This window comes from Electrophorus electricus, chromosome 16 (assembly GCF_013358815.1).
Source record: "Electrophorus electricus isolate fEleEle1 chromosome 16, fEleEle1.pri, whole genome shotgun sequence".
In the NCBI taxonomy this organism is placed as follows: domain Eukaryota; kingdom Metazoa; phylum Chordata; class Actinopteri; order Gymnotiformes; family Gymnotidae; genus Electrophorus; species Electrophorus electricus.
The window spans coordinates 17,962,394-18,106,572 of NC_049550.1; the positions used below are offsets into that span (position 1 = coordinate 17,962,394).

General features: G+C 42.1%; 8 protein-coding genes, 2 long non-coding RNA genes and 1 pseudogene across 16 annotated transcripts in view; 5 read left to right on the plus strand and 6 right to left on the minus strand.

The window, feature by feature from the left end:
- The window catches only part of LOC113589562 (proto-oncogene vav), an 18,185-nt gene extending 12,773 nt beyond the window's left edge, over positions 1-5,412 (minus strand). For both annotated transcript variants that reach the window (XM_027029281.2, XM_027029280.2), the window contains exons 1-6: positions 5,085-5,412; positions 4,838-4,954; positions 1,884-2,000; positions 1,694-1,752; positions 962-1,027; positions 553-661 (exon numbers count right to left, since the gene is read on the minus strand). In XM_027029281.2, coding sequence (XP_026885082.2) covers positions 553-661; positions 962-1,027; positions 1,694-1,752; positions 1,884-2,000; positions 4,838-4,954; positions 5,085-5,171 — 555 coding nt within the window. In that variant the 5' untranslated portion in view covers positions 5,172-5,412. The remainder of the gene's footprint in view (positions 1-552; positions 662-961; positions 1,028-1,693; positions 1,753-1,883; positions 2,001-4,837; positions 4,955-5,084) is intronic.
- A 6,686-nt stretch (positions 5,413-12,098) lies between these two features.
- On the plus strand, positions 12,099-21,528 carry sh2d3a (SH2 domain containing 3A). Its single transcript, XM_035535164.1, has 13 exons — positions 12,099-12,270; positions 13,607-13,640; positions 14,763-14,879; positions 15,119-15,262; positions 17,194-17,483; positions 17,944-18,026; positions 18,115-18,395; positions 18,651-19,004; positions 19,404-19,519; positions 19,646-19,817; positions 20,129-20,240; positions 20,592-20,777; positions 20,902-21,528. The coding sequence occupies exons 3-13, from the start codon at positions 14,784-14,786 to the stop codon at positions 21,075-21,077; spliced, it is 2,010 nt and encodes a 669-aa protein (XP_035391057.1). The 5' UTR covers positions 12,099-12,270; positions 13,607-13,640; positions 14,763-14,783; the 3' UTR covers positions 21,078-21,528.
- A 101-nt stretch (positions 21,529-21,629) lies between these two features.
- On the minus strand, positions 21,630-36,911 carry trip10b (thyroid hormone receptor interactor 10b). The gene is made up of 15 exons (XM_035535171.1): positions 35,926-36,911; positions 34,325-34,440; positions 32,956-33,009; positions 32,397-32,544; positions 32,060-32,122; positions 31,803-31,907; positions 30,713-30,841; positions 30,089-30,235; positions 29,534-29,692; positions 28,585-28,611; positions 28,261-28,370; positions 26,588-26,720; positions 25,390-25,439; positions 23,191-23,330; positions 21,630-22,666 (listed from the first exon to the last, which is right to left on the minus strand). The coding sequence occupies exons 1-15, from the start codon at positions 35,947-35,949 to the stop codon at positions 22,524-22,526; spliced, it is 1,548 nt and encodes a 515-aa protein (XP_035391064.1). The 5' UTR covers positions 35,950-36,911; the 3' UTR covers positions 21,630-22,523.
- Positions 36,070-41,608, minus strand: LOC113569354 (cdc42-interacting protein 4 homolog). Its single transcript, XM_035534734.1, has 9 exons — positions 41,598-41,608; positions 40,535-40,588; positions 39,976-40,123; positions 39,639-39,701; positions 39,197-39,301; positions 38,112-38,240; positions 37,530-37,676; positions 37,139-37,273; positions 36,070-36,177 (listed from the first exon to the last, which is right to left on the minus strand). The coding sequence occupies exons 1-9, from the start codon at positions 41,606-41,608 to the stop codon at positions 36,070-36,072; spliced, it is 900 nt and encodes a 299-aa protein (XP_035390627.1).
- A 3,557-nt stretch (positions 41,609-45,165) lies between these two features.
- LOC113592298 (A-kinase anchor protein 8-like) lies at positions 45,166-56,924 on the minus strand. 2 transcript variants are annotated; one of them, XM_035535161.1, is made up of 16 exons: positions 56,808-56,924; positions 56,114-56,149; positions 55,676-55,913; positions 54,239-54,755; positions 53,175-53,295; positions 52,910-52,959; positions 52,707-52,740; positions 50,308-50,391; positions 49,905-49,966; positions 49,770-49,800; positions 49,510-49,642; positions 49,136-49,277; positions 48,388-48,493; positions 48,118-48,248; positions 47,819-47,914; positions 45,166-46,964 (listed from the first exon to the last, which is right to left on the minus strand). In XM_035535161.1, the coding sequence occupies exons 1-16, from the start codon at positions 56,830-56,832 to the stop codon at positions 46,644-46,646; spliced, it is 2,127 nt and encodes a 708-aa protein (XP_035391054.1). In that variant the 5' UTR covers positions 56,833-56,924; the 3' UTR covers positions 45,166-46,643. The 2 variants fall into 2 exon arrangements, with proteins under 2 accessions (XP_035391054.1, XP_035391053.1); XM_035535160.1 differs by having other exon boundaries at positions 53,175-53,298.
- A 2,673-nt stretch (positions 56,925-59,597) lies between these two features.
- LOC113592295 (zinc finger protein 501-like) lies at positions 59,598-64,800 on the minus strand. The gene is made up of 6 exons (XM_027033126.2): positions 64,657-64,800; positions 63,407-63,526; positions 63,174-63,238; positions 62,524-62,625; positions 61,825-61,948; positions 59,598-61,369 (listed from the first exon to the last, which is right to left on the minus strand). The coding sequence occupies exons 2-6, from the start codon at positions 63,498-63,500 to the stop codon at positions 60,261-60,263; spliced, it is 1,494 nt and encodes a 497-aa protein (XP_026888927.2). The 5' UTR covers positions 63,501-63,526; positions 64,657-64,800; the 3' UTR covers positions 59,598-60,260.
- Positions 64,801-82,470: 17,670 nt separating this feature from the next.
- LOC113592299 (butyrophilin-like protein 2) lies at positions 82,471-98,844 on the minus strand. Of its 5 annotated transcripts, none has more exons than XM_035535024.1 (6): positions 98,636-98,844; positions 93,252-93,311; positions 92,069-92,422; positions 90,677-90,726; positions 83,106-83,195; positions 82,471-82,513 (listed from the first exon to the last, which is right to left on the minus strand). In XM_035535024.1, the coding sequence occupies exons 1-5, from the start codon at positions 98,649-98,651 to the stop codon at positions 83,154-83,156; spliced, it is 522 nt and encodes a 173-aa protein (XP_035390917.1). In that variant the 5' UTR covers positions 98,652-98,844; the 3' UTR covers positions 82,471-82,513; positions 83,106-83,153. The 5 variants fall into 5 exon arrangements, 4 of the variants coding, with proteins under 4 accessions (XP_035390917.1, XP_026888933.2, XP_026888931.2 ...); XR_003412298.2 differs by lacking the exon at positions 82,471-82,513 and adding an exon at positions 83,354-83,583; XM_027033130.2 differs by lacking the exons at positions 82,471-82,513; positions 83,106-83,195 and adding an exon at positions 83,202-83,583.
- An 8,669-nt stretch (positions 98,845-107,513) lies between these two features.
- On the plus strand, positions 107,514-111,677 carry LOC113592296 (annotated as a pseudogene).
- A 6,606-nt stretch (positions 111,678-118,283) lies between these two features.
- On the plus strand, positions 118,284-118,996 carry LOC113569421. The gene is made up of 3 exons (XR_004777022.1): positions 118,284-118,344; positions 118,609-118,679; positions 118,927-118,996. It is a non-coding gene; the product is annotated as an uncharacterized LOC113569421 (long non-coding RNA).
- Positions 118,997-123,079: 4,083 nt separating this feature from the next.
- On the plus strand, positions 123,080-123,642 carry LOC118242723. Its single transcript, XR_004777006.1, has 3 exons — positions 123,080-123,155; positions 123,389-123,499; positions 123,620-123,642. It is a non-coding gene; the product is annotated as an uncharacterized LOC118242723 (long non-coding RNA).
- Positions 123,643-126,232: 2,590 nt separating this feature from the next.
- LOC113569364 (UPF0428 protein CXorf56 homolog) lies at positions 126,233-129,254 on the plus strand. The gene is made up of 7 exons (XM_035534939.1): positions 126,233-126,445; positions 126,832-126,949; positions 127,154-127,195; positions 127,321-127,465; positions 127,642-127,731; positions 128,410-128,502; positions 128,923-129,254. The coding sequence occupies exons 1-7, from the start codon at positions 126,322-126,324 to the stop codon at positions 128,983-128,985; spliced, it is 675 nt and encodes a 224-aa protein (XP_035390832.1). The 5' UTR covers positions 126,233-126,321; the 3' UTR covers positions 128,986-129,254.
- Positions 129,255-144,179: the final 14,925 nt, after the last annotated feature.

The following is a 144,179-nucleotide window of genomic DNA, read 5'->3' on the forward strand; positions in this document are numbered from 1 at the left end:
TATGTGTGTCTGTGTAGGTATACATGTGTATGAGTGTAGGTACGTGTATGTATGTCTCTGTATATGTTTACATATGTACATGTATGTGTATGTGTGTGTCTGTGTAGGTATACATGTGTATGAGTGTAGGTACGTGTATGTATGTCTCTGTATATGTTTACATATGTACATGTACGTGTGAGTGTGTCTGTGTAGGTATACATGTGTATGAGTGTAGGTACGTGTATGTATGTCTCTGTATATGTTTACATATGTACATGTACGTGTGAGTGTGTCTGTGTAGGTATACATGTGTATGAGTGTAGGTACGTGTATGTATGTCTCTGTATATGTTTACATATGTACATGTATGTGTATGTGTGTCTGTGTAGGTATACATGTGTATGAGTGTAGGTACGTGTATGTATGTCTCTGTATATGTTTACATATGTACATGTATGTGTATGTGTGTGTCTGTGTAGGTATACATGTGTATGAGTGTAGGTACGTGTATGTATGTCTCTGTATATGTTTACATATGTACATGTGTGTGTGAGTGTGTCTGTGTCTCACTGGCTCTGCTGGTTCCTCCGTCCTCATGAGGTCTTCGTAAATGTCATCACCTTCATTTTCCTCATCCTCCACACAGTCATATAGATCATCGTCCTCATCCACTGTATCACTGAGTGGGGAACGGGACAGAGAGAGACTTTGAATTTGAATGTTCAATTCTTCATTTGTCACTTAGTCTATGGTCTATGGTTAACCATGTCTATGGTTAATTCTTTTATTAATAATCATGTTCTTCTATTTACTGCTCTTATTAGCTTAGAGTGATAAAGACCTGCACAGAGACAGAAATATCCACAGAATGAAAGACAGAGACAGAGAGTGAGAGAAAGAGAGAGAGCAAGAGATGATGCACGTCTTAACATATTAACTTTTCAATGACTACACCTGGAAGTCACCTCCAGTGACTTACTCGATCTTATCAGAGAGGCCGTTGTAGATGTCATCATCTCCGACACACACTTCTTCAGGAAAGGGCCTAAGGAAGAATGCGACATTCACTCCATTATTAGACCATTATTAGATCATTATTAGACCAGTGATCGACAATTATTACACCATTATTAGACCATTATTAGACCACCGAGAGGGAATTATTACAGCATTATTAGACTATGATTATATAATTGATAGACCATTAAAATGGAATGACTTTTATTTTTAAAGCCAACCAGACCAAACCAGCAAATGCCAGTTAATGCTCATGCTCAATTTAAATGTATTTGTATTTCAATTTTTAACACGTGCTGTCACAAAATAGCTATACAGAAGAAGCGACCTAACTGATAGATTATTCAGAGATTCATTCTGAATGCACTCAGTTTTCAGAGAAACGCTACTGATTCCAAATTCTGAAATTCCCACAGTTTTCAGATAAACCTTACTGGTTCTAAATGTTGAATGCATGCAAACAGTTTTCAGAGAAACATTACCAAATTCTACATAATGTCTACTGAATTTAAAATCACAAAGGGCAACAGATTGAAATGGAATATGTGACCTTCCCAGAAAAACCTCACAGTCAGTTTCTCTTTTGCTGACCTCATGAGCTCAATGAAAGTGACCTCCCTGCTGCAATACACCGGCCTACAGGAGGCGGTAATGTGCTAACTGAGCTGGACAATCACTGCGTAAGTAATCTCACCTGAATCCTCTCTGAACAGCTATGGACGTTTGTGACAGGATGGACAGTGTGCCAATCACCTGCAGGAGCGATGTTCATAAGGGTGACTTACAGCAGGAATGAACATGTGTCATAGGGAACAGCCTTATGTGTGTCATAGGGAACAGTTTTATGGGTGTCATAGGGATTGGATAAGGTGCAAGCAGCTGACCTTGCCGAAGTCTCGGACATCAAAGAGTTCGAAGGCCTCGAACAGGTCACTCTTCTTCACAGCAAACCTCTCGTGACATGTTGACAGAAAGGTTCTGATGTTCTTTAGACACAAAAACTGCACATGGACAAGCACATGAACACACATACACACACAAAATAAATCATTCAATTTATTTATTAATTCAATTATTCAGATTCAGTAATCAGTTTTTAATAAACTACATCAGTTTATTACCAGATATTCCGATATGCTAATATATGATGAAACAGTATGCTAAATTACAATATGCTAATATATGACAATAAACAGTTAACAGTTCTAACAGTGTAGAGTCGCACCATTAGGATCTTTCCACTTATACAGTGAAAGGTCAGAAAGGTGAAAGATCATATTCTGATCTTCCACACTGTGGTCCCACTTTTAAACCAGAATGTTCACTGCATGTGCTGTGGGCATGTTTTTAAAATCCTGGGCCTGAAGCTCTTTGACTGTGGGAGCAGTTTGTGTGCATTTTTACACAACACCAAGAAACTTGTGTAAAAAGAGTGACAGAAAGGTTCACACACTCAAAAACCCAAAACTTTGTTTTATATATATATATATATATATATATATATATATATATATATATATATATATATATATATATATATATATATATATAAATGATGTTAGTGATGTTAGTCTTATATTAGTTCCTGACTCAGTCCTGCGTGGTGTGTGAGGAAGTTAACCCGAGAAAGAGGAAGTACAGAGACATGCGATGTCACGAATGTGTGAGCTGAGCCTAATAATCATTGAACTGGACTTCTTCACAAGTGCACACGTGTGTGTCTGAGTGTATGGGAGAGTGCGTGCGTGCTTGTTTGTCTGCGCATTTGTGTGTGCACGTGCATGTGCCTATGCATGCATGTGTGTACATGGGGGGGGGGGGGGGCACTTCACCAGGTCTAGACACAGAACATGAGGCTTTAACTGACCTGTTTAACTGACCTGTTTAACTGACCTTAACTGACACCTGCATGCCTGTAATGACTAAACCTGCTTCTTGCTTTCTCAACCTCAAATATCAGTTTCCCAACATTACACAGACAAACACACACACACACACACACACACACACACACACACACACACACACACACGCACGCACGAAGACATACCCTAAACACTAACATACACACACCCATCCCAAATAATAAAAGTTTGCATTTTATAATAAAACACACACACACATACACACACACACATACTCACGCACGCACGAAAACATACCCTAAACACTAACATACACACACCCATCCAAAATAATAAAAGTTTGCATTCTCTTTTCTGTTATAAAGTCATTTTCTTGTCACTGAGATAATGGTCTACTGTCTTTCCCCTGTCTGTCCCTCATACACACACACACACAAAACTCAAACACACACGTACATACACACACATCCAAACACTCACATACATACCCACATACACAATAATAATAAAAGTTTAACTTATATAGTGCCTTTCTCAAACTCAAGGTCGATTAACACTCACACACACACACACACACACAGACACACACATACACAAAACTGAAACACACACGTACATACACACACATCCAAACATTCACATACATACCCACATACACACCAATAATAATAAAAGTTTAACTTATATAGTGCCTTTCTCAAACTCAAGGTCGATTAACACACACCTACACACACACACTCAAACAAACACACGCCTACAGTACTAGCGGCAGAATCATTATATCACTCCCAGACCCCGTGTGCTATTTTAATGACTTTCAATATAACTGGAGAACCTTACCAGAGCTACAGACTGCTTTCCCTTTGATCTACAGACCACATTCCCTTGAGCTACAGACCACATTCCCGGTGGGAGCAGTTTTATTACTTCAGTTACAGTGATTTTCATTATTATAGAATTAATCATCCAATTTTCCCAGCTCCAGTCCTAGAGCCCCCTGTCCTGCACAGGGTCAGGGTGTCCTGCTGTAGCCCCCTGTCCTGCACAGGGTCAGGGTGTCCTGCTGTAGCCCCCTGTCCTGCACAGGGTCAGGGTTTCCTGCTGTAGCCCACCTGCTGGAGCTCAGGAAGGGCTTGATTAGGAGCTGATGAACTGGATCAGGTGTGTTAGAGCAGAGAGACCATGAATCAGTGCAGGCAGGAGGAGCTGGAGGTGGGAAATATTGGATTAGACCTGCACACACACACACACACACACACGCCAGTGTAGGGCAGGTGGAGCTGGATATTTCTTCTTAAGATGATTACTTTTTATGTTTTCCTTATACTTATCATAAGAGGATCTATACTCTTCAATAAACCTTATTTTAAATATGCCACATTTGTCAAACATGTATTACCTGTCCCTGGTAGTGTGTAGTTATATTAATAGGTAGGATGTAATAATTAATCATTATTTTAAAGTTAATTCACTGCCAGTCGTATCTGCTGTATTAAGGCCTATTTCTTTAAAAAGCCACAAACCATAGTGTCGCGCTGAAACCTCTTCATGTGATAGCTAGCTCATAGTAGGTTTTGCTATAAATTTTGCTTAAACATAATGTCATTCACAAAGGAATGAAAATTATTTAACCAGTGAAATGTCAGTAGCCAGACTAAGCACAGTACATAGCCTGGCAAATCACAGGCTAAACACAGTCCCATAGCCCGGCCAATCACAGGTTAAGTGCAGCCTATAGCATGGCCAATCACAAACTAAGCACAATCTATAGTCCAGCAAATCACAGGATAAATGCATTCCATAGCCTGGCCGATCACAGGTGCAGAATATTTACAGTAAAACTGGAGTGTTTGGAGTAAAACTAAACTGAATTTGAAGAGGATAAGAGATGGGACACATTAGAACCTTTATGATAAACCCTCACTGAGCTACACACACACACACACACAAACACACACAAGCACACGCATTACCTGAGACATCTGAGGACGTAGGTTGATCTCCCGCAAGTTGACTGAGTGAGGGAGAAGATTATTCAGTAGATGACACAGCAGCACGCCATCTCTCAGTGCATGGGCCAACTCACACACCTACACACACACACACATAGAAAGGGGAGTGATGCACACTTCATTTTATGGGGTATGTACATCTAATATACAAATGTACATTGGAGCAGTTAACAATCACACACACACACATACACACGCACACACATACCTGTGCGCTGTCCCAGGTCACTCTGTGGTTCTCGGGAAGCACCCGGCACTGAATGAGCCAGTATGCACACTGTCTCCACAGCTCCATTATAACTCCCAATAACCCTCACACAGCTGCTACCCAACGTCACAAAACCTCACTACATGCACACTATTTCAAAAATGTTAGAAACCAAACCTCTGAGTAACTTTAAAATTGGGTAAAAAAAACTTTTAAATAAGTTTAAAACAAGCCCTCACTGACCGTTAGAAACCAAATCAAACCCAACCAAAACCAATCAAACCCATCCAAACCCAACCAAACCCAGACAAGCCAATCAAACCCAATGTAATCTAACCAAACCCAATCAAACCCAACCAAAACCAAAGACAATCAACCCAGGCAAACCAATCAAACCTAATCTAATCCAATCAAACCTAATCAAGCCCAGTCAAAACAATCAAATCCAATCAAGCCCAGTCAAACCAATTAAAACCAATCAAATCCAATCAATCCTAATGAGTCTTCAAAGTTGAGTCTTCAAAATGAGCAAACGTATCTTCAGCATTCAGGGCCAACCTGCTCCCTAAGGTTTCTTTTTACACACCGTCAGGTTCTCCAAATTCACTTAACTACCACACATACCATTCACGAGGACACCGACACACTCACAGCCCCACACTGAGCGAGATCAGCCAGAGAGACAGCCGAAACGGTGACCCGACCCATTCTGCTGCAACAGCCTCTCAGCCACCAGTAGTGAAACAGTCACTTCCTCACGCTGCACAGGAGAGGTCCTGCATACGCTAGATGTGTTAGCCTCCACGCTCCGCTCACCAAGAAGACTGCTGAGTCGAGAGGCGTCGGAGCAGACCTGGAGAGTTTGTGGAGTTTGGAGCAAGACTCCACCATACACAGCATTAATAAATCTGAAACAATCCCGAGCTCACACCACCCTGCCTGATAGCCTCTAGGTCTCTCTCCCTTTCTCTCTCTCGTGCCCTCTGTGTGCGGTTCTCTCTCTCTTGCTCTTGCTCCTGATTGGTGGGTGTACTTTGTTCTGCACTGCTGCAAATACAGAGGAAGCCTTTTAACAGCAGAGAGCAACTTCCTTTTTCCTCACTCACACACACACACACACACACACACACACAACGCGCTTACATTCTGTGCACACACATTCTGTAGATGTACGCCGCTAAAGTTTGTGGCACTAGGTGGGGGAAGGGGTGGGGTGTGTTGTGATGATTGTGGCTTTCTCTTTGAATACGTAGTGTGAGATTTCTTATATATACGTGTGCGTGTACATGTGCGTGTATGTGTGTGTGTGTGTGTGTGTGCGCGTGTGTGTGTGTGTGTGTGTGTGTGTGTGCGCGTGTATGTGTGTGTGTGTGTGCGCGTGTGTGTGTGTGTGCGCGCGCGTGTGTGTGTGTGTGCGCGTGTATGTGTGTGTGTGTGTGCGCGTGTGTGTGTGTGTGCGCGCGCGTGTGTGTGTGTGTGTGTGTGTGCACGCGTGTGTGTGTGTGTGCGTGTGTGTGTGTGTGTGCGTGTATGTGTGTGTGTGTGTGTGTGTGTGCGCGTGTATGTGTGTGTGTGTGTGTGTGCACGCGTGTGTGTGTGTGCGTGTGTGTGTGTGCGTGTATGTGTGTGTGTGTGTGTGTGTGTGCGTGTATGTGTGTGTGTGCATGTTTGCATGTGTGCATGTATGCATGTCTGAATGTCTGAGAAGTAGCGACCACACGCTAAAGAGGAAAGGCGCAGCTGAGCGTGTGCTGTAGCTGTCACTGATCACACACACACTTTCATCATTCACACACACAAAACGGCTTTTGCTGTTGTTGTGCTTTAGTCCTAAAAGCTAAGTATAGTACAGCCAAGGGTTAACATATTAAAATTCTCAATGATACTTTCACATCCTCTGTCTCTTCTCTTGTTCTTTCACTCTGTCTCTCTGTCACACACACACACGCACACACACACGCACGCACACACACACGCACGGGGACACACACACACACAATTTCCTCTCTACTGTAAGTAAATTGTATTAGTACTGTTCATTTTCCATTACACACTTTGTTCTCCTCACTTTTTCCCTTTTTCTCACTCCCTCCATCTCACTTCCTTTCACTCCCTCTCTCTTTCTTCTTTCATTATCATGGTCTCTTATTCTCATTCCCTCTCTGTTCTCCTCTTGCACACCCCCGGTCAGTGATTTACTTTCACTCTCTCCTGTCTCTCTCTCTCTCTCTCTCGTTTCTTTTACTCTGTCCCTCTTTCCTGTCTCTGTCACTCTCATTTCTTCTCCTTTTTATCTTTCACTCTCTCTGTTTCTCTTTCACTCTCTCTGTCTCTCACTCTGTCCTCTCTGTCTTTCTTTTTTCTGTGTATCTCAATACAAGGGAATGGAGTTCTTACTAACTTCTTACTTTTCCTTTTCAAAAAGTAGGTGCTTTGTTACAAACAGCTGTTCATTCTCTTACATCCTAGCACACACAATAAAATGGCTTAACCCCGCCTGTGTAAAAGGTCTTTCATGCAAATCCCAAGCTGCGAGAAACACACTGCAAAACACTGGTTGTACTTCAGCATGAGGAACTCGTGCAGGTTGAGATCCACTCACGTTCAGGTGCAGATCCACTCATGCAGGTGGGATCCACTTATGTACTATTTTATTGTAGTATATTTTTATATTTAGGACATGTGGGTTTTCTGGAGTACAATGCTATGCATCCATAACAGTAACACAGGTTTATGTATGCTTTGAAAGCAGTGCCTTATCTTCTGAAATGTGTCTTGTGCAAAGCCCTTTTTTCCTGAATTACATAATCACAGTTCCTGAAATAATGTTCATGCTTTCAGAGGTGCTGACTCATACTGTCTAATGCAGCAAAACTCCCACAGTCCTTTGCGTGGTTTGCTGTTTAACAGGCAGTTGGCTGATCAAGATCAATTTTTCATATAACAAAAGCATGTAGTGAGCAGACGGACAAAAAATGGAATGAATGAGCAAACAAGCAAACATTTCTTAAGTGAAAGCTTGTTTTATCAGTATGATGATTTGCAGACCAAATATATTACAGGCCCCACATAAGATAAGGCATGCATGCTCACACACACACACACACACACACACACACACACACACACACACACACACACACACACACACACACACACACACACACACACACACACACAGGCATGTATGCACGTATGCACGCACACAGAATTTTAGATATTTGTCTGTGAATCGTTGGGTCTGCCTGAACTCGTCGTCTCTGCCCTAACAGAGAGCAGAAGGATTCCTTTGCTCTAATTGGCAAGCAGGGAAAAGTCGGTGAAACTTTCACACATTCTGACTGGCTTATGACTCTGGGGCCAGAGCAACTTTCACACGTTCTTATTGGCTAATGAGTCTGGCCTGCAGGTTTCCCTGTTACAAACAGCAGGCATTCGAAATTCGGTGAGAGAGAAAAGGCAAGAGAGAGAAAGAGAGAGAGAGAAACACAAAGAGAGAAAGAGAGGCAAAGAATGATAAGGGAGGGTCTAAAGGGAAGACATTGAGGAGAAAAGAAAATGTAATATCAAAGGGACAGGTGTGACTTCATACCACCATTATCTTCACACGCAGGTATCTACTTTATCCACCATTGTCTCTCTGCTATATTTGTGTGTGTGTGGGTGTAATGCTCTTATCTTTTATAAGAGACTACATGCTTTTATAGAGGATAAACTGAAAGTGGAATCATTGTAAATCTGAATAATGTTTATGAAAAAAAAACATTTGTGTTGTCTAGTGACATGGGTGTTGTCATCCGTGAGAGTGCATGTGTGTTTGTGTGTGCACGAGTGTATGTGTATATATGTTCATAGGTGTATATATCTGTGTGTACATGAGTGTATGTGTGTACCTGTGCATAGATGTATGTCTCTATGTGTGTCTGTACATGAGCATATGTGTATACATGTGCAAAGATGTATATGTCTGTTTGGTGGGGGGGGTGTATACACAAGTGTATTTACGCATGTGTGTATATACAAATTGTTTTGTGTGTGTAATGTGCTTATGTTTGTCGAAATGTGTCACTGGCAGTCATAAACATGCTAATCTGCCAGAACATTAATTCATTTGTCTTTATTCATTTTAGCACAGATTTCTTCAGAAATCTCTGTAATCATTAGTGTCCAATTCGAATTCATGCTGCCACGTCCAGAAAGAGGGGTTGGTAGGGTTGCCAGATTTAGGCTTTATCAATATCAGACACCTGGCAACCCTTGAAGCTTTGGGAGTTATATTCCAGGCCCAGAGGATTTTCATGCTTATCGACTCAAACATTCTAAGGTCTGTAAGAAATGTATCATTAATGATAGTGACACACACACTTCCCCTTGTGTTATACTCCAGTGACTATAATTCCATCCACAGTTTACCAAATTTACTACTTAATTGATACAGCTAGTGGTCAATCATGTCTGATGTATACATGTTAGCATGTCATTAGCATTGTGCTAACATTTACTTTTTTGTTTTCATCCAGTTAGCAACATTAGCATGTGTAGCCAATATTAATGGAGCACCCATTTCTGTATCTCTGACTTGCAGTGTTACGTGAGGCACCACATCAGGCATGAATAATCGCTCTATTGCATGGTGGCTGAGACAGATCGGCCTGTCACAGTACACCAAGACACTGGAGAGGGAGTATTATGGGCTGGAGGTAGGTCTGTGTCGCTTTCACTTTCACGTGTGCGTGCCTGAAAGTCTTCCTTCATGTCTGCCTGTCTGTAGGTTTTCCTGTCTGTAGGTCTGATAGAGAAACTTGATTGTGAAATACATAAAGGCATAAAGACGTGTTTTAAATATATGTCTACCTGTGTGTTCATTTGGTCTGTCTAGTTGTCTGTTGGTCTGTCTAGCTGGCTGTCTGTTATCCTCTGTAGCTGTGTTTATTGGCCTGTAGGGCTGTGTGTTTGTGTAACTGTGTGTGTCAGTTCTCTTTCTGCACTGTAGACTATAAGAAATAGTTTCTCTGCCTTCAAGACTTTGGGCTTTACCCGTATGGATTAACTGTTATTGTTTCAATGATATTCTCATTGGTTTGTTTATATACTTGTATGTGTAGGGTCTTATGTTGTCTTATGTTGTTTTTATTTGTATGTGTAGGATCTTATGTTGGTTACTGATAGTGAATTACAGGAGATGGGTGTTGAAGATCAAAATCACCGAATGATAATCTTAACCCAGCTACAAAGATATCAAAAGAGATTAACACCACATACAGGTACACACACACATACACACAAACACACACACACACACACACACACACACACACACACACACACACACACACACACACACACACACACACACACACACACACACACACTTTAACACCTATGATCTTTAGCTCTCTCCTCAGGGGCTAGTATAGCAAAAGAAATAGTGTCCCAGAAGTACTCTCTGGGTTCATCTCTGGATCTGGCCAAACCCACTGACCTGTTCCGGCAGAGCATCATTCCCCGCCTCCGTCGCCGTGATAGCAACAGACTCTTCTCGTGCTCCCAACTTGAACCCTTCAACGAACCTGATCACTCCAGCACCTTCAAGCGCAATCAGAGGTAAACTCCAGAGAGAGAACAGAGAGAACAAGCGAGAGAGAGAGAGAGAGAGAGAGAGAGAGAGAGAGAGAGACAGACAGAGATGTAAATGGTGGGGCAGGTGCATCTGTATTATTTTAACATGTAAATAACTGGTTTATCACAAACCAGCCTAATACTCCTCCATTTTACAAGCTGACAATCTGAAGATGTCTCTGAGATCTACGAGTGTAGGGCCAACCCTGCTCCTGAAGATCTACCGCCCTGCAGAGGTTACCCTAATCTAACATTAACATATTCATATATGAATATATGTATAGCTGCACTAAATGTGTCTAAATTTGCAGGATTTTCTGTATATATTTGCATTTTCTTATTTGAATTACTATACTATTCATTTGCCGATTTCAAAATTGATGTTATGTAACCATTTACTATGTTACAAGAAAACTGTTGCAGCTGTGTTGCTATTCTGAGCTGGTAAACCTGCATTCATCCAGTTTATGTTAACGTTCGTTTGCTAATTTTTTTAATGGATTTTATATGTGGCTCAAAACAATTTAAAAACAAACTGTCATTCGTCAAGTAAATCAGCTAAACTACTTAGTGCTTACTGGCAATGACAGTCTTTCTGTTTGCCTGCACGGCGCCACTTATATGTCGAAGGAGACACGATGGCCAAAGGGGGAAGTCAACTAGGGCGTGTAACGACGGAAGACACATTAGCGAGGCCACCTGCCGGCTTGTCTCTAACATAGCATGCAGAATAACCTTAATCTTTGATTAACAGTACCGTGCACAATAGAACTGGACACATACACAGGATGACAGATTTGCTCACCATGTTCATAGGGAGGGTGGGGTTATTGGACATCTTAAAAGTGATGTGATCTATTTTAAGAAAGAAAAACTCAAATGCAGACTTAAAGTTTCTGCAGTAGTTTAAATCACATGAATATAACACACTCCTGCGACAGTGGATAAACTCCCTCGTAGCCGCTGCATTGGTACGGTCCTGATTAGGAGTGGCGCGGTTGTGCAATATTCTAGGTAAGGCTCTCAAAGCCCCCTCTGTAGGAGGATCAAGCCGACACACGTCTCAGACCAAAGCAAGCATGCTGCTTGGGGTCGGCGGTGCTCTGCGCTCGGCAGGCCCGTCCTGTGAGGGCGCACGACCCGGGGGTCCACGTGAACACGCACGCTGACGGAGCGAGGGACGCGAGGAATCTCTGGCACGCGAGCGATAGCGGGCGTCCGCTGACGGGCCTCGCGGAGAGGAGAGCGACGGACAACGTGCGAGAACACGCAGAAACGTTCCAGCAGGAGAGAGAGAGAGAGAGAGAGAGAGAGAGAGAGAGAGAGAGAGAGAGAGAGCGGGAGGGAGAGGGAGGAGGTGTGTGAGAGAGAGAGAGAGAGAGCGGGAGGGAGAGGGAGGAGGTGTGTGAGAGAGAGAGGAGGTAAGAGAGAGCGGAGGTGAAAGAGAGAGAGACGTCAACTTTGGGTTTTAAACTTGTGGTTCTGGAAAGCTTTGGACACACGCTTCATGTTTGTGTCAATTCCGTGATGTGGTGTGTCTGAACGCTGAGCCAGCGCGCTTTTCCAGGTAGGTCTAACCGAGCTCGTTTCCTTATCAGCTTTGTTTTGTAGGCTCGAGCAGACCAGCTGTTAATGATTCGCTCGAAGTAAGCTGTTCTTGGCCCGAGCAGCACTGCAGTTTGTCACTGTTGTTGGATCGTTATTTTGGTCCCCTGTATACAAACGAGCAATAATGCGCTCAATAATTTTAAGACAACAAACTCATTTCATTTTCAAGTGCAATGTGCAGTGACAATGAAAGAAAAGCAGTTACCTGAAGGCAGCCTGTTTTTTTTAACCTGTTTTTTTTAACCCTTTTCAAAGGACTCCAATATTTGTGAATCACAGCATTATCATTATACTCTGTTAAAAGATCTAGAAGTTGAAGAAGAGTCGGGTTTAAACTGATAACCGTTAGCTTTACGTTTGCACAGAAACTTGACCGTGATGTTGGCCGTGAACCAATCGGCCGAGGAAATCTGGCCCCTGCTAGCTCGATTTCCTCCCTAACGCCCAGTATTTAGTATTGCTCGCGGACGTGAGGCTAACATGTGCCGTTTCCGACGTGGAAAAGTGGGCACGGAGGCTGGAAGGAAACGCCATTAAAAGCTACTTCTGTCCAACTTTGTGTCCAGTTTGTGTCCACCTCTGGAAGGCTTCCGCGCGCGTTTACTTAATTCACAAGCTGCGCGTCCTTGACGGTGGTCGCGCGCCACAGACTTTTACATTTTTCTCATTTTTTTTTTTTACATCTGTATCACGTTCACTCATTCAAAGTAATCTGTCACTGCGACCGAGCGCGCGCTCTGTGTAGTTTATCTGGAGTTGTGTACCTCGTGCATCGCGGATCTGCCGACAGCTGCGCGAGGGGGAAGCCCTAACTTATAGAACTAGTTAACCTAGAGAGAGAGAGAGTGAATCATGCAAATATTTGTTGTTATACGTTGTGTGTGTGTGTAGAATGTAACCTATAGAACTAGTTAACCTAGAGAGAGAGAGAGAGAGAGAGAGAGAGAGAGAGAGAGTGAATCATGCAAATATTTGTTGTTATACGTGTGTGTAGAATGCTAGTTTTATATATTTTGTATGTACTGTATATGACCTGGGGTTCTTATGAGGCTTTTACAGGTATTATGGGGCTTTGAACCAGGTCTGGTGTCCAGCCTGCATGCCTGAATTATGAATAGTGTAGTAGGAACTACATGTTAAAATCATTGTAGAGTACTAGATTGATAAGATTGATTAATACCTGTTCATTTAGCATAGTGATGTAAACTTGCTTGCATGGGCTTCCAGTACCAGAAGAAAACCCTAGGAGTGAGTTGTTGACATGATATTAATTGTGATCTATGTGTTTTTTGCAGCAAACGGCGAAGTGTTGGAGTCTTCTTTAGTCAGGTGAGTCTATATAAACCAGGTTGGTCTCATATAGTCAATTTAATATGCATTTGCCAGGTGGGTTTCAGTAGCTGCTGAGGCCTACTTAGCCAATTATGTCTTTATTACACAACTGAGTCTTCATTAGCCAGTTGAGACTACATTAGTCAGTCTTTATTTGACAATTGGATCTTTATCAGTAAATTTACAGTCTGCAGTCTTTATCGGTACATTTACATTTTCAGTATTTGGAAGACACTCTTATCCAGAGCATCTTGTATAAGAGTCCCCTGAGAATTTAACCCAAAACCTTGGTGTTGCTAGCACGTAGGTCTTCATCAGTCAACTGAGTCTTAATTAGTCATCTGAGTCCTCATTAGTCAGCTTCAAGATTCAAGTACTTTATTTGTCACTTGCAATTTTAGCTGGTACAGAAAAACAGTGAAATGTAAGGCAGCTGCTCTGTAGACTGAGTGAGTGGTAGATAATCTAATACATTTATGCAAGCACTAGTAAAAGTAAAATAAATACAGAGGTGGAAAAATAGGAGTAGAATAAAAAAAAGTAAAAATCTAGGCAAGTCAAATGAGAAGGTAGGGATAAGGAAGGAGAAGGGCAGAGTATTACGTAAGGGATGATAAAGAGATGATGCGTCTGCAATACAGGCCACTGTGGGTATAATCGGGACATGTTAGGGGAATTTGCACATAAACTGACCAATATTCCATAATTCCTTGTTTATATTATATGTCAGTAAAAAAAGTTATTGCAGCTTTTAAAAAATGTGTTCCAAATTTAATCCCTTAGTCATTAACGGTCTGATGTTTAGCTATACTACATGTAATATAATCAGTGTTGATCTATTAAGTTAGTATATAAAAAAAAAAACAGATTACAGTGAAGTAAATAATAACTAAGCATGAATAATTGCTGAACAGACTAATTCAAGATTTTACTCAGATGTAATTAGCCCCCATGTAGTAATGTTATGTTACTGGAGTGTTGTGGAAATGTTTAGGAGTTTTCATGTGGTAAGGTCAGAGATGTTGTATTTGTGTTTGATTGTAATGTGAACCTTTCTCTAATTTGAACATGTGACGGCACTATTGTAAGTGTGTGTTATATTGCTGGACTGGCATGCAGGTCTTTTCGGGTCGTAGAGAGATGGACTCTCTGAAGAAGGAGCTGGAGGAGGAACTTAAACTTAGTACTGAGGATATTAGGAGTCACGCCTGGTACCATGGCCAGCTCCAGAGAGAGGTGTGTGTCTGTGTGTTACAGTGCGAGGTATACGGTGTGCATGTATTCATTACAGTGAAAGGTGTGTACATGCATTACAGTGAGAGGTGTATGGTGTGCATGTGTAAATTACAGTGAGAGGTGTAAGTGTATGTGCATGTGTTACACCTGAGGTGTATGGTGTGTGTGTGTGTGTGTGTGCATTACAGTGAGCAGTATAATGCATATAAATTCTATTTTGAATGTGTGTGTGTGTGTAGGGAGCAGAGCAGTTGTTGCACAAAGACAGTGATTTCCTGGTGCGGGATCAGCGCTCAGGTGGAGGAGACTATGTACTGAGCTGCATGTGGAAGAAACAGCACATGCACTTCAAAATCATCCGTGTAGTCCTCCGGCCCAAAGAGGTATGGCCACCGGTGTAGCTCCTCCCAAACAGGTACAGCCACTGGAGAAACTCGGTTCTTCAGTGGTCTCCATTTATAAAACAAACATGATCTTATATATACATGTTCTATATTAGATAGATATATGAATAAAAAATATGTAATTTGCTTGTTTATTGTTTACACTAAACCCTTAGGGACTTCAAGTCCAAATTCCTGTCTCTGGCATTTTTCTTTTAGATTGCAATAAACATATAGCTAACATGGTACTGGTACATTAGAATTTTCCCACGAACCAATACCACGACATGCAAATGTATAAAATTCATATTCTGATATATTTTAATGGAATTACTTTCTTGTTTTAGGATTTTAGAGTTATAAACAATGAATGCATTACATTTGAAAGATAATTTTAATAACCATTTTTAATTTGTGTACCAATGATGAGACCCATGTTTCCTGAATGCTGCTCTACCATGCCTGTCGAGTTAGTCATCAGGCCCATGGTGAATTTCGTAGGGTGTGTAAGGGCTAAGGTGATGTGTTGAAGTCAGCTGTGACTACACTTAGGAAACACAGTGCTAAACTGTCTAAGAGAATGTGGAGTTATGTGGCAATGGAGTAGATCCTGTAAATAATGTAAACACTGGGTGGGAACTAGCAGGTCTCCCGGTAGTCGAAGGTTGCCTAGACACCCCCCGATGAATGAATGTGTAAATATAGAATTTCAACAATCTTAGCAGTACTCAACTTTCTAATCAGAAAGTTATCAGTTCAAGCCCCACCACTGCCAAGTTGCCACTGTTGGGCCCCTGAGACCCTCAACTGCTCAAGGCAGCCACACTACACAGGACCCAAGTCTGACAGGGGGTAAACATGAGCTCTGACCACCAGACCGAAGAGCAGCTCCCATTTAACCTTCCTAAGTGACAGTCTCCGTCACAAGTCATAATTGTAAGTTGCTTTGGATAAAAGTGTCAGCTAAATGCTGTAAATGTAAGTTTTAGTTATTGGAATTTTCTTGGAATAGACTGAATAGCATTTCTTGGGAGATTGTGGACTCATCTATTTAAACTCCTTAGCTAGAAATGCATTTTTTAACACTCAGTTAATAAAGATATCATTTTCGGACAGTATGATACTAGTAATCTTATTTTTGATCTGTAACTGTAATGGAATCAGTATACCTTTATATATAATCAGTATACCTTCTTTGTATACTGATTACGCAAAGCTGTTGCATGTATTCCATTACTACTCAACACTTGAATGAGTACATGTCTGCTAAACCCTCAGAAAAGCTTGGCTGCGTAATAAGGGTTGGTCTTACCCAAAACTGGAATGAATACATGTGTGTGTAAAAAGGATTGGTCTTAACTAGTTACACAAGTTTGGGCTCAGGACAGGACAGGACCCCTGCATGTGCTAGTCAGGGCCTGCCACTCCTTTAACTGATGCGCCCCCTTCTGGCCCAGAGGCAGGCTGCACTTACGGCCCACTTTACATAGCATTAAATAGCAATTCAGCAAGGCCATCCAGCAAGGCCATAAACATGTCAAACAAATACTGACAGTGTTTCTAAAAGTCCAGTAAGACCCAGATTAACAGGTGGGTGGGGGAGGGGCGTTCATGACTTCAGGATTTGGAGAGTGTGAACAACTGAAAGGATGGCAATATTCAAGATTATTCTGTTGTCATTAGAGTAATGCCAGTAAACAGTTATTCTGCGTTCATTAGAGTAATTCCAGTAAACACAGTTAGACTATCTTAGGTAGAGTAATTCCAGCAAACAGTTATTCTTTGTTCATTACAGTAATTCTAGTAAACAGTTATTCTGTGCTTACTGGAATGTGTGAGTATTTGTCTTATTTCATATGTGTTTATATTACTATATAGTACATAATGTTTCACATAAAATTTAGATTTTGTGTGTGTGTGTGTGTGTGTAGGGTTACTCTAGGGAGCTGTTTCAGTTCGAGAATGACCAGTTTGACAATATTCCAGCTCTGATTCGCTTCCATGTGGGTGGGCGTCGGCCTATATCCCAGACATCCGGGGCCACCATCCTTCACCCAGTCACACGCACCCTTCCTCTACGGGTCATCAGTGAGCGCCAGGCGGCGATGTCATCAAGCAGGTGCTCTGCTGGTGCATCCACTTGGTCAGGAGATAAGAACAAGAGGCGGAGTTTAAGCTCCACCCATATGGACAAACTACAGGTCCACAACAGCCTGCTCAGGTAGATACAAACAACCTGCTCAGGTAGATTTAAAGTAGGTTTAGAGCAGAGCTTGTCAGTCCATTGGTCATGGACCCTACCATGTATGGCCCAGCTTCAAAACCTTGGAGGCACTCAAAGGCTCCTGCACTCTTATATTATCTACATGTGGAGAGTTGGGAATAAATAAAGAACCTGCAATATAGGTCTGCAGGAGTGCCACTGTTTGTAGCTCTCAATATAAACTTAATGCTGCCGTGACAACGGCCAATTGGTTATTGATGAATTGGTTACTAGTACAGAAAGAGCGATAGCGAGAGAAAGAGAGAGTGTGTGTGTGTGTGTGTGTGTGTGTGTGTGTGTGTGTGTGTGCACTCATGAGAGAGAAAGTGTGTAAAATATGTGAAAGTCTTTGCTCGTATTTAAAAAAGGAACTGGTTTACAGTACCTGAGCTGTGTTCGTGTGTGTGGGATTTTCTAGGTGTGGCAGTCAGCCTGCTAACCTAGAGTCAGTGGGGATACCATCATTACAATCAGCACAATCAGACAGCAACCTGCGGCCAGGTACACACACACACACACACACACACACACACACACACACACACACACACACACACCCCTCTTTAACCTGTCCTGTATCACAATCTAGGTGCACCTCAGAGCAGTCCACCCCAGGAGTCTAGCTCCGCCCCCATCTCCCCGGTGTTTCGCACAGGCAGTGATCCTTTACTCAGCCCCAGCTCCGCCCGCTCGCCTGGCCCCAGCCAATCAGCCACCGGCGGTGCCACCCTCAGAGGCTCTGATGGACAGCTGAACTCCCGGGCCCCGCCCAAACCTCTGCGATTGTCCACCCTGTTTCCAGGGATGACACCAGTGATACCACGGATTGAGGTGGACCCCGCCTCCCACTATGATGAGCTTGTGCCCCAGGTAAGGAGGACAAGACAGATGGGTGATGTGTGTGTGTGTGTGTGTGTGTGTGTGTGTGTGTGTGTGTGTGTGTGTGTGTGTGTGTGTATTTGGTAAGGTGTGCAGAGAGGTGATAGGGTCACATAATAAGCCTCAACCAAAATGCACAACATCCTGCTGTGTAAAAGTGTATGAATTGATTCTTACTTCTAATACATATTTCAGTTGAGGAAGGAATGAGGGACTGCACTTTAACCTTTCCAACTTTGACCCCAGATCCCGCCTGCCATGCTGCCTAAAGGTCACACAGCACGTCTGCGGGTGCAGGAGACGTGGTGCAGCCGTGCCCGACTCACTGACACCAGCTTCACCTTCCTGGAGGCTCAGAGAGCAGAGGAGGAGCAGGAGGGGGAGGAGGAGGAAGGGGGGCCGGGGGAGGGGCCTGACTGGCGCTTTCAGCGCCCTCAGACAGAGACAAGCTCGTGCTTCCGTCTGGACACCTTCCGCTCACTGCTGCTGCCCGACGGAAACCGTCCGCTGGAGCAGGGCATCCTGCACGCGCTCAAAGAGCTGTTCGCCCGCACCGACCCCGCCACCACCGCGCTGCACATGCTCAGTGTGGACTGCCAGGTGATGCTCACAAAAGCACGTGCATGAACACATGAACGCACACGCATGCACACGCACATACAAGCGCGTTCACCAACACGTGAACACACGTGAAGTGTATATCTCACTTAAGAAGAGACATGGACATTCGCATGCTAGGTTGCGTGTGCAGTACTCTTGCATGGACAGTGGACTTGTATGCATTCCTATACACTCCCATTGTCATATGCTAAAAGCTTAGTGTAAAAGTGTATACTCCCTTCAGTGTTTACACAGCCCAGCTGTGAAAGTGAATTCAACACTGGTGGTTTATCTGTGTCAACATTTATTCACACCTGTTATCTGATCACCCCTCGTTCATAAAAAACACAGTAATACTTTGATACAGATGATCTCTGTCTCTCTCTCACACCCCTCCAGGTGGCTCGTGTGACAGGTGTTACAGACGAGCAGAAGAGGATCATGGGAGTGGACTCAGGACTGGAGCTCATCACCCTGCCCCATGGGAGTCAGCTCAGACAAGACCTTCTGGAGAGGTGCGTGTGTGTGTGTGTGTGTGTGAGAGAGAGAGAGGTATGAATTGTGTGTGGGTGTGGGAGTGCTATATACCACACAGAAGTGTGAATGCCCCTCTCCTTTGCTCTCAACTTGCCCTTCTCTAGACACCATCTGATAGCGTTGGGAATAGCCGTGGACATCCTGGGCTGTTCGGGGCCGGTGATCCAGAGAGCAGCTGTGTTGCACAAGGTCATCCAGCTGGCCCAGGCTCTCCACAGCGCCGCCCACGACCTCTACGCCTTCTCCGCTGTCATGAAGGCCCTGGAGCTGCCTCAGGTCAGACGTCACAGGTCACAGGTCACGCTGTAGGCTGCTGGGACAGGTTTAGCCCACAGCACGTAGAATCAGTGTCAGACGTAAAGGTGGTATCCATGGCCGAGTGTCTACCGAAGGACTCCAAGTCTTTACAGAAGGGTCAGAGTTCTGTTCCTTCAATGTGAAGCACATCACCTAGCCGATCAAAACCTACAGGAGAGTCTCTTAGGCAGAAGGTCTGTGTGCATATAGTATAGTATGTATAGAGTATGTATGTATGTATGTATGTGTCTATATGGTGTGCATAATGTGTGTGTGTGTTTTGTGTGCAGGTGAGCCGTCTGGAGATGACATGGCGTGTGTTGAGGAGAAATCACACTGAGAGTGCAGTAACATTTGAGAAGATCCTGAAGCCCTTTCTGAAAGCCCTTAATGAGGGGGATAGTGAGTGTTAACCCGTTTTACTCTTGTGTATATATATGGAGGCTTGTGTGTGGACATATAGTCACACGGGTGGAGTCTCGTGTTTGTGTATATGTATATACACATGTATATATGTATACAGACATGTATGGAATCTTGTGTGTGTATATTATATAAGTGCTATGACATGTTATAGTTGCTGTATAAACTGTGCTGTATATACAATGTGCTGTAGATTGATGTTTTAAATGTGTTATAGATGGATTATAGATGCTTTATTGTGTGTTATAGACTCAGTGTTGTCGGGGCCTGTGTCTCTGCCCCACATCGTGTGTTATAGATGTGTTCTAGATGCATTATTGTGTGTTATAGACTCAGTGTTGTCAGGGCCCGTGTCTCTGCCCCACATCGTGCCACTGTTGAGGCTGATGGAAGGAGAGGACGTTGTGGAGAACACTGAGAATGGCTGTTACCTGCTCTACAACATCCTGCAGTCTGCTCGTACTGCAACCATGCACACGAAGGAGTACGAGCAACATGCGCACACACTGCTGTCAGGTACGTATACACTCGTATACACTGGCACCCAATACTAATGAACCTTTAGCTTACACATCAGTCTTCGTCAGTCCCAGTCATCCACTGTAGCAGTGATGCTACTGGTTCACTTGTCCATCTGCAGCAGGCTGGGAGCCAGTCCCGGAGCTGCTGGAGGCATTCCGCACAGAGTTTGCCCTGCGCTTGTTTTGGGGCCAGGCAGGAGCAGAGGCGGGAAAAAAGGAACGCTACGAAAAATTTGACAGGGTCCTAACTGTTCTGTCCAACAAACTGGAACCAAATGTGACCTCTGAACTATGACCTCCTGACCTCCACACAGGCGAGAGGTGGAGAGAGGCAAGGGGGCAGGCCTTCTTCTGATAACTGACCAGACTATAGCCTGCTCTGATTGGATGGAATCAATGGAACTGACCAAAGGTTCCAGTCATTGACCGGAACCCAAGAGAAAAACCTTTACCGGACATAAATGGACAGTGTGTGTTCGTGTACGTACATTTACACAAGACTGACCATCAGGAATCTCAGGTGTTCCAGTGCTTCCAAAGACACCTAGATTCAGGTGTTTTCAAACATGTTTACATCTCTACTTCTAAACTGTGTAACTTTGTGTGTGTGTGAGAGAGAAAGCGCGTGTTTTTATATGCATGCATATAAGATAGGTTTCCTGTTTATGTAAATATTTTCATGCGTGACAATCACTAGAAATATGATTTGAGTCTGTTTTAAGAATTAAAAATGAATTTGCTTTAAATGCAATGCTTTTAATCAAATCTAAACATATGCAAACACACACAATAAAAAGAAATAAGGGAACATTGTAAGTCTTCAAAAAGTTCTTAATCCTGAGCAAAACCCCATCACAATCATTGGTATATGGAAGTGGTGCAAACCCTTCAAATGACATAACAGAAAAAGTAATTAAAAGTCTAAAAGCATAGTGCACAGCATTGCACTGTACAAACAAAAAATGGTGTCGTTTCTCCAAGGTGTGATTTTTAAAAATACTCAAAACAAAACATATCACACATGAAGAAACAAGGAACAAAGTAGGAAAAAGAAAAACACCAAGCAAGGTCTCGACAAAAAGCAACATATCAGTACAATGACATAGTAAACATGAGCCATGTGTGAGCTGTACAGAGAACATCAGCCTTAAAGAACATAAAGACCATGCCTCACCACATAGGGTCAAAAGTGAAGTGGCGCAGGACTGAACACTACTGACCAACAAAGAACCATCAAAGGAGTGGGTTATTAACTTATAATTAACTCAACTCAAACTCAACAAGCATGCAGAATAAGCCCAGCGTGCTTCTCCTAGCAGTCCCAGTAAGGCTGAAAAGCCTCTGCTGGTGTACTGGGAGAGGACCAGTGAGTCCTCTGCTGGTGTACTGGGAGAGGACCAGTGAGTCCTCTGCTGGTGTACTGGGAGAGGACCAGTGAGTCCTCTGCTGGTGTACTGGGAGAGGACCAGTGAGTCCTCTGCTGGCGTACTGGGAGAGGACCACTGAGACATCTGCTGATGTACTGGTAAACTCTGGATAAGTCTTACTTTTTTCCATTAACCAGGACAAAGGTTTGTATATCTATTGTTACCTGGAGATACGCATCTAATGTAGGCTGGAGGTACGCATCTAATGTAGGCTGGAGGCATGTATCCTTCATCTGCAGTTAGATTATTTTTTCCTTTAACCAGGACAAAGGTTTATGTATCTAATGTAGGCTGGAGGTATTCTTCATCCGCAGTTAGAATATTTTTATGTAGGATGCAGGTACATATCCTTCATCTCCAGAGTTCTTTCGCACGCGCACCCAACCATCACCATGGTCCTCATCCAATATACTCAGCTGCTCTCCCAACTGTATGCTCAGCTCACCCTTTCTGAAACCTAAGACAAGGGGAGACACAGCAGAGACACAGGAGAGATCCATGAGGCAAGAGACAGGCACAAGAGACACTATGGAGACACCAGATAAAGGGGAGAGACACAGGAGAGAGTGACAAGAAACAGACCCATGAGGCAGAAGATAGGCACATGAAACACAAGGTAAAAGGGGAGAAACAGAGACACAGGAGAGCGGCACCATTAAGAAACCAAGTAAATTGGGGAGACACAGGAGAAGCAGGAGAAGGACAGGGGAGAGAAAGATGGGACACCAGTAAGAAGAGAGGTAAAAAGGTATAAGAGACACAGGAGAGAAACATGAGCCACCAGGTAAGAAGGGAAAGAGATACATGAGATACATTAGAGAGACATGAGACACCAGTGAGATCCATAAATGTATCAACTCTTACTACAGAATGATGCAACACTGATTGCACTGATTACATTTGTGGTAAAATGTCACCACTTCTCTGACTCTGAGAAGGCTCTTTACGTGTGTGCTGAAAAGCTACTGCTGGTCTTCCTACCGTCAAAGTTGTAGAGTGCCTGGCACTGACCAATCGGCACATCTTCATCAAAGTCATCAAAATCACACTCGTAGATGTTGTCAGCAGGCTCAGGCTCGGAGAAATTCTGTCCCTTTGGAAATACGGAAATACTGGCTGCACTGCACGCGCACACACACACACACACACACACAAAATGCACACAAGTGATTAATAATAATAATAAATTATAAATAATAAATTAAATCATGGCACATTTGCTTTACATGCAGCACAGTGGATTGAAAGATAAACAGCAACTGTGAGGTTAAAGTCAGAGTGACAATGAGATTAGTGGAGAAGTATTTATAGCTATTGATGAAACATCCTACATAATGAAACAAAAACACTCACAGCTTTGTGTTTACTATTTTTACTATTTACTACATTTTACAAAAACAAAGAAGCTACCATAATGCAATAACACACATGATTATGATGTTAATCCAGTAACCCGAGCAGCCGCCCCCATGTTGATGACCTGATGACCTCGCACGCTCAGGCTGTTCTCTGAACCAGCTTCATGAGGTAGACACCTTCTCCATCAGTACTTATAAAATTCTCATGTGCTGACTACTTTTAGCACGAGAGAATAAAGTTCTGAATGAAAACCATTTGCTGAGGGGGAATTTAAAATATATTTTATTTATTTTTTATGTATTTATTTTATATATATTCATATATAAGATATCGATTTTCACTATTTGCCTAAGAAACAAATTTAAGCATAAACTTGTACATTAAGACTTAAATCTTAAAATAAGACTATTGTACATATATACAGGAGAAGATGCAAGTATCTTATATTAAATATTATATTAGATATTATATTAAATATTAGAGCTCCATTAGAGCTTTCCACAGGATTCTGCTTATTCTCATCGTTCTAATAACCACAACATCATAAGCTCTTCTCAGAGGTCATCAGGTAGGCTCCACCCACAACACTTCCAGGAGGTTCAACAGTCTCACCTCTCTCTGAGCACTCGTTAAACAAAAGCCACACCTCTTCAGCACTATGCCACTAGCAAACACAACATATGAAGTCCACGACGGCCTTCCCAGTAACTAAGGCTGTACAGTCCCACTGGCCCTCAGTGCATGCCAGCTCCACATGGACCAGACCCATATTATTACAACAGTGCTCTCCAGCACCATAGATCAATCTTGGCCTCTCCAGGGACTAAATCCACCGGTACTGTTAATGCATGCTGGGTGCCACCGGTTCTGGATATACCATATTACACAGTGACACAACAGCCTCAGCCACTGCAATATTATGGTGCATCACACCAACTAGTCTGCACTCTCCTTATCCACAACCTCTGACTCGTCCTTCAGCCACTTCTGGTAGCTCCTTCACAGTTACTGTTCATTTACAGCCTCTAATGCCAAACTGCACAAGCAATGAAGTGGCAGATCTTATCTTAGTTACCTATCCCCTACTGCTTGTTTCTATGCCTGCCACATGCATCCTTCAGTTTCTTCTATCCTTTTCTATCAGAGTATGTGCACTGTGGGACGAGTAGTTTTTTTTACCCATGTCCTCAAGCAAAAAAATCAAAACGAAACAAAAAACAAAACCTAACATGCATTCAGTCAGGTGTGTCTGTAAGAATGAAATGCTTTACTGCTGTTAGAATTCCTGTCAGCAGAGATTTATGCCTGCATAGGACATCATCTTCTGTGTGCTGCCATAATTCTCCACTGATGTTTTCCACTGTGTATCGTCTACTAATACTGTCCAGTTTCTGAACATTACGTTTTTTGTTTTCATGATAGGCAAATATTCTTTTCAAAAGGTACAGCTGCCTGAAAGGAGAAAGGCATTAAGGAGATTCCAAGAATATGAAAGATTCTGAGATTATGCTAATATTGATTAGATTCCAATAATCTGTTGTTTGTACACTTCCTGTCTGCTCTTCTAACATGGGCCCCTCTACTCTCTCTTTTGGCCACACACACGTCCGGTAAATAACTCATGTCAATCCACAGTAAGTTGGAACACCTCTGACTGCACACAGACTCCATGTGTTCTCTGCTGCTCAGAATTTCTAGCCAGGCACACGAGGTTCACAAAGTGGATACACCCAGACATCCTTATACAGGAATGTCTTCCAAGTACTTATCATTGTCCAAATCTTTGACTGGCACTGTATACAAACAAACACATACACATACCTGGTCTGGTTGTTGTGCATACTGACATCTCCAGTTTCATTCAGCCATGTCTGCAGAAAAACACACACACACAGACACAGAATGTGTTATTGTTAAAGGCAAGGAATGTTCACTCCTTATAGTCATACGATGGTTACAGCTGCCAAGGTCTGTTTAGGAACAATTCTCTCATAAACTTTGCAACAGAGACCTCAGTTTTGTGTGTTAGTGTGTTCTCCACTCGCCCTCCTCTGGGCAGTCTCTTGTTCCTTCAAGCTAGGGATGTTGTTCTGAAATCTGTTGGAGCCATTCTCCCAGTTTGGGGGTCACAGCCCCTAGTGCTCCGATTACTACTGGAACCACAGTTGCCTTCACTCTCCACATCTTCTCCAGCTCTTCTCTCAGCCCTTGCTATTTCTCAAGGTTCTTGTATTCCTTGTTCCTGATGTTGCTAACACTAGGGATTGCCACATCTATCACTACGGCCCTCTTCTGCTGTTTTTTCACCACTACTATGTGTGGTTTTTTAGCCAGTACCATTTTCTACTATTTGCCAGTGGTACATACCGTGCAGGGATTTATCCATTCATGATATTCCCTGTTCCTCCTTATTCCCTTCTTCCTCCGGTTTCTGCTGTCTGAGATACTCACTAAGCACCTTCCACATCTTCAGCTCTTCTTTCAGCCCCTGGTATTCCTCTAGCTTTTCATGTTCCTTGTTCCTGCTGTCACTCAGGATTGCTACATCACTACTATGTCTGGTTGGTAAACCATTACCATCTTGTCTGTCTGTATCTGGAAGTTTCATGGGATTTTAGCTCTGTCATTCTTCTCCACCTTTGGGATGTATTCCACTTTGACCTCGGAAGTTCCAGCCCGTACTCGGCACAGATGTTACCTTCTGGTAGTATTTCCCTCCATTCTGACTACCTTTCTTCGAGCCTCTCATCCTCTACATATATCCTCTCACACTGGGCTTGGTTGTATTTGTATTTGTACCAGTAGCACATTTTTCATCAGATTATCCTTGTCCCCCAGCATCTGACAGGGACCTTGATGACTCGGGCGATGTCTGAGCCTGTGTGACTCTCTTATTCTCATCTTTCACTCTTAATGAGGTAGACAGGCAGCGTTAAGGACCTCACCTAAGGGACCACACTGGAGACATCCTGGACTGAGCTATCCAGCCACTCTCTCTGTCTCTGTGTGTGTGTATTACCTTGTATCTGGTCAGCTCCACCTTCAATCTGTTGATATTGTGTGTCGTCTGGTTGATCTGTGGTTCCAGGCTGGCTGGATCTCCCAGATGAGAATTCTTCTCATAAACCCCTTTCATTTTACTGAGCGCCTCACTGCAGGACAGAAGAGAGAGGGAGAGGAAGAGTGACCGAAAGAAAGGGGGAGAGTGGGAGGGAGGGAGAGAGAGAGAGAGAGAGAGAGAGAGAGAGAGAGAGAGGGTAATCACAAATTCATCACTAGCTTTCCTGCATCATTTACATGCACAAAACTTTGACGAACACACCATTTTCCTTCAAAGTCACAAATATTACAAATGCACCAGGTAAAAGTCAAGTTCAACCTTTATAAGTTGCTAAAGCTTGAAACAGACTCACCACATCTACATTCTGACCTTCACATGCCAATCTAAAAGGCTTTGCTTTTCTCACCTGGTACCAAAACACATTTAGCACACTGTACTGTAGAGTACATGCAGCTGAAGGCCCAGCCTGAGATAACTAGAGACAGAATGAACCACACTATCAGGGCCATTACAGAAGATGCACAGTGTAGAAACAGCTAGCCAAACCTCTCTATAGAACCACTTGCCAGTTCAGCACAGTGGAGGACCTCGACTGGAGGGCCCAAGGGTGCCTGGGAAGAACAATTTTGGACATAAGCCTCCATAAAGGCAGCTGGCCCTCACAGACAGGGAGGTGAGCTCTCTAACTGGAATCACTCCTCAGAGACAGGGAGGGGAGCTCTCTATCTGGACGTTGGTCAAAGCAGATGTAACACAGCTCTGGTACAGACATCTCTTCCCCTTCCCCACAATCGAGAAGGACAGCTTCTCCTGCTCTAACTTAAAATGTTCAACTTCTGTTATCCTGCCCTGGTGAAGGTTGCAGCAGTCGTGCTGAACATTTGGACGTGGCTTAGAAAACATCAGTTAGAAAATAAAGGCTCATCTAGTCCATAATGGCCAACGTTCTGTCTGGGAACCACCATCCATGCTTTCAAAAGTGATCCACAAAACACAAAAAGCAAACATCTTTCAAACTTCAGCAATATCATAAAGAACTGCTGGTATCAGAAGAAACTGCTGGTCACTGTCCAGCCAACATGCGTCAGAAGTGTTGGGAAACCAAGACAAATGCAAGCAGTGTCCCTTTGAAAAGGTGGTTGTGCAGTCTGAAGAGGACAAAACCACAGATTGTTGCCAGTGTTGTCCATCCCAAAAGGAAGGCCTAGATCTGGTCCAGTAGACTCTCAGGAATTAACGACAAGCAACCCCCAGTACAACATCTGGGGGAGGATCCAGTTCCACCTCTAGAATCTGTTCTTTAATTCCACCCAAGTTAATACAGAGAGAGGGAATACATATGTCGGAGTTTCCCATTGCAAAACCAACACTACATAAACCACATCACAAGAGAACCACACCACACCTAAACTTCATCATAACAGAACCAACACCACACCTAAACCTCATCACAACAGAACCACACCACACACAATCCTCATCACAACAAGACACACATGAACCTCATCACAACAGAACCACACACATATAAACCTCAACAGAACTAATCAACACATTTTTAAACCCCACCATGGGAGAACCACACACCAGAGCTACAGGAGTGTCACTTGTCATAGTGATGGTGATGCTACCTTTGGTCCATCTCCTTCTGTAGCTCCTTGGCGATGTCATCGATCTTCTCCTTCAGACGCTTCTTTTTCTGGTCCAATGGCAAGTGAGAGTAATCTTCTACTGGAAGGGGCTACACACACACACACACACACACACACACACACACACACACACACACACACACACACACACACACACACACACACACACACACAAAATAAACCATTGGTGTATTTTTGGTTTTGTAGCTATTTAATAAATGTCTTAAAAATAAGACAACCAAAAAATCTTAATTACAGGAAATGTTCATTTTAAATTTTAAGGTAAAATAGCTCATACTTTACCGTGTTTTTCTCCAGTGTTGTATTCATCTGTAAGACAGGTAGGGGTAAAGGTTAAAAGCATATTCACACAGTGTTATACTATAATTACACACAGGGGAAGAACATGGGCCTTTGATTCTACTGATAACCTCAGGGACTAGAAGCTACAATTAGAATTCTAGAAATCTAGTTCTACATTGTTACAATATTCTAAGAACACATCATCACAAAGAACACCAAACACAAACACAAATATGAAATAAACCAGACTTTAACGAATCATCGTGACACAATACATTGTGTTGCAAAAATGTAATGGTGTGTATTATGGTGGTGGATAATGTCACATTCTGATTTTATGCCATACAATGCAGTTGCATTGTTTGAACACTCAATTTAACACTAGCACACCTTGGTGTTTTCTTTTAATTGCAGGGACTAAACGTTTATTTTGTTTACAAATTTACACAAGACATTTGTAAATTCTTTGCATTATATATACACTCAAAAAATATTTGCTTTATACATACACTCAAAAAAATCTCATCATGTTTTGTCATTCAAATATTGTGAGAAAATTGAATCTGGAATTCAGTTCTGTGAATCAAACCATGAACAGAATGCAATGAATACACCCCAAGAAATAAATGTATGAGCAAACATGTCAGAACCGAATGTGTCCGACACAAGATTCAAATGAACACCATCATCATCACCTGGACAGCTGCATAGGTAAGCGAGAAGTGTCCCACACTGAATACGGCCACCTCTGGAGATGCCCCGTACTAGAAACTCCCCGCACTGGACATGCTCCACACTTTAGCAGCCAGATGAGTTGGAGCAGTGTTTACACTAGACAGCGCAGCGCGGCGCAGTGCTAACACTAGACGGTGCGGCGCAGTGCAGTGCTAACACTAGACGGTGTGGCGCAGTGCAGTGCAGTGCTAACACTAGACAGCACAGTTTTTACCTTGTTCTTCTTGAACAATTGTTTGATCCGGACTTTTGGTGACCTGTGTACTGAGTTCTCCATGGTTGCAGGTTTAATGCCTTGACTGTAATCTTCAAACTCAACATCAGTTGGGGGTGCTACACCAGACTTATGCTGTTCCATAAGCGTCATGGAGTCCTGAGACACACATACACACACACACACACACACACACACACACACACACACACACACAGACAGAGAGAAGCATACACATGTAAGTATATGCATACATACACACACTTTATATATGTGTGTGTTTGTGTGAACGCATGTGTGCGTGCGTGCGCGTTTCCGTGCATATGTGTACGTGTGTTTGTGCACGTGTGTGCATATTTGTGTGTGTGTGTGTGTGTGTGTGTGTGAGCATGTGTGTGTGCGTGCGCGTTTCCGTGCATATGTGTACGTGTGTTTGTGCACGTGCGTGCGTATGTGTATGTGTGTGTGTGTGTGCGTATGTGCGTGCGTGTGAGCATGTGTGTGCGTACGTATGTGTGTGTGTGTGTGTGTGAGAGAGTGTGTGTATATACATGCCTGTTTCTCATTGGTCTTGTTGCTAGCTGCGGTGATGGTGTCAAGACTCTTGCTCAGAGAGGGGAGGATCTTCCTCTCTGTGTCTGCGAGGAGGCTGTATCCCTCCGCCAACTTCCTGATCCTCCGCTCATCCATGTCCTGCAGTTTCTGCGAGTCACAAACGGGGGGAAAAGTGGGTCCCACACACACGCACACACACACACACACACACACACACACACACACACACACACACACACACACACACACACACACACTGCTTACACCTCTTTAAAATTGGTTTCGTAGTCACCGGAAGTGATGCAATAAAAGAAAGAGGATTTTCCGAGCAGTTGCACTGCAGTGATGAGTGTGGAAGAAAGAGCTAGAAATGTGTAAAGTGAAAGTCTGGCTAGATGGAGATGCCACGACAGGATAAACTTTAGATAAGGACAGTCTGAGAGGATGGTGGGAAATAGGACAGTCTGAGAGGATTGTAGGAGCTACATTACAGGGTTTAGCGATTTTATGGAGATTTTATGAAGAAGAACAGAAAGCATTTAATAGGCCAAAAATATGTGTGCATGTGTATGTGTGTGAGTGAGGGCTGTGTGTGTGTGTGTGTGTATGTGAGTGTGTACTCACATTAAATATAGCAGGGGTCTCAGTGTGATAGAAGCTATTCTGCATCTTGTTGTATTTCTGGAGCTGGGCGGCGTATTCATTCTTACACTCGTCAGCTGTGTGTGTGCGCTGGTGGGCAATCATCCTGACCTGGGTCACAAACAAACACACACACACATTAAAAAAAAATAAAAAATAAATTAAAAAAAAATAAATAAATATATATATATATATATATATATATATATATATATATATATATATATATATATATATATATATATATATATATATATATATATATATATATAGGTAAGTGACTGCAGTAAGAGATGCAGAGATATTCAAAATTGTAGTAAAGTACACAGTTTTCAGAGAAACAGAACATTTCAGACAGATGTCTTTCATCAGCTGACAACATGACAGTCACCAGTCACACACAAACACACTCACACACACTTTCACACACACAGGCCAATCAGCCACTTTATTAGGTACACCTGTACACCTGTGTTAACTGCACGATAACACAAATGTAATCATGGTCAAGATGCATCAGAATAGGGAAGAAAGGTGATTTAAGTGACATAACACCATACCCAAGTGGCTGGCATAGTGTACAGAAACATCTGTGCTGAGTACGGGCAGGAGGTTCTTAGGTCAAAGTGGAATACACTTCCAAAGGTGGTGGAGAATGACCGAGCTAATATCCTATGGGACATCTAGATACAGACTAACAAAATGGTAATGGCTAACCAACCAGACATAGTAGTGATGGGCAAACAGCAGAAGAGGGCCATAATTATAGATGTAGCAATCCTGAATGATAGCAACATCAGGAACAAGGAACACGAAAAGCTCGACCTTCAAACTGGGAGACGAGAGCCAACACATCCCAGGAACAATATCTGAGATCTCGGTCCAGAAGAGTGCACTACTGGGAACAGCTAATATACTACAGGCTCCTAAGCTTCTTGTAAAGGACCCGAGCTTGAAGGAAAAAGACCTAACATCTAAAATATACTGTATGTGCACCTTGTCAGCTTTGGTTGAGCTTGGGTCTTGTTCGAGTTTCTCTCTCTAATCTGTGTGTGTATGTGTGTGTGTTTACCTTGTCTACATCAGCTTTGGTTGAACCAGGGTCCTGTTCAGTTTTCTCTACTTGCTGATTGACTTTTTCTGCTTCTTTCCACTCCTTTTCAAAACGCTTCTTACACTATGTGCACACACACACACACACACAAACAAGCAGAGAGAGACACACTCACAAAACAGGTTTTGACATCACATCTAAGACATTTGTAAATTTGCAATGTACAAATCAGAACACACATATACACACACACAAATATGCACATTAACACTTACAGCCTCAAGATGTTTGAAGTTCAACTCAAGGTTTTGTTGGGCTTTCTTAACATCAGCCAGATACTGGAAGAGAGAAAGAGAAAAGATGTCAACCTGTCGCTATCTGCAGACCATCTGCCCACACCGGTGTCTCTCTGGAGTCTCTGCATATCATCTTTCATCCCTTTCTCTTTTGCCCTTTTATCACTCCTCTCTTATTCTTTTCCATGGACCCAGATTCTCTCTCTCTCACTCCCTCCTGCTCTCCCCCTCTCTCTCCATGTCTTTCTCGCTCTTTCTCCATGTCCCTCCCCAATCTTCTTTGAGCTCTTTGAGATTTCTCCCCACTCTCTCTTACACTCTTGCGCTCTTGTTTGAGCTCTTGGAGATATCTGGTGAGCTCCACACAGATGTTGATGCTCAGGTTCTCCGACAGAAGCTCCCTTTGACTCGCATACTCATTCATCTCGTTCACCACCTCCTGAAAGGCCTGCTGATAGGTGAACCTGATAACAGCCAGACAGGAAGACAGCATATAACTGTCTCACCTCCAGACAGTAACTGTCTCACCACCAGGTAAGACAGTGACATACTCAGGTAATTAATATCAAGAAGAAAAACATTTCAACTGTAAAATCCCTTTTTTGAAATAAACTTGAGGGAAATCCAGAAGGAGAAATATACTGTAATATACCACTGATACTGTTAATCTACAAGAATCTAACAATGAATCATTAATGAAATACCCCATTACTCTTTATAGCCAGACACACTGTTCAGCTTGAACTGTGATGCCAGTACTGATCTCAGTTTGCAAATATGTATAACAATCACACTGAAATACAAAACACTTGAGAAAATGTGCAAATACACACACACAGACTCACACACACAAATACACAAACACACATGCTCACTTTATTTCTTGGTCCTCTTTGTTGCCCCGTCTTGAATACTTTTTAGAGAGTGACCTGTAGATGAAGCACACAGTGACGCACGTGTGAATAATGACCTCTATGAGTGACCATCTGTGTGACCACAAGCTTTGAGTTTCAGCTGCTTTCACTAACCACAGGCTGGTGGTGAGAGAAAAAACAAGAACAACAAAAAGAGTATTCAGACTCTCCTTCTCCACAGACCCTTCAGAACACTGAGTCTGTCCTACCAGCCCTGTCTGATCAGAACACTGAGTCTGTCCTACCAGCCCTGTCTGATCAGAACACTGAGTCTGTCCTACCAGCCCTGTCTGATCAGAACACTGAGTCTGTCCTACCAGCCCTGTCTGATCAGAACACTGAGTCTGTCCTACCAGCCCTGTCTGATCAGAACACTGAGTCTGTCCTACCAGCCCTGCCTGATCAGAACACTGAGTCTGTCCTACCAGCCCTGCCTGATCAGAACACTGAGTCTGTCCTACCAGCCCTGCCTGATCAGAACACTGAGTCTGTCCTACCAGCCCTGCCTGATCAGAACACTGAGTCTGTCCTACCAGCCCTGCCTGATCAGAACACTGAGTCTGTCCTACCAGCCCTGTCTGATCAGAACACTGAGTCTGTCCTACCAGCCCTGTCTGATCAGAACACTGAGTCTGTCCTACCAGCCCTGTCTGATCAGAACACTGAGTCTGTCCTACCAGCCCTGCCTGATCAGAACACTGAGTCTGTCCTACCAGCCCAGTCTGATCAGAACACTGAGTCTGTCCTACCAGCCCAGTCTGATCAGAACTCGCTAACCAGGACTGTCAGCATGATGAGCAATAAGTCATATACATATACATATATATATACATATACATATATATATATATATATATATATATATATATATATATAGATATATAGATATATATATATAAAATCATATGACCACGAGTTTATGTTTATGAAATATAAATTTCAAATACAGATGTTTCATATATGCCTCATTTTATATGCTTATAATTTTAGATTTGGCACATTCTGAGCCTATACTATATAAACATGTTTGTAATATGAAGTGTGTGAGGGAAACAGCAGCTCAGCTGTGCATGTGTGGAGGGGAGCACACACACCTTCTCTAAATCAAATACCAGCTTGCTTTCAGCTTCTCATATTAGTACTTGAAACATTCCTGTGCCTTAACAGATACCTGTGTCTTATACTCACATGAACGTGCACACATGCACATACATGCATACGCACATACATGCACATGCACATGCCTAGAGACTTACAGACACGCACGCACGCGCACACGCACACGCACACGCACACACACACACACACACACACACACACAGAGTCTTGCCTGAGCTGTTTGGCATAGTTCTGTTCAATCTCTGTTCTCTCTTTGACAAACTTCACGTAGCGTTCCAGCAGCTCTAGTCCTGACTGGGTGTGTTTCTCCATCACGTCATGTTGGTCCTGTGAGATACCCCCCCCCCCCCCCCACACACACACACACGTGCAGAAACACATATACACAAGGACACAAACATATGCAGAAACACATAAACACATGAGCAGAAACATACTTAAGCATTCAGAATACACTGGAGTCAGGTTGTGTAAATGCTATCATTTACCGTGTGTGTAAGGGTGTGTGCATCCATGCACATGTGTGCATACATACATGTGTATGTGTGTTCATCCATGTACATTTGTGCATATGTACATATGTGTGTGCGGGTTTGTGCATACATACATGTGTGTGTGCTCACCTACATGTTCTGTGTGTGTATGTGCATATGGGTATGGGTGTGTGTATGGGTATGTGTATACATGTGTTTGTGGGGGCTGAATGCACTTTTTTGGCAGTTGCATCATTACTCTGACCTGAGGTCATGCTTTAATGTGTCAACTCCCCAAAACATCCCACAAACACACACACACACACACACACACACACACACACACACACAATCCTGTCACACAGGTAGATATGAGAGGTATATTCTCACTGAAACATTCACACCCACACAACCTCTCATACACCTTCCACACACACACGCGTGTGCACATTCATATGGAAATAAGACTTGCTTGTGTGCATGTAACTACACCTTCCAGCTACTAGGCTGTAGAAATCTGATAAGAGAAATCTAGTTTTACAGGAAATACACAACACCTCTCCCTCGCTCCCTCCCTCCGTGTGGGTTACTGGATGCCTCCCTTGATCTTTCCTTGTGCCGCCACGGCTCTCTGAACGACGGCACCTTACGCTTCTTAGATTTCTGCCCAAACCTGTCTAACACTCATCCATCAGGCCAATCCCCCGGGAGGTTTCAAACCCACCACTCGGGCATCCCGATGACACAGACACGTTTAACCGTAACCTGGACTGAATTAAAACGCAAAGCAATTACTGAAAATCAATCAAACGTAAAGATTCTACAACAGCGCCAAAACGAGGGTATGTATGTCGGAGCGTCCATATTTGAAAGGCATGTTAACTCGTTTTCAGTTTTAGAGATTGTTTTGCAAGTTAAAAGGCTCCGTGTCTTAAGCAACACCAACTCTCCCTCGATGTAAAACGACGTGTTGAGAAGATGCTCCAGAAACCAGTTTAAGCATTCGACCATTACAGCCAATACAAAACTGCAGTAACGAGTAACCTTGCATCGACCATGACATAGCCTACTGTACATACACTGGCAGAGAACAGAGGTGGACTATCCAATCTGTCAAATCCTCATAGTTACTGTGATTTGTCCTTACTGAAGGTGAAAACTACAAGTTTGCTTGTTACTGGAGCCGTTAAATGTCGCTGACTGGAGGAAATCGCTTACCTGTCAGGTACGTAGCTGGAGGAAACGGCTCCCTGACTCGCTTTTGGCGCACGTATTTAAATAATTTAAGGGAAAGGAAAAGAAGGATCCTGACAAAAGGAACATAACTAAAGAAACTTACCCAAAGCGCTTTACCCCAATCCATGTCTCCGTGATTTCCGAAAGAAGCTCGATTGTCCGAAAACTGATACAACACGATAACCCCCCGCAAGGCCCGGTTTAGTAACGCTTATTGGTTCTGCACATTGTCCTTTTCGCGTAGCTCTTACGGGTTTGTGGGTTCTTTTGCTGTCTCTTTGGAAGGGCGGTATTCACTCATCCAGTCCCCAAAGACGCACGACTGTGTCTTAAAGGAACGTCGCCCGCTGGATTTCTAAAGAACGCACACGCAAAATCTGAACGCTTCGGATGATTGCACACTACTGAAACTTTTCCCAGGATAAGTTCTGAATTGCCTAAAAAATGTCCAAAAACCGATTATGACCGATTTAAAAAAAATGTGACCGCCATTACACTGACATCTTCCGGCTAAATAAGGAATCGCATGCAAAAGCCAGAACGCAACAGTGGCGTATTAGCATGCAAATGGATTCGTGCCCAGTTTAAATGTATTAGCTACTTTACTTTTCACGTTGAATGCGTGAGCAGGATGACGAGCAAACCCTCTGTTGTAGTGTTTCCCGTCGTTTGACCTCGTAACTGAAAAATAATTATGGTTAATTTAAAACAAAACGCTACATTTAAAACAAAAAAGTGTGGTTTGATATCATTGAAATTCTAAGAAAAAAAATGTTTAGCTAGTTACGCCGCTATAAACTACAGTCAGCAGCAAAATAAATGCAGCACTGCACTGAACTCATGCATTCCTGAACTACACATATTATAAAGATTATAAAGGTTTCAAGTTTATAAAAATTAAGGTTTGTGTTTTTAGCCGTCTACTTTACTAAATAAGACAGTTTACAACTGATTACACTCATATCGTTAAGTGTAGTCCTATGGAAGATCAGTAACAAAAGTGGAGCCCCTCTATGTTGGCAGACTATTACTGGACACGGAAGAAGGATGTTAAAGATTGTACATATTTTAACTGTAATAACAGCCTTATTTATGAATTATTAATATATACTATATAGTAGTGTATAATGTATATCAGTAGTATATATTGTAAAAAAAATTTTTTACTTAAAACCATGCTCTTATGTTTTTCCAGAGCTCTCTGTGTGTGTGTGTCTGTGTCTGTGTGTGTGTGTGTGTGTGTGTGTGTGTGTGTGTGTGTGTGTGTGTGTATACGCACGCAGTGCAGTGCTAACACTAGACAGCACAGTTTTTACCTTGTTCTTCTTGAACAATTGTTTGATCTGGACTTTTGGTGACCTGTGTACTGAGTTCTCCATGGTTGCAGGTTTAATGCCTGGACTGTAATCTTCAAACTCAACATCAGTTGGGGGTGCTACACCAGACTTATGCTGTTCCATAAGCGTCATGGAGTCCTGAGACACACATACACACACACACACACACACACACACACACACACACACACACACACACACAGAAGCATACACATGTAAGTATACACATACACACACACACTTTATATATGTGTGTGTTTGTGTGAACGCATGTGTGTGTGTGTGTGCGTATGTGCGTGCGTGTGAGCATGTGTGTGCGTACGTATGTGTGTGTGTGTGTGTGTGTGAGAGAGTGTGTGTATATACATGCCTGTTTCTCGTTGGTCTTGTTGCTAGCTGCGGTGATGGTGTCAAGACTCTTGCTCAGAGAGGGGAGGATCTTCCTCTCTGTGTCTGCGAGGAGGCTGTATCCCTCCGCCAACTTCCTGATCCTCCGCTCATCCATGTCCTGCAGTTTCTGCGAGTCACAAACGGGGGGAAAAGTGGGTCCCACACGCACACACACACACACACACACACACACACACACTGCTTACACCTCTTTAAAATTGGTTTCGTAGTCACCGGAAGTGATGCAATAAAAGAAAGAGGATTTTCCGAGCAGTTGCACTGCAGTGATGAGTGTGGAAGAAAGAGCTAGAAATGTGTAAAGTGAAAGTCTGGCTAGATGGAGATGCCACGACAGGATAAACTTTAGATAAGGACAGTCTGAGAGGATGGTGGGAAATAGGACAGTCTGAGAGGATTGTAGGAGCTACATTACAGGGTTTAGCGATTTTATGGAGATTTTATGAAGAAGAACAGAAAGCATTTAATAGGCCAAAAATATGTGTGCATGTGTATGTGTGTGATTGAGGGCTGTGTGTGTGTGTGTATGTGTGTGTGTACTCACATTAAATATAGCAGGGGTCTCAGTGTGATAGAAGCTATTCTGCATCTTGTTGTATTTCTGGAGCTGGGCGGCGTATTCATTCTTACACTCGTCAGCTGTGTGTGTGCGCTGGTGGGCAATCATCCTGACCTGGGTCACAAACAAACACACACACACACTAAAAATAAATAAATAAATAAAAAATAAAAATTTTTTAAAAAAAATAATAATAAAAAAAAAATAAAATAAAATAAATAATAAAAAAAAAAAAAAATATATATATATATATATATATATATATATATATATATATAGGTGAGTGACTGCAGTAAGAGATGTAGAGATATTCAAAATTGTAGTAAAGTACACAGTTTTCAGAGAAACAGAACATTTCAGACAGATGTCTTTCATCAGCTGACAACATGACAGTCACCAGTCACACACAAACACACACTTTCACACACACAGGCCAATCAGCCACTTTATTAGGTACACCTGTACACCTGTGTTAACTGCACGATAACACAAATGTAATCATGGTCAAGATGCATCAGAATGGGGAAGAAAGGTGATTTAAGTGACATAACACCATACCCAAGTGGCTGGCATAGTGTACAGAAACATCTGTGCTGAGTACGGGCAGGAGGTTCTTAGGTCAAAGTGGAATACACTTCCAAAGGTGGTGGAGAATGACCGAGCTAATATCCTATGGGACATCTAGATACAGACTAACAAAATGGTAATGGCTAACCAACCAGACATAGTAGTGATGGGCAAACAGCAGAAGAGGGCCATAATTATAGATGTAGCAATCCTGAATGATAGCAACATCAGGAACAAGGAACACGAAAAGCTCAACCCTCAAACTGGGAGACGAGAGCCAACACATCCCAGGAACAATATCTGAGATCTCGGTCCAGAAGAGTGCACTACTGGGAACAGCTAATATACTACAGGCTCCTAAGCTTCTTGTAAAGGACCCGAGCTTGAAGGAAAAAGACCTAACATCTAAAATATACTGTATGTGCACCTTGTCAGCTTTGGTTGAGCTTGGGTCTTGTTCGAGTTTCTCTCTCTAATCTGTGTGTGTATGTGTGTGTGTTTACCTTGTCTACATCAGCTTTGGTTGAACCAGGGTCCTGTTCAGTTTTCTCTACTTGCTGATTGACTTTTTCTGCTTCTTTCCACTCCTTTTCAAAACGCTTCTTACACTATGTGCACACACACACACACACACATACACACACACACACACACACACACGCATGCACATATGCATGCGCACGCACACATGCACACATACACACGCACATGCACACACGCACACACACAAATACACAGACGCATGCACACATGCATGCACAAAGCATTTGGAATGCACATATGAATGCACATTTGGAGTGCTCACACACACACACACACAAACAAGCAGAGAGAGACACACTCACAAAACAGGTTTTGACATCACATCTAAGACGTTTGTAAATTTGCAATGTACAAATCAGAACACACATATACACACACACAAATATGCACATTAACACTTACAGCCTCAAGATGTTTGAAGTTCAACTCAAGGTTTTGTTGGGCTTTCTTAACATCAGCCAGATACTGGAAGAGAGAAAGAGAAAAGATGTCAACCTGTCGCTATCTGCAGACCATCTGCCCACACCGGTGTCTCTCTGGAGTCTCTGCATATCATCTTTCATCCCTTTCTCTTTTGCCCTTTTATCACTCCTCTCTTATTCTTTTCCATGGACCCAGATTCTCTCTCTCTCACTCCCTCCTGCTCTCCCCCTCTCTCTCCATGTCTTTCTCGCTCTTTCTCCATGTCCCTCCCCAATCTTCTTTGAGCTCTTTGAGATTTCTCCCCACTCTCTCTTACACTCTTGCGCTCTTGTTTGAGCTCTTGGAGATATCTGGTGAGCTCCACACAGATGTTGATGCTCAGGTTCTCCGACAGACGCTCCCTTTGACTCGCATACTCATTCATCTCGTTCACCACCTCCTGAAAGGCCTGCTGATAGGTGAACCTGATAACAGCCAGACAGGAAGACAGCATATAACTGTCTCACCTCCAGACAGTAACTGTCTCACCACCAGGTAAGACAGTGACATACTCAGGTAATTAATATCAAGAAGAAAAACATTTCAACTGTAAAATCCCTTTTTTGAAATAAACTTGAGGGAAATCCAGAAGGAGAAATATACTGTAATATACCACTGATACTGTTAATCTACAAGAATCTAACAATGAATCATTAATGAAATAGCCCATTACTCTTTATAGCCAGACACACTGTTCAGCTTGAACTGTGATGCCAGTACTGATCTCAGTTTGCAAATATGTATAACAATCACACTGAAATACAAAACACTTGAGAAAATGTGCAAATACACACACACAGACTCACACACACAAATACACAAACACACATGCTCACTTTATTTCTTGGTCCTCTTTGTTGCCCCGTCTTGAATACTTTTTAGAGAGTGACCTGTAGATGAAGCACACAGTGACGCACGTGTGAATAATGACCTCTATGAGTGACCATCTGTGTGACCACAAGCTTTGAGTTTCAGCTGCTTTCACTAACCACAGGCTGGTGGTGAGAGAAAAAACAAGAACAACAAAAAGAGTATTCAGACTCTCCTTCTCCACAGACCCTTCAGAACACTGAGTCTGTCCTACCAGCCCTGTCTGATCAGAACACTGAGTCTGTCCTACCAGCCCTGTCTGATCAGAACACTGAGTCTGTCCTACCAGCCCTGTCTGATCAGAACACTGAGTCTGTCCTACCAGCCCTGTCTGATCAGAACACTGAGTCTGTCCTACCAGCCCTGCCTGATCAGAACACTGAGTCTGTCCTACCAGCCCTGCCTGATCAGAACACTGAGTCTGTCCTACCAGCCCTGCCTGATCAGAACACTGAGTCTGTCCTACCAGCCCTGTCTGATCAGAACACTGAGTCTGTCCTACCAGCCCTGTCTGATCAGAACACTGAGTCTGTCCTACCAGCCCTGTCTGATCAGAACACTGAGTCTGTCCTACCAGCCCTGTCTGATCAGAACACTGAGTCTGTCCTACCAGCCCTGCCTGATCAGAACACTGAGTCTGTCCTACCAGCCCTGCCTGATCAGAACACTGAGTCTGTCCTACCAGCCCAGTCTGATCAGAACTCGCTAACCAGGACTGTCAGCATGATGAGCAATAAGTCATATATATATATATAAAATCATATGACCACGAGTTTATGTTTATGAAATATAAATTTCAAATACAGATGTTTCATATATGCCTCATTTTATATGCTTATAATTTTAGATTTGGCACATTCTGAGCCTATACTATATAAACATGTTTGTAATATGAAGTGTGTGAGGGAAACACCAGTTCAGGTGGGTATGTGTGGAGGGGGGGCACACACACCTTCCCTAAATCAAATACCAGCTTGCTTTCAGTTTCTCATATTAGTCCTTGAAACATACCTGTGCCTTAACACATACCTGTGTCTCATGCTCACATGAACATGCACACATGCACATACATGCATACGCACATACATGCACATACACATGCCTAGAGACTCACACAGACACGCACGCACACACACACGCACGTACACACACACGCACACACAGAGTCTTGCCTGAGCTGTTTGGCATAGCTCTGTTCAATCTCTGTTCTCTCTTTGACAAACTTCACGTAGCGTTCCAGTAGCTCTAGTCCTGACTGGGTGTGTTTCTCCATCACGTCATGTTGATCCTGTGAGATACCCCCCCCCCACACACACACACACACGTGCAGAAACACATATACACAAGGACACAAACATATGCAGAAACACATAAACACAAGAGCAGAAACATGCTTAAGCATTCACAATACACTGGAGTCAGGTTGTGTAAATGCTATCATTTACCGTGTGTGTAAGGGTGTGTGCATCCATGCACATGTGTGCATACATACATGTGTATGTGTGTTCATCCATGTACATTTGTGCATACGTACATATGTGTGTGCGGGTTTGTGCATACATACATGTGTGTGTGCTCACCTACATGTTCTGTGTGTGTATGTGCATATGGGTATGGGTGTGTGTATGGGTATGTGTATACATGTGTTTGTGGGGGCGAATGCACTTTTTTTGGCAGTTGCATCATTACTGACCTGAGGTCATGCTTTAATGTGTCAACTCCCCAAAACATCCCACAAACACACACACACACACAGTCCTGGCACACAGGTCAGTTGGCACACAACCAATCTGTCAAATCCTCATAGTTACTGTGATTTGTCCTTACTGAAGGTGAAAACTACAAGTTTGCTTGTTACTGGAGCCGTTAAATGTCGCTGACTGGAGGAAATCGCTTACCTGTCAGGTACGTAGCTGGAGGAAACGGCTCCCTGACTCGCTTTTGGCGCACGTATTTAAATAATTTAAGGGAAAGGAAAAGAAGGATCCTGACAAAAGGAACATAACTAAAGAAACTTACCCAAAGCGCTTTACCCCAATCCATGTCTCCGTGATTTCCGAAAGAAGCTCGATTGTCCGAAAACTGATACAACACGATAACCCCCCGCAAGGCCCGGTTTAGTAACGCTTATTGGTTCTGCACATTGTCCTTTTCGCGTAGCTCTTACGGGTTTGTGGGTTCTTTTGCTGTCTCTTTGGAAGGGCGGTATTCACTCATCCAGTCCCCAAAGACGCACGACTGTGTCTTAAAGGAACGTCGCCCGCTGGATTTCTAAAGAACGCACACGCAAAATCTGAACGCTTCGGATGATTGCACACTACTGAAACTTTTCCCAGGATAAGTTCTGAATTGCCTAAAAAATGTCCAAAAACCGATTATGACCGATTTAAAAAAAATGTGACCGCCATTACACTGACATCTTCCGGCTAAATAAGGAATCGCATGCAAAAGCCAGAACGCAACAGTGGCGTATTAGCATGCAAATGGATTCGTGCCCAGTTTAAATGTATTAGCTACTTTACTTTTCACGTTGAATGCGTGAGCAGGATGACGAGCAAACCCTCTGTTGTAGTGTTTCCCGTCGTTTGACCTCGTAACTGAAAAATAATGATGGTTAATTTAAAACAAAACGCTACATTTAAAACAAAAAAGTGTGGTTTGATATCATTGAAATTCTAAGAAAAAAAATGTTTAGCTAGTTACGCCGCTATAAACTACAGTCAACAGCAAAATAAATGCAGCACTGCACTGAACTCATGCATTCCTGAACTACACATATTATAAAGATTATAAAGGTTTCAATTTTATAAAAATTAAGGTTTGTGTTTTTAGCCGTCTACTTTACTAAATAAGACAGTTTACAACTGATTACACTCATATCGTTAAGTGTAGTCGTCCTATGGAAGATCAGTAACAAAAGTGGAGCCCCTCTATGTTGGCAGAGTATTACTGGACACGGAAGAAGGATGTAAAAGATTGTACATATTTTAACTGTAATAACAGCCTTATTTATGAATGATTAATATATACTATATAGTAGTGTATAATGTATATTAGTAGTATATAATATATTGTAAAAATTGTGTGTGTGTATATATATATATATATATATATATATATATATATATATATATATATATATATATATATAAATAATTATTATTATTAAATAAGTTCCATGAAGTCAACTACTTGAGCAGGTTTTTTACTTCTACTTGAGTAACTATTATTTTAAAGTAACAGTACTTTTACTTGAGTACAGTTTTTGGCTACTCACTCTCACTCACTCACTCACTCACTCACTCTATCTATCTCTCTCTCTCTCTCTCTCTCTCTCTCTCTCTCTAATCAAAGTGTGGATGAGGGACCACCATATGAAGACCCTGTCATGGCTAGCCCAATCTCCAGACCTGAACCCCATTGAAAACCTCTGGAATGTGATGAAGAGGAAGATGGATGGGCACAAGCCATCCAACAAAGCCGAGCTCCTGGAATTTCTGTGCCAGGAGTGGCGTAAAGTTACCCAACAGCAATGTGAAAGACTGGTGGAAAGCATGCCAAGATGCATGAAAGCTGTGAAATCAGGGTTATTCTACCAAAAATTGATTTCTTGACTCATCCTAAGTTGAAATATTAGTACTGTGTTGTTTATAATTGAATATGATCTTGTTTTCTTTGCATTATTTGTGGTCTGAAATTTCTGTAACTGTTTTGTTATTTTGACCATTAGACATTTTCATAAAAAACATGCTCTAAAATACAAAATATTTATCTGGAATTTGGAAGAAATGTTGCCAGTAGTTAATAGAATAAAACAAAACTGCTCAGCCTGGTCACAGACACCCATCAATTGTGAAACTAGAGAGTAGTGGTAGTGGTCTCATAACTGTATATATATAATCATATATAACTGTATATATAATCATATATAACAATGATAATGGCAAAGAAATTATAATATAGTGTTGATAATGATATTGTTGTGTGTATTGCATTTCATGATTTTCTGCTGTCATTTTCCAGGTTGGCACAAATTCCTCTGCATATGTTAATAAACAAAAAAACCTGAACATGCCAAGTACGTGCCTACTTCTGTATTGTACTGTCTAAGGAGGTCACAGTCTGCACCTGCCATCTATTCTACCACAGGTACACCTGTGTGGATTATACCTGCTGCTGCTACTAAGTTTTTCTGCATGTGCTGCATTTATTTCCACCATCATGGAGCGTAGCTGAGTTGTTTTACCACCATTATACAAACAAATCATCTACATGCTTAGCTCTAACACATTCCCCAGGAGTAGGGCTGGAGTTAAACCCTGTAGGGTTATAGATCGCCAGCAGTAGGGTTGGAACCAAAGCTCCTTTCTCAGTTGAATGTAGCTCAGAGGACAGAGTTAAAGAGAAATGAAACATGTGGAGATATAAACAACCAAGTTCATACGAGGGAATCAACCCTCAAACCTCTAAACACCAAAGGATTTTAATTCAATTTAATGTACAAAAATAATTGTCTATAGTTTCCTGTGAAATGATTGAGTTGGCAATTTTCAAACAAGAGAGACATTTTTAAAAACAGAGAAGCATCCAGCCAGGCAAATGGTATATCAAATATTTTTTATTTGTGAAAGAGAATGGCCCCTTAACAGATATTACCCAAAAATGCAGATGTGCAGATGCATGTTTGTATGGGATATAACACGACAGATTAAAATCTTCATCAAGCATCATGTCACAGGAGGAAACCGTAGTAAAAACATTTCCCATTGTCAGATTCTGTAATTCTATTTAATCTAATAGAATATCTGCCATCCCTAGAAGTACAACGAAATGTGTTAAAAATCTTATTTCAAATGCTTGCAACATATGGTCCTTGCACTTTGATCCAACACAGGATTTGTTTAGCACTGAAAATTAACTACAGCTAGCTGTATCCCTCTGTGAGCATCTGCTGCAAACCACTCATGTACGGTCCTGAAAACCACAGGTACAGTCCAGTTAAAGTAGAGTGTGGTACAGACTGTACCATAGGTGACAACTTGCATGCCTAGCCTCCATTATCAGACTGGCGGCCTCCATTATCACTGATCCAACAATGCTTGCATGCACGCTCCTTCCAGACCATACCAACACTTTGCAATTCACAAAATCAATGGCTTTCTAAACTATAAAAATCATCTAATATTTGTCTGTAATGACAACCGATCAAATCTCATTCTACTGCCAATATATTACAAGCACAAGCACAGGTAGGGTGCAGCTCTTCAAGAGGGACAAAGGGTTGATAAGTCCCATCACACCAAAGGAAAAGGAATACCTGATAAGAATACAACACTAACAAAGACACAAAGGTAATGGATATATAACAAAACGTCAGACGCCTCTGAGCCTACTGGACACTTCAGTTACAGCGCTAAGCAGTGCCAGAGGTGAACCATCAGGGGAAATGTTTCTTAGTCCCAGATTAATCTGGATGAGAGAAATGAGTGCAAGGTGTGTTAGATCATGGCAGGAGCTAAACAGATGGGATAGGTTAAAACAGAGGAATGACAATCAACATGGACTCATGAGGGTGAAGTAACAACACGTGATTGGCCGAACAGAGATGGCTGAATGGTGGAGAGAATGTAGTATCCTACCAAAGTAACTGTGAGATGAATAATGTGTAATGATGTGTGTAATTAACAACCAGTGGTTATAAGACACCAGATTCAATACTCAGAGCTCAGTATTGGTGATTTGCATGTTTCCTGCATACATTTGCATTTTCTTATTTGAATTCAGAAATGAACAATCCTAAAGTCATAAAGCAAGGAAAACGTGAAACTGGAAACACACTGGTATAAAGTCAGTCGTCAGGCTACAATTCCAGCTTTAAACAAAAAACAAATGGAAAAACTGGTCTTGGTCAGAAAAAAAACAAGCAACTTTAAAAGATAGCGTCCCATTGGTCACTTGCCCGTGACCTCAGCCAATGTGAAACTCCACCAGAACTTCTCTGTCCAACGGTTCTATATAAAGACACGAGTGAGACATTAGCTGTGGAGAAGAGCCCTGAGAGCTCACTACTGTCCCCTACAGGTCAGCCAGCCCCTCTCCTAGCTCCTCCTCTCCCAGATCCACACCCTCTTTTTCATCTTCCTCTTCTACCAGTTCCTCCTCTTTCACGCCACCATCCACCTTCACGTCTTCAGGCTTGTGCTCCTCGTTGCGTTCCAGCTCCTTTCCATTTTCTACAGCCTCTGCAGCTGGCTCTGCCCCATCACCTGCTGACCCTGTCTCTCCTGTTTTCAGCTTCTGGCTCTCGTTGGGCAGACCAGCTTCTGGCATGTCTTCTGTTGCCAAGGGGTCCTCTGGGTCCTGATCTTCCTGGTCATCTGGGAATGGGTTTTCATTCTGAGATCAAAGAGAGAGTTTTTTTATTTATTAAAAACACACATTACTTTTTTCAAGCAACAGGAATACAGGCAATATTCATTAATCTTATATTCATATGGGATAGAACATACACCAACAATGATTGTGTTTACATATACTTAATAATCCAATAATTGCAGAAAATAAGATTGTCAGTAATCTGATCAATGCATTTACATGCACTTGGTTATTCAGTTAATGGGAAAACTCTGGGTTTACATCAGTCAGGCAATAATCACATTTCTACTTCACAAGCAGCCAATAATCTCACAGAAGGATGACACCTAAACTTCAAACTTCCTGTAAACATGGACCCAGTTTACCAGCCACTATGGATCTTTGTTTTATGGTTATTAATAGTGTGCAACACTGCTCATTTGACAGCTATATTGATGCAAAGATGGAAAGAAGCCCCCCCCCCCCCCCCCCAACAAGCAGGTGCTGCATTTAATTTTGCTAGCTGCTTCCCGAACAGATCTACACTATCTGGTTACATTTGTGAGTATGCACAACTAGAAAATATGAAAGAAATCAGTATAAAAAGTATACATGTGCTCAGAAATCAGATTACTTAGCTAAAATCCAGACATCTTTATTGGATTTCATACTATGATATGAAAAGGTATGCTGTTTATATCACCACTTGAATAATCAGATAACTGGAGAAATCAACTTATGATCAGATTATTAGGTGAGAGTAGGCTTGTGTATAAGATGTGTGTATGGGGATGCGAGAGTGTGTGGGGGTGTGTGTACGCCTGTGTGTGGGGCAAGGGTGTGTGTATGAGGTGTGGAGATGTGTGAATAGGCATGTGTATGAGGGTGTAGGGTACCTTTAGGTAGCTCTCCAGTTTTTTGCGGATGATTTTGTGGTTGAGGATACTGCGGGCCACAGACAGACCAGACCTCTTGGACTCCTCCATCATATACTACACATGACAAAGACAGACATGCTCAGACCTCCTGGACTCATACACTACACCTGAAGTAAAGCTCAAATCATACAGGTCAACATAAAGTACATTACAAACACACCACACTGCACATTCTAATCATGCACAGCATTTAATTGCTTGGGTTTGCATGTGTATCTTGAACCAATTAACGTCATTCAGTTTGAGTGTGTGTGTACCTTGCGGTTGTAGTTGTGGTCGGGTGATCTGAGGTGTTTCTGGATCAGATTGTACTGCATGGGGATGTACATGTCACACGCAGCACAGTGAGCAGCTTCCACCTTCCTCATGAAATGCTCCATACCGATGTCTACACACACACACACACACACACACACACACACACACACACACACACACACACACACACACACACACACACACAATGTAAGATCAACAAAGTAAAACTAGGCTAAAGAAACAGAAAAGGAATATATACTCCTACCCACCTCTGGTCAGGTCTTGCTCCTTCAACACCTGACAGATGGCAGCACTGTGATTTGTTATTTGACACAATGTATTCTCCATCTTCTTATGCTTAATATTCAGGTACTCCTAAAACACACACACACACACACACCTGCAGCAGTCAGGTTGACAGAACTACCTTGATGCTCCCCAGCTTTCATTCGTTATGCTGCAAAGATGCAGATTGTCGTTGCATAGACAGCAGGTGAATCGTTTGTGGGCGGAGCATGCACCTCAAGCTCAGGGGAAGCGCTGAGCCATCGATCAGATCTTCAAAACATAATAACAATAAGCTGACACATTGTTATTTACACTGGGTTTAGAGTTCTGCCATCCAGCATGGCTATGAGTGTAAACCACATCTCTGGCAGTTGCAGTGGATTTACCTAGAATGACTGTCTTGTATTTCAAATACAGTCAACACCCGACTTGCCTTGTTGCTGGTCAGAATGCGTCGAGAAGACTAGCTACAAAATGGTTGTTATTATTATTATGCTAATGAGATTTAATAGGCTCTTCCCACTTGTCTAAGATCAGTTTACATTTACAGCACTTAGCAGACGCACTTGTCCAGAGTGATTTACAATAGATGTCTCTATGCGAGAAACCATTATACTAGGCCATAATCCAAGCTAGAAACCCATCAGAGAAAACACACCCAGGTTTTGGTTAGGAGCATGTGTTCCTAGGTCATCATAAAACAGGGCCACAGAGTGACTGGGCTTGTACCTGCAAGAAGTCCATGGTGTGTTTGGACAACTCGTTGGATAGAAACTTGAAATGATCTTTGTGGAACTTGCTCTCCAGATGTTTCACCATGTCCTCGCTGTAGAATGAGCGGAACTTGCAGATGGAACATGCAAAGGATATCCTGGAGATCACACAATGGGCAGCAGAGATGGCCAATCAGAACAGAGATTTAGAAAAGGGTAGGTCTGTCAAGCACCACCGTGGGAGAGGTACAGGGATATCCAGTTTAGTGCTGCATACATGTGATTCAAGTACATCTCAGATAATTAGCAAGACCCTAAGAGCGGAGACAACAGCAAGGGAATTGCAGGTTAAAGCTGAAGAGAAGTTGGAAAAAAAGGAATGAACCTGACCTCCGAGCAGTTATCTTGATCCCTGACATCTCAAAGAAGCCCCGTCTTTTCTTAGGTTTATCATCAGTGAGCGGGGTCTGTTCACTCTGCAGCTTGGCCTTCAAATGTGACAACTCCTCCTCAATGGACAGAGCTAGAGAGAGAGAGAGAGAGAATCACAAGTAACTGTGGACTACACAGAAAACAGTCTAAAGTTTAAATAGTGAAATACAATCTGTGGTCATAAGCCACTAGACGGAAGGAAACCGGGAGATACATACTGCTACACTCTCCTTCAGCTTCGGAGATCTGCTGAACACACACACACACACACAGTCAGCTCATACTCCTAAAAGTCACACAATCAGAAAAAGGCTCGCACAAACCCCAAACAATCCCTCCTCCTGCCCACTTACACACTCAGAGTCTACCATGGCTGAAATCAGAGTTTCCTTCTTTACTCCCTGATCTGCAGCATCTAGACAGTGAGAGAGGAAGAGCTCAGCTCAGTTTAGACATCTCCAAACGTTTGCTTCTTCATAACAGCACCACTGGCCTAGAGGAGAGCCCTAACTGGCTGCTGGAGCCTTGCGATTGGTCCACACTGACAGGAGGACGGAGCGCAGAGGCCCAGGGGACTCACAGACGTACTGTACATCAACACTGTTCTGCCGTGTCTTTTTTTTTTATCTGTGTGTGGGACAAACCCTCATCCACATCACTGTTCATGAGCCCTGCCTAGATTAAAACTACCTGGTGCCTGGCTGCTAATTGTGCAGTTCCAGGTAGAACGAGCAGAGGGAGTGAGAGCAGCAGTACCGCAGTCTGTGTCGGCAGAACGGGGAAGCTGCCGGTCCTGGAGCTTCATTCTCAGCTGAGCGATCTCCTCTTTAATAGACAAACCTGAGGGCAGGAGAGACAGTCACCACATGAACACAGAGATACACATATACACACACGAACGGTACAATGACATGCTTCTCCTCGTTTATCCCAGCTTCTTTGGAAGATTGGGTCAGAGTGCAAGGTCAGCCATAGTGTGGTGCGGACAGTGTGGAACAGAGTCTTGCTCAAGGGTCCAAGTTTGGCCGCACGGACGAGCCGAGGTTCAAACCCACAGCCTTCCAATTGACAGGACTACAGGAGCCCACCCTCTGGACTGATGAGTGCGGATGAGTCTCTGGCGAACGAGCTGAATACATTCTTTGCTCGCTTCGAGGCTACATCTAGCAGCGATAATGCTAGCAGCACAAATGCCAACGGCGCTAGTGCTAACAGCGCCAATGCTAACGGCGCTAGTGCAAATGGCACTATCGGCGCAGCCAATGGCACATGCGCGGGGCCCACCATAGAACAGCGCCCTCTCATCATCACTGAGAGTGACGTGAGGAGAGTGCTTAAAAGGGTGAATACCAGGAAGGCGATGGGACCAGACGGTATCTACGGGAGGGTCCTCAAAGCCTGCGCAGATCAGCTAGCCCCGGTATTCACCGACATCTTCAATCTCTTCCTGTCGCTCGGTATCGTCCCGTCCAGCTTCAAGCGGTCCACCATCGTCCCCGTCCCGAAGAAACCTCGACCCTCCGACCTCAATGACTACCGCCCTGTCGCCCTCACATCAGTCGTGATGAAGTGCTTTGAAAAGCTAGTCAGAGACTTCATCACATCTTCACTGCCAGCCTCCATGGACCCACTGCAGTTTGCATACCGCCACAACCGCTCCACTGACGATGCAATTGCACATCTGCTCCACACTACACTGACTCACCTGGACGAAGGGAGGAGAAATTATGTTAAAATGCTATTTGTCGACTACAGTTCAGCATTTAACACTATCATCCCCTCCCTACTCACTACTAAGTTGGGGGATCTAGGACTGCATACATCCCTGTGCGACTGGATCTCCAACTTCCTAACAGACAGACCACAATCAGTACGGGTGGGCAACTGCGCCTCATGCATACCTCACCCTCAGCACTGGAGCTCCTCAGGGTTGTGTCCTAAGCCCCCTGCTCTACTCACTGTACACCTACGACTGCACAGCCACTTCCAGCTCTAACAAGTTTGCTGACGACACCGTTGTCGTGGGTCTGATCTCGGACAATGACGAGAGGGCCTACCTGGAGGAGATTAAACACCTGGAAAGCTGGTGCCAGGAAAATAATCTCCTCCTAAACGTCAGTAAAACAAAGGAGCTGATCGTGGATTGCAGCAAGAAGCAGGAGTGGCACTACCAACTTGTGAGGATCAGTGGAACCACGGTGGAGAGAGTAGATAGTTTCAGGTACCTTGGAGTTCACATCTCGCAGGACCTGTCCTGGTCCCGCCATACCAACTCCCTGGCAAAGAAGGCTCGTCAGCGTCTTTACCACCTCAGACACCTAAGAGACTTCAGACTGCCTTCCATGGTACTGCGGAACTTCTACACCTGCACTATCGAGAGCATCCTCACGGGGAACATCACAGTCTGGTTTGGGAATAGCACCAAGCAGGACAGACAAGCACTCCAAAGGGTAGTGCGTTCAGCAGAGCGCATCACTCACACGGAACTTCCTGACCTGCAGACCATCTACTACAAGCGGCGCCAGACCAAGGCCAGGAAAATTGTGAAGGACCCCACCCATCCCAACAATAGACTCTTCTCTCTGTTGAGGTCAGGGAGGCGCTTCCGCTCCCTGAAAACCAAGACAGAGAGGCTGAAGAGGAGCTTCTTCCCACAGGCCATTCGGGCCCTGAATCAGGGAAACTGAAACTGGGACCACCACCACCACCATGTAATATGACTGTATATCTGTACATCTGTATATATAGATTTATACTCAATTACCCTGTTACACAACAACTGTAGATATGTTATTATACAAAATGGATCTGTACATTCTGTAGATTGTGTACATATATACCCAACCATATACATTGTACATTGTGTATATAATCATAATATACATATATTGTACATACATTGTTAATATATTTTTGTACATACATAGAATATATATATATTTATCTGCATATATATATTTTTCTCTATGCACCCCTGTTTCTCTTCCTCAGTTTGGACAGAGCGCTCTCCACCATTTCACTGCGCGTTATACTGTGTATGACTATGTGTGTGACGAATAAATCGAACTTGAACTTGAATTTGATAGTCCAAAGTCCTAACCACAACAGATGGAGTGGGTGTGGGTGGAGTGGTTGTGTGGAAGTTCAGTGCTCACCAGTGGTTTTCTCTTCAGCTGCTTGTGTGGTGACCTGCAGTGGGGACACAAACACACATTGCATTGGCTGCGCAGAGCCGCATGGTTGTTGTACAAACGCACTGGTCACACACCTGCTATCACCTATGTACCCAAATATTCTCTGAAACCTCTGTCCGCAATAACATTAAAGTAATATCAAGAAGAATAACTCTGAAACCCACCGTGGCAGGAGTGCAGGGTTTCTTCCATTCCACCTTCTGTTCAGATGGCTCTGTGGGGAGAGAGAAGCCGTGAGATCAAGTTCAAGAGGTTTTATTGTCATTTCAGCTATATACAAGTACACAACAAAAACGAGACAATGTTCCTCCAGGACCATGGTGCAACATAAAAACAACAGTGCAACAGACAACATGCTACACAAGTTGAGGAGATGAGGAGAAAGAGGAGAGTGAGAGAGAAGCAGACATGACGGGGAGTGGACAGTACCGCAGGTGGCTGCATCCTCTCCTGCCAACTCTGTCTTTCCCATTTTAGACTCCGGCTCATCAGCTGCAGTCAGACTCTGTTTCCTCTTCTTCTGCACCTCTGGCTGAGGTTTTACCTGCTGCTGCTGCCACCATAGCAACAGACCAACATATTAAACACAGATCAACACACGCAGTGTTGGACACTTCGTATCTTGCACGCGCACGCACACGCGCGCGCGCACACACACACACACACACACACACACACACACACACACACAAATGTACATGCTCACATGAAACACACATGTCCGCAGCACTCGCGGTTGGGGTGGCTGGCCCTTCGCCTGGAGATCTGTCAGAAGGCTCAACAGACCCATACACAACTGATCAAGACTCTGACTGTCTACAACAGGTACGACCTTCACACCTTAACCATGAACTACTAGCAGAGACTGTTCATGAGAGGGAGAGCTCCAGGAATAGGGTTGGGTCCCTCCCCACACACCCACCTCATTTAACCAACCTTAAACATGTGGAAATTCTCACGGAAAATATTTCAATTCAATCTCTCATTGGTCAACTCTGATGTCACATGACCAGCTATGAGCCAATAATATTCAACTGGAAAGCAAGTCTAGTCACTGTAATTCAAACCACAGAAAATAAAACAGAACAACGGAACAAAGTAAATGAAAATAAAGAGACTGGAATATAACCCTGACGACGGAAAATTCAACAGTACAAGAAAGAGTGGCAAGACGCCCCCTTGTTACTCCACCCATTAGCAGTGGAGGATTGGGGGTCAATTTCACTTCTCTGAGTGGGAGGGCATGTATACCACAGCAGGTGGAGGATGTGCTGCTCCACTGGCTCAAATACTGGGACAGTTTTCCAGACTGGAGCCAGGTGTACTTGTATACTACAAAAGATGCAACCCAGTGACGGAGTGGCGAGTGGAGTAACAGAATATAACTTCCACACGTATCTCCACCCTTCAGGCTGGGCAGGCTGGAGTAGGAGGGTTTGGGGGGAGGGGGTTGGTTGATGGTTCAAGTCCAGTGTTTTACTTGAGGTACTTACTCGGTTGAGGGGCCTCTTGCGGGTGCGTTTTCGGTTGGCCCTTTGGCCCCCTCCAAAGTGCCGGACAGGATAGTCCTGGGAGCCATGCTGGGGCTGGTACGCCCCACTCTCGGGGTACATGCGGTGGGCCAGGAGCGACGGCAGCTTGCCACGTCCTGAGGGGGAGGGGCCTTGCCCTCCGTTCCGCCCACCTCCACCCCCCACAGAGGAGGAATCTTGCCAACGGCCAAAGCCGTGCCCTCCTTGTGCCCCGCCCCTCTGCGGAGATATCTGCCCCGCCCCCCAGCTGGAGCCTGAGAAGGCATCTCGAACCTGCCGCATTTGGGCAGGTCCATACGAGGAGAGTCCGTCAAAGCCGCCACCCCCTCCTGCTCCTCCCATCGCCCCGAAGCCCATACCTCCACGCTGGGCCATCACGTCGCCCCGGGAGTCACCATAACCATAGTTACCGGAACTGTAGAGATCACGTGGGCCAAGGGCAGAGGAGCGCGAGTCGTAAGACTCGTACTGGTCAAACCTGCAGAGGGAGGGAGGCGCAGAGCAAGCAGACATGAAGCAGTGACAACCCTCAGAATTTTACTTTCCATTTCTCCTTCACACCCTTATTTCCCTCTGGATTCACTCACTCTCTCCCTCACTGTCCCACCAATTAGTCCCCCTCACACTTTCTTCACAAGTTTCTTGCATGAAAGACAGTGAAAGTTAAATTGTTGCATTTCATTGCAAGATGCATTATGACAGTGAATATTCATTCAAACCGCTCACCACTCAGCACCCACTAACTGTATGGCCTTATACGCGGTCAGAGAAGGTCGCGCCCTGACCTCACTCAAGCCGTTATGGAACAGGGTAAAGAAGGGATAGAGCACAGGCTACTGTGAGACTGTGGCTTAAACATATGGTTGCAAGAAACAGCATGAACACGAGCTGACTGAACTGCTACTTGACTGGATACAATTAAGGAACTGAGGAGTGATTTGACAGATATACATTATGGACTATTACAATACACAGAGACATCTTTTGGTAGATTTTGTACTCACTGAAAGAAGACGGCCATCAGACAGCCCCAGATTTCTCTACTATTGTAGACGTGTGGAAGACTACTCAGTGCTGAGGCTCCAAACTGGGTCTATTCACTCAGTAAAATCTGGATTCACTCACTATGACCTGGATTCACTCAGTAACATCTGGTGTCATTCACTTTTAACCAAACAGAGGCCTTCAGACACACAAAGCCCGCTGTGCAGAGAAGTACAGTGTGGGGAAACTACTCTACCTGGCCCTGTGTAAGAAAAATGCATGGGAAACTGTGTTACTGGGCCCTGTGAGAAGCACTATTTGGGAAGCTGTGCTCCCTGACACCTGTGTCAGAAGACAGTGGGAAACTGTGCTCCCTGGCCCTGTCTCAGAAGACTGTATGTGAAACAGTGTTACCTGTCCCTCCGTCTGCCTCCACACACACCCCCCTCAAGCTGCGCCAGCACATCGAGCCGTTGGTTTATTTTGGCAATAACATCGTCCGCATTCGTTCGCGTTGCCGACAGGAGAGGTGCCCCCGACAGACTACTCTTCATCTGCCCCCCACCACCGCTGCCGCCGAACCCTCCTCCGCCATAAGCACCTCCACCTGACATGGAGTCCTTGTAGCCATAGAGGTCGTAGCTTCCTGAGCCTCAGAGGAGAGGAAAGGGATGACAGGTACTTCAGTCCAGGAGTCGTCAGGTGACAACAACACTGCAGTTAACAACCGTTCAATGTGCACCACAGCAAAGACAACAAATCAAACACCAAGAGATCTGCACGAGAGCAGTGTCCTGTGCCTGTGCGCTTTTTGTGAGAAACGTGCAGAGATGCACTTTAACTGGCTCTCACCTCTGCTGGAAGAGCTTTCTCCCCAGCTAGAGAACCCTGCACAGAGAAGACCAAGAGAAAATAACGTTTGAACAAATGACACGAAATATGCAGATACAAATGATCAATCAAATCAAGAATTCATGGAACACTGCAATTCATCTATCTAGATAATCGGCTCCGGAGCGTCCATAAAGCCTGGAAAAAAACACTATGGGGTCCTTGTGTACTACCACAACTAATACAAATATCTAACGTTGCGTCTTCTGCACATCACGTTTGGATCCTCATGTACATTGCTAAAGTTCTGTATTTTACACACAATCACAGACAATGAGCATAATGGTGCCTGCAACAATATTCATTTAATTTTATGTGTTATGAAACAGAGCACCACAGCTAAGAGAGAGTAAGTTTGCCAAATATAATTTGAAGTCAGTAACGAAACCTTAGCTAGGCTATCTTACCTAGCTAACTAGCTAACCTAAATTCGCTGGGGTCCTCTTTTTTGATAACTGAGACCAAACCGGTTTGCCAGTAGAGTAAAACTTTAACGCTAGATAAAATAACTAGTTAGCTAACCCATTTTAATTATGCTAGCTATCCAGCTAACATGGGGCAGTTTGAGGCGAAGGAACGCACAAACATACAAGGTCACTAATATTATAAAACAGCTTTAGACACCGGAATGATCTCGCTAACAGAATTGCCTTACCTAAACCAAATCCACGACTGTCCATATTAACTTCGAAGCGCGGATTGTAAATCCGTAGCTAGCTAATCTTCACGGTAGAAAGCGTTTTCTCTTCTTCTTCTTCTTCTTCATGCGGTCAATGGCATTTCGCGCAAGGTTTGCACATACTGCCACCTTCTGTGCTCAGACAGAAGTGCTCAGGACGACGCAATCAACTGGCATGTGAGGCGTCAAGCGTCTCCCTCAGGGAAGGGGGGAAGAGATGCTTTTTGAAAGCATTTTCATTCCGAATGTATTTTAATTTCTTCAAGACAGTACATTTATCAAGAATTCCAAAAACCTACTTTTCTTGATTTTCTCAGGATCAAATCGACCTTAAACATTGAGCAACTGCAACGACTGCAACAATATAAAGAGCCCACACAACACTAGGATTGAATTGCTATTACTCCTGGAGCCAGTGCCAGATGAAACCCTGAGGAAGCCTATACAGGCAGTCAAAATCTTGCCCCGCCCCATGTAAATGATTTCCTAATCCTTTTTTTTTCTTTTTCTGTTGTTGTAGGGTGCCTACAGTGATATCTCTCTCTCTCTCACACACACACACACACACACACACACACACACACACACACACACACACACACACACACACACACACACCAGTTAATTTCTGACAAACACTGAGAACTACAGCTTCACATTTTGGACTGTTCCATCTGTTTCTATATCCTTAATTTGGTCTTGTGTTGAGGTGCTGAAAAAAATATGAGAATGCAAAAATATTTTCCCCCCTTCATACATTACTGGCTTGGCAGCTTTCTTCCCCAAACTGCCTCAACAAACACAGATACTTGAAGAAATTTGCCATAAATTACTAACAGGAGTGGCACATGCCAGATGGAATTTACCTTCAAGACTGTTGGGCCCTGTCTTTGAGAAGAAGGCTACTTTTGTAACGCTCAACATGGGGGCTGTATCACAGCAAGTCACGCTTTCTATAAAAGGGACACAGTCGCTATGCTGAGCCTTACCATTTATTTTTAGCCAGTGTCCGGTCTCGTATTATGTCTGACTGAATGCAAAATACCAGTCGACTCTAGGCTACACTGAAGCTACAATATAACCAAAGTTATTAACTATATAGAAGTTTATTCCGTATCTCACTGGTAAATCCAAAATTAACATTATAGGAGAGCTAACTAATTAATAAGCCAATATATTAGTCATTAAAACAAAATAGTCAAATAAACGAAATTGCACACACAGAGGAGACATGCAGTGAGCTACTGCATCTAACAGCAAAGCAACCTAGCCATCAGCTCTCTACTTTCCTAAAAAACAGTTGAGTCTCTAGCTAGTTAACTAGCCATTTTCCCTCAGAAGGGTAAAACAGCTTGCTAACTAGTTAATTGTCTAGTTGGCGTAGTTATTAATCAGTAAAGTGTTAATGAAGCTTCAAATAAAGTGAAAACTTGTCAGTACCTGTATCCAAACTATATAGAAAGTTCATCAGGTAAAATAAATGAAAGCTAGTTTTTGTGAGACTCGATAATTGTGCTCAAAAATCCCCTTTTATTGGTTTAATACAGATAATTCGCTAACAATAAAATATTATAATTATAAATTATACATACAAATTATATAAAGATAAGACGTACATGTATACATACGCAGCCATTTTTATATAATAATATAGCAAATTTGGAATATAGCAAAACATATATTTTTTGTAACTAAACACTTCATATATACAGATATACAGTATTGTAAGAAATTACAGTACAGGCCCAAAGGTGACTGGATTACCCTGCTGTACTCAATGGCATCATTATCATCATCAAAGGTCCAAACCAGGGCATCTCTCCTAACCCGTGGAGACCATTTGTCTTATTTAACATATGAAAAGCAAACCAGGATGGCTGCAGCAGCTCTTGCTATGGATATAAAAGACGTAATCAAAGGCATTTTGAGAGTGAGTGATCAACATCCATCACAGACAATGGGAACTGGCCTAGACATGAAGGTGTCAGAAATCCATTTACATTGAGCCATCATGGATAGAACTGCAGTAACACTGGTGACACAGAATTGAGGTCACATCCTTAAAGGGAGCGGTTGTTGTGGGATTAATATTTATATATATATAAAACATGAAAGAGGTACTTGATCCAAATGGTCTGAGCCCTATGACTGCCACATCAAGATTTCCTTCTATTCTCACATCTGCTTCTATTACTTTACACATTTTAATGATTTTTTCTATCGTGCAAAGTGTACAAAACGGAGAGGGCTGCAAAGTCACATTAAATAACGAAAATATCCAGCTTATTCCTGTGAATGTTTTACATTTAAAAATGCACTGAGATGATAGGTAAGTACACAGTGTTTGTATACTGTTACACCAATAAGAAAAATATCTTAGGACAGGCAGTCCCCTTTGGAGTTCCTCTCATTTGGAGTTGGTCCAGCCTACAGAAATACATACTTCAAGATTATTAAATCATTAGCTGGATCGCCGTGAAGTCCAACTGCCTATAATTTCCACTTATACAAGCAACCATGTTGTAAAATATTGTGCTACTCAGTCTGACTGAAAGAGGTGTATTTGGCAAAAAATGGACTAATACATATGTTAGAAACTGGTATAAAGTGACCAGTCCTTCGGGTTCGATCTCCTCCAAGTTACCCTATGCCCTCTGCGCTCTGTAGCCGGATCAATCCGGGGAAGTCAAGAGACACTGACACCAAGGTAGTGAATCAAGGGAGTTCCACTTTATTGAGGGAAGCACAGAGTATATATGTGTCCTATATCTACTATCTAAATCTACAGGATGACGGGGAAAAGTGAGGCATGTTCTAAGGATCTACGTAGAAAGGAAAGAGACATGGTTAGTAAAGATTGGATTTTCTCTGCATTAACAAGCCACGAGCTGTTCCCGTGCCCGCCATGAGCCACTCCTGTGCTTAGAGAGAGACAGAGAGAGAGAGAAAGAGAAAGGGAGGGGTAAAGGAGACAAGAAGAGGAAGCGGATGACCTCGGGCGACCAGATAACGGTCAAGCTGCCATGTCATGACTGATAAGCAGAGACCTTGTATTGTGTGCCTGAAGACAGATAGGCTGCAGGATCTAACAGCATACCCTCTTTTGGATGTATTGAGAGGGTTTTCACAGGCAATTACTGCATACGTGTTTCTTTAAAGTACTCAAAAAAAATGAAGCTCCTCCCACACTCTAAGCAGTGATACAGTTCACTGTGTGAATGTGCTCATGTCTTTGGAGAACTCTGTACAGTATGGCTCTTCCCACTCTCTGAACAGTTAAAAGACTTTTCTCCTGTGTGAACACACTGGTGTGTGTGAAGAGCACTCCACATAAAACTTTTCCCACACTCTGAGCAGTGATACGGCTTCTCTCCTGTCTGAATGTGCTGGTGTGTGAAGAGTCTTCCATGAAGTAAAACTCTTTCCACACTATGAGCAGTGATATGGCTTTTCTCCTGTGTGAAGGCGCTGGTGTCGTTGGAGATGACTCTGTCTAATAAAACTCTTCCCACACTCTGAGCAGTGATATGGTTTCTCTCCTGTGTGAGTATGTTGGTGTGTGCGAAGATTCTGCTGTGTAATATAACTCTTTCCACATTCTGAGCAGTGATACGGCTTCTCTCCTGTGTGAATGCGCTGGTGATTTTGGAGAGTATTCCGTAGAGTAAAACTTTTTCCACACTCTGAGCAGTGATATGGCTTCTCTCCTGTGTGAATGCGCTGGTGTTGTTGGAGAAGACTCTGTCTACTAAAACGCTTCCCACACTCTGAGCAGTGATACAGCTTCTCACCTGTGTGAGTATGTTGGTGTGTGCGAAGATTCTGCTGTGTATTAAAACCATTTCCACATTCTGAACAGTGATACGGCTTCTCTCCTGTGTGAATGCGCTGGTGTCTTTGGAGATGACTCTGTCCAATAAATCTATTACCACACTCTGAGCAGTAATATGGCTTCTCTCCTGTGTGAATGCGCAGGTGTCTTTGGAGACCACCCTTTGTAGTAAAGCTCTTCCCACACTCTGAGCAGTAATACGGCTTCTCTCCTGTGTGAATGCGCTGGTGTGTGTGAAGAGCACTCCACACAGTAAAGCTCTTGCCACATTCTGAGCAGTGATACGGCTTCTCTCCTGTGTGAATGCGCTGGTGTCTTTGGAGAATAACTTTTGTAGTAAAACTCTTGCCACACTCTGAGCAGTGATACGGCTTCTCTCTTGTGTGAAAGCGCTGGTGTTGTTGGAGGCTACTCTGTCTAGTAAAACTCTTTCCACACTCTGAGCAGTGGTGAGTTCTCTCGTTTTCAATATCATTCTGTGAATGTCTGTGAAGTGTGTTGGTGTGAAGAGTATCAGAGGATGTTTGTGGAGTAATCAAGCTTTTTTGGGGCGCCACATTTTCATTTTTAATTCCTCCTGATTTCAGCAATCTGACGTACTCCTCAACGTGGCATCTACTGATGTGTTTGTGGAGGTAATTTTGAGCTGTGCAGGAAAGTTGACACACGGAGCAGGAAAAGACTTGAGATTGGCCGTCCTTCCTTTCTGGAGGGGAAAAAGAGGACACTGCAAACTCAGTTTGAATTGCAACAATTATGACAAAGAACTGTTTGGGGACCTACATAATGTAAACAATGTTTATACTGCTTAAGGTCAAGAAAAAAAAATAACCATGAGACAGAAATAACGAAAAAAAAATGGCTTTCAAAAGTTAATTCAGTAGATTTTCATTTCCGCTTATCTAAGGAAGCTATGAACTACTGCTTTCCTGGGTCAATCACAGCCATGTCACATCTTGAGCTTGATATTTGAACAATGAACAAAGCTGAGCTAAATTGGGTGTGTTAGTTGGGGAAACACTCATGTTTAGCTGTACTGTTTCTTTTTTTCAAACAGTGTTCTACCATGAGATCACACACACACATACAACAGTTAATGTCTGAAAAACAACACAAGACATCAATTAAAAATATTACATTTTCACATTTCTATATGCCAACCTGATCTATGGGATCTGGGCTTCTTCCGGACTGTTCCAATCTGTTGGTCCATAGGGGTGCTATGGTGTACAGAGACCAATATCCCTTCCGCATCTGAGGTGGTACAGGCCTCGGTCTTCACATCCTTACAGAGGTAATGACGAAAGAACAAAAACTCATTTACCAAAACAGGCTAATGAAACAACAGCCCTTATGTATTTTCTCATCTTATGAGCCCCATGGACAATAGTGTCAAGAACCATATCAAGTCAAAAAGCAAAATCTGAAAACGCAATTCATCTGACCTGATGGGAAGAAAATTTGAAAAATGTTATTTCTTCCTATAGAACACCTGACTGATCTCATCTGGTATATATCAAGCACTTCACACACCCAAGCATTACCATAACTATTGCATCTCTTTCACCATCTAGCCCATCAAGCCCTCACAAATTTGCCCTGTAACACCCAAAACAAGCATTACCTCTTTAAACTCTTATAATTTTTACTGTCTACCCACCCCCTCCCAAATTTTTACTGTTTTCATAGTTTCTTTTTAGATGGAAAGCACCTCATGGATCTGTTGTATAAACCTCATCACTCACACAGGATAAAGAATATCCATAAGGGTGCGCTTTTAACGCTCGTGTAGCTTTTGCGTGCATCAATAAAAGGGTGAAAACTGGTGTAGTTTCACATCAATGAAAGTGTTTCTTTTACCTGAATTTCTCTAGTTATCTCTTCTAGCTTCAATTCATCCTCTAGAATGGGTTCAGAAACCTTCTGAAAATCTCCTGCACTCTCCTCTGTCTTTATACAGAGCTATAAAGGAGACAGACAAACACCAGAATATTTAAATATCTGCATTTTAACAACTATTCCATACATCTTTTTATAAGCAGTATTTAAATATACAAACAATTTGAATTATCAAAATAACATTATATAAAGGTGTGGTGAAAGAATAAAAAGGTGCACATGAATGAACCATTAGTGAGAAGAATAATCAGATTCACAACTTTTCAGGCACGTCATATCACATTCTTGTTCTGTGTTGATTATACATGTTTATATTATGTAGGCTTCTTTAGTACCTCCACCAGCCCTAAGGTCTATGAACTCATTCATGCTGTTGAGAATACAGCACTCTATCCATTTATACAAGTGAATTATAGCTAAACCTGGAGTTAACCATTTAAATGGACATCTATAAGAATCAGATGCTGCAGATTTTAAGATTGAGCTCCATTTGGATTGTTACTAAGAATCCCATTCTAATTCAAATTGCTGAAAAGTGCTGAATTTCCATGCATTTCCCATAATTAACTGGTTTAATTGTCAATGTAAAGTAAAAATCACAAATGTTTTACCAGTGAGTGAACAGGAGCCTGGGCTTCTGATGATTTTACTGTGGAAGGTGTCAGGTTTGCTGGTGCTGGAACACAGAAATAACCACATCTCCAGTCTCATGAAGCCTTCTAGAAACTAGCATGGATCATTCAAACCATAACTTTTAAATGTAAAATTGCCCTTCAAAGATCATGTTCTTCTAAAGGTAGTCCACCTTACTTTTAAATGAGAGCAAACTTTTTCTAACACTTACCTGGAGCTTTCCTCTCCAGACTGGGTGTCCACTCATCCTCCATATCACTGTGGTGAGTAGGGGGCACCTCTGTCTGGAGTCTACCTTGTCTCATAAATGCAGGGACAATGCAGTTCCACCCTAAAAGATTCAAGCAGAGAAAAAAAAGTGATACACTAGATTTTGGTCTGCACTCCCCAGACAGACAGCTAATTCTTAATTCACAACTTAACACACTTCCATGTATTCTCTAATAGACTGTGTTTATATATAATGTTCAGCCTAATAGAGGGAATATTTGGCATATTATGACAAAGGTTTACATCTTCATTTATTCCCATCCCAAGTAATTGACCAGCATCTCAGTGAGAGAAGGCTACTCTTGTAACGCTCAACATGGTGGCTGTATCACAGCAAGTCACGCTTTCTATATCCTTAATTTGGTCTTGTGTTGAGGTGCTGAAAAAAATATGAGAATGCAAAATATTTCCCCCCCTTCATACATTACTGGCTTGGCAGCTTTCTTCCCCAAACTGCCTCAACAAACCCAGATACTTGAACAAATTTGCCATAAATTACTAACAGGAGTGGCACATGCCAGATGGAATTTACCTTCAAGACTGTTGGGCCCTGTCTTTGAGCGTTTTGTAACGCTCAACATGGGGGCTGTATCACAGCAAGTCACGCTTTCTATAAAAGGGACACAGTCGCTATGCTGAGCCTTACCATTTATTTTTAGCCAGTGTCCGGTCTCGTATTATGTCTGACTGAATGCAAAATACCAGTCGACTCTAGGCTACACTGAAGCTACAATATAACCAAAGTTATTAACTATATAGAAGTTTATTCCGTATCTCACTGGTAAATCCAAAATTAACATTATAGGAGAGCTAACTAATTAATAAGCCAATATATTAGTCATTAAAACAAAATAGTCAAATAAACGAAATTGCACACACAGAGGAGACATGCAGTGAGCTACTGCATCTAACAGCAAAGCAACCTAGCCATCAGCTCTCTACTTTCCTAAAAAACAGTTGAGTCTCTAGCTAGTTAACTAGCCATTTTCCCTCAGAAGGGTAAAACAGCTTGCTAACTAGTTAATTGGCAAGGTAGCGTAGTTATTAATCAGTAAAGTGTTAATGAAGCTTCAAATAAAGTGAAAACTTGTCAGTACCTGTAACCAAACTAACTAGAAAGTTAGATAGTTAGCTAAGCTAGTTAACAAAACTTCAGTTTAATTTCCTTCGAGTTTTAAGCACGATACCCACCTCGAATATAAAAACGAGTTTCTGTGAGACTCAACCGATATCTGCCGCCCGAAAATCCCTTTTCTGTCGGCGTGAATATTGAAGCGAACAGCGATTGCAGCGATAGCTAGAACAATGTCTTTCTGCAGTCGGCTACTTTGGTGTTGCGTAATGCCACGCCCCTTTTTGGATGAAGACAGCCTCTAATTTAACTGGCCGTACAAGCAAAAGTGTTCTTTGCAAACTTAATGGCATAAATTAAGAACGTCGAATTGATTTTTAGCTATTAGGAGCCGAAATCTTTTGATATATATGATATGTTTGTTTACAAATGTATATATGAATTTTTATTGCTATGTGTTCAGTACAGCTCTGCTCAATCTGTAGTACTTTACTGTACTTTGCTTCTACCCACTGGAATAAAAGTCTAACATTTATCTTCAGGTTTGGAGAGACGTCTTTAAATGGATTACCAGCTCATCACAGTGGAAAATACATCTATACTCCCAATGAACAGATATATTCATTATCCTACTAGGAATACAAATGTAAGACACATCAAGTCTAATAAGATACAAATCCCTAGAAGTACAAATGAAGAACTACAAATCAATAGAAGCACCCTTACTGGGAGGATGCAATACTCCAGTGCTCTTGATTTTACTGATACAAAGTGTACCCATAAAAGTATTTATATCTACTATCTAAACAATACTATCCCCCTCTTTAAACAGGAAACCCCTCCATTTCAGCATCTGGGCCATTCCATCTTGATCAAAAGGGTAGTACATAGAAATTAACACATAACAGGACAAAATCATAACAATTGACAGGAACCTATATAAACAACACATAAATATTATGGCCATTAATTATGTGTACATGTCTTTTTACACAAGATAGTTTGATCTATTCTGTTTTCTCTTTTTTACAGGTGTTTCAAGTCATCAGTGTAAACGTTTAATGCATATTATGTTTATAGATTGTTCTTTAACACAGTTAAGGTAAAGTGTACCTGACCTTAGATTTAGTGATGTATTTACACCATCACTTGTACTTGTGATGTACTTGTGATGTACTTACACCATCACAGGGCCTCAAAGTAGGTTCTAGATGTGGTGTGACTGAAGATGATTTTCAGCTGCCTCCACTTAGGGAAAATATGGTGACCCTGACAACTACTGTCCTTAGTGGTATTTGTAAAAAAAAGTGATTAGGTTTGTGCGAAAGGAGCAACGTGTTGGAGAGCAAGTACAGGCTATAAATATTGGTAGATGGGGTGAAGTGCAAGATTGGAAATTGCTAGTGGACATAGGTAAAAAATTACAGGTTCCACAGTGTATTGCATTTATTACGCTGAGACTGGGCATGGTTATGTATTCTGAAAGTTAACAGATTATCAGAAGTATCTGAAATGACTAGCCAGTGGTTGTGAATAAGGAAAGCACAGACTAGTTGGGGTAATGCACCATAATTTTGGAATGGCTGAGGTTGTTGTGTCATTGTGTAATATGATATATTCAGATGGAACTGGTGGCAATGAGCATGTATTAAATGTACCAGTGGGTTTAGTCACCGGAGAGGCCAGGATGGATCTGTTGGGGAATGCTTGGTGTTGCCACTGCCAGTGGGGCTGGACAGGCCATTATGGATTTTACAAGTTGTGTTTGGTAGTGTCATAGTGTTTAAAGAGGTGCAGCTTGGTTTAAAGTGAGCTTGGAGGAGGGTGAGGCTGGGAGATGCCAGACCTCACTGTTGAGCCCCCTAGAGGTGTCGAATGCTTAATTCAGTATTGTTAAAGTTTAGGCCATTAGTTAAAAGAATATAAATTTAGTATAAAGATATACTATATTGCCAAATGTATTGACTCAACCATCCAAATAATTGAATTCAGGTGTTCCAATCACTTCCATGGCCACAGGTGTATAAAACCAAGCACCTATGCATGCAGACTGCTTCTACAAACATGAAAGAATGGGTTGCTCTCAGAAGCTCAGTGAATTCCAGTGTGATACCGTGATAGGATGCCACCTGTACAATGAGTCCAGTCGTGCAATTTCCTCGCTACTAAATATTCCACAGTCAACTGTCAGTAGTATTATAACAAAGTGGAAGCAATTGGGACTGACAGCAACTCAGCCACAAAGTGGTAGGCCATGTAAAATGACAGAATGGGGTCAGTGGATGCTGAGGCGCAAAGCTCGTCCACTTTCTGCAGAGTCAATCGCTACAGACCTCCAAACTTCATGTGGCCTTCAGATTATCTCAAGAACAGTGCATAGAGATCTTCATGGAATGGGTTTCCATGGCCGAGCAGCTGCATCCAAGCTTTACGTCACTGAGCACAATGCAAAGCGTCGGAGGCAGTGGTGTAAAGCATGCTGCCACTGGACTCTAGAGCAGTGGAGATGTGTTCTCTGGAGTGACGAGTCAGTAGAGTTCAAGCTTCATGAGGGGCCTGTATAGCTTTAAACAATGAACACATACCAATGCCCTGAGGATGTGACCTATCAAACCCATTATAGGATTAGACCCTACAGATGGGCTTTAGTCTGTCAAACTCTGCTCAGGATTACACAGACAAACACTTCAGCTGGGGATCAAGTTTGGCTGGCTGTGTTGCTGCTGTCTCTACTTCACATTCTCCCAGTACATATTTATATTTATTTTGTTGTTGGTCCAGGTGTTCCTCTGGTTGTTAATGGTGGTGAAGACCTGGTTCTGCCCTGTTCTAAAACAACCCAACATCAGTGCCGTGGACATGACACTGGAGTGGCTCAGACCAGATCTGACTCAAGAAAACTGACTTGTACATCTTTATGAAGGACATAAAGACAGAAATGAAGATCAGACAAAATCCTACAGAGGGAGGACAGGCCTATTTAAAGATCACAACACCTCACTGAAAGTCTCAGCAGTCTAAATTTCTGATGAAGGCATTTATAAGTGTTTAATCAAATCAGAGTCTTGGTATGATGACATCACTCTTCAAATCACAGTTAATGGTGAGAACCATCACAGTTTTATCATCTGACTTCTCATATTTAATATATATACTTATTATATTTATACTTATCATTTTATATTGCCCGAAGTGAATTATATTTTTGTGAAGTGGAGAGAGTAGAAGTCAAAATTAATTTTGTGGAACATCCACATTTCAACAATATTAGCACAGATGTTTCATAAAATTACATGGTCCACATACGACACCAGCCATTCAGGTATGACCATAGTAGCACCTAGGGACCCACCAATCCCACTATTTTTCTTCTGATATCAATTCTGATATCTGAGTTCCAGATGTCGACTGAGAGTAGGTGTACCTGCAGTGTAATCTTTTCATTATAAATTTGAAATAATCATAAGATTAAAAAAGGAACTCCCAGAGACAGAATTTAGAAAGAAATTGGGCGTGTCTCTCCTGCTAGATGACCAGCCTACCGTGACAAAAAGTACCACTGTAGAGTCATACAACCTCATTATTTTTAAGAAAAGTACACAGAAACTAATGCACCATTGTGTAGTCGTATCACCTCCTTATTTTTGAGTTGGGAGTCGTCTTTGCTCTCTCAATTGGCCCTCTCCCAAATCCAGTGGTTAATGCCATATTATTTACATTCACTGCATTTGGCAGATGCTTTTATCCAGAGAAACTTACAAAAGTCATTTGTCATTTACTCATAGAATGTATCCGAGCCAGTACAGTAGGTTAGAGTTCAAGATACCACAGAAATAGAATACTGTTGAAATACAGGGATCAATGTTGATGCCTAGAAGTGCAAAACACATATAAGCTCCATCTCAGATAACAATAAGTGCATTAAACAATACCCTACAATAGGTACTAGAATTTCATTTACTCGACATAGGTGCAGTATCAGTGGTTATTTCAATTATTGTTCTAGAAAGATAATAAAAATGCATTGTTACAATTATATGACAAGTGTTACAAGTGCTAATTATGAAGACAGAAATGATGAGCAAATAGTTTTACAGAGGCAGGACAGGCCTGTTTAAAGAAGAGCAACAGAAAGGCAACACCTCACTGAAACCTGCAGAACACATCACATTGTTTTTAACACATTTTGTGATATTTTTACATTTTACTACTTTTTTTATTTTGTAAGGAACATTGTGTTCTATTTAATTGTATCAAAGGTACAAATAAAGTTATTATTCTTTCATGTTCATTCTTCAATTTACAGTTTAAAATTGGAGCCAAACATTCTCTACTTATCATTACTAAATAATTATGTCTCAATTTTATTTCTTTATTATAGGTTGGTAACCTAAACTTGTACTTTGTTATTAGACCTGATTTTATCTGGTTTGTATTTCAGGAAAAGGTTTTCATGCATGGAAGACTGCAATCATCTGTATATCAGTTTTTGGTGGTGTTGTAGTTGCATTTACAATTTGCATCCTGAAAGGTAAATTAATGAATATCCTTCAAGATTAATTGTCAGAATATTTAATATATTGCCTATATTTTGATCACTGCAAGTGTGTGTGGAATGATTGTGGAGAATTCCAAGAATTCCAGGAGACTCAGAATGTCATAAACTCAGCCACTGCCATTTAAAAAGTTATTTATTGTCTGGTTACAAAACTTGTGAGAAAGCATAATTGCTTTTACATTTATAATTGCTTTTATATGTATAATTAATTTTACATTTAGCACCACTTTGAAGAGTCCCTCATGCCATAGCAGGTGTTCCAACTGTTGATTGTAGGCTGTATAATTATTTGCAGCATATCAGGAATGGTTAATGTTTGACATGGTCCAACAGACCGCTGTCGTGTCATCGTTCTGTCATCAGAGCCATGCTCTTATGTCCATATAAGCTACTCTGGGTCTAAAGTATTTTTGAAAATGAGAAATATTGGGGGAGTTTTTGAAAATTGCTTTGGTCACTCCGTGTGGTTACTCCCAAATATTACTAGATCACTTGAATCGAAGTCATTAAAAAAAAAAAAACAAATAAAAAATTTGCTACTCCACATTGAATTGACTTATTGTAAATGTTTCACATTTTTTTCAGTTAGCCTTCATAAGTTTGTTGAGCCAGCTTCTATTTAGCTTTAGCAAAAAAAGCAGATTACATCATTGTAATAAACAGTACCCTACAATATGTCCTAAACAAGTTTGTTATTGGTAGAAGTATCTTTCAAGACAAAAGAATTCATAAGATCACTTGCATTTCACCAATCACGTCTATTGAAGATCAAATAGATCACATATGCATAGCAAAGACATTCAGGACACCTATCAAGGATGCACGTGTTTGGTGGTGAGCAGATGTGGCTTCCAATCATCATCTATTAGTAGCATGTTTGAAACACAAGTTAACCCCTATGTGTATCTCCAGTTTTAAGGTCATTTTTGTACGATTTGTACAATTGTTCAATTTAAAACCAGTTATCTGAAATTGTACACATGATCATTCAGGATTCAAATTGAAGTAAACACTTGGGCCAAGACATCCATTCACATCTCTGTTTAGTTTTCCATAATTTAAGTTCCATTAGAACGCAGAGCAAAGTTTTGCTGTGGGCATGACTGTAGCTGACTAAGTGGATAACCAAATAAATCAAGTTTTCAACACGCATTTGCGTGTTGTTGTACAAAGATGTGAGCAAGCAAATAAAGAACTTTACTAACATTCTATATACTTTCAATACTTTTATGTCACACAGTTGCTTTAATGGTAATTTAATATTCTTTGAGAAAATCTCAAAGTTTTCTTATGCTGAAAGCATGTTTTAATAGGCCATTTAAAAGGACAGTCATGATTGTGGTGGAAATTAACCAAAAATTCAGTGTGAGATTTGTGGTGATCTGTTATACATAGATGACTGAAAATCAGTAATCAGGTATCTATATTAGTCCTAAGAAATTTCATTTCATAGATTTACTGTATTTTAAGAATATTCAATGCTATTAAGTGATTTGCCCTGTCCCCTTACTTTGCTCCTCCTAGTTAATCAGTTTATCCAGTTTAACCTGAAAAAAAAAAACAGTTTAAAATTCAACATTTAATCCTCTGTGAGAAAATGGTCTTCAACCCCAGTATGAACAGACTCAATGTAAATGTCAGGCCTTGTTTTAAACACAGTTTAAGCAAGAAACCAAACAGGACATTCAGGCAGGAGCATTCTGCAAATAAATGTTCCCCAGCCTCTAGTCTGCAGCAGAAACACAGTACACATTTGCCCCTGGACAAAGTGTTTCGTCTGCTGGTTTGTGTCTATGGAGTGTACAGACAGGAGTGGCATCTGTGAGTTGTGGAAGATTGGCTCCTCCCACACCCACAGTGCTGGTTCTGTACCTTCTCCTGTCTAACCTGTAACAGGTTTCATGTCTTTATCTGAGGTGTAGAAGTCGTGCACTGTGTTTGTGAATGTGTCTGTATTTTGCGGGATTGTGAGTGAGAAAGGAAAATAGAGTTGAAAAAGAGAAATTATAAAATATTTTTAAAATACACATACACACACTTGCATGCACACACACTTGCATGTGCACACACAAACATGCACAGTAGTTGTGTTGTGTCCTCTCCTCTAATTTCTCTTCTTGTGTGCAGATGCGTGTGAGCTCACACTGGACCCGAACACTGCAAACACACTTTTCTCTCTATCTGAGAGCTACAGAAAGTTGATGCATGTGAAATGGAAGCGTCATATCCTGATAACTCAGCGAGATTTCATTACTGGTGGAATGTGCTGAGTAGAGAGAGTGTGTGTGGAGAGAATGTGTGTTGTCGCTGTTACTGGGAGGCTGCGTGGAGTGGAGATGCTGATATAGCAGTGACATATAAAGGAATCAGGAAGGAAGCATTCATTGATGACTGTGGGTTTGGATTGAATATAAAGTCCTGGAGTCTTTATTGCTTTAATAACAGTTACTCCGATAGTGATGATGATGTCAGGTCTAATGTCAGTTACACTGTCTGGCACAAGAAGTTCACTGCCATCTCTGCCACCCCCCCGAGCTCCAACAGAGTAGGAGTGTATGTGGACTGGTCCATCAGAACTCTGTCCTTCTATAGCATCTCCTCTCACACACATGCACTCACCCATTTACACACACTCTGCTCCACATTCACTGAACCCCTCTATGCAGGGTTCAGTGTGTAGTGTGTATTCTGGCTCCTCAGTGTGTGTGTGTGAGCTAGAATAACCTCCTGCGTCCTGCAGAAACACCTGAGCTTCCTTCACACACACAACTGGTAGAACACCAAGGTTCAAGTCAAATTCAGTATTCTCTCATTTATAGAAATATAATTTTAAAATGTGCAAGCATGGGAAAAGAGGTGGCATTAGGCTTAGACTAAAAAAACAAGCTCAGTCACATTCCCTTACCATCTGTCAATCTTGCCAACATTTAGTCTGCACGAAACAAAGTAGATGATGATTCAAGCCAACATCAGGTATATCAGACTATAGGAGCACATGTGTTATGGTCTTTACAGAAACCTGGTTTATGGCAGTGGACACTGACTATGGCAATAACAGGCTTTGGTGAATATATATGTTTGGACAAAGATGTAAGTGCTATGGGGAAATGTCAAGGTTGAGGTGTCTGTCTGTACATAAATCAAAGCTGGTGTACTCATTAGGGAGAGGATATATACTGCACACATTGAACTTCTATCTGTGTTGGTACACATATTTTTAACTGTTGTGTACAACCAAAAGCCTACTAAACATGCTGCTGATATGATGTACAGAGTCATACACAAGTTTCAGACTCTCTCTCCTTGTGCCCCAAACTTCATAATGGGAGATTTTAATCATTGTAATATGAGAAAGACTGTCAGTGACATCCAGTGCTACATTACCTGCCCTACGAGAGGAAATAAAATCCTGGACCATTGTTATGGGTCTATAAAAATGCCAATAGAGCATCCAGGAACCCCCACTGGGTGTGTGTGACCACAACACTGTTCACCTGGTCCCAGTATACACACCATTTTTAAAGAGGGAGGAAATGCAGTCTAAAATGGTTCAGGTCTGGACTGTTGATGCAGTGAAGTGTCTGCAGTGTTTTGATTGCATAAACTGGACAGATTATAGATTACTGTTATAAATTAGCTGATTGATGTATCTAGTTACATTTTATTTTGTGAATGTGCAGTTGTATTTTTAGATGAAGTGAAACTGGAGCAGTGAGTAACATGGGGGATATGAGATATCTGACCGGGTACAAAGATAGAGACACCAAACATTTTCATTTACATTTACATTTACATTTACGGCATTTAGCAGACGCTCTTATCCAGAGCGACTTACAAAAGTGCTTTATAATTTACTCATAGAATATATTCAAGTACAGTACAGTAAGTTAGAATTAAACATACCAGTGAACTAGAATACTGTAGAATACAGGGATGAATGCTGATACCTAGAAGTGAAAATATCATGGCTGGCCGGTCCCCTAAAGAGCCCTCACCAGGCCAGGACTGTACCACTCACCTTCCCCGCTCGCAATCACCTGTCTTCTGACAGGAGACACCTGCGAGTCATTAACTACTGGAGTATTTATACACCCACAGGTTCGGAGGAACAACGCTGCACATTAGTGGTCAAGACCACAAGAGTCTATTGAGAGTCGTTACCCCTTTCCTGGAAGACCAATATCACCATCATTGCTTATATAAAAATGGATAATAAAGAAACTGTTGCTGGAACTTTGCCTCTTGCTTCCTCACTGCTGCCCTCATCACAGCAAAACACATAAGGTCTATCTTAAACAACATAAACAATACCTAACAATAAGTATTAAATTAGGGGATGGGGATGGTGTAGCCCAGTGTGAGGACCCCTGATGAGGGGAGGATGGTGTGGAGACTGTCACTTAAGAAGGTTAAATGGGTGCTCTGGCTGCAATGCCAGGGAACTCTTTGGTCTGGTGGTCACAGCTCACGGTTACCTTCTGTCGGACCTGAGTTCAGGGTAGGTTGGCTGCCTTAAGCCTTCGTAACAGTGTGTGTACATGTGTGTGCATGCACACACTCACTGCCACTGAAATAATAGGACTAACTCATAACACAGGAATAACACAACACTATTAGGACAAAATAGGACAGAATGTGTGTTTGTACTTAGGTGAGGTGTGTGTGTGTGTGTGTGTGTGTGTACACCTTGTTCTGGGTTCAGTAGGATGGCGTGTGTGTACCTAGGTGAGGGTTTCTGTAGGTGGTGTGTGTGTGTGCGTGTGTATACACCTATTTTTCGGTAGGTATATGTGAGTACCTGGGCAAGATTTTTTCAGGTGTGTGGATGTGTATGAGTGTACATTTCTCTACTAAATTTATACTAGAGCTTATGTGAGGTGGGTTTTAGGCCATATTAAGTGAATACTTTTCCATCACAATAATTTCACCTGAGCACTGAGTATGCATGTTTCTAAATGACAAGAAAGCAATATAAAACACACAACAATATCTAAAGAAAACAGTTACACTCTTCCTTAAGAGACACACTACTTACAGAAACTTGATTGTTACATAAACATTATAGTTGTCCTAATGTTGCCAGTGACGTTCATTGCTCAAATAGTCTTCCTCAGCCTATTATACTTGAACTGAGAAGGTAATAACAATTATAAAGGTTAATGTGCAGGTACTACAATGAAAGGGGTAAGGTTAATTACTCTGAAATGTGATGTACAACAGTCTCCTGTGGTGAGATGATGCATGGTTAATTGATCCAGGTTGAAGACCCTGTTACAGCCACTCAGGGAACTGTGGATTCATAGTTCAAAACAGTTAAATGTCCACTTCTCATCCCTTTAATAAGAAACAAAAATATTCTTTTATTAAAGTTTGTTACTGTTCCAATGTTCGGGAGGAGACACTTCTTTTGAGACAGGTTACAGTCTGGTTGACTTCTTACACTGGGAAATCTCCTGTCTGGTCACTGTATGCAACGGGCAGTTCAGATACGCTAGTTTATTTTCAGTTCCCAGGACAAACCAGACAGCCACTCTTCTCTGTATTTCAGTTCCTTGTACACTGGAATCATCAAGAGCACTGAATACCTGCTACAGGTGTATTTGGAGCTGGTTAGGAGCAAAAATGGGGTCCATCTGGTGGACCCCAGAAGACAAGGTTGAGAAACAGTGACTGAGTTCAGAATCTATGCAGTAGTGGTGTTTGACCAAAAGATGGCGTCAGCACCATGCATATGTCCTAGAAATTCACATATTGTGCGATTATTGTTACAGTCATTGCAAACAATTACTGATGTCTGCTGTTTTCTGTATTTGTTGATTCTATAGGGGGAACTCCTTTTACAAAGTGGATGTACACACAGTAGATAAAACTATTTATAGCATCACTATTATATAGCAACTATTTATAGCCTCATATTGTAAGTGTAGGTGGTTTTTGAGCAGCCGGAACAGATATGAGAGCCCTGCGCACCCTCCGCCAGGCCAAGCGGCAGCGCCTGACTGTCTGCTCAGCAGACCGGACACCCACATCATCCTCCTGGTCAGCAAACATGAGCGGAGCATAACCTTACTGGCACTCGAATGGTGACATGCCTAAGGAGGAGTGCCACAGGGTATTGTGGGTGAACTCCGCCCATAATAGGTGCTCAGACCAAGAGGATGGGCAGGAAGAGGCCAGACAGCAGAGGGTGCACTCCAGGTCCTGGTTAACTCTCTCTGTCTGGCCATTGGATTGGGGATGGAAGCCAGAGGACAAGCTGGCTTCTGCCCCCAACAACCGACAAATGGCAAACCGGGCAAAGAACAGTCACCATCTAGCCTGGCGTGGATTAATGCAGTTTTTTGTCCTCTCCTGATCGCTGGGACAGAACTGCACCAACAACCATCTCAGATGCATCCATCTCAATGATAAATGAAAGTTCTGCATTGGGGAGCCGAAGAATAGGAGCCGTGATTAGAAGGCGCTTTAGTTCTTCGAATGCCTGCTGGGCTTCGGTGGACCAGCAGAACCAACCAGATGCTTTCCTGGTCAAGGCGGTCAGTGGGGCTGCAACCGTGCTAAAGTTCTTCACGAACCTGCAGTGGGGAGGCAGTAGCTGGGCCTTCTGTTTGCTAAATGCGTCCCTGAGGTCCCAGTATTCTTGGGGGACTCGAGACTGGCCTGGACTGCCAGGACCTTGACCAGACCCAGACAGAGGCTTGGGTAGCTGCAAACAGGGGCTCCGACATGACAAACCCCAAGACAGCACTGACCAGGTCAGCCAGTCCACATGGGGATTATGTTGCTGAAGCCAGGGGTACCCCAAAATCAGTTTCAAGTTGGGAGCATGGATAATATATGGCACAATCTGTTCAGTGTGTGGACCAACTCGCAATGTGATTGGACGAGTCTGTTGGCTAACAACCCCTGGCTCAAGGGACCGACCATCAATGGGGGCAATGGCTAAGGGTTCATCCAGTGGGACCAGCAGCAGAGCTAACTTGTTGGCTATTCCAGCATCGAGAAAGTTGTAAAGTACATCTGTGTTTTCCCTCTATTACTGACATAGTTGAGTGATTAAGGGTAAAGTACATCTGTGTTTTCCCTCTATTACTGACATAGTTGAGTGATTAAGGGTAAAGTACACCTGTGTTTTCCCTCTATTACTGACATAAATGGGAGAATAAACAAATAAAAATACATTTCCTGCTGAGTGACCTTTGATCTTTTAATGATGTGCTTTTACTTACTTGTATGTGTGTGAATCTGCTGTTACTCAGCTGTGTGTGTATGAATCTGTTATTGAAGCAGGTCAGAGTTTTATCCTTTAGCAGGTTTTCCACAGGGAGCTGTGGTGGTATTTTTAAGTGCATCCTGTACATCATCAGACACTTCACTGATATTGCATGAAGTATCATGGACCATTGACTGACTGATAGGCTGTTTTAATGATCATCCATGACTTACTAGGATAAAAATAGTTATATGGTTACATGGTCAAACGTCTAGTCATTCATGTGGGTAAAATCAGAGAATACATGAATAACATGCCACAGAACAAGTACAGAAATCCTCTAGAGAGGATTGGGAATAAGTTTATAAGGAAGTGGCTAGGGGTGCCGCGTTGTTTAAGTAGTACATCATGGTAAGGGAGAGAAGTGATGGCGCTACAGCTGACAGGCTTAGTTGAAGAATTTAAATGTGCTAAGGTGAATCACAAGTTGAATTTGTTAGCATCGAAGGATCTGGTGTTCAAACAGTGGCCCCTATGATGAAGAATGGGAGAAAGTGGAATCCATCGAGTAGTTCATTAGAGTTATGTGATGTCATTGGACAGGTGCAATGTGGGAAATCAGATCTTTGTGGCTGTATTGTCATTGTATTTATGCTACATGTTGTATGTTATCATCTTTTGGTTTTGCTTTCATTAAAAAGTGCCTTTTGTTTCCAGACCATCTAATTCATGCTTGCATTCTTCCTTGCATTGCCACATACTTGCAGTCCACCCCGGGCTAGCGCGAGCAGGACGCTGGGACTAACACGAAGACAGACACAGGAATGCACACACTGACAGGGACTGACATGCACACCGAGGAGAACAAAGGGACAGGCACATTTATGGTAATGGGGAGAGACACTGTGTCAGAAACAGGCACAACACTACACGAATTAAACAGTCTGGGGAAGAGTGGGGAAGCCTCAGCCGTTGGCTGGGTCGTCCGCCAACCAGCCTGGGAGGGAGGGTCTCTTGCCGTCTTGGTTGGCGGAGGCTGTCCAGACCCCGGCGTGTGCACTTGGGTAGGTGCGCTGGTTGTGTTGTCTGGTGGTGGAGCAGACCCCGCTGCCGCTACCTTTTGACCTCCCCGAGGCTTAGGCGTAGGCGCTTGCGCTTTGGTAGTCCTCGCCCTAGGGGGAGGAATGTCCTCCTCTGCCGATGACTCTGTCTCTCTGCCAGTCACCCAGGACTGCTTGCTGGCTCCAGAGCACCTAGCTCTGGGCAGAGCCTTAGGTGGGGCCTTCTGTGTTGGGGGCTCGTCGTCCTTGATGTCGTGCGGAGGGGGAGGTTTCCCTCTAGAGCACCTTGTCCTGGGCAGAGCCTTAAGTAGAGCCTTGGTTGCTGGGGGCTCATCACCCTCGGAGCCCGTGACGTCAGTCTGAGAGGAAGGATCCCCCCGAGGTACCTCCTCCACCTCCATCGACGGGTCCTCCTCATGATCGGCCCTCCGGTCCGACTCCAGGGTGATGTCATGGCGCTCCCCTCACTTTCCATACTCCGCATATCCCTCTGTAAGGTCCATGCAGGACTCTGTGGATTCCACCTCCGAGTACCTGTCCTTGTAAGTAGGTTGGTCTCTGTAGTACCCAGCAGGTCCCTCCTCCGTTGTGATCCCATGGAGCGAAGCCAGAATGAGTGATGGTCTCACCCTGGTACGGGAGAAGTCCGTGGTGTCCGACTCCGAGGACTGAAAATCATTATACTAGTCATTATGGTCAGACACAACCTCATCCGACTCCTCCACCTTCACCCCCAGACCACGCTCTCTTGTAGCGGGAGTCAGGAGGGTACCCAAGAACAAGGAGGGATTGCAGGCACGATTTGGGGAAGTTCATCTTTTCCCCTTCTTCTTGTCCTTCCCAGGCATCCTTCTTAGGTTGGTGTTTCTGTGACGTGACGAGGCAAATAGGATGCGGAGAAGGGGCATGTTCAAACATACATTTTAATTAACACGCAGACAACACATCTAACACCACACACCTCACTAAACACCTTTCAAATACCAATAGCATGTACTATAACACAGGAGACATATACACACAAGAGGATTACACATAATACAGAACAGGTGGACGACAAGAAAGGGCATGGTAGCACGGACGAACACAGACGCACCAAAACGTTTGAGGAGGGGTGGGGCCGTAACGTGAAACATACAGGATATGTAGCCTTGTCTCTCATGTTTTCTTGTGTTTCTATGATTCCTTGTGATCCTCTGTCCATTGCTGGGTGACACTGATTTATTTACAGAATACTGTGTGCTATGCAGCTTCCCATAACATCTTTGTATGTCCTTGAAACAAGCCTCTGCAACAAACAGTTGAAGTTTCCTTATTAAAGGTGTTTTCCCAATTATTATGATTATTATTTACATTAAATTGTCAGTCAATGTAAAGCACAAAATATAAGAGTGCACCAGTCACACTCAAAACCCAGTGCCTTCCACAGATCAGCAATAACAGGGTGTTGTTGTACATCTTAGGAATTCAAGGAAGCAAATATCAAATATTCAATCTGCATTTTAAGCAATTTTGTGCTAATGATAATATGAAAAATTGTGTTTTAATTTTTCAGGGATGAAGTTGCTTTGAAAGTTTCTTGTTGTAGAGTTAAGAGCTTGAATGTAATAAAAGTATTCAAATTGTCTTTCAGGGATGAAGGTGATCCATGTGATACTACTGCTGTTCTCTAGATATATGGAGTCCACAGCAGGTTTTTGTCCTGTTTGTGTGTATGTTTTTAAAAGAGTAAATGTTGCCTGTAAGTCTTTCATATTTTATCTTTGCTTTTCATTGGTATGATGACATCACTGTATATGTGGCTGTGAAAGGTAAGAGCCATGACAGGTTTACACACTTACCTATTTTACACACCTGTTATCATTACATTTATCATCATTATCATTACCATCATTACCATCATTATCATCATTACTAAAGTTCAGATCAAAAATGGAAAGTAAGAAGGTACAAACCAGAAAGATTACAATTATCACAGCAATAAAACATTCGGCAGGAAAGATCACCAGAGGAGGTAAATAATGTTTTTATGAGAATCTATATTCCTGAAATCATGACAGAGTATCAACCGATTTCTCAATAATATTAACCCAAATAAATTAATTGAAAAACATAAACACACTCTAGACAAAACATTATGACCAGAGGGATTTCACAATGCCCTTAATCACATCCCTAATAATAAAGGACCTGGAACTCATGGATTTCCTGTTTAGTTCTTGTCATGTACGCCCCTCCCTGGCATCATGGTTCCCACAGCAATGCCACTATGTTTATTTACTCCCTGGTTTGTTTCCTCATGTTTCCTTGTTTTGGGTTCTTTTGATTCCACCCCTACGTAGTTCCATTACCTGTCATTGTACTCATCTGTATCTTGTTAGTCCTAGTCATTGTATTTATGACCTGTGTGGTCACTGTGTCTTTGCGAAGTCTCCTCAACTTTAGTTACATTTCTGTTCATTATCTTGTCTGTTTTTCTAGTTATTTGGATTTCCACATGTTCTTTTGGATTACCCTCTTTGCCTGTTACTCGACTGTTTGGTTTACTTTGCTAACTGCTTCTCTTGCTTTATGACCCTTGTTTATATGCTTTGGATTATGACTGTGGACTAACTGTTCTCTATTAAACTGCATGTGACTCCATCTCTGTTTGTGGTCATTACAGTTCTACAGACACATAAATAAACTATAGTGTAATATACATATATACACATGCCTGATATACATACATAAACTATACTGTAATGCACTTATATACACACCCCTGCTATACATACATAAACTATACTGTAATACACACATATACACACCTCTGCTATACATACATAGACTATAATGTAATGTACACATACACAGACCCATGATATACATACCTAAACTATACTGTAATACACACACATACACACCCATGATATTCATGTGTTTATCACTTTAAAATAATGGTGTTTGTCACTTAAAAACATGCCAATCATTAGTCATGTTCGATTATTAATCAATAAAACATTTCAACATTTCACCTGTTCACTAATGTTACACTAATGCTAGTATGTTTGTGTCCTTTGAATTGTTGTGTGTATCTGCTCTGGTTTTTGTCCCCCGTCTGCTTTTTCTCTGATTTTGTCCCTGTCTCGACTCTTCTACTCCCAGTAAAATCCTGCACATGGACTCTACCTCTGTGTCTGAATCTGCTTCATCATTAGATACTTAGTGTGTAGATGGCATGTAGTGTGTAGATATTTAGTGTGTACATGGTATGTAGTGTGAAGATATTTAGTGCGTAGATGGTGTGTAGTGTGTAGATATTTAGTGAGTAAATGGTGTGTAGATATTTAGTTCGTAGATAGTATGTGGGTACTGAAATGTTGTAAAGAGGAAATGAACACTACAGGGTGTGCTGGTGTGTCTCTCCAGGCCTGGAGATGATGAGAACTATAGACTGAAGAATCTGTACAAAGTCAACATTATTAAAAACACTCCCATGACAATTGTAGTGAGCTGGCACATTGGCGCCATCTGCTGGTCATCTCTTTATTAGAAACACACCCTAACTTCTGCCAAAGTGGCACATCAGCACCATTTCCCTCATCAGCTTCAAGCACTTTCCTTTTCTTTGGGAAGAGAGAAACCAGTTGGAGTGTGTTTCAATCACATGACAGAACAAGCATTTCTGAAGTCAAATCAACCTATACAGCAAATGTGTGTACATGTGTTTTCCAAATAAATATAATTAAAATAATCATAATTAAAAAATAAAGAATTAAAAGTATGTGAAAGATTATAATTTTAAAATGCAAAATAGATTTGTAGAAACTGTCCCTACAATGTCCCTCCCACACCATGTCCCTGGCCAATAAAAGCACAGCAGTGTCTCCACTTCCTGTGAGGTGAACAGGCCCTTCCCCCATGCTCACCAAGCTCTACAGAGGAGTCACTGAGAATATCCTGACCATCTGCATCACTGTCTGGGGTGGAAACTGCAATGTCTCAGATCACAAGACCCTGCAGTGGTCAGTGAAAACAGCTGAGAACATCATGAGTATCACTACCACCATCACTGCATCAGTAGGTCTGCCAGCACAGTGGATGAGTCTTCTCACCCCCCCCCCCCCCACTCCGTCTCCCCCTGCTGTCTGGCACAAGGTCTCTCAGCATGCATGCCAGTTCTAACAGGTTCTGTAGCAGCTTCTCTTAACAACATGCTGCCCTTCACCGCTCACATCCCTCTGAATAAACATCAACCACATCCCTCTGATTAAATGCCACCTACATCCCTCTGAATAAACACCATCAATTTTGAGCTTGAAAAGGATTTGTGTACTCTGTACACTATCTACATATGCATTACTCCAAATTATACACACAGAATGAAAAAAAATCTTTCAGAGTTTACAAAACAAAATCCAAAGCTTCAATCATACTTTTGTGTGTAGATTTATACACAGAGTTTACACAATGACAGAAAAATCCCCCCTGAGGTTGTAATTCCACAGCATGTGTTACTAACAGTGTTTTTGACAGTATGGACAGAATTCAATTGGAGTTCAACAGTCCTTTATTGGACTGCAGGACACAGGAGGTTATTCTAGCTCACACACAGACACTGAGGAGTCAGAACCAACCCAAAACCCTGCATAGAGGGGCTTAGTGAATGTGGAGTGGAATGTGTGTAAGTGTGTGAGTGTGTGTGTGTGAGAGGAGACGCTGTAGAAGGACAGAGTGCCAGCAGGCCACTCCACATACACTCCTACTCTGTTAGAGTTGGAGGGGGGGGGGGGGGGGGGGGGCAGGGATGACAGTTCTCTTCTTATTGTGTCTGACAGAGTAACTGTTATTAAAGCAGTTCAGCCTCCAGGACTTTAGATTCCATCCAAACACACATCCATCATTGTGTCCTTTCCTGCAGATTCCTTTATATGTCACTGCTATATCACAGTCTCCACTCCACTCAGCCTCCCAGTAACAGCGTCCACGTACACTCTTTCCACACACACTCTCTCTACTCAGCACATTCATGTAGTGATCAAATCTTTCTGGATGATCAGGATATGACTGATTCTCTCTCACAAATGTCACCTTTCTGTTCCTCTCAAACAGAGCGAGATCTGTGTGTGCTGTGTTTGGGTCCAGTGTGAGCTCACATGCATCTGCACACAAGAAGATAGATTAGAGGAGAGGACACACAACACAACTACAGTTATGGCCAAAAGTTTTGAGAATTATACAAATTTTGGTTTTCACAAAAAAAAAAATTTTTTAGATTCTTTTGTCAGATCTTTATATGCTATAGTTTATAGTATATACAATTATAAGCATTTCATAAGTTTTTAAAAACTTTTTTAAAATCTGCTTCTCTGAGGATATAGATGTAAAGAAACTTTACAAAGATACTTGTACACTATATGAAGACCCAGAGTACACTATATGAACATAAGAGCATGGCTATGAAGACAATGATGACATAACAGTGGTCCAGCGGGCCATGTCAAACATTGAACACCCATTTGCTGCTAATAGTTATAATTTTGGATCTTAAAGAGCTAAAGTGAAAGTAATTATAAATGTAAAAGTATTTATACATGTTTTCTCCCAGATTTTGTAACAAGACAATGTGTGGCTATTTAACTGGCAGTGGCTAAATTCTTCACTATCATTCCACACACACACAATGATCCAAATATGGACAATATATAAAATATTCTGACACCTATTCTTGAAAAATGTTCATTGAAAATGTACCTTTCAAGATGTAAACTATAAATGCAATCAAAATAACACCAAAAGCTGTTATGCAGATGACAGCAATCTTCCATGCATGAAAACCTTTTCCTGAAATAGAAACCAGATAAAAATATGAAATAATAATAATAATAACAACTTTATTTGTATTTTTCATACAGTAATTACATGTAAAGAACAGTGCAGCTCATTGCTCTTTACATGTAATTCAAAATAAAAAAGCTGCAAAACATTAAAAAATAAATCACATTTAAACCACTTCTCTGATCAGTCTCTCAGTGGAGTGAGGAGGCCACCTTCACACTTCAGGTCTGCTTTGAAAACACAGATTGGTGGATATTTCATGACGCAGCTGGCGCATCCAACGCATGACTGTGAGTACCGAGCACAGAACGAGCTCCCCCGTCAATCCGCCTGTACACGAGGGAATTAAAGGGTCGATTGCCTCCCCCGAGGCGTACAGTGGGGACCCCGATACCTGCGAAGGGTTCATTATGCAGTGTGAGCTGTTTTTCAGATATCAGCCATGACTGTCTGACCATACTAAAGTTTAGTTTGTCATTTCGAGACTTACAGGAAAGGCACGCGTATGGGGTGCAGCATTGGTCACAAATAACTCGCTGTTTATGAACGATTATGCGGGATTTGTCAGAGAACTACGTGCAGTGTTCAACCATTCCCATGAGGGAAGGCTCTGTGGGCAATCATTGTTGCCTAAGGCAGGGGTTGTGATCCACGGCAAACTACGCGATGGAATTCGGGACCTTAGTGGCAGGAACACGCTGGAACGAACTCACGCAGATTGACGTGTTTGTGAACTGACACTCCTGAGGAGCCCAAGCAGCTGGACGCAGCCAGGGTACAGCGAAGAGGAGGAGGCAACAGTAGGGTGAGTTGTTCTTCCTCTTGTCCCATGTTTAAGATGCCGGTCCAGATATCGTGCAAAGGCTGTGTACTGTGAGCTTTTGCCCTAGTGGATTCGGGAGCCGCTGGGAACATCATGAACTGGGGCTTTGCGAGGAGGCTAGGTATCAAGGCCATCGCTCTGCCCTCCTCGCTAAGTGTACAGGCCTTGGATGGGGGTCTGGTAGGTCCAGGTTACATCACCCATGAGACTCCCAGGGTTCTCCTTGTCACCAGCGGGGGACATACTGAACGCATCAGTTTCTTCCTCCTACTGGGCCTGTCTCACTCTCTCACCCTAGGTTTGCCTTGGCTGTGTGCGCACAATCCACAGATGCTGTGGGCAAAAAACCAGATCCGGTAGTGGGCCCTGTCCTGCTATCGGAGGTGCTTCCCAAACAAGGCAGTACCCCTCCAGGCTATTTCCATAGAGTCCTGAAGCTGAGAAGCAGGTGCCTATTCCTTTAGAGTACCAGGAGGTCTTCAGCCCCAGCAAAACCACACGGCTTCCACCGCATCGCGACTGGGACTGCGCGACTGGGAATGCTCAAGAAGGGAGCGGTGCTCCCCTGGTGCAGAATCTACCCCCTCTCTCAGGAGGAGGAGCAGGCTATGGTATATTAAAGAGGCTCTGCAACAAGGGTATGGCAGACCCTCAACCTCTCCGGCATCAGCAGGAGTCTTCTTTGTAAAGAAGAGGGACGGGGGGCCTGAGACCTTGTGTGGATTACAGAGGACTCAACAAGCTGCTGGTGCAGTACCCATATCCCCTCCCCCTGCTACCAGCAGTGCTTGAACGACTGAGAGGGGCCAGGTATTTTACGAAACTTGATTTGTGCAAGGTGTACAACTTAATCTGGATCAAGGAGGGAGATGAGTGGAAAACAGGCTTCAGCACCTCCACAGGCCACTATGAGTATTTGGTTCTGCCATACGGTTTGGCAATGGACCCATTGATATTCCAGGCCTACGTTAATGAGGTTCTTAGGGAGTTTTTGGGAAGATCTGTCGTCGCATATATCGACGACATTTTGATCTATTCCCCCTCCTGGAAGGAACATGTACTCATTGTGCGGGCTGTGCTACAGACCTTATTACAGAACTGCCTATATTGCAAGGCAAAGAAATGCGAATTCCATCGCAATGAGGTCGACTTCCTTGGGTACACCATTCAACAAGGGTGTGTGAGTATGCAACCAGGTAAGGTGGAGGCGGTGAAGGCTTGGCCAAGACCACATACACGCAAAGTACTACAACGCTTTCTAGGCTTCGCCAACTTTTATAGGAGGTTTATTAAGTCCCTCAGTTCGCTGGCAAGGCCCCTCACAGACCAGCTCCAGGGACCTGCGCGAAAGATTAAGTGGACCCAGGTGGTTGACAAGGCCTTCGAGGAGCTCAAGAATGCCTTCGCAACTGCTCCCGTCTTACAACAACCAGACCCAGGGAGACCCTTCGCGGTAGAGGTAGACGCCTCCGATGTAGGAGTGGGCGTGGTGCTTTCACAACATACGGGAGATCGAGGCAGCTTGCGGCCCACCACTTACTTCTCTCGGAAGCTGAGCTCAGCAGAGGGGAACTACGGGGTTGGGGACTGAGCTCCTGGCTATGAAGCTTGCTTTTGAGGAGTGGAGACACTGGCTTGAGGGAGCATGACACCCATTCACAGTGTATATGGACCACAAGAACCTAGAATACCTCCAGACCACCAAGAGACTAAATGCCAGACAGGCCAGGTGGTCAATCTTCTTCTCCTGGTTTCAGTTCAAGGTCACCTACAGGCCAGGAGAGAAGAACACCCGAGTGGATGCACTCTCGTGACAATACACAGCAGAAGCACAGTCTACGAGCTCAGAGCTGGTTCTCTCACCCACCTGCTTTTTGGCGTCCCTGGAGTGAGAACTGGACCGAGAAATCAAGGCTGCTAACTCACATCCACAATGTCCCGCCAATCGCCTCTATGTCCCCCTGGCACATCGAGGGCACATACATCATTGGGGTCGGGTCACCCAGGCACATCCCACACCATGCAACTGATAGGAGTATGTTATTGGTGGCCTGCTATACCCAAAGATGTAGTGAGGTATGTGGTCCCGATTGTGCATGCAGCAATATGCCCTGGGTGCCTCCGGCAGGGAAACTCCTCCCCTTCCCTATGCCCCACCAACCATGGTCCCACCTGGCAGTGGACTTTGTAACCAACTTGCCAGGCTCTGAGGGCAACAACCCCGATCCTGAGTGTCGTGGATCGGTTCTCAAAGATGGTTAGATTAATCTCTTTGGTAGCCCTACCCACCAGATTAGAGACGGCCGACCTACTATTCCACCAGGTCTTCAGACAATTCGATCTACCGGAGGACATCGTTTCAGACCGAGGTCCCCAGTTTACACCACGGGTTTGGAAGGAATTGCTGGGCAAGCTTAACATCACAGTTAGCCTAATGTCTGATTACCACGCTCAGGCCAATGGGCAGGTGGAAAGAGTAAACCAGGAGCTGGGTAAGTTCTTGCGCCTCTATTGTAACCACCACCCAGAGACATGGAGTATGTATCTCCCATAGGCAGAGTATGCACAGAACTCGATGTGACACACGGGAATGGGTCTCACTCCCTTTGAGTGTGTTCTAGGCTACCAACCGCCTCTCTACCCCTGGAACATCCCTACATCCAACCAGCCAGCAGTGGATAGATGGTGCCGGGAGAGCGAACAGACCTGGGAGGAGACACACCAGAACCTACGTAGGTCAATTGCTGCCTACAAGAGGAAGGCCAACAAAAAAAGAGGAGAGACCCCCAATTACGAGATCGGGCAGAAGATGTGGGTCTTTACCAGGGACGGCCGTGCGGGCACCACAGGCAAGCTTGAGGCGAGGTATGAGGGCCCCTACTTCATTATGGGGTGGATTAATGAGGTAACCTACAGAGTGGGCCTGACGGGGAGTAGTCGAGCTTCCTGGGCCTTCCACATCTCCTCGCTGAAGCCTGTGAAGGAGGGTCCCTTTGCGGAGGAGGGGGATTCCTCGAAAGACCCTCCTACACCTCTGGAGACGAAGGAGGGCCCAGCGTACAGGGTGTGTGCTCTGTTGGACTCCCATAGGAGGGGGAGGGGCCTCCAGTACCTGGTGGACTGGGAGGGATACAGCCCTAAGGAGTGCTGTTGGGTCCCGGCCTCCCAGATTTTGGACCCTGACCTCATTGCCTCGTTCCATAGGCTGCGTCTGCTGAGGCCTGTCCCGAGTCAGTGGGGGCAGCCGTGGGTGTGGATCAAGTCTGTCTGTCGTGACAAAATCCCATCTAGGGAAATTGCCATGGTAGATAGTCTGTTCTCAGTCTCTATGCATGTGTCCATGAAAGCTTCTCTAAAAAGACCTTTTTGTTTGCCCTGTGATTAAAAGCCCAGAGTAAAAACCTAACAACACAAAGCAATATGCATTAACATTCTTTTACACTCACTAATGACTTCTTAAATTCACAGGACCATGAATTAACATTCCTTTACACTCACTAATAACTTCTTACTTATGAGAAATTTTCAAGAGTGTTTACATTTACAGCATTTAGCAGATGCTCTTATCCAGTGCATCTTATGAAACTGCTTTGTCATTTACTCATAGAATACATCCTAGCCAGTACAGTAGGTTCAATATATCAATGAACAAGAATGTTGTTGAAATACAGGGATCAATGCTGATACCTAGAAGTGCAAAATACATATAAGCTCTATAAAAGACAACAGTATTGCAATCAGTGCAATAAAAAATCCCCTACAATATGTACTAGTTTGAGTTTGTCAACATAGGATCAGTCAACATCAGTGCAATAAAGTGTTGTTATAACTGATGGATTAACATTTCATAATTTATCATAACCTCCTGATGGAGGGGCACAGAGATGGTCAGGTGGGCAGTGCGGGTGTGGGTTTGCCGCAGCCATCTTCTGGTCTAGGTCCCATTTGACTGGCCAGAAAGCAGGTGCGGGACAGAACCGGCTCTAAACTGGTGGATTGGGCTTATGCGTGGTGCTGACGCAAGAGGGCATCTGCCCTCACATTTTTTGCACCTGGTTGGTAGGTCATGCAGAATGCAAACCTTGTAAAGAAGAGCAACCGCTGGGATTGCCTCGAATTGAGCCTTTTGGTGGTCTGAAGGTATTCCAGGTTTTTATGGTCAGTAATGACCAAAAAGGGGTGCCTCACTCCCTCCAGCCAGTGCCTCCACTCCTCAAATGCCAGTTTCATAGCAAGGAGTTCGCGATCTCCCATGCCATAGTTCCTTTCTGCAGCGCTTAACTTCTTGGAGAAGTATGCAATGGGCTTCAATTGCCTTGCCTCTCCCTTGTGTTGGGACAGCACTGTGCCCACTCCCACATTTGAAACATCAATCTCCACCACAAAAGACTCCATCAGATCAGGTTGTTGCAAAACTGGAGCAGTGGAGAAAGCAGCTTTCAGCTCTGTGAAGGATCTTTCTGCCTCTGGGTTCCATTTAATCCTCTTGGAGAGGCCACGCAATAGGTCTGTGAGTGGTTTAGCTATCGTACTAAAGGAATCAATGAACCAGTGATGGAATTCAGCGAACCCCAGGAAACGTTGTAACTCCCTACGATTCTGGGGTCTAGGCCAGCTTGTCACTGCCTCCACCTTGCCTGGTTGCATGCGTACGCTGCCCTCGCAGATGACATAGCCTAGGAAGTTCACCTCTGCGGTGGAACTCACTTCTCCAGTTGGCAGTAGAGATGGTTCTACAAGAGGGTGCCAAGGACAGCCCTTAAGTCATGCACATGTTGGTCCTGGGAGGGGGAGTAGATCAGGATGTCATCGATATAAGCGACAACAGATCTACCAAAGAACTCCCATAGGACCTCATTGATGTAGGCCTGGAAGACAGAAGGGGCTGTGGCTAGATCATAGGGTAGGACCAAATACTTCTAGTGTCCGGATAACATGCTGAAGGCGGTTTTCCAGTCATCGCCTTCTCTAATCCAAATGAGGTTGTATGCACTACGAAGATCCAGCTTAGTGAACCATTGGGCTCCCCTCAGCTGTTTGAGTGCTGCGGGGACTAGGGTAAGGGTACTGTACCAGTAGCCTGTTAAGCCCTCTATAATCCATGCAGGATCGCAACCCTCCCCCCTTCTTCACAAAGAAGACACTCACGGAGGCTGGCAAGGTGGAGGGATGAATGTACCCTTGTTGCAGTGCCTCTTTGATGTACTGTGCCATTATCCGATCCTCCTTTTGGGAGAGTGGGTAAACCCTACTTCAGGGTGGAACGGCGTCGCTTTTGAGGGTGATGGTACAGTCCCATTCCCAATGTGGGGGTAATTGCATGGCTTTTGCGGGGCTAAACACCTCCTCCAGATCTCTATACTCTGGGGGTGCCCTGAGTCCTTCTCCCACCTCCGGGCTTTCAACAGAGGTCAACTGCAGTGGCAACGTCCAGTGAGACAGGCACCATGTCTTGCATGGAGCTGCCCACTCAAGAACACGGCTGTCAGACCAGTGTAGATGAGGGTTGTGAGCCCTTAGCCAGGGGAGCCCTAGAGTTACGGGATGCGAGAGGGATGGAAGGAGGTAAAAGGAAATCCGCTCCACATGACCCCCTCTGGTCTCGAGGAGTACACGGGGAGTGACATGGGTTATAACCCCCGCTCCCACGAGTCCTCCATCTAGTGCCCGCACACTAAGTGGAGTAGGAAGAGAGATGGCCTTTATCCCCAGCTTCCTAGCGAAGCCCCAGTCCATTATGTTGCCTGCTGTCCCTGAATCGACTAGAGCGGATGCAGAGAGCTGGCGACGCTGATGTTTTACCAAAACTGGTAGCTTGCACAGTGATGGGTCCAAACCCACTCACCGACTGCTCGCCTTTTCCTCGGTTCAGGAGCTTGCCTTGCATTCCTGCCATACCCAGCTGCATGGGCTCTGGGGGGTTGTCCCCTGGTACCGTGAGGGAATCGTTTTCTTGCTGTGTCAAACCCCAATGCAGTTGTCTGTGCCGCTCTTGTAGAAGGCGATCGTATGTAATTGAGAGGCACACCACCTCGTTCAGGGAGAAAGACTCCGGTTTGCATGCCAATTCCGCCTGCAGGTCCTCTTTCAGTCCGTGCACAAAGGCGTCCATTAAGGCTGGCTCGTTCTACTGAGTCCCAGCTGCTAGTGTGCGGAACTCCATGATGTAGTCCGCTGCGTTGCAGAGTCCCTGTTTCAACCTGTGTAGCGACTGCCCGCAATCCTTCCCTTGGCGTGGGTGATAAAAAACCGCCTTAAGATCCTGAATGAAGCCGGCATAGTCACTCATAAGCGGGGAGGCATTAGCCACAAGAGCGGATCCCCAGACGCGGGTTTTCCCCGTGAGTCTGGAGACTACAAAAGCCACTTGTGTGGTCAGGCAGGGGAGGCTGATACAAAAAGAAAAGATTGCATTGCACGAGAAAGCCTTCACACCCTTCTGGGTCTCCTCCATACGGCTTGGGGATCGCTATGAGGCACTTCATCTTTTCCGGCATAGACAGGGAGATGGGAGGGGCGACTCGCTGCTCTGTGCCAGGAGTCAGACTACTGACATGCTGCTCGAGACTCAGAACAAGGGAGCGTATCTCCCCATCTCCTGCTGTTGCTGCTTCATAACCGCTTTCTGGGCAGCAAGCAGGTGGACCCACTCGGGGTTACTCACCTCACTTCCCTTGGGCTGCACATTCTGTGATGGTGGCGGGTAGATGGAAGCTAGAGGCGGGTCAGCAGAAAGGTAATCTTTATTCTCCACCAGAAATCCACGAAGGGAACACAGAATCCCAAATACAAAGAGTAGAGGAGCTAGTTCTCCTCTAGATAAACACTTATGCGTGGTTTGTTTTGACATAATAGGACCTCTAATGTGCAGCTCTGGCTCCTCAGATCTGAGGGTAGAAATAGAGTAGGGAGTGAATGGGAAATAGGTGAAAGCAATTAGTAATCAGGGGATTGTGAATGGGTCAGGTGCGATGAGTAGTCCCTAGCAGGGGTGGGTGTGTCTCCCCTGCTATTTGGCTGACCAACCGTGACAACAAGTATGCTGACCAGCAAATTGTGACCAAGTATAAAATGGTCATATCTATTTTCTGGATTTCATCTCATTAATAAAGCAAAGAAAAGAAATAGAAAAGGAAAAAGACATTTTAATTATTTCTGAAATCATTGTGGTTCTTTCTCAATTCATCCTGTCCTTGGAGGTTAGTTTTTCAATGTTATAACTGTGCAAATTTACAATGAAAAGTTTACTCTGTAGGTATATTTAATGTAATTGATGTACTGTCACATGCACTGTTATAATTAAGAAGGATGCATACTTACACACAGTGTCTATGTTTCTGTGCTGCTGGTAGGCTACTTGTATCACTTTAACATGCAATTTACACATCACTACTCATGTAGTAATAGTCATATTATTTTACATACAGAAGAATGATGCCTCACAGTGAGCTATACAGATTTTAAATTGATGACATAATCAAGGGCCACTTGAATCAGATGGTATTCAGGTATCAGAATTGATATCAGGAGAGAAATAGTGGGATTGGTAGGTCCTAGATACGGCTATGGTGATACCTGAATGGCTGATGTCATATATGGACCACAAACATATTATATGAGCACTAAGATATATTAGTACTAATATTGTTGAAATAAGTGGTGGTTCCACAAAATTAATTTTCACATCTAGTGTCTCCACTTTACAAAAACACCATCCACTTCCAACATAGTAATATACAATAAATTTGGAGCCATTTCAGATTATACATCTCAATTCACACCAAATGAAGCTGAATTGGAATAGTACTTATTGTTAGCTTAGTTCTCCATAAATGAGTACCACCAACTATGAGTATTTGTTTTTAATTATTTTTCTCCCCACTTTAGTCATTAAGCCAATTCCCAGTCACCAACTCAATAGCTAGCTCTCCCCTCTCATAACAAACATGGAAGGTTCTGCCCATACTGTGACACAACATAATTATGAATTTTAACTAATTTAATTATATATGAAGTAGGAGAAGTAGTGAGATGTTGAAACTGTGATGGTTCTCACCGTTAACTGTTACTCGAAGAGTGATGTCATCATACCAGGACTCTGATTTGATTAAACACTTATAAAGTCCATTATCAGAAGGTTGGACTCCTGAGAGTTTCAGTGAGGTGTTGCCTTTCTGTAGCTCTTCTTTAAATAGGCCTGTCCTCCCTCTGTAGGACCTTATCTGATTCTCATTTCTGTCTTCATGATCTTCATAAAGATGCACATATTGATCAGTTTCAGTCAGATCTTGTCTGAACCACTCCACTGTCATGTCCACAGCACTGATGGTGGGTTGTAGAGAACAGGGCAGAACCAGGTCTTCAACAGCATTAACAACAAGAGGAGCATATGGACCAATTATCAAAAAGTCTGCTGGAATAAAAAATAAATAAATATAAATATGTACTAGGAGAAAGTCAAGTAGAGATAGCAGCAATACAGACAGCCAAACTTGAACCCCAGCTGTAGAGTGTATTTGTTTAATCCTGAGCAGAATTTAACAGACTGAACCCCAGCTATGGAGTGTCTGTGTAATCCTGAACAGAGTTTGATAGACTAATCCTCAGATGTAGGGTTAATCCTAAAATGGGTTTGATAAGTCACACCTCAGAGGGTTGGTATGTGTTCATTTTTTATAACCATAGAGGCCTTCTGTAATTAGGATATAACCATATATTCTATTATATGAGTAGGAAGATAAAGTATAAGAGAAACATCTATTGAGCTCTAGATACTGAAATTCATCCAGTTTGAGCAATGAATTAGAAATAAAGGACACTGCATTAATGCACTGTACTACTGACTGACAGATAAAACCAATCATTTCTACTACACATTAAGCACATTAAGCAAAGTCAATCACAAACAAAAAAGATAAGTAAAATGTTTCATGGGTGTTACAGCTGACTGTACACGTTTCATGGGTGTTACAGCTGACTGTACACATATTTCATGGGTGTTACGGCTGACTGTATGTATGTTTTCCTGGTGATACAGCTGACTGTACTTAAACACCCCCAGATGAACCCTGGATTCTACTGACTCCACTTAGGAAGAGTAAACCATGTGTGTTTGAGCATATTCAGATAAAGTTCTAAATCAAATCTTTTTTCCCTGTCTCTCTCTCTCTGTCTCTCTCTCTCACACACACACACACACACACACACACACACACACACACACACACACACACACACACCTGATGTGGGCTCCATAAATCCAGAGAACATCACCAGTATCACACAGATCAACTTCATCTCTAAAAGAAAGTTTGAATACTTTTAATAACATTTATTTTTCACTATAAACACAGATAGTTTAGTACATCAGACCCTGTAACATCGGTTCAGCTATCAGATCATCTAACCTCAGTAACCTTTTGGAAAGTTATACACACAGATTATTTTTACTCTTAATCCTCAGATTTTGAGTTTCTGAAGACACAGTGTGTTACTGAGCTGGTCTGCTGGATTTCCAGTTTTCAGTTTTTCAGTAAATTATAACCAAACAGTGAACCTTTGATGAGTAAAGTTCAGATAAAAAAACTGAAAGTAAGATGGTACAAGCCAGAAAGATTCATTATCCCAGCAATAAAACGTTCAGCAGGTGTCACGATTTGCCCTCCCTAGCATGCTATTTCCATAGTTAGCGTCTCGTAAGTGTGTTTAGTTTTTCCTCCACCTTTCATTGGTATCACCTGTCTTGTTAACGCCCCTTTAGGTACTTTGCTGGTCATGGTAATCCAAACCTCATGTTTTGTTCCTGTTATTGCTGTTCTAGTCTCTGTTTGTACTCTATTCCTCTTATGTAATCGCCGCTTGTGTTTTTGTGGCTCTTGTGTCACCAGCCCTCGTTTTTTGTCTTTTGTGTGTATTTCCACTATTCGCATTGGCTCAGTGACCCTAGACTATTTTAATGATTGTGATTATGGATTTGGCCATAATAAATCTCGCTCTTCTCAGCATATGCGTCCACCACTTTACAGCTCACTGTTACAGCAGGAAAGATCAGACACACCAGAGGAGGTAAATAATATATTTATCTATATTCATCATATCTTGGGTATCAACTGATTTCTCAATAATGTTAACCTAACAAAACCAATTGGAGAATATAAAAACACTTTATGACCAGAAGATTTTCACAATTCCCTTAATGACATGCTTAATAATAAAGCACCTGGACCTGATGGATTTTCTTCTGAGGGTTACAGACACAAACAAACTATACTGTAATACACACATATATACAACCCTGATATACATACATAAACTATACTGTAATACACACATATACACACCCTGATATACATACATAAACTATACTGTAATACACACACCCTGATATACATACATAAACTATACTGTAATACACACACATATACACACCCTGATATGCATACATAAACTATACTGTAATACACACATATATACACCCCTGATATACATACATAAACTATACTGTAAAGCACACATATACACACCCTGATTTACTTTAAAATAATAAAGGTGATTGTCACATAAAGCATGCCAGTGTTCAGTTATTAGTCAATAAAACATAACATTTAAACTGTTCACTAATGCCATCAGGTTTGTGTCACAGGTTCTTTTGAATGGTGGTCGTGTGTGTTCTGTTTGTCTCCTTAAGGTCTTGTGTATCTGCTCTGTGTTCTGCTTTTCCTTGTTTGGTTTTGTCAGGCATGCAGACTTCTGGCCACCAGAGGTCCTCATCCCCTGAATACTAAGCGCTCTGTGGTGACTCATCACCACGCTGTATAACTCTCCCAGTGACTCTCAGTAGTTGTGAAGTATAGCCAACATTTCCCTGTCTGCATACCAAGCCACTTAGTGTTACTGCCTTTCAGGATTTTAAATTCTAGCCTGTCTTCTGTTGTTATGATTATTGTCTTACCCCTCACCTGTACCTTTGTGTCTCTGTCTTCTGTTGTTGTGATTGTTGTCTTACCCCTCACCTGTACCTTTGTGTCTCTGTCTTCTGTTGTTGTGATTATTGTCTTACCCCTCACCTGTACCTTTATGTCTCTGTCTTCTGTTGTGGTGATTGTTGTCTTGCCCCTCACCTGTACCTTTGTGTCTCTGTCTTCTGTTGTTGTGATTATTGTCTTGCCCCTCACCTGTACCTTTGTGTCTCTGTCTTCTGCTGTTGTGATTGTTGTCTTGCCCCTCACCTGTACCTTTGTGTCTCTGTCTTCTGTTGTTGTGATTGTTGTCTTGCCCCTCACCTGTACCTTTGTGTCTCTGTCTTCTGTTGTTGTGATTATTGTCTTGCCCCTCACCTGTACCTTTGTGTCTCTGTCTTCTGCTGTTGTGATTGTTGTCTTGCCCCTCACCTGTACCTTTGTGTCTCTGTCTTCTGTTGTTGTGATTGTTGTCTTACCCCTCACCTGTACCTTTGTGTCTCTGTCTTCTGTTGTGGTGATTGTTGTCTTGCCCCTCACCTGTACCTTTGTGTCTCTGTCTTCTGTTGTTGTGATTGTTGTCTTGCCCCTCACCTGTACCTTTGTGTCTCTGTCTTCTGTTGTTGTGATTGTTGTCTTACCCCTCACCTGTACCTTTGTGTCTCTGTCTTCTGTTGTTGTGATTATTGTCTTACCCCTCACCTGTACCTTTGTGTCTCTGTCTTCTGTTGTGGTGATTGTTGTCTTGCCCCTCACCTGTACCTTTGTGTCTCTGTCTTCTGTTGTTGTGATTATTGTCTTACCCCTCACCTGTACCTTTGTGTCTCTGTCTTCTGTTGTTGTGATTATTGTCTTACCCCTCACCTGTACCTTTGTGTCTCTGTCTTCTGTTGTTGTGATTGTTGTCTTGCCCCTCACCTGTACCTTTGTGTCTCTGTCTTCTGTTGTTGTGATTGTTGTCTTACCCCTCACCTGTACCTTTGTGTAGGTCTTCTGTTGTTTTTGTCCCATAACTGCCTTGTCTGTTTTTGTCTGTCTCTGTTCTTCTATTCCCAGTAAAATCCTGCACATGGATTCTAACTCTGTGTCTGAATCTGATTCACCACTGATTTATTCTATTAATTCTTTAATTCTTCCCATTCTATTATTGATGTACAATGTTATTAAAGCTGCTGTGTAAATGCATCTCACATGATCTCATGAGTGCAGGTCTTCATTTAAATGGGAAACACACCTATTTGCAGAAGACTGTGGGTTATGACTCTTGCTTGTGTTCCTCCCATTACACTAGTAGCAGGATACCAGTGCTCACTAACTCTGCCTCCTTCATGTTCTGAGGTTGGTCACATGACACAGGTTTAGACTGCTGATGTGCTGATTAGTGTCTGGTTGGTCCATGCTTAAGGGTGCAGAGTACTGATTACAGGGACGCCATATAGACCAAAAATCATAAACTAAGTACCACAGTCTAAAAACCATAGTCTAAAATCATAAACTAAAACCATGTGTAGCCCAGCTGTAAATATGTGTTTTCATGTGTTTAGTGGTGGTTTGATGCATGTGAATGTGATTTGGACTTTCAAAGTGAGAATCCTCGCATAAAAAGCTTTTGTGTCTAACAATGGCTTATGAGTATGTTGTGAGAAATTTCTAAGCAAAGGTTTATTTTCATATTTATATATTTTCTGTAGCAAAGTAGCATACTGATGTATCAGCCTAGTAGACTATGAGTTAGTTTCTCCAAACAGACGAAGATAACCTGCTTATACTGCACAAACCAAGACTGTTATCATGTCATTTAACCTGCCAGAGAGAGAGAGAGAGAGTCCTTGAGACTTTGAGCTGTATAATGTCCTGGGTCACTGAGAACATACCTAGAGAGCTGACCGTGGGAAGGTACCTTTATCTTGAAGTGACCGTTCTGTTTTTGGCCTCAACATTCCCAAGCAATGAATCAGGCCTGCCACATATTTTATTGTGAGGTTCTGATTTAATTTACTATTATTATGTGGGATTTCCTTAGGTGGGGTGGGGTGGGGGGGTGTAGGGGTTAAGAAAGCAATAAGTTTTGTTTTGTTATAACCATTATCTTTTTTCCTCTATTCAGTTGGTATATAGTGTTGTGTTTACTAAAAATTAATATCAAATAATTCATAACCATGTGATGTGCAAATTTATGACATTGAGTAGATGTTAATGACTCTCTATAGTGAGTCTGATCTTAGGGTTGAATATAAAGGGTTGAGGTCCTACACGTAGACTAAAAACCACAGACTAAAAACATTTAAACACCCTTATGAAAATAACGTGATTGTAATGAATGATCACACCTCCCCCACTGAGGCCACTAATGATCATAGTGATGATCAGTAGCATAAAAATGCGTTTACATAATAACCTGGTAACAAGGTACATATGTCCAAGACCCAATATCATAGTAGCCTACAGGTATAGCCATAGAGGAGGTATACATAATAAACTGGGAGTGATGTGTATATCCTCTTATGTATGTTTCACATCCATAATCCACATCTTATTTGTTTTGACTTTATATTTAGTGTGTAGATGGTGTGTAGTGTGTAGATATATAGTGAGTAGATGGTATGTAGTGTGTAGATATATAGTGAGTAGATGGTATGTAGTGTGTAGATATATAGTTAGTAGATGGTGCGTAGTGCATAGATATTTAGTGAGTAGATGGTGTGTAGAGTGTAGCTATATAGTGAGTAGATGGTGCATAGTGTATAGATATTTAGTGTGTAGATGGTGTGTAGTGTGTAGATATATAGTAAGTAGATGGTGTGTAGTGTGCAGATATATAGTGAGTAGATGGTGTGTAGTGTGTAGATATTTAGTGCGTAGATGGTGTGTAGTGTGTAGATATATAGTGAGTAGATAGTATGTAGTGTGTAGATGGTAGATGTTGTATAGTAACTGAAATGTTGTAAAGAGGAAATAAACACTGCAGTGTGTGCTGGTGTGTCTCTCCAGGTCTGGAGCTGATTCGCAGGGCTACAGACCAAAGATGCACTACAAAGTCAGCATTATTACAAACACCCCATGACACGTGTAGTGATCTGCTATGCTGACACCATCTGCTAGTCAACTCGTTATTAGAAACCCTTCTGCCACATTGTCAAGGTGGCACACCACCACCACCTACAGGTCTAATAATAACACTAGATGTTAACACATGCGGTATTTAGCAGTGTGTTCCTGTTTTAGTTTTAGATACATTCTTGTATAAGTAGGATTTAATGCTCTGATCAGTACAGCTTGTTCACATTCTGCAATCTAAGGTCATGTTTGATCAGGTAGCCTCACGTTTGTTACACATCTATATGATTTAAACCTCAACATTTTCCTTGTCAGCCATTTTCATAAACCATCATGACTTGTTTGTCTAAAAAATTCTCCTCTCCAGTGTCTTCCTCACAGAAAATCTGTTTGATACTGAATTTCAAGCCAAATATTTGATCATGCAGTCAAACATTTTAGATATCTGTTTGATTTAAACATTTTCATTTATCATCAGGACTCACTTCACCAAATATTTCTTCTCTTTCACCTCTTTCTGACTGAGAATCTGATACATACTGAAAGCCAAATCCACAAACAGGTAAAGCCAGAAACCAGAAACCTGAAACCTGTAAGAGCATTGTTACCTTTTCCTGAGGTCATTCTGAGAGTCTTCAGGTAGAAAAGTTCATCATCCAGGACTACAGGAACATTTCTTCAAACTAACACACTCACATCATCTTCATTTCAGTACTGCATCTTCTCACAGACTAATATCTTTGTTATACTATTACACACACATGTACACACTGCTGTAAACACATTCTCGGCTCTGCTGGAGTCCAGACTGAATTATAATCCTTCTGTGCATTCCTTGGAAAGAGACAAACCCACTGGAGCACATTTCAATCACATGACAGAACAAGCATATCCAAAGTCAGATCAACCTCAACCAAGTATGTGCGCATGTGTTTTCCAAATAAATATAATTTAAAATAATCATAATTAAAAAAAATAAAGAATTAAAAGTAAGTATATGAGAAATTATCATTTTAAAATGCAAAATAGATTTGTAGAAACTGTCCCTACAATGTCACCACCCACATCCCTATGAATAAACACCACCTACATCCCACTAAATAAATACCACCCTCATTTCTCTGAATAAACACCACCCCATCCCTCTGAATAAACTCCACCCACATCTCTATGAATAAACGAGGCCCAAACCCATATAATTCATTATGTATATGCATTCCAGTAGTGTCTTGCACATACTCTTATGCTGAACACTCTGTATATGTTGTGTTGTCCTGAGTTCAGTAGAACAGTGTGTAGTTATTCTCTTTTTCACCTTGCAGAAGACTTGCAGTAATGTTATTTAGCTCCACTATAGATTAGTGTGTGTTTACAGTAACATTGTTTAGTTTCACTATAGACTAGTGTATGATTACAGTAACATTATTTAATTCAACTGTAGACTAGTGTATGATTACAGTAACATTATTTAGTTCCACTATAGACTAGTGTATGATTACAGTAGTTATTTAGTTCCACTATAGACTAGTATATGATTACAGTAACATTATTTAGTTCCTCTATAGACTAGTCTGTGTTTACAGTAAAATTATTTAGTTCACTATAGACTAGTGTATGATTACAGTAACATTATTTATTTCATTAATGCACACAGAGAAAGAGAGAGAGATTGAAGGACAGACAGAGAGAAGGACTGTAGTATCCTGATATTCTTGTATATTAATATAATACCAATGAGATTTAAGTCCCTCTGGATAAGAATGTCTGCAAAATCCTGTAAATGAAAATAATTGATTGATATGGTTTTGTTTTGATGTTTGTATTAGTTTCAGAAGTTTTAGGTTTTTATACTTCATATTTTAATGTTTACACTTTTAATTGGGATCTTTATATATGAGCTACATACAAATAACATCTGAAAAAACAGAACCTCAGATCAACAACAACATGAACCCCAGGGGTTATACTGAACTCTGTGTTTCAGAAACAATAGTGTGTATGTGTGCGCACGTGTGGGTGTGTGTGTGTGAAAGAAATGGGTGTACAGGTGTGTGTGCATGTTAATTTTGGCAGTGAATTTCACACATTCTTTAGCTCCAGTTTAGAGTCAGATTGAAAGTTTGGCTTCAGTCACATTCATTTTTTACCCACAACCAATTTACCTGCTTTGGGCTCCAGGAAGGAGAAACACATTCAGTCTGCCAGGTACTATTTGGACATGTAAATGACAATAAATTCTCCTTCCTTCTCTGACACACTCACACACACACTCACACACACACACACACACACACACTCATTAAAAAAAAAACAAAAAAACCAAAGACATATTTTCTCATCCATTTTGAAATGTGAGACATTTTGATTCTTTAGTGTGTACTGTGTACCCCTAGACCTAAAGACCTATCCCAAAACCTACACACTTACCCTCAGACATACAGACTCACCCCCGGACCTACAGACCTATCCCCAGACCTACAGACTTGCCCTCAGACCTACAGATGTAGCCCCCAGACTATTTGAAGTTGCACTTTACTAACAACCCCCCACCCCGATGATCAAGCTTGTATATGGGAGTGAGTGTGTGTCTGAGAGAGAGAGAGAGAGAGAGAGAGGAGAATTACACCCATATCCCTCTGAATAAACACCACACCATGGTCTCCTTTGCATCCCCAAGTTCAGATTTGTCTTTGTAGGAGGCAGCTCTTTTAATGTCATGGATCCAAAATTATGCAACCTCAATTTCTCAATCTCTGCTCTTCACTTTGCTCTGTCATTTCTCAACATTTCTCATAAGCTTTTTCTATTAACAGTTAAGTAATGTGTTAAATATGTCAATTAATGTTTTTTTGTTCTGTTTCTCTCTGAATAAACACCACCCATTTCCCGCTGAATAAACAGGGCCACAAATAAAAATAAATAAATAATAATAATATGTATTATTGTTGTTGTTGTTGTTTTTTAAAAGGGTGTCCATGATATTTTCATGTGACTTTTTTTTAATGTGTTTTTCAAAATATGTGCAGAAAATCTGTTTGTGAATGTTGTGAGTAGTTATATGAAGCTGGTGTAGTGATGCTAAGTGATTGTTGATATGAATGGCAAATACAAAGTAGTTTTCTTAATACACATGAAAAATATAAACCAGGTAAAATTAAGTAATTTCTGATCTGCTACTTTCCTTAACCTTTACAGTGCACTCAGTGGACCTGAACATTCATGTGAAAGTAGAAAGTTTTTGACAACAGTAGCTACTCTGCCAGCCAACCTGTAAAATAGCAGCAGCATGAGTGCATGACCTCACGAGCACTGTGTGAAACTCTCCCGTCTCTGCAGTGACAAACCAAGCATGATGGTATGGACTGTTTGGACACCGGCTAGGCTGTATGTCTGCTTTTAAGTAAACATATTCATCTGTCACCTTAATGCTATGAACATACTGGCTCCTGGCAGCATATTCATAGCTTCTCCATTGATTGGTAATGATTCAAGATACACAATAATACTTCAAGATTATAATACTTCTTCATATTATCCATCTGCTCTTCTGTGGTAGAAGTAATACAATATCACCTCGTTTTAATGTTGTGTTGGTATGCTGCCACATTTTTAGCAAGCCTTATATATATATATACATATATATATATATATATATATATATATATATATATATGTGTGTGTGTGTGTGTGTGTGTGTGTGTGTGTGTGTGTTTTGCACCCATTTCGTACAAGGCACGATGAGGTGTAGGAATATCATGGATATAGTTATATGAATTAAAAGAAGGTTAGATGCAAAGAATTTGCATCAGTTATTTTTAGTACCCCTCCTGATCACCTACACACCTACCCCCCTCCCGATCACCTACACACCTACCCCCCTCCCGATCACCTACACACCTACCCCCCTCCCGATCACCTACACACGTACCCCCCCTCCCGATCACCTACACACCTACCCCCCTCCTGATCACCTACACACCTACCCCCCCTCCCGATCACCTACACACCTACCCCCTCCCGATCACCTACACACCTACCCCCCTCCCGATCACCTACACACCTACCCCCCTCCCGATCACCTACACACCTACCCCCCTCCTGATCACCTACACACCTACCCCACCTCCCGATCACCTACACACCTACCCCCCTCCCGATCACCTACACACCTACCCCGCTCCTGATCACCTACACACCTACCCCCCCTCCCGATCACCTACACACCTACCCCCTCCCGATCACCTACACACCTACCCCTCTCTCCCGATCACCTACACACCTACCCCCCTCCTGATCACCTACACACCTACCCCCCTTTCCCGATCACCTACACACCTACCCCCCCGATCACCTACACACCTACCCCCTCCCGATCACCTACACACCTACCCCCCTTTCCCGATCACCTACACACCTACCCCCCTTTCCCGATCACCTACACACCTACCCCCTCCCGATCACCTACACACCTACCCCCCTCCCGATCACCTACACACCTACCCCCCCCGATCACCTACACACCTACCCCCCCGATCACTTACACACCTACCCCCCTCCCGATCACCTACACACCTACCCCCCCCTCCTGATCACCTACACACCTACCCCCCTTTCCCGATCACCTACACACCTACCCCCCTCCCGATCACCTACACACCTACCCCCCTCTCCCGATCACCTACACACCTACCCCCCTCTCCCGATCACCTACACACCTACCCCCCCTCCCGATCACTTACACACCTACCCCCCTCTCCCGATCACCTACACACCTACCCCCCCCTCCTGATCACCTACACACCTACCCCCCTCCCGATCACCTACACACCTACCCCCCCCTCCCGATCACTTACACACCTACCCCCCTCTCCCGATCACCTACACACCTACCCCCCTCCCGATCACCTACACACCTACCCCCCTCCCGATCACCTACACACCTACCCCCTCCCGATCACCTACACACCTACCCCCCTTTCCCGATCACCTACACACCTACCCCCTCCCGATCACCTACACACCTACCCCCCCCGATCACCTACACACCTACCCCCCTCCTGATCACCTACACACCTACCCCCCTTTCCCGATCACCTACACACCTACCCCCTCCCGATCACCTACACACCTACCCCCTCCCGATCACCTACACACCTACCCCTCTCTCCCGATCACCTACACACCTACCCCCCTTTCCCGATCACCTACACACCTACCCCCTCCCGATCACCTACACACCTACCCCCTCCCGATCACCTACACACCTACCCCTCTCTCCCGATCACCTACACACCTACCCCCCTCCCGATCACTTACACACCTACCCCCCTCTCCCGATCACCTACACACCTACCCCCTCTCCCGATCACCTACACACCTACCCCTCTCTCCCGATCAGCTACACACCTACCCCTCTCCCGATCACCTACACACCTACCCCTCTCCTGATCACCAGCCTACTAACCATGTGCACCTGTCCCTTGTTTCCCCTCTTCCACTGTTTCAGCCTGCAGGTCGGCAGGGACGGCGCTGCGCATTAGAGGATTACCTGTTGGGGAACCGACACAGAGAACCATGACAAGCACTTACTTTTTGTTTCATTTTTGCTGCTATATGCTTGTGCCTTTAGTTATGGACAACAAAGAACACCTTCTAGCAACCACACTTCTTGCTCCCTCTGTGCCGCCAGCGTCACAAGATAGAGGAAGATTATTTTACTTATTAATAGTACAGTTCCATACACGTGTAATTATCATGCCCTCTACCTCTCTCTGTATCTCTCCTCTGTGCTCCTCGATCTCTCTAAGGAACCAACTCTGTCTCTAAGTCGTGTGTTTCTTGATGAAAATGTAATTGCTTTCTTATATATAATTCTGTGCTTTATATTGCTTATAAGAACATCTACACTCTATATATGTGGACCACAAGCTGGAGACAAGACAAAAGAACATGAATAGGCATGAGTGGACCTAGGGATAATTTATATCGCTTGATACTCAGAAATGAAAAGGGAGGTTTTTAGGTGGTTAAACATGAGGAAAATTTGCATCCAGAAAAGAAGTTAGAACCTCTTGCGAGAAGCATTAAGTAATTAGCATAGTTCTTATGTCACTGTATGCCCCCCCGCTCAAACGTCTCCGTGTGTGTGTGGGTTTGTCTGTATTGCCATGCCCTCTCGTGTTGTTCACCTGATCCTTGTTGTGTGTAGTTGTCATGCGTGTATATAAGTCTCGTGTCTTATCCTTGAGTTTGTTTGACCTAAGTAGTGTGTATGTGTGTGTTGAGTAATATGTAGAATATGTATGTTAAAATGTTATATGTAAATTAAAAACGCATGTTTTTGTTCAACGTGCCTCGTCCCCGCATTCTGTTTAAACCTCCATCATTACATCTTATTTTATGTTCATCTTATATCTAGTGTGTTAGTCTGTTGTAAACAGTTTAATTTGTTTTCTACTGCCCATCAACATAGTCAAATTTTTGTTTCACAGCGTGGGTAAAGTTAGAATTAATCCTGTTTGGCCAAGAATAATTAGTATTTATTAGCCAACCTTAGAGTTCTACAAACTACATTTAGGATACACTCTTGCATTGACACCTGCAAAGTCAAGGAACCATCCATCTGAGCTCTACACTCTTGGTGAGGCTCAGTCTTTCCGATTTGGGAAAACCTCTGATATGTGGTCATCGGCAGTGCATTGGAAATTCAGAATCGGATGTTATTTCCAGCCGACCACGGCCACACCTAAGCTTCAGTGACCACTTTTTATGAACTGACAGGCCAAATTGACAATTGTCCTTGAAAACTGACCTAAGAGCTATATTTGTTCCATTCATATGCTATCTCAGGGCATCTATAGTGAACTGCTAGAGATAATTCTGTTCAGGTTAATATTTCCTCCCCTCGTTAGTCTATATAATAATAGGAATTTGAATTTCCTCCCCTTTAGGCAACCCTCCCATAGTGACACTCACTGCTAGGTTAGTTAGCTTTTTTAGGCTTAGCTGAGGTAGCACCATAGCTAAAAGTTCTCTTGCGTGAGCAAGAGTTCTCCTCTCTGATCCCAGTTATTTTCTTTGTTGTTGTTTATTGTTACTGTTGGATTTATTTCCTCCCTCATTTTCTCTTTCAGTTGTCACTCGTTAGGTTTTCTGAACGCCTGAGGCAAGTCCACCATAGTAGACTATAACACCAGTTTCACAATGTCAATAATTTGTTTATTCATTAATCAATAAACTTCCCATTTAGTCATCAAGTTGGTCATCATGGCAAATATATTTGAAACAGTGGTATTTGGTCACTGCAGAAGACATGAACTAATTTAGGAATGAGACTGATAAATGTTAAACCTTTGGTCCTTCCCCATCATTAGTTGTCGTATTTTCTCTGTATTTTAGGGTGGTGCCCCTTTTCAATAATTCATAAAATTCTGTGTTTTTGCTACACGAACACATGCACAAAAACAACAACTTCAGTTTTTCTACTTTGTCTTGGTTTCTCTCTCTCTCTCTCTCTCTCTCTTTCTCTCTCTCTCTCTCTCTCTCTTTCTCTCTCTCACACACACACACACACACACACACACACACACACACACACACACACACACACACACACACACACACACACACACACACACACTACCCTTAGGAACAAAGATTTAGTCAAGTGTACTAATAGTATACTCATTTTAAACTAAAAATAAGTGAGTATATTTTCGGTTTACTTTTCATGCACTTATCAGAGATATACTAAACAAGATATTTTGAGATATTACAATATTCCCTACTGTACATACAACAGATATTACAATACACTCTACACTAGATACAACAGACTTTACATAACACAACAGTATATTCTTTTGTATTTTTTAATCTTACTATGATGATAAAATTAAGGTCAGAAACACACCCTACATAAGTGTGTAATAACAAATGATAACATCACATCGCTGAGATGTACATACACATTTTCCATTGTGTATGTGTGTGTGTGTGTGTGTGTGTGTGTGTGTGTGTGTGTGTGTGTGTGTGTGTGTGTGTGTGTTTAGTGACCTTTCCTTTGGTTCCTGGGTTTCCAAAGTCACTTCTATTAGGTTCCCTTACAGGGGTTCCAACATTCCTCAATAATTAAATGACTTGGAAAATATGAACTCTTTTCCATCTGATTTATTTTATGGAATGTCCAAAATGTAATTAGCAATCAAATGAGTGTAAAAATACTAGAAGTACAAGAACAAAATCTGATAAAAACTCAGAAAATAAGGGAGGGTTGTAAACCTTATGCCTGTTCACACCTTCCTGCTTCTAAAGTTCCACATGACATTTAAAGGTGTCGCCATTTTTGAAGCGCTAAAACAAATGACTAAACAAAGTCAACACCAGGTGTCACTGTTTGTCCTTAATCCATATAACTGCATCAGTGTGTCTGTGGAGATAATAACTCCATTCCTCAAGGGGGCGACACAGGATAAATCAGGGCATCTTTAAACTTCTGCTATTAATCTAAGCCACATGCCCTGGATTTGTCTTCAACATGTGGAGGGACTTCTCAGACACACTGGGCCAGCTGAGAAAAAGGTCTTCACTGAATTCTGTTCCTATTGAGCCATTTTGAGTAAAAAGTTACTATAGAACTGTTTTGTTATAATCTGCTTGTCCTCATCTAGAAAGAATGAACATTCTATCATTTCACCTACAAGACTAAGAATCACTTCATACAGTGCAAATAATGACACCACAACCTGTGACTCAAGAAGAAGCTTCCTGATAATCCTGAACCATCAAGTGGTTTGACCCTTTGCTTCTAACAGGTGTGATCACCTGTGGGGTCAGGAGATGACTGATCTGTGATGATTCTGGTCTTTTCATCTCTTTTATCCAGAAAACTCTGCAGAGCGGCTACTACAAACAGTAGTTTTCTTCATGGTGCTCCAATAAACCCCTGTAATTCACCTTCGTTCCTGTCTAATGAAAACAGCTGCACCAGCAGCTATGTCTTAAACACCAGAGGGCAGAGGGGGCCTCTGCCTGGTGCCAACCCTTACAGTAAGTGCCATTAAAGTGCCATTTAAATCCCACTGGTTGAACTACATTTACTCTTTTTTTAATGATGTAGAGCCCAGTGACCTGTCCTGTTTGCCAGTGTTACCCAGATCATTACCAGAGTGTGGAGACAGAGTTAAATCCTTTGATCTGATGTTGAGTCTCCTAATCTAGAGTCCAATAAATTATATTATCAATTATCAGTTAATCAGTTATCAATTATCAATTATCACTAAACTATGATGACGTTGGAATATATGTAGTAAAATTGTTCCGCTGTTTTTGCTCCCGATAGAAAGTAAATACTATATGGACTTTCCTATGTTTCAATTTGTATATGAAGAAGTCCTATTGTGGTCTTAGGTGAATCTACCAAATCACTCTTTAAATGTAGACATGTTTTTTTTTTAAAAAACATTTTGTTATTTTTTGTTTGACCACATGACTGCACTTGAGAAGTTAAAGCTGACTCAGAATCAGCAAGAAGTAGGTGCGGTTGGTTTAGGAAGTCAACAGTATTTTGACCACATTGTTCATGGTTTATGGAGTATGCCTGGACAAAATAAATGTTCTAAAAGCCTGTTAGAATTTCCTACAAGGAGAATTCTTTTGTGCATAATAGATCCTTTCCTTTGCGGGATGGTGAGATTAGAAGGGACAGGTTAAGGAAAGGTGGGAATTTTTCCTTACAAAGACTAATGTCAAAGTTTAACTTTAGTGGAAAAAAGACAAATCCTAACAATGACTCCAAAATCATTAGTTTACATCTGTGTGGTGAATGGTTTATGGATAGTCTACAAGGTAATCAGTTTTATGAACATCCTGAGGTTTATTCTCAGAAGACAATGCCTGTGATCAAATCTAACATAATCCAAAAAGATGGATTTTGTTTCTTAAAAATAATGTCTGGAGATTGTTAAAGACGACATACTAGCCTTTATAAAACTGTACTACAGTGCCTTCATGGGTTAATCAGTTTACACTGTGAACAGTTTACACTGTGAACTCTTTAGTCCAGCAGAGAGCTGCCCAAAATATAATTTATAGACTCCATTCCTGAGTCTTTCAGATGAATGTTATTAAGATCCAAATCTTTCAGGGGGGAGTTTTCTGTTTGTAGAGCTGATATAAGATAATAGCAAGACTTTACAGTGAGATTACAGCCAGCTAGTCTGTAAAGAGGGAGTAAATATGTAAATATGTACAGAGTGCAGTTCAGTATGATGATGTGTAGTCACACCAAAACAGTTTAAATGTAAGAAGAGGAAAATATAATTCAAATCTTTGATATTGACACATTTATTTAATATGAGACACATTCAACCATGTCTTTCTCTTTAATTAGAGTTTGTACTATTGTACATCTCTTTAATTTTCTATTGTTACTATATAATCATTTTATATTCCAATTTTACTAGAAAAAAATCTTAAAAGTAGAAACTTGCCTTTGTGATTTTGTTCTACATTTCCACTGTCTTAACATTTCCATTCAAGAATGAGTTCATGAATAAACAGAGTTTGTATTATTTAACAGCTCTGCTCATTCATTCAAGAATTAATTTACAAATATCTTACCTGAGTATCTCCAGTTTATAGTATGAACTCTTCAGTCCAGCAGAGAGGTGCTCAACTCCTGAGTCCTGTAAGTTGCTGTAACTAAAGTTAATCTCTTTCAGGGAGGATTTTTCTGTTTGTAGATTTACAAAACTCCTCAGTGAGATTACAGACAGTTAATCTGCAAATGAGGAAGAAATACAATCCTGTTCAATTCAAGCAGACCATTTACATTTATGGAATTTGGCAGGTGCCTTTATCCCGAGCAACTTACAAAAAATGCTTTGTAAGTGACTCATAGTATGTGTCCTAGCCAGTACAACAGACCAGCATTCTATGTCCCTGGCTGGCCTGCATTTCAAATCAGGAATCAGATGTAAATTATTGTACACTGTGAATGAAATGCAATTACATGCTTCTATTTTGAAGGCAACAGCTAATTTTAACAACTGCCATATCTGCATGTATGTATGAACCTTCACAGTAAATATAAACATTTATATGTAAATCTAGTTTTATGTGTTAACACAGCCTATCACACAAATCCAAAACAGTTGTTTGCAAGAGGTGTTAGTTAGCTGGTTAACACTCGAAGATATCAACTCATATTAACCTGTTACTGCACGTGCAGTTTTAAACTAATTTTTGAACGATTTGTACTTGTTCACTTTAACACCAGATATCTGAAATTGTGCACATAGCACAATAATCATTCCGGATTTAAATTGAAGTAGACACTTGGGACAACACATCCATTCATATCCAGGCTTAGTTGTCCATCATTTAGGTTCCATTTGAGCTCACCTAATATAGAAGAAAATGTAAAACAAAAAAAACAAACAAACAAACAAAAAAACCCCCCCATAAAATGCCTTTGATTTTTTTCGGTGTATAATGTGTCTATTGATGCTGGAGATTCAGTTTCACTCATGCTCTACACTTCCTAATTCACCAGGGTCTTGTGTAATAAATTGAACAGTTTTGAGCATATACATGAAAAGACTAGTAGCTACACAGTATTTCCCACTAGGTGTCCTAGGCTTCTCAACAGTGTCCAAAAACCTCTCCAAAAGCACACAAAGCCATCAATCACTATACATCAAGTTTGCTAAAACATCATAGTGAGTTACTTTAGTAAGTTCTACAACAATATTAGCTTCATAGCATCATTGTTATTAGGGGAAAATACTGTAGCTAATATTGTAAATGCTGGGGAAAATACTGTAAATACTGTAATACTGTAAAGAAATAGTATACTTTCTCGTTTTATACTTACATTTTGTAGCAGGATTACGAATTTTTCCAGCAGTGAATGGAAACATCGAAGCTAGTCCATGCTAGCAGCACCCAAAGAACTCTGCATAAACTTCAGCTAAAATAAGCCTCTTCCTTTCCATGATGTCCAAAAGTATTGGTGAAATCATTCAAATCATTCTTATGGCTGTACGAGTAAGAGATAGCACTACGCTATCTGCTAACAACACTGAAGCGCTGGTCGACAGTGCATAAACTTTTCAACATTAAAAGGATGACTAAATAAGTCAAGTGGGGGGTCTACGTTTTTGTCTTAGCACCCTCTATTTGATGAAACAGCTGCCAATCACGCCACTGGCCCTGGAAACACTTGGGAAGTAAATGATTGTCACCCCCTCCCCTTCCCCCGTTACACAGAGGTGAGAATTGCTGTCACTCCAAGACAATGTAAAATAGAAAATGGGGGTCTAATGCTATTTTCAGGAACAGTTTTACATCCCCCCTCTGATGGGCGGCACCAGACAACCTAACCCAAGCCCCCCTCAGCCCCCTCAGCCCCTAGGACCAAGGCGATCCAGATGGGAGGCGTGGAAATCTGTGACCAGCGAGTGCACAATATGCAATTGTGAATTAATATTAATATGTATATATACGTAGTCTGGGTGTGTATGTGCAAGGATATCATATACATGTTCAAGTGTTTCAGCATTACGTGTGTGTGTGTGTGTGTGTGTGTGTATCGGTTGGTTTGGGTCTGTCTATTAATATGTCATTTATGTCTTAGTGTGTAAGCAGTAAAGTTACTTTTCTGGGTAAAGGTTCACTGGGAGGTTCATCCCAGCTTCCACCACAAGAAGATACACACACTCACCCTACATGGAAGGGCTAGTTCCATGTTGATGTGCATATGCATGTGTGTGTATTTTCGCCTTAGGAATGTGGGGCTGTAATTTGTTTGGGAAATGCTGTATGTGTATGTGTGTGTGTGTGTGTTTGCTGTAGGACTGTGCTGACTTTGAGAAGTGCTGTGCTAACGTGTGCAGTCTCCTCAGCTGTGTGGCTTCTCGTTTCCCTAACAGCACCCTCGCTCTTCCTGATGGCCAATCAAGTGCGAGTGTGTCATCAGGCGGTGCGTCAAGCTGCAACGGTTTCTTGTGCAATCAACAGGGGGCAGTGTGTGACGTGGGAGGGGCAGCCGGTATGTAAGTGCCAGGACGGCTGCGAGAGTGAGCCCAATTCCACCTGTGCCTCCGACGGCCTCACCTACTTCAACCGCTACTACATGGATGCGGAACATGCATTCAGGGTGTAACCCTCAGTGTGGTCACATGCCGATACCATCTGTCTGGCCTGTGGACCAGCCTGTTGCCCCCGGACACCACCGCCCAGCCCACGCCCACCTCCTCCGCCCCCTTCCCCCCCACCCTCTACTCCAGCCCCCAGCACCAGGCCGTCTACCTGGGCGGCACCGTCAGCTTCCACTGTGACACGATTGGCCATCCCAAGCCTGACGTCACATGGGAGAAGCAGTCAGAACGTCGGGAACGACTGGTCATGCGTCCAGACCAAATGTATGGCAATGTGGTGATCACCACCATTGGCCAGCTGGTGGTCTATAATGCCCAGACATGGGACACGGGCATCTACACCTGTATCGCCCGCAACTCCGCGGGTGAGCTACGCACCGACTTCCCGCTGTCGGTGGTGCGGCGGGCAGAGAGAGAGTTGTACGAGGAGCAGGAGGGAGGAGGGGAGGACGAAGAGGCCGAAGTGCAGCCCTTCTCTAAACAATTTTAAATTCTATTTTACTGTAATTTACTTGTCTACTTAAATAAAGCATTTACATTTTGTGTCTGTGTTTGCGTGTATGATGAAGAACCTCTGTCTGTTTCTCTGTACTACTGCTATTTTTATTACCTCCCTCTCTCTCTCTCGTTCTCTCTCCCCCAATATATATATATATATACCTGTGATAAATTATGAACATACATTCAATAAACCAACTAAAAAAACTTAATTAAAGGAATACTCTGGACTTTAAAATGTAATTTACAAGAAATAAGCAATCAAGCAGCTTTCTGATACTAGTTTTTATAGGCAGATCAGCTCTGAAGACAGAACAACTCTGACATCACTCCACACTTACAGTTTTACATTCAGTCCACTATTACTCAGCCATTTCAGCAGGACGCCTCCCTGATTCTGCACAAATTCATATTGATAATCCTCACTGTTCTCTCTAAAACAATGTTGGACATCCTATTGTATGTTGGGTTGATTTGGTCAAGATTACATAATTAGATCTGTACTTACTGTGGGCTTTTTGCAAACATTAAACTAGCTGAAAGCAAAGAGAAATGTATGTTCCCTTTGATGGGCTTGGTCTGTCTGTCGACACATTTTCTACCTGAAAAGAGAAATATTGCTTGAAGCTGTTTTCTCAGTAAAATTAGGCTGCTCAAAGCATATGAGTGAGAGAGTGTCATGTGTATGGGTAATAAAGTGTGTGTGGTTTGCACATAGATCACCGTGGGAAATGTACATCCCTGCTTTACCACTTTCATCAACAGAAACAGCAGATCTGATATGTTAAAGGTCTTTGGTAAAAGTCATCCCTGATGTACCAGTACCAGTCTTAGTACCAGCTACACCAACATGCACCAGTATCAGTCTTAGTACCAGCCACACCAACATGCACCAGTACCAGTCTTAGTACCAGCTACACCAACATGTACCAGTTCCAGTCTTAGTACCAGCGACACCAACATGCACCAGCACCAGTCTTAGTACCAGAAACACCAAGATAAGTCTTAGTACCAGTGACACCAGCATGAACCAGCACCAGTCTTAGTATCAGTCACACCAACATGTACCACTTCCAGTCTTAGTACCAGCCACACCAACATGTACCAGTTCCAGTCTTAGTACCAGTTACACCAACATGCACCAGCACCAGTCTTAGTACCAGAAACACCAAGATAAGTCTTAGTACCAGTGACACCAGCATGAACCAGCACCAGTCTTAGTACCAGCGACACCAACATGCACCAGCACCAGTCTTAGTACCAGAAACACCAAGATAAGTCTTAGTACCAGTGACACCAGCATGAACCAGCACCAGTCTTAGTATCAGTCACACCAACATGTACCAGTACCAGTCTTAGTACCAGTTACACCAACATGTACCAGTACAAGTCTTAGTTCCAGCTACACTAATGTGCTGATAAGGCTCTAATTACAATTACTAATGGCTCTCTAATGTTTGCCATGTGAAAACAGTATACTCACATCTCATTGTTTACCTCACTACACACAACACATTAATTTTAACTTCTAATTGCTGAATGCTTTTGCTGCACACCACCCTCCCGCCTCCACAGATGCAAAACTACAAGGAAGTGCAAAAAAAGGGAGGAGGGAGGAGAGAGACACACAAAGATCAGTGAAAAGGAGACCTGGCTATGGAGAGGTGGAGAGCTCTCTTGCTGCTGATTTACAGACTCTGGGGTAGGAAACCGTTACTTACTGTCTTATTACAGTATTAAACCTTACTTACTGTTTTTATGTCTTAATCTCAAACCTACTTAATGTGTTTTTATCTCTTAGTGTAAATCCTTATTTTACTCTAATGTGTCTTTCCTAACTGGTTATATCTAAAATATTCTTATTATTTGTAATTAATGTAATGTAATTAATGTAAAACAGTTTGCACTGTAAAACAGTTTAATGTAAAACAGTTTGCACTGAAAATCATAGAGTGCCCGAGTGCCGCAGGGCAGGACGCACAGAATTCCTCGTTCGTGCAAGACATTTATTCACATTAAACACTGACAACACAAGTGGCACTCAGATACATCTACACAGGTGAACATTTAACACTAACGATATACACTTAAATACGAAAAAGTGGAAACAAACACAGACGTTACCTGCTACAGCTACTGTTTACATTAATGACTCACAAAGAGACCCAGGTAGCGACAGTAACCAACGAAGGTACCACACATGGACAGGGGTTTAAATAGAAACACAACGAAGAACACATGCACATTAACGGTGAGTACACGGACTAACGTTACGGATACAGCGATGTTTACATAGATCGACTTTAACACATAAGTAGCGACATAGCCACTTACGCTACACAGCTACAATGACCAACAACGGTGCACCCATGGACAGAGGTTTAAATAGACAAACTAACACGTAACATTAAGCCACACCATAAATTAATTATGTTAATTACTTACATTCATTAACATAACTAATTGATGTAATTATAAACTTTATTGTAATTTTAGTCATTGTTAATTCTGGGCTTAGGAAGGGTTATGGGTTTACATCATTGTACTAGTTCCTCTGCCTACACAGCTGTTTCTATGCAAGCATCTGCCGATATAATAGGCACTACTAATATATATCGTTAATATTATGATGTCAAGGTATAATTCTTTTATACTTTATAAGTGTAAGATGATGTGGATGTGGATGTGGATTCACACGTATATGTACTGCTTCTTTGTGTGCTTTAGGACCACACACACGCACACCTGAACACATACAATACAGAGTGGAAATTGCAGCAAGCAACTGTATATCACACACACACCTCTGTACTGCCAAATAAACAGAAGATAATTCAGTCTGGAAGATAATCTGGTATTCCAGTATCTTATTCATTTTAATCAGATGACCGATAGTTTTCACGATTATACTCTGTAACCTCACTAACACTGTGAGTTTCTCATGGTTTATCGGATTACTGCCTGTGTCTCTGTATTACTCTCTTTGCCTGTTCCCTTACTGCTATGTTTGTCTCGTGGACCGTAGTGTGAATATTACCTTTGTGTGTTTATGGACTAGGTCTTCGGATTGCCCCTGTTCTCTATTAAACTTTATAAACATTATACTTCGTTTGATGCCACCTCTGTTCGCTCCCAGAACTTGACAGATACAAGTGTGGACCAAGGTGCTTTTCAGTCAAATTCAATGAATAAAAAAGTATTAAAAAGAAAAACTCATGAGATAAAACAGACATAAAATAAACCAATCAAAGGCCACATGAGACTGTTTGTCGGGACAACATGAGGAAGCATAGTGACTAAATGCTAGGTTTTCTCAAATCCTCAACAAAGTGTTTCATCATTTTATTGTATTGTTTTATTGCTGTGGGGCTATTACCATCTTAATTATATAACATTTCAATATTAGTAATAATAATTTCTTCTATGTCTTATTTTAATAATGTTTATTTTATCCCCTAGTATTTCATACCTTTGTAAACCAGCTGGATAGTGAGTTAGGGGAACATATTTGAGACACAAGCAGCCTTAGGGAATGAATACAGAATTTACAGAAACCAACACCAAACCCACACCATCACCAAACTCAAGCCAGCACCAAACCAAACCAACATGACAAAGCAAAATGACTAAATGCTAATGAATGTTCATTAACAGATGTCTGGGAAAATAAATACGTTTTCAAATTGGAGTTAAAATGTATAGTGTGTGACATGCTTTTATAGAGATAATTAAATTATTCTATAGTCCTGGGGCATCAGAAATATCTCATTCACCTTTGAACCTCACCCAAGAGTTGGACTGTCTAGTAACATTAGTAAACATTAATGAAACAAGACACAATGTACATAATCCATGATACATAATCCCTGAATATCAACTAAAAACTTATAACCTATTTATTTATTTATTATTATATTTCTTCTGTGCTCCTCATTATTGGGCTTTCTGGTTTTGCTTGTTGCCTTTTGATTACTGTCTGACTGGATGTTGCACCATTTTGCAGTTGATTGATTGATTAATTGGTCATTTTGCCTATTTTGTTTAATAAAAGGTTTTTCTCAATTAAATAATTTCCCAGTGCATTCTGTGTGATAATTACTAAAAGCCTCACTGTGTGGCCTTTCTGTTTGTGTGCAGCTGAAGCTGGTGACAGTGCAAGAAGTGTGTGAGTGTGTTCAGGGACGGTTTGGGACATGGCACCGATAGCAGATCTGAATGGAGATGAGCTGCAGGATTTAACTGTTGGAGCTCCACTGGAGGATGATGGGAGAGGAGCAGTGTACATCTACCTCGGCAACCGCACACAGGGCATATGCCCCCAGTACAGCCAGGTAAACCCCAAAACCCAAACAAACACAGGGCATATGCCCCCAGTACAGCCAGGTAAAACCCAAAATCCAAACACGCATAGGGCATATGCTCCCAGTACAGCCAGGTAAACCCCAACACACCCAGGACATACACAAACATTACAGCCAGGTAAACCCCATCACACAGGGTATATTCCCCCAGTAAAGCCAGGTAAAACCCAAAACCCAAACATACACAAGGCATATGCCACCAGTACAGCCAGTTAAACCTCAAAACCCAAACAAGAAAAGGAGATATGACCCCAGTGCAGCCAGGTAAACTCCAACACACACAGGACATACACACTCAGTGCAGCCAGGTAAACCCCAACATACACAGGCCATAAACCCCCAGTACAGCCAGGTAAACTCCAACACACACAGGACATAAACCCCCAGTACAGCCAGGTAAACCCCAACATACACAGGCCATATTCCCCCTGTACAGCCAGGTAAACCCCAAAAGTCACACGAGACATACACCCCCAGTACAGCTAGATAAACCCTAACACACACAAGACATACACCCCCCAAGTATTATCCTGGATCTTGATGTTTATTCTGTATAACCAAAAGCTGCACTTTAACATCTTGGTGTAATGCAGGCCTATCATTTTACCTCCTTATACTGCACCCTAGTGCCCAATACCAGTACTACTGTTTCATCAGAGTTTCGATGAAAGAACTTCCTGCTCATTCAAGCTGTTTTTAACAAAGCCATCAGTTATGTGTTGCTGTGTGGCTTGCTGAAGTGATAATGTGAATGTGTATCATGTGTAACTATATATCAGTGCAAAAGTCAAGATGTTTACAAAAATAGAAAATTGATGTACAATATATTGCACTCTCTTACTATATATTTCACTTTATATTTATCTTTTTTGGTTTGTTCATGAAAATATGATCAGTAGTGTCAAACATGGCACTCAGTTTTAGCCGTACCAAACGGAACACATATAAACCTGTGTGTTTGTGCATGTAGCGAATCCCAGCACAGACCCTCTCTGAGAAGCTGCAGCAGTTTGGTTTGGCAATTGATGGAGTCATGAACATGAGTGGAGATAGACTGAAGGACATCACTGTGGGAGCACGAGGGATGGTTGTGCTTTTAATGTAAGAACAATTCCCCAACAACACAGCAAAAAACTATTAGAACTATTATTTATTACAATTTATTGTAATTATTGCAATTGGGTAACTAGCCCAACTAGTCAACTAAGGAACTAACAATCTATCCAGTAGCTCCACTGAGCAAGCAAAAAAAAACAAAACAGTTTTAAATAGCCAACCAAGTACATCATTGCTGTTTGTATACATTTTTTTTTTTTTTTTTTTTTTTTACTAATGTTCATTTTGTGAGCTGTGTCTGTTATGTTAACTGTATTTTTGATCATTTCTATGAGGTATTCCTAGAGTTCTGTTTGTTATGCCTGTGATTTGTGTGGCTCTTTCAGGGCTAGACCAGTTCTGTCTGTTTCTGCAAAGCTCAGTTTCTCCCCCTCTGAAATCAGTCTCAACAACTTCGACTGCATCCTCAGAACTGAAACTACATTTCCCATAATTACCCTCACCACCTGCTTCACCATGGCAGAGAGCACCAACAGCACAGGTATGCTCACCTAGAATACATTTAAAGGTACTCTACCTGGAACACAGTAAAAATATATATATATATAAAAAAAAATCATCCTCAGGTGATGTAAACCGTAGTCTGAATATATCATTTAAGATCACTGCAGATGCTGTGAGACAGGACAGTCGAGCATTTTTTGAACAGACCATTAAAACATCCAGGAGTCTCCTGCAGTCTGTGCTGCTCAGTTCACAACATTCCTGCTTCAACAACACAGTCTACATGCTGGTGTGTAACAGTGTCATATGAACCAGGAGTTCTTAAACAATACAGTCTACATGCCAGAATGTTACAATTTCATCTTATCCAGAAGTTCCAAAACATGTTCCTGGAGATCCACCTACTTCAAGAATTTTGCTCCAACATTACAATACTATACAGTATAACACCAGAAATCTTTGAACTAATTTCAATATGCTGCAAACGTTCTAGCAGGTGCAGGGAGGTCTAACCTGTGGTGGTCATGTCTGATCTACCCACAGCACCTACATGCCACCACAGACCCACCTTATCTCTCCTCATGATCTATAACAAAGGCTGTCTTTCTGTTTCAGAACTGTGTGAAGGACACTTTGTCTCCTTTATTGATCCGGATGAATTTCTCCCAGGTTGAACAGCAACCAGGCAGCTCCAGTGCTGTTCTTAACATGGACAGCAGGACAATGGCTTATGTGGAGGTGAGCCATGCTTCTTTCAGGCTGTGTGATTGGCTGCGTTGGGGCACTCTGTAAGGTGATTGGCTTATGAAACTTCAAGCTGATGAGGACTCATTGAATCAGTAGAATCTCTGTTTAAACTACTACCTGACTGATTCATCATTTGTGCAAGAAACAATTACATAATAAAGTGAATCATATGAATAATGAGATTTTTCGTTTGCTCACTGAAGTAGGAGATTTCAGTTCTGTCTGTGTTTGACTTGATCACTACTGTGGTACCAGGTTCCCTTTCAAAGAAACTGTCGTGAGAATGTGAGCTGTGAAGCAGATCTAGAGCTGGACTTTAAATTCATGTAAGATTCAGAAACAAGCACATGCACACATACAATGTTGTGGATATGAATCTGGATCTATATGAAACAATGTGGAGTGTGTGTTCTGATTCACACATACGGTACAACATGATGGTCATGAGCTGTATGAAACATTGTGAAGTGTTTGTTTTGTTACACACACGCACACACACACACACACACACACACACAAGGTACAACATGATGGCCATGAGCTGTATGAAACAATGTGAGGTGTTTGTTTCAGGAACAGCTCACTGCTTGTGGTGGATCAGGCTTATTTCATCATCACTGTGTCTCTGCTGAATAAAGGAGACAATTCCTTCAACACCAGTATTGTGCTACACTATTCCCCTGGGCTCTCACTCTCCAAGTTTGAGACCATTAAGGTACAGCTGATCCCAGATCAGAATTACCAGTACAGTGACTGCAGGCTCAGTGAGAATACAGTCACTGAACTGACTTCAGATCAAAACTAGCAGAACATTGAGACCAGTGGCACCAGTCTGGCTTCCCCCATCTGAGGAACTTTTGAAATGTAATTTTGGGAAAACATTGTAATGCATAGAAATATTTGCTGATGTCGGTGATGGAAACGGTAGTTATAAGTAACATTGACAACCTTTCTCTATTTCATGTTAAAACTTTGAGTGTTGCAGAAACATTTTGATAGTGAAAGTTACGCAATTAAGAAAACATGACATTTCACAGGATTTACATCACATCTCTCTGAATCCATTTTCTGTTTTATCTTCTTTTTTCTGTCCTGTTTCTGTCACTATGATCAGTAAACTTTGAAAAAATCAAGGAAGCCAAACAAAATAATTATTTTTGATTAATCCATTTTCTCCCAAATGTATCCATTAAGCCAATTCCCCTTCACCTTCTAGCCAGCTCTCTCTTGTCATGCGACAACTAGCAACTGCAAAATATTTTTTACACAGACATATACATGAAATTCATGATGGAAGCATTTTTGCAGGAAATTAATTCATTACGTAAAACTATTTTAAAATTATTTTTTGCTAGATGTCAGTGTTGCTAGATGTCAGCTGCTGCTTGTGAAACTCTCATTCTTCTGTCTCATTGTATTGCTTACAAAATGCACGCATAGTGAACGGAAACATTGCCACTGTTACGGACTCCATCACAGGCAGCAACACTTCCCTGCACATTCATTAGCCTATAAGTGGTGATTACTCTTTAATTATATCAGAGTGTCCATCCATTGGAACCATTACACATAATGTGTCTTCCAGGCCAATAGGAGGACCCTGACCAGTTGTGGAGATCGGGATGATGGAGCACTGAATAAAACCACCTGCAGTATCAGTCGACCAGTGTACCGCAGCAAGACCAACGTAAACCTTCCTTTATTCTCAGTGCCTTGAAAATGCATTCAACTCCCATAGTGTCATTCAACTCCCATAGTACACCTTTATAAATATATCTTCCCTCTTATTAGCATTGCATGCCTTTTTAAGCTACAGATCAGCATTAATCAGGTTTGCTGGCTAAATTATAACATTTCAGGTGACATTATTCCCCTTACATGCCTTTGTAGAGATGCTATTCAAAACGAGCATGAGGTTTAAAAATATGCTACTTAAAAAGACATGCTGTGCTAAAAAGGTGTGCCTTACTAAAACATTATGTTAAAACCTGCATGCTATGCCTAAACAAAAAGACATGCTGTGCTAAAAACAAATGCATGCTCTGCTTTTTAAGTACAACAAGCTATGCTGTACCATCATGTACTGTACTACGACATGAAACTTTACATTTTAATGTGAAAATTACAAAATACAGAGAAAGTTATTAAATAGTTATCAGAACAATGCTCACTGTCAACTGTTGTAGGCAACTTTCCAGGGCATTTTTCATATCTCTCGATTCTACAACTGGAATGATACACTGGAGATGACCCTTGTGGCCAGCAGGTAGACACACCCATCATAAACCACACAGTAACTGTTCTGTGCTCAGTTTGCCAAAATCATTGTAGTAGTAAGATCGTTTATCCATAACCCTGAAATGGCAAGACGAATGAGAGAGTTAAGAGGGGCTTCTCACTCTGTCAGACTGAAACAGAAAGAGCATGTAACAGAAATATGACAGTTATAAGTAGGTGTAAATGAAAGATGACAGTTATGTGTAGATGTAGATTGCACTAAATTGAACTTATAGCAACTTCTCTTCCTCCTCTTTTTTTTGTCTTACCCCGACTCTCCAGTGTACCAGAGCTCTCTAAAGTATATCTGCCTTTCACTCTTGAAGACAGGGGCCCAAAGCCTGTCATCATCATCTACAGCGTGGGTACCTCATTCATGCAACAACACAGAGCCTTCTCTACTATATATACCCCACACTATGCTGCTCTGTGTGAGAATATGTAGAGAGAGAGCTAGGCTAGATGGAACACCTCTATTTGGTCATATATATACACATTTATTACATGTTGAGAAGGTTAAGAGCCTAGCTCAGGGACCCAACTGTGTTTGCATGGCAGTTAGGATTTGTACCCACAACCTCTGTATTGATGCACTAAGCTAAAACCACCGTGTATGTGTGTGTGTTTGCATGTATGTATGTATGTATGTATGTAGGTGAAGAATTTGGGACTGAAGGGTTTGCCTGTTTCATTACTTCACTACAAAACTTCATTACAAAACTTCACTCTAAACAAACACACCATCAGTGTGTCACAGGTATTCATTCATTCATTTATTCATATTTACTTTTCTCCATATGCGTGTTGTTCAGATCATTCACAGTAATACACCATGTTTCTTCACAGAACATGAATAACTGTAGCATCATAATGGAACCTTCCTCTGTAAGTCAATATTGAGATTCATTCATTCATTCTCTGTTATCAGACCAATGCTTACTGCCAGTTTTATTTTTATTAATGGATTCTGTTTCAAAATAATCATGTAAGAAGCTTTGACACTGAATAGAAACTTTTAGCTTCAGGAAAATACATTCACTGCAGCAGAAGGAGGTTTCACTCCCTGCTATGCCCCCTGCGGCCCAGTGCATGGACTCTCATCCACAGATATTCTGCCTGGGTCGTGTCATAGTCTGCTGTGACTGGGGTTGGATATCGTTTGGGCTTTTTTGATTAAAAAAAATATATAATAACAATACTTTATTATAAAACAATATTGTGCAACAATTATTTTAAAATAAGGAAAAAAAAACTATACATCAATTAGTATAGTATTTTATCAGGAGTGAAAGCAGGTAACAGGCTTTTAGTGTTGCAGTATGAGGTAGAACTGAGATAGAAGAGTTGATGTCTGAGGTTGAAGCGCTGGTGTTCGAGGTAGAAGTGTTTATATCTTCAGTGTGCTTTTTGGTAGCCATAAACTTGTTACTTGAAAATAAAATTACTCACAAAAAAGAATTTTGGACAAGATCTTCACATACTTTAGTAATGCACATATATATATATATATATATATATATATATATATATATATATATATATATATATATATATATATATATATATATATATATATAGATGTTGTAATCCGTTATATTTATTTTTCATGGAATGCAGTCATCATAACTATTGTAATTTGTAGGAATATTTACAAGCACACGATACATATACATGCTGTTCCTGGTATACACGCTTCTGAAGCTGACAGAATGCTGTTCCTGGTGTTCATTCTTCTTATTAACCATGGGTGTTTTGGTATTATAAAACTGCTGCAAATTGTTGCTGAGTTTCTCCCATCATAGTCAGCTAAATATGCCTATAATTTACTTGTCCAAAATAATACCTAATATTTGTTCTCTCATTATGTTCCTTTTGGCCTTTCTCTCACTTTCTATTTATTTATCTATTTATGTTTGTTTTTTACTCTGCAGAGATGGTCTTTCCATGAGTTCAGGTTGGAGGATGTCTTTTCTCCCTACGCTAAATTGGGCTTTAATCAAAATCGCTATACTCAGATATCCAGCGGCCCAGCAGTGAGAGCACTGATCAGACAGCTGAGTTTATGTGCTTATCTATAATGCTAACCCATCTGAATTTGTCTGTTTAATGCTAATCCTAACCCATCTGAATTTATCTGTGTAACCGTAACCCAGCTGAGTTTATCTGTTTAACCCAGCTGAGTTTATTTGTTCATCCCACATGTGTTTATCTGTTTAACTTTAACCCTTATCCAGCTGAGTTTATGTTTAATCCAGCTAAAGTTATCCATTTAATCCTAACCCATCTGAATTTATCCGTGTAACCCTAACCCAGATGGATTTATCTGTTTAATCCATCTCAGTTTATTTGTTCATCCCGCATGTGTTTATCTGTTTAACCTTAACCCTTATCCAGATGAGTTTATCTGTTTAATTCAGATAAGGTTATCCATTTAATCCTAACCCATCTGCATTCATCTGTTTATTTCTTCTCTCTCATGTTCTTTTATTTTACAGGATGATCCTTCCAAAGGCCACAAAGCAGAGGTAACATTCAAGCAACAAGAAGCAAATATATAAAAACCATTTATTACCATAAACTTGTTTTGCCAGCTATCGGGTTTTGTTGTTCATGTAAAATACTTGCTCTATTTTGACGCTCTCTCTAAGTCTTCCTCTGTGTCTGATGCTGTCTGTAAGACTTCCTGTGTGATGCCGTCTGTAAGTCGTCTTCGATGTCTGATACTGTTTGTAAGTTCTTTCTCTATGTCTGCTATCAGGTCAGTGTGAGAATTGAGATGGTTGTTCCACCTGATATGATTATGATTTGGAGCTGTGGGGGAGGGGGTGGATTCCTTCTGCTCATCATCATCACAGTGCTGCTGTTGAAGGTAACAGACCATCAGTGTGTTCTTCACTTATGATGTCATTAACTACAAATAGATCTTCACTTGTGTGTTGGGCTGTCTCTCTCTGTATCTCTGATGGTTCCTGTTTGTCATCCATTCTAGTGTGGATTCTTTAAACGCAAGGGACCATACTCAGTGTGTTACGAAAAAGAACAGGAAGGTGGAAAGGAAGGACAGCTCGGGGAAGGAGACATGTGTGGGGAAGGTGGGGTGGAGACTGGCCCTGGAGTGGGGCATGATGGGAAGGAAGATGTGTGTAGTACTAACTCCAATGGAACGGCAAAGGATCTGTCACCAGCACGTGAAGGACAACCTCTCATCGCTTCTGGAGAAACAGAAAAGGAAGAAATAAAAAATAACAATGCAGCGAAGGAAAAATGCCAAGAGTAAGGAGTGTAACACACACAGCGGTGTGGAAGTGTTTGCCCGTTCCTGGTATTTTCTTTATTTGCATGTTTGTCACACTTAAATGTTTCAGATCATCAAACAAATTTCAGTATTAGACAAAGATAACACAAGTAAACACAAAATGCAGTTTTTAAATGAAGGTTTTTATTATTAAGGGGAAAAAATCCAAACTGTGTGTGTGTGTGTGCATGTGTGTGTTTCTTTTTATGTTTTTTGTATTGCATGGCAGATTTTGTTTCTTTCTGGTTCAGGGGTTAGAATTAGGGTTAGGTATGATATGGAGAAGAATTGGTGCCAAATTGAAACACAAATGCAACTCACACGACATTACATTTCAGTATCAGCATGCAGACTAAGTGCCAGAATGAAAATCAAAGCCTGTTATTTTTACATCATTCGAAATCTTTACTGAAAAACAATGCAAGTGACATAGGCTGGTATACATGTCCAAAATGCATGCAAATGGTTCTCTGTAGTGTTCGCTGTGCATGTAAATTATTAACTGTAGTGTACACTGTGCATTGTGTGCATGTCTGTGAATTTATATATAACCTTGTATTGAATTAACTCCATTTTTGCTCATTATGAAAGTGTTTTTAGATTATTATGTCCGCACTGTTTTCAGTGTTAATGTCAATATCTTTTTCTCACTTAAAGGCCCTGCAGAATTGTTGTTTTTTTTAAACCTGTGAAATACAAATATTTTTGCAAAAAAAAAAGTGTTCTATATTCCAGTTACAACCTTTTTAGAATAAAACAACATTAAATATTTTATGTTTTGAATTTTCGTTTTTCTCTGTTGTCTTTTACCATTCTGCTGTGAGGGCGTGGACCACAGCGGACTGATTGACAGCCTCCGTGTGAAACATAACCACCCAGTTAGTGAGTAGGGCACAGGCTGGAAATCAGATCACATCAACTTGTCTAAACCCGAAGAGCGGAATCCATGCTGTGTTTTAAATAGAGGCTGATCAAATTATCTAGTTAAATTAGACCCACATTTCATAAGTTAAGAGCTAACATGAGCTAGCTAGCCAGTTTCTATTCAGCTGGCTATCCAGGTTTAGCGAATAGGATTCGACTATACATGGTGGGCAATGTGAGAAAGTCAAAGACTACTGGCAATTTCAAAAATGTCAGTGTATCAAATAATGTTATAAAAATACATTTGTAGCTGAGCTAAATTACAAAAATGTACAAATGTTAGCCTGCATGTTTTATGATATTCTCATTGCTACATTGTTGAATAAAGTGTCTCATGAAAGCAATGACTGTTAATTAAATAAAAATATCCACATTATCATCCACGCTGTCTCCAGTAAGTGTTGGGAAAACTGTTGTTTTAAGCTTTAGTCGGCTGTATTGAGCCCAAAATTCAAATTAATTTGCAGTAAAGTTCCTGCTACAAACTCTTATATTTGGTGTCACTTCAACACCAGAAAGAAAACGGGGCCATTTTTATTTGGTCTCATTTTCTGTACATACAATTTAAAGAAAATTTAAATTTACATTTTTCTACAGCTTGCATGCAAAAACTGAGCATTTATGTGAACATGCCATTTCTATTTCTGGAGTAGAGCCATGCGGAGTAAGGGATATTCAATAATATAGCATTGGGAATGCGGGGCAGCTCAGTGGTTAACTATTCCCTGTGGATACGAGAGCACATGCGCTTCTGCCAGCATTCAGGTTTGACTGGGACTCAATTTCTTGGGATGACAGATAAATATTTACAGCTGGAGATAAAAACCTGTTTATCATTGTGTGTTCCATTGAGTCCTTTCTGTGGTGCCTGTGATGCTGTTGAAACTAACACAAGCTTCTGTTGCAACTTTGTCTCCTAACTGCTCACACACAGCGAGAGAGCGAGCGAAAGAGCAATAACCGTCTGTAACCTGTTTACTAATACTAATCATTACCACTGAGCTGTTAGTGATATAATTACTTGATTAATTACACAACGTGCTTGGTGAAAGACATGCTGAACTAATGAATAAGTCTCTAAACAGGCCTACGGTGTCTTAGTCCATTAAGCCCCACTTCCCTGCTACAGTCTTTGCTTCATTTTGCCTAAGTGTGGCCTTCAGCCTACAGCGCGGGGCTGCGCTCGTTAGAATAGACTACGTGTGACAGCCACCAAGATCAGGCCGGTTACCGGGGTCTGAGCCACGGTCACGTGCGCCCGGTTAGTCGTTCACGAGACGCTGCTACGGTTATGTCGCGTGTACAGCGCCATCTCGCGACCCTCGAATCCCAAACGCTCCTCTTGCGTCGCACGCCGACGTAAAAACGTCATACCTAAGCGACGTCTCGAGCGTTGCGGGTGAGACGTGAAATTCGAGGTGTCGTTTGGTTTGATTTGTTGTGGATGAGATACCTCGCCGTTACTTACATAAATGCCTAAAGTTGTGTCACGGAGTGTGGTGTGTTCGGACACGCGAGACAGAGAGGAGTACGACGATGGAGAGAAGCCGCTGCACGTGTACTACTGTTTATGTGGGCAAATGGTGCTCGTGCTGGGTACGTTAGCATAGCTAGTTAGTTTGTATAAACAAAAGAGTTCCTGGCAGAGGCGGGTTTTTAGTTGTTATAAACACACACACGAACGTTTTCTTTGATTTTTGTGTTTTAACTACAACGTTATCCATTGCCTTGAATCGGTCCAGACCAAACTAGTTTCGCTCCTGTTCTATCTTAGCTCACTAGTCTGTCGGCTAGCGGATGATCCGGACACAGTTGACTGTCTTTCTCAGACTAGCGACCTTGTGTCCTCACACACAACGGAGATTCGCCGTGTCGCAGCACGGAATCTCACCATTTCTCCGCCTAGAGATACGACCTTTGAAATTATTTTTAATTAAGTGTTGAGCATTCGTATTGGCTGAATGAACCTTTAACTCTTTAAGACTGCCAGCTGGAGAAGTTACCCATGAGACCACGGGACAAGGCACGAGTCATTGACGCAGCGAAACACGCGCACAAGTTCTGCAACGTGGAAGAGGATGAGAGCGTGTACTTGAAAAGGTGTGTGTGTTCGCCCCTACACACCTGTGTTTTTGTTATTGTGTGGGTGATGGATATGTACGTGCACGTGTGAATGTATTCGCACATTACTATTCTAATAAAATGATCAATGCTGACTGTTTGTAAACAAAGGTGACTGCCAGTGTTTGAAACAGGGTTGGCTGTGCTGGTGTTTTTAAACAAAGGTGGTTAAATGTTTTTCAGGGCGGAGGGGATCGAGCGACAATACCGGAAGAAGTGTGGGAAGTATGATGACCTTCACTCACATCAGATTCAAATCTAAACCATAGAGAATTTGCCTGTACTTCAAAAAAGGAAGGAAAACCAGTTGAGCTGAAATTCGTGCGTGCACATGCGCGTGTGTTCTGTAGGTGTGGCCTCCTCCTGTTCTATCAGCACCAGATGAAGAACACTCCTGTGACGTTCATCGTGGATGGTGCCGTGGTCAAGTTTGGCGAGGGCTTTGGCAACACCAACGTCTACAGCCAGAAACCCGAGGCACCAAAGAAAGTCAGAGTAAGACACACACACGCACACATGATGACACACAGTGACACAAATTACATTACATAAATGTTAGTGCTTTGCTATAAACACTCTCTCTCGCTCATATATACACACACACTTCTTCTTCATAATTTCTGGTGTTTTAAAGGCTTTTCTGTGTGTGTGTGTTTACGACTGTCTTCCAGGTGATGATGACGAAACGCACCAAAGACATGGGCAAGTTCAGTTCTGTTACCGTGTCAACCATTGATGAGGAAGAGGAAGAGATCGAGGCGGTGAGTGCTGTACTGTGATTGGATCTTTGTACTGAAACCAAGCCGTATGGATTGTGATTGGCTCATGATAAAAATTTAGATTATTCTAGAGTTCTAGCCAGAATACGTGTTTGGCTGTTAGTACACAGTGTTTATTCTTTAACCAGGGTATTTGGAGTTACCCGAGTTAGCTGAAGATGCACGTTACACCCTGCACACGTCACTGTCTGGTCTGCTTCCACACACCTGAGTGAGGTGTGAAGGGCTTGGTAATTACCAGATGAGTTTAGTCAGGTGTTTTGTCTTGGAGGAAGTACAGTCGTATGCAAACCAGGGGTCCTGTGGGCTGGACCTGGAACCTGCTGGTGTGGCCTCGCCCGGTGTAACCTGTTGCATAGTTCCACATGACCTTCAAATGTAGTGGGATTGCCTCCCTGTTGTGATGTGACCGGTTTTCTAATGTGATACACTTGTGATTGCTTTGAAATGGCTGATAGATTCAAATTCATACATATCAAAATTATTATGAATGTTGTAGTAATTGGTGATGTAATTGATTTGATTCCTTTTTCTTCCAATAGGGAATATTAAAAACAATAAGTGATGTGAACATTGTGACTGGCTGCTTCTTTTTTTTTTTTCTAGAAGGGAATATTAAAAATAAGTGATGTGAACATTGTGATTGGCTACTTCTTCCAGAGGGAGGTGGCGGACTCTTATGCTCAGAATGCTAAAGTCATCGAGAAACAACTAGAGAGGAAAGGAATGAGCAAGAAAAGACTGCAGGAACTGGTGAGACCACACACACAGACAGACAGACACACACACATGAAAGAAAAGAGCTGGTGAGAACACTGACATTCTGACAGTCATGCTCACAAAGCTAACCAAATAAATATTCCCACCCGCTCCCTCACATGGTGGAACGTGCATGTCTCTATTGGGCGTGTAAAACCTCTTGTGTAGAACTGAGGGGAAAACTGGTCTGATTAGGGAACAGCACCGGCTGTGTTCCACATGAGGCTGCGTTCATACGGCATGTTCAGTGTGTTTTTATTATTTTTTATTATTATTTAAAAAAAAAAGAAAAACCTTTGTGGTGTGTTCGATATAATGACGTGTGTAGACGTGTGTTAACGTGTAGTTGTTCTGTATGTGTGTGTGTGTGTGTGTGTGTGTGTGTGAGTAACTGCTTTGCTTTCTTTTTTTCAGGCTGAACTAGAAGCTAAGAAGGCAAAGATGAAGGGAACCCTTATTGATAACCAGTTCAAATAGTGTGTCTGTGTGTGTCTGTCTGTGTGTCCTGGTCGCGTCAAGCCAGCTGTGTGTTGTTTTGTGAGACACAGCATCAGAAACAGAAATGCAGGTGGGAACTATATTTTACTACAGTGCATTTGATGTTTTGTCCTAAATGTGCAGCCTGTGTTTTTGAGTGTGATGAAACATGAGAGGAATAATTTTTCTAAGCCATCTGGAATTTATTTTGTATATATGTATTTTTGTTTTTTCTTTTAAATAAATATTTACAGAGACCACTCTACCTCCTGATGGCTGACATCATGATGTTTTACCTGTCAATTACATTTATGGCATGTAGCTGGCACTTTTATGCAAAGTGACTTACAATTATGACTGAGCACAACTTGAGCAATTGAGTGCCATGCTCTGGGTCCCAACAGTGATATTGGTGGGGCTTGAACCTGCAACCTGCCAATTATAAGTCAAGTACTTTAACCACAGATACCACTACACCTGTCCAACTACTGGTCTACTCTTAATACCGTAGCAACACACTCTCTTTCACTCTCCCTCACATTCTCTGTCTCTCTCTCTCTCCCCCTCTCCCTCACACTCACAGTCTGTCTCTGTCTCTCTCTCTCTCTCTCTCTCTCTCTCTCTCTCTCTCTCTCTCTCTCTCTCTCTCTCTCTCTCTCTCCCTTCCCCCCAACACACACTCTCATTTTCTCACCCCATCTCTCTCTCTCTCAATAATTCTTTTTATTTCTTTCTTTCAAAAGTATAATAATAAAGAGGAAATTTCAAATCCAGTAAAAAAAATCACCATTCACATGCTCTAAGTATTCACCAGTACACTGATCTATACCCCTTCTCTTGAGTATACTAATCTAAGACCTCTAGTCACCAGTACACTGTAATGATCTAAGCCCTCTATTCACCAGTACACTAATCTAAACACACTCTTCACCAATACACTAATCTAAGCCCTCTATTCACCAGTACACTGATCTAAACCCTCTATTTACCAGTACCAGTACACTGTAATGATCTAAGATGTCTATTCTCCAGTAAACTAATCTAAGACCTCTATTCACCAGTACACTGTAATGGTCTAAGCCATCGATTCACCAGTACAATGTAATGATCTAAGCCGTCTATTCACCAATACACTGTAATTGTCTAGGCTATATAAGCAGTTTCACTTACTAATAGCTATCTTAGGTTAACTTTAAGTTATGGCAATTGAACTTTTTTGAGTGGATGTTAAAAGAGGAATGAACTATGAATCACAGACAAGGTTACAGTGGAGAAAAATCGTGGACATTAGACAGACCAGCAAACATACAGAAACACAAACTCACCTGATAGAAAGACGACAGCCTTCACTTTGACTCAAGGCTCGGCTGGAGTGCTTTTCCCCGCAGTCACAACAGAAAGCTGCTGGACCAGACAACATCCCGGGTCGTGTGCTCAGAGAATGCTGACCAGCTTGCAGATGTCCTGACAGACATCTTCAAGATCTCTTTGAGCTGTGCCGTGGTCCCAACATGCTTCAAGACCACCACCATTGTCCCCATGTCGAAGAAGCCCACGGTGTCGTGTCTCAACGACTACCGTCCCATCGCACTCACATCCATCATCATGAAGTGCTTCAAGAGACTCGTCATGAGACACATCAAGACCCAGCTTCCCCCGTCTCTGGACCCCCTGCAGTTCGCGTACTGCTCCAACCGCTCTACAGATGATGCCATCTCCACCACACTTCATCTGGCACTCACACATCTGGATAAAAAGGGCACCTACATAAGAATGCTGTTCATAGACTTCAGTTCAGCATTCAACACCATTGTTCCTCAGCATCTGATTGGAAAGTTGAGCTTACTGGGCTTGAACACCTCCCTCTGCAACTGGATCCTGGATTTCTTGACTGGTAGACCTCAGTCAGTCCGGATTAGGAGCAACACTTACAACACCACCACACTGAGTACTGGTGCTCCCCAGGGCAGTGTACTCAGCCCTCTGCTGTTTACACTACTGACTCATGACTGTGCAGCGATGTAGAGTTCGAATCACATCATCAAGTTCGCTGATGACACAACCGTGGTGGGTCTCATCAACAAAGTCAATGAGTCAGCATACAGAGGAGGTGCAAGAACTGGTGAGCTGGTGTAAGGTCAACAACCTGTATCTGAATGTTGACAAGACAAAAGAAATGGTTGTTGACTTCAGGAGAGCAAGGCGAGATCACTCCCCACTTGCCATCAACAGCCCCTCAGTGGAGATCGTCAAGAACATCAAGTTCCTTGGTGTTCACATAGCGGAGAACCTCACCTGGACCCTGAACACCAGTTCCATCACCAAGAGACGTCTTCCTTCGGAAGCTGAGGAAAGCCCATCTCCCATCACCCATCCTCACTACCTTCTATAGAGCTACTATAGAGAGCATCCTGAGCAGCTGCATCATTACCTGGTTTGGGAACTGCACTGCCTTTGACCACAAGACCCTCCAGAGAATAGTGAGAACAGCTGAGAAGATCATTGGGGTCTCTCTTCCCTCCATCACGAACATCTACACAACACGCTGCATCCGGAAAGCCACCAACATTGTGAAAGACTCCACACACCCCTCACATGAACTGTTCACCCTTTTGCCATCTGGAAGAAGGTACCGCAGTATCCAGTCCCGCACCTCCAGACTGTGCAACAGCTTCTTCCCAGGAGCCATTAGACTCCTGATCTCTGGCTAACTCCAATTCCAATTCAGATTCCAAAAATGGGCACTTTTATACACACACACACACATGCTTATACACAGTCACACACACACACACATACATACATACATACGTACATACATACATATCTATACACACACTCACACATTGTTTTGCATCGGACTAGTGCTGAAGTCAAACCTCACACAAATAAATTATGCACTCCTTTTGCAGTCTTGCACATTATCCTACTTGCTGCTAGAGTACTGTACTAAACCAGCACTGTACTCTGAACTGTTCTGGCTGCTACCGGTGACTGCCATGTTCAGGGTAGCATGTCACTGATTCCTATGCACAACTCGCTTTACATATGCCCAGTACTGTGTACTGGACTAAATAATTGCACTGTCTACTCATTTTGTATTTGTCCTGTCCTGTATTTATTATTGTTTATTTAATGTTTATTTAATGACATTTTTGCACTATATTGGACTGTTTGCACTTGTGTAGCATGTTGTCTGTTGCACTGTTGTTTTGTGTTGCACCATAGTCCTGGAGGAACATTGTCTCGTTTTTGTTGTGTACTTATATATAGCTGAAATGACAATAAAACCTCTTTGAACTTTGAACATCTTGTGACATGTACCCACAGCACCACCTACTGTTCAGGAGCGATGTATTTGTACGAGGGCAGAGTGTATGTGAGAAAATCTGGACATAAACTGGGTTTGATGTTACGTGATAGAGTTTTTCCTTGCCACTGTCACGCTTGGCTTGCTCACCGGGGGCTTGGACATGGACATTTGTAAAGCTGCTTTGAGACAACATCTGTAGTAAAAAGTGCTATATAAATAAATTTTGATTTGATTATGATACATTTGCTTGTATGTTTGTTCAGTCTGTCTCTTGTCAGATGTCTTTTCAAACACCTCGCCCATCCAAGTTCTTTTTTTAATCACTTTGGTTTCCATAGCCTTGTCAAGAACTGTTCGGAGCAGTATTATGTCAGTAAGATAGGATATGGTATAACATTTTCATCCAACAGTTGACCTCTACTCTCAGGTGGGAATGAAGACCAGGAAATATTCCCATTCTTTTAACAGAATGTAATAACGACCTCAGCAGGGCCCTCTTCCTCCTCACCGGATTGTTCGATATGGCTGTCTCTTGGTCTGGATTATATTCTTTGCTGTCTTCTGACACTCTCCTCTATTTCATTGTCACCATCAGTTTCATGGTTTCAATATCAGTAAATAACTGATATTTAACCAGATATACATGAAACAAACTTTAATACATTAAATTACAACAACCTTTTTAAAGTAGTGGAATGTGCATGCATGGAAAAAGGCCAGTTCTGCCAGCATGTCTGTCATTAAAATTACGATACAGGTTGAGTCAAGTAAAATACTGTAAAGATGTTGGTACAATGTTCTTTTAAACTTTCACAACATTTAGCAAGTGTATTTTTGTACTGTACACTACTGGTAGAAAAAGGCTAAATTGATTTTCTCAAGGTGGGAAAACGGTGGTAGGTTACTCTGCATGAAACAACCATTAATACCAGTGGGAAATGACTAAGTTTGCTTCTTGTGAATTATATTTGAATACATTTTGAATCATTACTGATATGATTGACAAAATCATAGTGGTATATGCTTTAGTATGTGGTCATGATCCCAATTTACAGAGGGGGACGTCCTCCATGGGTCCAGACATGCTGCCACAAACTACAGCCCACCTATTGCCAATCACCCATGGAGAGCCCCTGAAGCAGTCCTCCTCCAGGGCTTTGGGCGGACCCGTCCAGTGTTCATGGCCTGTACTTGGAAGAGGGAGAACACAGGCTACTACAGTGTTAGCCAGGGACCTAGCTGACTCCAACAGACCACCTATATAGCGGACCCAATGGAGCCCTTCGGCTCGCCGTGGTCCCGGCTCGGTAGCCCTAGCCACCCCCCCCCCCCCCCCCCCCCGCAAGAAATTCCAGGGGGCATTCTCCTCCTCAGCTGGAGTGGGCTCTCTCCTTTTCCTCCGGTATGGCCCGAGCTCTGGTTGCGGTCCACTCCCCGACAGCCAGGAATCCAGGCAGCGGCTTGGGATGTCAGCAACAGGATCCCTCGGGAAATGCCGTGGCTTTGGGAATATCCCCCAGCTTGGGAGCAGCAAGCTTCTCCCCGTGAAGCGCCTGCTCTGCGGTCTCCCGATATTGTACCCTTGAGCGCATCCCCATGAGAAGTCCATTGAACAAAGAGAGAGTAAGCGTCCTGTGGCGGTCGGTCTTTCTGTAATGGCCCGAGTGCCACAGGGTGAGGAGCAGGAAACACAGGCTCCCTCGATGGAGACAGACGTTTATTATACAAACACGAATAACTAACACAGTGGCAAATCATATAGAACAGGCACGGTGAACACGGGCAACGGCGAACACAGCTCACAAATATAATGTGCAACACTAATGTGAACATAATCAAGAACACAACAGTTTAAATACAGACAACAATAATACCATGTGCAGGTGTGTGCTAACAAGGAGAGTGTGGTTACAAATAAGACAGTGGAGTCCCACATTTAAAACACCAAAAAGATTTATGTGTAAGAATGGGCCAAAATCACACCTGAGCAATGTATGAGACTAGTTTCTCCATACAGGAGGTGTCTTGAAGCTGTCATCACCAACAAAGGCTTTTGTATGAAGTATTAAATAAATTACAGTAAGCGTGTTCAACACTTTTTCCCTGTCATTTCTCATTATTACACATAATTTATGGACATCTATGGTTTGATTTCTTTGCATGTGTGAATTGGATGGGTTGCTACCGACATCTGATGAGAATTTCATGTCAATAGCACCTTTATATTTACTTAGGTGACGTGTTCAATACTTATTTCACCCACTGTATGAATATCCTTCCATTTGTATTGTGATGTTTATGAACAGTGAAAAGGCTATGATATATAATTGTTTAAATTGTACCCGCAGTGTGTTGATAGGTATTTGATAGATGTGAGCTGAGGGTATATCTTTTTATGATTTCATAAAACATGTATTTATTATGGTAGAATATTATGAATTTGTAAATTACAGGAGCTAATACTTCTTGTGGTTTACTTGAGTATTCTGTTATATCTTACCAATGACTGCAGGGGTATAACATGGACAAAGTGATCTGTACATGAATAAATGGTAGAAGTGTGTGCAATGTTTGTACCAGTCCCAACAGGTGTGCAACACCTTCTGCATGAGTCTCTGTGTATCAGCTACATCTCGGTTGCACTGCATAATGTATAAGAAACAATATGTGATGAAGAGAACAAGTAACAAGTTCTTTTCTGAAACAGAATAGTGGTAAATCCTTTAGGAATGACATTTCAAAATTTGTTTTATCTGAAGCCAACATTTTAAAGTTTGGTGGGTGAATCCAGTAACGAAGATAATAAAGTGGTGACACAATGTCAGTCAAGCATGCTGAGATATGTCTTGAGACCTGCATGTCAGAGGGTGGAAAAGAAAGAAATAATTGAGTGTCATCAGCATAGCAGTAGTAGGAGAAACCATGAGAAGATATTACATCACCAAGAGAAGAGAAGGGGGCCTAATTCTGAGCCCTGTGGAACTCCAGTGGAAAGTCTACATGGTTTAAATGTGGATCCTCTACATGTCACCTGATAGGACCGTCCCTCCAGATAAGACTGAAACCATCTCCAAGCATGAAGAGAACAAAGAAAAGATTGTTGTGGTTCACTGTGTCAAACGCTGCCGAAAGGTCTAGGAATCAAAACAGATGACAGTTGCCAGCTTTAGCAGCATGAAGTTTCTCCGTTACTGCTATGAGGGCTGTTTCTGTAGAATGTGCTGGTTTGTAGCCAGACTGAGATCATGCAGCTGGTTCTGGGTGAGGAAAAGAGACAATTGATCTGCTCGTTCAAGGGCTTTTGAGAGGAAAGAGAGAAGTGATACCGGTCTATAGTTGGTAACATTGGTGCCATCGAGTGTGATCTTCTTGAAGATTGGTACCACCCTGGTGGTTTTGAATGCAGTTGGCACATATCCAGAAGTTGTGTGATTGTCTGGAACAGAGTGGAAGGAATTGGATCTAGCGGACATGTAGTCAGATTGCTGGAAGTCAGGAGTTGAAGAATTTTGTCTGAAGAGAAAAGATAAAAAGAAAAAGAGAGTTGGATGTTGAGGAATGCACACTGGTTGGAAGAGTGGGAACAGAGGAAAAGGACTGGTGGATTGCTGCAACCTCCTCCTCAAAGAAGGTGATGACATCCTCAGGAGTAAGAGATGAGGAAGGAGGGGGAGGGGGAGGATTAAGGACAGAAAAAAAAAGTGAAGATCTTGCATGGATTGGATGCTGATGATTCGAATTTTTCTCTGTAGTAGGATGACTTTGCAGATGTTACTTCCAGTGAGAACTTGGAAAAAAGAGACTGGTATGAGCTGAGGTCACCGCCTCTCTGCAGACCTTCTCTCCTGTGGCAGCATAGTGTTTATGTTAGCCAGGGGGCAGGTGGGCAGGTCTAGAGGAGAGAGGGCACAGAAGATTCATTGATGAGGAGAGTGTAGAAATGAAAGAATATGTAACTATGTCCAAAGAGAGAGAAGACAGAGAGTCAGGGTGAGGAAGGGCAGATAAAATAGTAGAAGTAAGGGAAGAGGGAGATTGTGATTGAAGGAGGGGGAACATGTTGGGGAGGACTGGATGGAAAGAGAAGGAAGGGAGCGAGAGAAGGATAGAAAGTGATGGTCCAAGAGGTGGAGGGGGGTAACTATGATGTCCGATGTTGTGGTGGTACGGGTGAAGATCAGGTCTAGAACATTGCCTGCTTTGTGAGTCAGAGGAGAGTGGTTGAGGGTGAGGTCAAATGCTGTCAACAGCGGAAGGATGCAGGAGGAATGCAGCTTGTCTGATGGAAGGTTGAAGTGTCCAAGGAGATTGAGTGGATTTCCTTCAATGGGAAATTGACTAAGGGGGATGTCGCGCTCACCAATGAAGTGATCTAATGAACCTGGATGGCGGTAGATGACAATGATAAGAAGATTGGTGGGGAAAGACACTGGCATGAAATGGCATGAATGGCATGAAATGCCATGAAATTCAAAGAGGAGATGGAAACAGTAGAGAAGGAAAGTGGAGTGAAACGCCACTCTTGAGACAATAGTAAACCTGTGCCACCACCCCTGCCAAGACGCCTCGGAGAATGGATAAATAAAAAGGCAGAGGACAGGGCAGCAGGAGTCACCAAGTGCTCAGGGGTGATCCATGTTTTTGTTAGAGCCAGGAGGTGTAGGGAGTGGAGGGATACTGAGATGAAGTCAGCCTTCTGGACAGCAGATTGGCAATTCCAGAGCCTTCCTGCCACAATGATCTGTGATGGTGCTGAGCGTTGTGATTAAGTGTATCCTGATGCAAAAATATCTTTCCCATATGAATTTAATATGATAACACATGATATTAATCTGTGATAATGGACTGTTGGTAATAAAAAAGCAGACAGGTCAAACCATGGATTTTAATTCCAATTCAAATTTGGTTCAAATTTTGTTCATGGAACAATGGTTAAAGTCTCTCTGCAGCTGGTGGTGTGTCTGGAGTCGGGACCACTCAGTGACTGCCTCCACCTTGCCAGCTTGCATTTGTATGTAGGCCTCCTTGATGATGTAACCAAGGAAATTCATCTCACAGAGGTAAAACTCTCCAACTTACAATGGAGGCCATTGTGTAGGAGAGTATGGAGGACCTGGAATATGTCATGTACATGCTGGTCCAGCAATGGTGACTAGATCAAGATGTTATTGATGTAAGCAATAAACTCCTAGGAACTCACTCAGGACCTCATTCACGAATGTCTAAAACACGGAGAGTGCTGAGGTGTGGCCATTCAGACTTCCATTTGTCTCCCTCCCTAATCCTGATGAGGTTATAGTCACTGTGTAGATAAAGCTTCGTGAAGTACTTAGCACTTAATTTTGATCACATTTGATTCATATCCTGGAATATCTAAAACACAGCTATTAATTCATATCTCAGGTTCCATCCATGGATACCACATGTATATCACTTTCTGGATATAGGTCAAAGAAAAGTTAGCAATAATGTTATGGTTAATGTACTTGACTTGTAATCGGAAGGTTGCCGACTGCCAAATTGCCACTGTTGAGCTCTGTGTGTTTGCAGGGCAAGGACCGCCTGCAATGTTGAGCAGTAAGGAGGTGGACCCATGTGCTGAGAAGAGCGAGATTTAATAGGGACAAATCCAAAATCAGAGTCGTTAATACAGTCCAGGGTCATAGAGCCAACATGGAGAGTACTAGGAAACATTACAAAACAAAAACACGAAGGCTAACTAGGGAAGCAGGCTAAGAATTAAGGCTAGGGAACACTCAGGACTAGGAAACATGAAGGCTAAGATAAACACAAAGACACGGAGCACAAAGAAACAACCCTTAAACATTAATTCAAACCATGAAACAATGAAACCAACAAACAAACAATGAACAGCCACGACCAAGGCACACAACAGGGTTTAAATGCATGAACTCGAAACGAGGGACAGGTAAGTGTGGTTGGGTTGGTCCAGGGTCAAAGCACTGGGTGGTGTTCAGGAGGTGTCCGAGGGTCAGACAGGTGACGAGGTCTAGAAAGCAGGCAGGAGTCAATAACCGGGAAAACACACAAATGAAAAACCGCTCGGTGCGCCACATAGGTGAGCAATACTTTGCGACTAGTATACGGGGAGGAGGAGCTTATAAAGGGGTTGGTAATGAGGGGAATAGGAATCAGGTGTGCACTAGAATTCTGGTGAGTCACTCTGGCGAGTGATCATGGCTGTGCGGGGCTGAGAGTTGTTCCTGGGGTTCGTAACATGGAGTTTCTATGTTCTATGTTGCCTTAAAAATGAGAAATCCCCTTGGGGGAATAAGGTGATCATTTTGATGTTGTATTAACATTCCTGCTATTTCATTTAGTCTTTGCAGAAAATTTACTGAAGCTATTTCATTTATGTCCAGAAGACATATGCACCTTTGTTTCTGGAGGTAACAATGTGGTATGAAGAAGCATTTGCCTTGCAGCTCCAGTTAAGTTCTACAGCTTTCTTTCTGGAATGGTTGGTAAAGGAACTCCTTTTGGTTTTGCTCCCTTTTTAAAATAGGACTCCATCCCATCAGATATTACAGTTGGTGCACCATATGTTTTCAAATTTGACAGTTTAGCAGTAGAAGAAGCTATGTCTGCATCGTTCTATGTGCTCCTTTCTCCTCCTCCTCAGCTGCTTGCTTCTCCAGAATATACTTTTCCTATAAGGAAGCAGCGTGAGCAACAAGCACTGCTCTTTCTGCCTCAACTTGTAGGAGTGCAAACATACTAGATGAATGACTACACTTTGCAGATCTACAACTGGGGTGGCTGATTTTGACAAAGCTCTTCAATAATCCTTTTAGATTAGATGCTTTAGTTTACATTTCTTTGTTTATATAGGGATTCTAGTTTTCCAAGCAACGCCTTTTCTGTAAGTTTAACTGAGTGTTTCTTTCCCATCTTTGTTAGCATTAGCCCAGTTGTTCTGAGATGGAGCTGCAGCGAGCTCACACAGTATCATGAACCTTGACATCCATCTCAACCAAACAACTCACAATAAAAGTAGTTATGTAAGATCAGTCATTTAAACCATTGTGTGTACATGATGCCATGTTAAATGGCCATTATCTATGTTCAGGGTAGCACTACCATACCTCCATACCCAGAAACCGGCCTTGTACAGACTGCCGTACCAAACATGTTTCTTCTTGCCGTGTGTTGTCAGATTGGCTTATCCACACAACAAATCCCGTATCACTGCTCAGTGTGTTGAGAGTTTTGTCAGAGTAATCTCCAGTGACACCAGCGCACTCCCACAAGAGAGAAGCCGTATCACTGCTCAGAGTGAGGGCAGAGCTTAATTCAGTATTTTTAAGAATCACAAATATTCTTTGTTCATTTATTTATTTAAAAAAAAATTTTTTTTACATTTTTTTTTTGGTGGCAGGTACAGTGAGTGTCATGTCACGGAATTTGCATTATATTTCTGGAAGGCAATAAATATGAATAATTTTACTATTCAGTATATTGCTTGTAATAAATGTATTCATTCAATTCAAATATGAATGTGGTAATTGGTCGTGTTTAATTATTTATTTTTAAGAATCACAAATAATCTTTGTTCAAATATTATTTAGGAATGTATTTATTACTAAATAATATATCTATATAGTATGTTTTGCTTAATGAAACGTGTTATACTTTTGTAAAGAATTATTCAAACTTTTACTCTATACGGAATCACTAAGCTCCATATTTGTGTTTTAAGATCATGATTGAGTGCAGTCAACATTTTACATTACATCGTTTTGCTGGTTTCAAACTAATTACCAGTGTTTTCAAGGTAATTATGACCTTGCAATATTCACAATTTTAATAAGTCAATCCAGCACTTAAATACATAAATTATATAAAGTAGTTAGAAATCTTTCATTTATTTTGGGGAAATGCGTTGGTTTGGCTGTGAGTGCCCAGACTGCCGATCTTCAATGCCCACCACTTACAAATGCTATAAATGGTAACCATGACAGGAAGGCATTTTGATTGAGATTTTTTTTTTTGTGGACAAGAAATCGATTTTCTTTTGTGCTGATGAAACATTAAATTTAAGAAATCACCTTGATGGAAATGTACAATTATGCTTACAGGCACGCTAGCCAGTATGTTTCATGATTTATGCACGCACACTTGGATGTTCACTAAGATTAAACTTCTTAAATGGATTTTGAGTGAGTGGTGCTACAGCACTGCCCAGTGGTCAAGAGTGGAACACCAAGTATATTTTTATCTTTTTGTTACATTTTGCTAGAGAACTGGGCATTCTGCACATATTAAGTGTTCAGAAGAAAAATATGAATTGTGCCTAAGTAACATCAGTGTGTAAGAGCCACTTAGCACTTTACAAATGCAGAAAGGGTCAGATTGTTCTCTGCAGTCCAACTTTGATGGCAGTTACAGTGATTGCTTGTTAAAGCCCACATTCAATAGTGACACAATCACAGGCTTTCTTGTAGTCAATCCAGGTGGTGCACAGGTTGGTCTGTTGGTCTTACAGTCTCGGGTGACTGTTTTATCCACCAGTAGCTGGTGCTTGGCTCCTCTGGTGTTCCTGCCAATGCCTCTCTGTGCCCCACTCATGTATTGGGCATGTGCCTACTCATCCTAGTTGCATCCTCTCTGTGCTGCTCTTTAACCTTCTTCTCCATGGAGGACACAATATTAATCTTGTAGCCATCCATCTCAAATATCAATGTTGCTGTATACCGTCTGGTTGGTACTTCACTTGGTCTTGTTGTTCTGCTAAAACAGGTGCTCAGCTTAGCCATGATCTTCAACTGCAGGTCAGCACAAAGGACCCTGCCAAAGAGACCACACTGGAGATGCCCTGGGCAGGATTTGAAACCATCAGTCTCCTTTACCAAAGTGAAGGTAAACCAGTGGTGTAACCCACTGAGCTAAGATGTACAGTGTTTGCTTGAGTGAGGATGGATACTGGCCAGAATGCTCATGGCAAGGCAATGTGAATTATCGGAGTTTGAAAGAGGCATAAGAGTGGGTGACAGACAGATGGGATATTCTGTTTCACAACATTCCAAGTTGTGCAGGCATTTAATATTCCTCAATATACATTGTCACGTGTGAAAGGCATTACCAGTCGAGTTGCTGGACTTCGCTGGGCTAGAGGGGGTCTTACACCATACTAGTTCCTGACTTTTCATGCATAAGTGTATATTTACATAATGACTTCATTTCCTGCAAAGTTGATGTTTTGATGTTGCTGAAAAATAAAGTTGTCTCTGACATGTTCCTGTCCTTAATTTCATCTAAATCTCAAAAAATAAAAATAAAACATTTTGCAGTTGGTAAATGTTATTTGGCAAGACATCAGTGATCAGTGAACCCGTAGTGGTCCTACGTTTGCTGGTCGTCATTTGTGATGTTTCGCCATATTATTAATATATTTGCGATAAGACAATGAAGAAATGTGGTTCAAACATTTCCTGAATCTGGGCAACTTCTCCTTTAAATTTTGTGAATGGTAAGAATAAAGAGAGGTTGATATAGAGGTTAGAATATAGTTTAACGTCACACGTCATCCGCCCCTCACCGTGTGATTCGCGTGTTCGTGTGTCACTCGGGTCTCAGCCATGTATTTTCCGTGTGTGATTGGTGAATTTGTGTGTTAATTTGTATAAAACTATCAAATAAACAATGAAGAAATCACTAAGGCGTTACCCTTGATGTCGGAAACAATTCCTTCCTCATTCAATCGACGCCTAGCTAGCGAAAATGTTGCGCAACAAGTGTACAGCTGCTGAAGTTGCAGCAATTTTGGAAAGTAGTGACCTTCTGATTACAAGTCAAGTACCTTAAAAACACCACAGGCTACCACTGTGATTCTAACCAAACATCCTTTATAAATACAACACTGTGTTTCTAACCTATTACATTCTTTATAAATACAACATCGTCTTTCTAACCTATCACTTCCTTTTATAAATACAACACCGTGTTTCTACCCTATCAAATCCTTTATAAATACAACACTATTTCTACCCTATCACATCCTTTATGAATACAAAACTGTGTTTCTAACTTGTCACATCCTTTTATAAATACAACACAGTGTTTAATGTAGTAGTATGTAATTAGGTAGTAATGAGAGTCAGAGTAATGTAGTTGTGAGGTAGTAGTGTGAGTCAGAGTAATGTAATTGTGAGATAGTAATGTGAGGCAGTGTAATGTAGTTGTAAGGTAGAAATGTGAGGTAATTTAGTGAGGTAGTAAAGTGAGGCAGAGTAATGTAGTTGTGAAGCTGACTCTCTCTCTTCTCTTCTCTCACTGTCTCTCCTCTCACTCTCTTCTTTCTCCTCTCACTCTCACTCCTTCTGTTCAGTTGAGCTCATCTACTACCTAGAGTGTGTACATGATGTGTGTATGGGTATTCCCCCAGTCTTTGAATACATACAATATTTGTACACATAATGTACTCACACACACACACACACACACACACACACACACACACACACACACAAACACACGGTGCAGTTAGAGCATTAGCCTAAATGTTTTAGGTATTTACTGTATGAGTTGTATTTAATAATAATGTTTTTAACCTATCATATCCTTTGTAAATTAAGGTCATTTGTAGGGTCATACATGTTAAGAGAAAGAATGCTCTGTGAGTCTTAACATTTGGAGCTTTATTTTCACATTATAAGCAGGGGGAGGGGGGAAACCCCTTTGCTTCATGATCACCTGAGAGACAGATGCAGACACTTAACAAAATCCCAGATTAGAAGTAATGACGAATGATGAGAATACATTATTCATTAATTATTACATTATTAATGTGTAGCTGTGTTCAGTGTTACTGATTAATAGCCCCTACCCTCCAGGATAACCCTGATGTGAGGCAGAATAAAGTAATTGTGAAGTAGTAATGTGAGACAGTGTAATGTAGTTGAGAGGTAGTAATGAGAGGTAATGTAATTGTGAGGTAGTAATGAGAGGTAATGTAATTGTGAGGTAGTAATGAGAGGCAGAGAAATATAGTTGTGAGGTTGTAATGTGAGGCAGAGTAATGTAGTTTTGAGGTAGTAATGCCGTAATGTTATACCGTTATATCGTCCACAACAAACCAGTAGACCTATTGATATCTAAAGAACAGAAGTTAGAATTCAACACACCTGTCATCACATATGTAATTTATGCTAACTGCATTTAGATTTTAAAAACCGATCAAAATGTTTCCTCTTTCATTTAAATCATCACATCCATGCTCGGGGACTTCTTGTATCCTTACAGGACTCCCTGGAAGTTCAGGAAACGCGTGTAAGAGCCCTGCTGGTCACACTGCCTTGTATAACCCTAGTCAGATATTTCTATCAACAAAAATACAAAACAAAAACAACAAAACTTCCAAAAACTGTGCAAACCATCATAAAACAATAAAACTGTTCTAGGTACAGCTGCAGTTTAGTGATTCCTGAAAAATGTATTTTCATCTCTATCAGTTCCACTCCTTGGTCCTCTTTTCTTTCGCACCTATAAGGCTTGTCTTGTACATAGTTGTTTGTTAGTGGATTTGTTTGTGTTTATATTTGTTTACATTCCTTGTTTACAAGTACCCAGCGCCTTCCACAGGGCCTCAGGGCAAGAGTGCTAGCTCTTTTCTTTTACTCATCCTCCTTTAGGTCTGTTTCCCAGCTATGATGGTCTAATGAACCAGTTTGCTGTGTTTTAGGGTCGTTAGTAATCGTTACAGTCGCTAGAGTTTCATCAAGCTGTCAAACATTCAACAGCTTTACAGCCGCTTGTGTATTTCAGCTGCCCTGACATTATACAGTCAGTATATGTAGATGTACACAACACAGTTTATTCTGTCACAATGTAACACAGTTCTTTGTGTTAAAATGTTTCCATG

Bases quoted from the DNA above. Each gene is read 5' to 3' on its own strand.
- LOC113569354 (XM_035534734.1), bottom strand. The intron at 39,302-39,638 runs GTAAGTGTTAAT...GTGTGCACATAG, and splicing joins ACTTCAAACATCTTGAGGCT to TGTAAGAAGCGTTTTGAAAA. The intron at 36,178-37,138 runs GTAAAAACTGTG...TGCGTTCTTTAG, and splicing joins AATTGTTCAAGAAGAACAAG to AAATCCAGCGGGCGACGTTC.
- LOC113592299 (XM_027033130.2), bottom strand. The intron at 92,423-93,251 runs GTGTGTGTGTGT...TTATTCCAGCAG, and splicing joins ATTTATGGAGCCCACATCAG to ACTTTTTGATAATTGGTCCA. The intron at 90,727-92,068 runs GTGAGAACCATC...ACCCGCCTCTAG, and splicing joins TCTTCGAGTAACAGTTAACG to CTTCCATCTACCCGCCACCA.
- sh2d3a (XM_035535164.1), top strand. From the start codon at position 14,784: ATGGACTCTCTGAAGAAGGAGCTGGAGGAGGAACTTAAACTTAGTACT. The intron at 14,880-15,118 runs GTGTGTGTCTGT...GTGTGTGTGTAG, and splicing joins ATGGCCAGCTCCAGAGAGAG to GGAGCAGAGCAGTTGTTGCA. The intron at 17,484-17,943 runs GTAGATACAAAC...GGGATTTTCTAG, and splicing joins GTCCACAACAGCCTGCTCAG to GTGTGGCAGTCAGCCTGCTA.
- trip10b (XM_035535171.1), bottom strand. From the start codon at position 35,949: ATGGATTGGGGTAAAGCGCTTTGG. The intron at 28,612-29,533 runs GTAAAAACTGTG...CCTGTCTTACAG, and splicing joins AATTGTTCAAGAAGAACAAG to ATGAATACAACACTGGAGAA. The intron at 28,371-28,584 runs GTAAAGTATGAG...GTGTGTGTGTAG, and splicing joins CAACACTGGAGAAAAACACG to CCCCTTCCAGTAGAAGATTA.
- LOC113592295 (XM_027033126.2), bottom strand. From the start codon at position 63,500: ATGAGACAAGGTAGACTCCAGACAGAGGTGCCCCCTACTCACCACAGT. The intron at 63,239-63,406 runs GTAAGTGTTAGA...TCTGTGTTCCAG, and splicing joins TCTGGAGAGGAAAGCTCCAG to CACCAGCAAACCTGACACCT. The intron at 62,626-63,173 runs GTAAAACATTTG...TCTCCTTTATAG, and splicing joins AGGCTCCTGTTCACTCACTG to CTCTGTATAAAGACAGAGGA.
- LOC113592298 (XM_035535160.1), bottom strand. From the start codon at position 56,832: ATGGACAGTCGTGGATTTGGTTTAG. The intron at 50,392-52,706 runs GTGAGCACTGAA...TCCTGCCCTCAG, and splicing joins AGCTGAAGAGAAAACCACTG to GTTTGTCTATTAAAGAGGAG. The intron at 49,967-50,307 runs GTACTGCTGCTC...CTCACTGTCTAG, and splicing joins TTCTGCCGACACAGACTGCG to ATGCTGCAGATCAGGGAGTA.
- LOC113569364 (XM_035534939.1), top strand. From the start codon at position 126,322: ATGCCTAAAGTTGTGTCACGGAGTGTGGTGTGTTCGGACACGCGAGAC. The intron at 127,466-127,641 runs GTAAGACACACA...ACTGTCTTCCAG, and splicing joins AGGCACCAAAGAAAGTCAGA to GTGATGATGACGAAACGCAC. The intron at 128,503-128,922 runs GTGAGACCACAC...TCTTTTTTTCAG, and splicing joins AGAAAAGACTGCAGGAACTG to GCTGAACTAGAAGCTAAGAA.